The following is a 123,317-nucleotide window of genomic DNA, read 5'->3' as shown; positions in this document are numbered from 1 at the left end:
TGTCCTGAATGATTCCTAAATTTAGCTCCTCCCGTTCATGTCCCGTTCCTTTAAATACATGTAAAAATTTCTCCCGTTTGATAATGGCAAATGTACTATGTACGAGAATTGCCAATGGAAAAAAAAAAAAAAAAAAAAAAGAAAAAAGCCGTTAAAGTGAACGTGTGTGAATAGTGATTTTAGACCTTGCGAAAAGTTTTGCTCAATATTGAGTTCTTTGAAGATTTCACCCAGCGAATTGATTTATTTGGAAAGATAAATTTCTAATCTTTTAGGAATACAAAGGTAAAGTGTTAATATTCAATTATTTCTTTCTTATTTCTTGTGAAATCAGGATGCAGGCAATTTTCTGCAATTTCGAGGTGAATAGATACGAGAAAGGGGTAAATAGAAACGCCTTTAGGGTCAATAGACACGAAGAAAGAGGTGAATAGATACGAGTGAGAGCTTAATAGAAACGAGAAAGGGGTTAATAGAAACACGTTTTTTAGGGTTGCCTATCGTAGACTAGTTCATTATACTTAGCTACCTACGTGCTTTAAAAATATTATAAGTATCAATTAATTATTAGAAAACCATTCGGAACCAGTAGTTATCTCTTTTTTTTTTAATATAAATTAATTATAAATTTTAAATTTTTATTTTTAAATTATAAATTTTTTGAATTAAATATAAACAGGTACGCTACATCGTATTGCGTTCGCCATGCCGAGGATTTATAAACCAGATCCTCGTGGCAAGAAGTATACTAGGTATCCTAAAGAATCGTTCTTCTGAGCGATGCAGAATTAAAGAAAACATTGTCAAATACATTTGTTGAGACAGCATCAACGAAAACCATTTCTAGGCGGCCCACTTATTATAGGTGTGATGATGATATATTAAATGCTCTGATGGATTCAGTTTAAATAGGTAGTATAACAAGTTACCAATTTAATTTCCAAAACTAAACCCCAAAAGTGAATTATATTGCTACTATAATCACAATGCTCCCAATTTTATTTTCAATTGTGATTTTTGATCTCATTTTATAGAAAACCTTAGATTATTTACCAAATATAGTTTTTTTTTTAGAATTTTATAGTTTATGTTAGAATTAAACATTCTTATATTTTTGTTATTTTTTTAAGCTTGTTTGCTTGTAAAATATACTGCTCATGTTTATATTCCTAAATTATTTAATTAAATGTTCCTGAAAATCTTAATACTATATATATATATATATATATATACTGATTTATAAAATATATACATACATTTATGTTGTCTTTGTTCTTACTTATTATTTCAATAAATAAATTAAAGTTGAATTTGACAGCCCTAGTGTTTTTTCTCTATTCACCCCTTCTCTCGTGTCTTTGGACCCCAGTTTCCGGGTAAATAGAAACCACCTACTTTTTCTCAATTTACAAATAATAGACATGATTTCGCTAATTTTTGGGATTCATATTTGGTATACTACAACACGACTCACGATTTCACAATGTTTTATTAATAAGCTTCTATACAAAATATGTAAGAAAATCAGTGTTGAAGTTGAAAGTTGTGTCTATTCACCCCATTTTACGGAATATCAAAATCAAAGAGTATATTAAATAGAAGTGTTGTATATTAGGTATTGTTTCAGTATTTTACAGCAACGCTTCGCACAAGCGATTACCTACTGTAAAAAGGACTGCTTTCGCGTGATACGTCCATGTTTTTTCTATAAGTTTGCATTGATCGAAATTTTATGTATATTATCGTTTTTAATTTTTTAGTTTTTTTTTTTTTAAATAATATAAAGAAAATTCGTACTGTGCTAAAAAATAAATATAACTATGGATAAAACATTCAATGTTGACAACTATGCCGCATAATGCGCCTTAGTGCGATAATTAGAAATCTAGTTTTATGTTTAATTTATACCAAGGAACTTATAAAATCAATTATTTAGTATTTTCTTTTGTACGTCTGTCTACCTACTTTAATTTCTGTCTGTAATCGTTCCTTTTTGGGTGTGCTGGAAGAAATCTCTCACAGGGATAAGCACACCCATTATACGTGAGTCTCCATGACAAAATATTGTGTATAATCTTGTACGTATAAAAAATTGTTAAATAAATAAATAAAATAAATATAATATTGGTTTATACTTTTGAGCTTTGATTGATTTTTGTATTGTAATTGGGTATACAAGTAATCTGTGGTCTGCATCTGACAATAGCAAATTGTAAGTAAAATTGTCTTGTCATTATTTCAGACTTAAGAGCTAAAACATTCGAATATTTATCAAATCCCTTGTAAAATATTAATAATTTTATTATTGATCGATTAGTATAATATCGAAAATGGAACTTTCTGCTGAAGGCAAAACGCCCGAGTATATGGCGTTAGCTGGCATAAAATTCAAGTTATCATTACCTCAATTTAAAGACAATCCGCAACTCAAGGAACAATTGCTTCAAGGAATAAAGGCTGGAAATATGGCTCCTTACTATAAAGAAGTTTGCACAGATCTAGGATGGAACTTCGACCAGAAAATGTTTGATGAAATGGCAAAAGAGAATCACGAACGATTGGCGAAATTCAAAGAAGACGATTCTGAAACACCAGTATGGCAAGATAGGTAAGATTACGTATTAATTTTTGTTATTCTTGTAGTTTATTTATTAAATTATAAATTATTATGATCTAGTAAACTTTTAAATTATTACTATGCTAAAATTTATCAAAATGCAGTTGCTTAACTTTTTGCAATTTACAACATGTAAAATGCTAATCTTTTTATGTCAAAAGTCTTGTTTACCTGGATTTAGTTTTCTTCAATAAATCATCAAAATTAAAGAAAGTTATGTGGTTCATCATCATCATCACTTCAGCCTATCGCAGTCCACTGCTAAACATCATCATCATTTCAGTCTATCATAGTCCACTGCTGGACATAGGCCTCCACAAGTTCACGCCAAAATGGCGTGAACTCATGTGTTTTGCCCATAGTCACCATGCTGGGCAGACGGGTTTGTTACCGCAGGGCTGGCTTTGTCGCACCGAAGACGCTGCTGCCATTGGACGGTTATCCCAGGTGGTAGTGGAACTATGTTAGTCGCCTCTTACTAAAGCCATGAGAAGAGAGAGGGTGGCTATATTCTTTTGGATAATTATCCAACAAACACTACACATTTAACCAGATAAACATCATTAGTTTATACTCTAAAACTGGTTTTAAAAACGCAGGCAAAGATAAGGCTTAAAAACAACTTTGGCTAAAAGCTGTAGCCTTATAGCTACATGTATATGTTATATCTATAGATGTTTAAACAATAGATTTGGTATCTTCTTTGTTAATGACCTATTTTAAAAATTATTAAATTATCTATGTAATCTAAAAATTAATTTGTCAATGAAATTATTTAGTTAAATTGCACCTAACTTAAAAATACTTTCAAGAAGTACACTCAATACATACATCCAATTTAGGATATTAAAATTAAAATATTCTTGGTAAATACTGACAAATAGGTTAGGTACTCTGAATTCTCATATTGCCTATACTAAATGAGAATAGTCTTTTTGTCCCGAAAACTACGGTAGTACATTTTGTGCACAACCCCAATTTGGAAATTCCCTGGATTGACCGAAAAACTTGATGCCACTTTAAAAACTTCATTAGAAAAAAATTTTTGCATACAAGTTTCCGTATCCTCTTGGATAGAGCCTTCAGTTCTAGCGAAGCTACTTGAGCAGTGACTTAAAAGAAAGTTTCGACTGCTTTGTTGACTTTGTCAGCGTAGTGTCTATGAACCAGTGTACACACCGTCTTCACCACGTTGTTGGTCATCTTGTCCACGTCGCTATTGGTTTCCAGCAAATCAAATCGAGTTTAGAATTCTAGTTGGAGCTGCTGGGAGCCATATAGTATTTGGAGAGCTCTCTTCAGAGGAATATATTCAGAGTACCCCACAATAGCCAGTAGTCGCTGACTGTATTAAACCTAACACAATGATGAGTGATTACAATTTACTTTTTTTAGATTTTAGGTAATGGTGTGCACTGAAGGCAATCTGCTAGTGTTTTCTTTATTTAAATTTGTGTCTTACGCTTTTGCTTATAACAATTTAATTGTTCTTTCAGGTTGGACTATATGTGTTCTATTGGGGATAAAGAAGCAGCTACTGTTTTAGCTACAACTAAGTATGAAGATGCAACTTTAACTACAAATAGACGACTTGATGCTATATTTGCCTTATTTAGAATTGCATATTTTCATGGTTGTAATGTTAAGGACATGGGCAAGGCAGTTTCAAAGGTAAATGAACATATTTTAAAAAAATGTGTTTGATTGTTACAGTTACTTTCTAAAATTGTATATGTAGTCTTTCGACTAATTGGAAGCTCCTTTTCTATATTTGCAGGGCGCGGGCGTAGGTTATACTCGTACTCTTTACAATAAATATTATGTAGGAAGTACTTACAAAGATTATAACAAAATTGTAACGTACACCGAACATGCGTATGCGTGCACGCTCTTCGGAGTTCCGATCGAGTCTATCGTATGGCGGAGGGAGTAACTCAGAGCAGTGCCTAGGACTTGCGACCCAGGTGTAGGTTTAAGGAGATCCCCTTTGAGATGCGCATCAACGCTCACCTTCACTGCTCGAGTTATACGCCTCGCCTAGCCAAATTAATCGTAATAAATAACAATTAATTCGTTTGCACAAATTAATTATTGAACAAGTCTAGGTTAAGCTACTAGCAGGATACAACAAGTGTATCGTGCCAAGCCAGAGCCAAGACTGCCTTAGCGACGGTTGCACCGTTCGTTTCGTACACGTCAGAATAATTCGAGTAATATAATAAATGAGGGTAGATGACTATCGAACAATGTGCTAGGTGGCGCGATCGTTGCATCTGTTGTTTATAAATTCCTTTCTAATTGCGTATGACAACGCTAGTGTTGACATATATATTTCTAATATTGTTTGTTTTGAATAATAATTTTTTTTATTTGTTTTTTATTTAATTAGTTGAATATATAAAACTATATAATATAAACAAAATATGTAATACTAATTTTATTTGAAATTTATATATTAAGAGTTAAGTTAATATCAAATATATTTACAGGCTCATGAATTAGTTGACAAAGGCGGTGATTGGCGCTCCAGGAATAAACTCAAGGCATATGAAGCAATTTACTGTCTTGCTGTCCGAGATTACAATAAGTCAGCTGAACTGTTCATTGACTGTGTCTCAACATTTGAATCATATGAATTAGTTGATTTTGGTATAATAATTTATGCTACTATAAAATTTTCTAATAATATTATAAATATTCTATGAGAACTTACAATGGAAAGCCCGAATACTTGTCATCACTGGTTTTACTGTAATTTATATCATAATTATATAGGGCCTGTCTATAAATGAAAGTACCCAATGATAATGTGGAAATCGGAAAAAACGTGAATTACGATTGACAGGGGTTTGTTTACCAAATATTGTTCCAAAAAAATTGACACAAGGGAAAAGTTTTTTCAAGAGTTGGCAACACTGTAAATCGCCTTTGCGCATCTTGACAGCTAGCGTTCTTTTAACATGACGTGACATGTCATACTTCGAAACTGGACTGGCTGGACCGATTTTTATGCAATTTTGGTGCATATTCGATAGGTCTGAAAATCATCCAACATCGAGGGAGGGGGGGATTAAGGGGGTTAATAATATATATGGCAAAACAACGTTTGCTGGGTCAGCTGGTAATTTAAATTATTTTTCGCTTAACTTTTTCAGGTACCATAATACAGTATTGTGTTTTGGCCTGCGCATTAGCACTTGAGCGTCACGCTCTACAGGCAGCGTTACGGAGGCAAGGTGCAGCAGTGCAGGCGTTGCGGTCACGTTTCCCAGAACTGAGAGAACTTGTAGAGTCTTTACACGAATGTCGCTATGCTGACTTTATGAAGAGTTTAGCTTGGGTAAGTATTTTTAATAATTATAAACTTTACATATGTCTTCAATTGTTTTTTTATTTTTCAATTCCTACTATAAGTTCATAACTCTTCCTATACATATATGCAAAATGTATACAACAGTAATGCAGTAAACAGCATATACACAGTTTCAAAGCTATGTATATCTTCTATGTGATAGGTATATGTGATCTATCACATAGAAGTAATACATTATCCGCAAGATAGGTTTTAAGTCTACATAAGTAATATACCCCAGTAACCCTTAGTTGTGTGAAGTTAATTATTAACTAGCGGACCCATCGTAGCGGACGTTGTCCAGGAAAATAGCTACAAAAATTGATAGCTTACATACCGATAGCAGCGCCACCTACCGAGTTAAATTGAGATAAAAACTACCATATCTTCCAAGTCAGACAAAATTACAGATGCTTACAAAATTTGATAAAAATTGATTCAGTAGTTACAGAGATACATACAGATAGCAGCGCCAACTACCGAGTCCAATTGAGATAAAAAGTACCATATCTTCCAAGTCAGACAAAATTACAGATGCTTACAAAATTTGATAAAAATTGGTTTAGTAGTTTCGGAGTTACATACATTAAAAATTTTCATAGTTAACGCCCACCCCCGTAATCCTTATTGGGCATGAGTTATCCTAAAATCCTCTCATCGATCATTTCTACATCACATATAGGAGATTCGTACCAAATTTGGAGTCGATAGTTTAAAAACGGGAATTTTCCATTGTTAACGCCCCCAAAAATAATATAATAGGTAATGTGAAATGGCTAGTTAGTACCATTTTTACTGTATGTAAATTAAATTAAAATGCGGTCTACGAATAAGATCAATTTAATCATTAATAACTTTCGTAAAATGTGCCCTAATATATATTATTTAACATGAACTTTATCAAATAGCAATAAAGTTCAAACTGACTCTACATTTTAATGTTATTCAAATTCTTCATTGGTATAAATCACAGTCACTGTGATTCCTAGTACACAATATAGATTTATATTTCAAGGCGAATCAATTTTTATTGACAATAAAAAATATATAATTATAATAAACAACATTCATACTGTTTTATTTTTATTTAATATTCTTTGCTAGAGGTAGTAGAAGAGATCGCTTTTATAGCGATAAGTCTGCCTTTTGTGCTTATGTTTTTATTTCATATTTTTTTCATATAAAATGCCTTTTTTGTGTTTAGACAGTAAAATTTATTCGTATTGTATCGTCAAGGTACGAGTATGTTTCGGTTAACAGCTAAATTAAAGTCCACCGTTAAAGACCGGATTTACGGTGTAGGGTAGAAAAAAGATAAAATAGACTCTTAAAACACACATGAAAAGTTAAAAATTTTCGCCTTATTTTTCATAGCAAAAAAATGGTGTTATAATATAATTAAATGTGTTATGATATAATTTATTTAAATAGGTGGAGACTCAAATATGTGTGGATCCAGTATTCAGACCGCACTACCAACATTATGTCCGAGAGGCACGCATCAAGGCGTACGTGCAGTTGCTCCGTGCGTACCGTTCGTTGAGCCTCGACAATATCGCTGATACGTTTGGCGTTACCCGCGAGTTCGTTGAGGAAGAAATCTCTACGTAAGTATTTTAATGTGTATTTTGAATTATTTTTGATAAAAATTTGCGTAAAACTAGTATACGTTCGGGACATAGTTTACACGGTAGGAGAGAGTAGGTATTGTATATTAAGGGGGTATACTAGTCTAGAGGCTTGATTGTAAAATGATTTTACGGGTGTAATAGAAAAAACAGTAACTTAGCCGATAATAGGACGTAGCCGATTTGAAAAAAAAATTGAACAATGGCGTCCTTTTGAAAAAAAAACCAGTAATTTTTTACCTTTTTTTCAACTTCGGTAATTTTATAAAAATCGTAAAATAATAATTTACAAAAACTTTTAAGAAAATATGTACCCAATTTCAAGTAAATCAGTGACTTCGGTAATTTTATAAAAATCGTAAAATAATAATTTACAAAAATTTTTAAGAAAATCTGTACCCAATTTTAAGTAAATCAGTGAGATAATATAATACGACTTGGAGATTATTGAATATTTGTAAGAATGTGGCAACATTAATATTTTAATTATAATAGTTTATTGGTTTGTAATTTAATTTTAAGTATAGCAACTCTCTCTGTGTCCGCCGGTCAAGGCGATCATCAATTTTGTGTGTAGCACCGAAAGTAATAAATAAAACAACGCAATTAATCCAAAGTTATAACCTTTTATTTCGCTCCATCCGCTGCTAATATACCCGAAAAGGTTATGGGCCCAGTCGCCCGGAGCGAAAAATAGGAGTATTGCGGTGCAGCTGTGGTAAAACGGCGGTGTGGTACTGCGGTCAAGCAGAAAACGGCGGTGTGGTACTGCGGTCAAGCAGAAAACGGCGGTGTGGTACTGTGGTCAAGCAGTCACGTTCGGTGCAAAAAAATGGACGGCGAGGGCGACATCTTCGGGGCGAACAATCGCTTCTTATTAGAAAATGCCGGTAACTGGCATACATGGAAATTCCAAGTAAAAGTCATACTAAAGGCGGTGAATGCCTATGACTTGGTAAACGGCTTGTTAAAATGTCCAGAAAATGACGACACAAAGTTAGCCACGTGGAAGAGATTAGATGCGAAGGCTCAAGCAGTCATCGTAGGCAGACTAGGCAGCACAGCTATGCTGCATGTACAGAATTGTGAAACAGCCAAGGAGATATGGGACAAATTAAATACAGTTTATGAACTAAAATCTGATGTGTCACTCCACATATTGCAGCAGCGTTTCTTTGAAGAAAAATACAACGGTTCAGAAGATGTATCAACATTCATAGCCAAGATAGAAGCAATCGTGACACAAGTAAGGCAAGCAAAAGGTGAGATTGCTGAAAACATGATTATTACAAAAATTATAAGTTCGCTAGGTGAAAACTTTCGACACTTCGTCTCTGCATGGGACTCCGTTCCAATAGAAAAGCGAACCCTGTCAGAGTTGACAGCCAGGCTCATTATAGAAGAGCAAAGAAACAAAATGTACCAAGAGAGTGGAAGCAGTAGTTCCACAGCATTCAAGACTGAAACACAAACAAGAAAGTGCTTTATCTGCAGTAAAGTGGGTCATTATAAAAAAGACTGTAAAGCTAAAAAGGGTAAAAACAGCTACAAGTTTGAAAACATTCAATTTTGTAAACAATGTAAGAAACGTGGACATACAAAAGAAAAATGTTGGTACAACAAAGACAAAAAACAAGAAAATACAAATTATAAACAAAATGCGTTTGTCATGTCAGCGTGTGGACTTGCGTCAAAAAGTATAAACAATGAGTGGTTCTTAGATAGTGGTGCTTCTGAACATATGTGTTCTACAGTGGACAATTTTATAAACTATAAAAAGTTGTTAGTGCCTAAAGACGTTGTTATTGGGGATGGGACAATATTAAAAGCATTAGGTTATGGCGACATTGACCTAGAAGCATATGATGGTCAACAATGGATCAAAACATCAATAAGCAATATTTTGTATGTGCCGAGCATCAAGATAAACCTATTTTCCATGAGTGCTGCTCTGGATAAAGGCTACAAGCTAGAGTCAACTGCTACCGAGTGCCAGTTTATAAAAAACAACAGTGTCTATGCTATAGCGAAGAGACATGGTAAAATGTACACAATGTTATTCAGACAGCCCGATGCTTGTGCCATGGTTGGAAAAGTGATGTCAAATTTAAGAGAATGGCATGCTAAACTAGGTCATCAAGACATTAACCAAGTAAAAATCATCTTGATGAAACAAAATATTAAGTTTGAAAATAGTAAAGAAGAAACCTGTTTGCCATGTTTGAAAGGAAAGCAACATAAGTTTCCCTTCCCATCGAGTACCCATAGAGCAACAAAACCAGGAGAGGTTATCCATATAGATATTGGAGGTCCAATAGAAGAAACTTCACTAGGAGGGGCAAGGTTCTTTCTACTCATTAAGGATGATTATTCAAAATACAGAAAGGTGTATTTTCTGAAGAACAAAAGTCAGTCTATAGAATATTTAAAACAGTATTTGAAAGAAGTACAAGTAAACCCCGGTCACGCAGTGAAATATATAAGAAGTGATAATGCAAAAGAATTTATCAGTAAAGAAATGGAGAACTTGCTAAAGTCATATGGAATACAACACCAACAATGTGTAGCCTGCACTCCACAACAGAATGGTTGTGTAGAGCGCGAGATGAGAACGGTGGTTGAGTCAGCACGAACTATGCTTCTAGAGAGCGGCCTTAACAAGAATCTGTGGGCTGAAGCGATCAATACTGCTGTCTATGTCATCAACAGAACTGGTCCAAGTCGAGTGAGGGATGTAACTCCATATGAACTTTGGTGGAATAAAGATTTTGATGTCAACAACCTACAAGTCTTCGGTAGTCAAGTATCTGTACATATTCCTGATCAGAAACGATTAAAATTTGATAGCAAAGCAGAATTAGGGTATTTCATTGGATATGGAGAAAATACAAAAGGATACAGAATATACTTTCCTGAAAGAAACATAGTAGATACTAAAAGAGACGTAATATTTATAACAAACTCTGAAGAATACAAAGAAAGAGACAGAAGACAAGAAAAAGAAAATTACATAAATTTTGACACTCAAGAAGAGACAGAACAAGTATCAGAACTAGAAGAAAGCCAGTATGAAGATATTGAGAACCCTGAAACAATAGAAAGTGAACATGAAGAGAACTCAATTCATTCCTTTCATGAGGAGTCGGCTATATTAGAGGAAGAGATAGAAGAAGAACAGGAAACTTCAGAACAGACAGAAGAGGTAACTGAAAGACCTAGAAGAGCGAGGAAAAAGCCAAGTTGGTTTAAAGACTATGAACAAGGAGGGGAAAATATGTTCCTGAGTTACAGCTGTGATGAACCTATTTCCTACCAAGAAGCTATGAAGAGACCCGATAAAAGTAAATGGGAAGAAGCCATAAATAAAGAATTGCAAACACTGGAGGAAAATAATACATGGGAGGAGGTGGCAGAAGTTCCTGACGGAGAAAACATAGTGAGTAGCAAGTGGGTATTTAAAATCAAGGAGGCAGAAGGAAAAGCTTTGTATAAAGCTCGCTTAGTGGCTCGAGGATTCGAGCAGAAGAACTGTGATGACCAGACATACTCGCCTGTTGCTAAATTAACCACTTTCAAAGCCATGATGGCTGTAGCTACCCAGAAAAGACAACCAGTGTACCAGATGGATGTTACTGGAGCATTCCTTTATGGTGACATAAACGAGACAGTTTTTATGAGATTACCAGACAATAAAGTATGTAAATTAAAAAAGTCAATCTATGGTCTTAAAAAATCACCTAAATATTGGAACACAAAGTTTAATAGTTTTATGGCAAAAGAAAGTTTTCTAAGATCAAAGAATGACCCATGTTTATATGTCAAACATATTGGAAATGATTTTATTTATGTGCTATTATTTGTAGATGACTTGTTGTATTTTGGTTGTAATAAAAACCAAGTAAACGACTTTAAAAATTCAATATGTAAAAACTTTAAAATGAAAGATTTGGGTCTAGCCAGTAATTATTTGGGAATAAATATTAAACAGGATCTTGTAAATTATGTAACTGTAATTAATCAGAAAAAGTATTTATTAAAGTTGTTGGATTTATATCAAATGTCAAATTGTAAATCTGTATGTACTCCAATGGAACAGAACTTTAATTTTGAATTATTACAGAGAGATAAAAGTGAAAGTATTGAAATAGAAAAAACCTGTAGAAGTTTAGTAGGCAGTCTTTTATATGCTACTTGTACTAGACCAGATTTATGTGTTGCAGTAGGATTTCTAAGTAGATATGTGCATTGTGCTAGTGTAGCTTTGTTTAAATGTTTAAAGAGGATATTGAGATACATAAATGGTACTATTGATTTATCTTTAACATACAAATATGATAAGGAAAGTAAAAATGTATGTAAACTGCAAGGTTACAGTGATGCAGACTGGGCCGGTGATGTATCTGACCGGAAGTCAACATCAGGACAAATATTTTATATTTTTAATTCCCCAGTTTCTTGGTATAGCAAGAAACAATCTTGTGTATCACTGTCATCTTGTGAAGCTGAATATGTAGCTCTTAGTATGAGTATTATGGAAGGATCTTTTTTGAAGAAGTTACTCAAAGACTTTGGTTATGTTAATGTATATTTTGAAATATTTGAAGACAATCAAAGTGTAATTAATATAGCAAACAACAACGACAGTAATAAGAGATTAAAACATATAGACATAAAGTATCAGTATATAGTAGAAAATGTATCAGCAGGTTTAGTTAAATTAAAATTTGTTTGTAGTAATAAAAATGTTGCCGATTTGTTTACTAAACCATTAGGAAAAATACTTTTTGTTAAACTTAGAGATATGATATTGTCATAACTTTGTAAACTAACTTTGTAAGTAGATACATGTATAGGAAAGTGTTCAGTTAGTATCTTTTGACTGTAAAAGATGTTCGATATTCTTAAGTTGAGGGCTCTGACTCTGTGCTTTTATTTTGAGGTTGTTTGTGTTATTAAGTAGGTGCACTAGTGTCTCAAAATTGTTAAGGGTTTAATAAGTGTACTTTAAATTAAAATATACTGTTGAGGGGGTGTATTGAATATTTGTAAGAATGTGGCAACATTAATATTTTAATTATAATAGTTTATTGGTTTGTAATTTAATTTTAAGTATAGCAACTCTCTCTGTGTCCGCCGGTCAAGGCGATCATCAATTTTGTGTGTAGCACCGAAAGTAATAAATAAAACAACGCAATTAATCCAAAGTTATAACCTTTTATTTCGCTCCATCCGCTGCTAATATACCTGAAAAGAGATATTTTGTCAACCATACCGAAAAACTTAGTTTCGAGAAAAACGCGCTTAAAGTTTGAATTGAACTGGTTTAATTAGCGCGTCACTAAATTAACTATAACTTCAAAAATAATTATTTGATTTTCCATAATCCCTCTTTAGAGGCTTATTCTTGAAAGTATAAACTTTGAAAATATGAAGAAAATCATTTTAATTATATTCTAGACTAGAATACTCCCGTAATATTGTATTATTATAATAATATATATATATATATATATATATATATATATATATATATAAATGAATGTATGTCGTGTGTCCTTTATAAAATCGTAAACTATGCATTTGATCATGTCATGGTCTTCAGCAAAGTGTTGTGCATGAGCCCACAAATATTTCTGAGTAGGTACGACCAAAAAAAAAAGGTACCAACGCGCATAGGGTACACCTAGTAGTATGTTATAAATTTTGTATTAGTATTATATAGTTTTCTATATTGTGTCTTTTAAGTTTTAGCAAAAGTTTTTGTGTAGACTAATTTAGAAATGTTGATTTGTTAACAATATAAAGAAAGATCAATGATTTGGTTTTTTACAGATAAGCGCAAAATTCGCTGTATTAATGTAACTTTTTTTTTTCAATTACACAAACAAAAATAAGGCGTAAATTCAAAGAAATAAAAATTAATGCTCATTAATTACCTAAAACCATAAATGTTTGATGTGAAATGTTTTGATTGTAATGTCAAATATATTATTTGTCAAAATTGTGTGACAAACTTCAATGAGTTAAAATGTGAGTTGAAAAAAGCCAGTGTGGGTACAGTTATTTTTGATTTGTGCGATAGATTCACAGCAGCGGGTCGTCTTCAGTGCCGTATCGACGCAGTAGCGGGTTGTGTGGTGACGGGCGCGGGACGAGGTGCGGACGCAGACCGTTCGCAGCTTTACCAGGCGACCATACGTGAAGGGGATTTGCTTCTCAACCGTGTGAAGAAACTTGCTAGTGTCATTAACTTCTAAGGGTTCATAATGTCCTGGTAACTTGTATGTTTTACTTACAATGAAATTAAATAAATAATTATAAAATATCTGGTCTATTATGTTTAAATGTTAATTTTATGTTTTGTGTTCTTTGATTTTTTTAGTTCTGCTGTAATTTTAATCAACTGTTTAAGTTTAACATTAAAAGTAATAAAGCAGATTTGTTTAAGATCGATTAATGTTTTAAACAACTGCTTAGCTAATAATTTTAATCACAATTTAAGTTTAATAATATTAATTTTATTATTTAAGCAACTTTAAAAGTAGTCGCAAATAACACATATCAACGTGAATTTTGAGCCCTAGTTTCTTTAAGTTTATTTGATAAGAAATGAAATTTAAGGAAAGCAAAAAAAAAATATATTTGTATCCAACGAAGTTAGCTTCGTAAATACTAGAATGAAATTTCGATTTTGTACAAAGTACTTTATTTTTTAATTAAAATCGGATATAAAAGGAAAGAAATTTATGTATACACATTTTTATTTACCTTTAAGTTCTGACATGGTTTAACGAGGTCATGGTGGCGTAGTGTCGAATCTCCTATGATTACGATAAATAATTATTAAATAGTATGAATAAGTCCTTATGACCACATTATTCATTTAAAATATGTTTCATATGCTATTTATTGAGAAAACAACTTAAAGACATTCATTATAATAGTTTGGTCATACTAAACTTTTTGATATATTTTTCACGTAACTAACTTTACTTAAGAATTCCTCATTTATACTAGTTTTTGATTTACTCGGTTGATTCTATCTTTAAAAATTAAAGTAGGTAATTCAGTTATGTCTGAAAAATAATTGACCTGACGGTTAACAGACCCCTAGTATTAATATTGACTCAGAGACACTGCCTAGCTCCATAATTAAACATGTTGCTGCACTGCATCCCAACTCTCGAATGACCAATCGACTTGTTAAATCACGAAGGTTTTTGTTGTTTATTTTTTCCCTATTTGCGTAACAGAGAAAAAGCTTTGTCTTATGTTGCTGATACTCCGGGTCAGGATATAGTCATTTTGTCGGACTCGAAAAGTGCACTACAGTACGCTGCGCCTCGACCGTTCGAGGATTTCCGTTAGCATACTCTATAATGCGGTCTATGTATGAAATGATTGCACAAAATAGAAAAGTGATGCAATGGATACCTCCACATGTCAGCTTTCCAGGGAATGAAAAAGTGGACAACTTAGCTCGAAACGCAATAGTAGAGGGAATAGAATTACACTGTTTACCATACTTTTCGGAATTACTGGGCTCGTTAAAAGAGTGTGTTGGAAGGAGTGGAGAGAACATTTTGACAAAAGAGCCTTAAGCAATATGGTACAAAACTATTCAACCAGCTTTATCGCGGGGTCCCTGGTTTGTCGATACAGGTTTGAGTAGACAAGAGGTCATCACAGCACATAGGCTTCGATCCGGACACATTCCATTAAATATAATTGGCTTCCTAATGAAGAAATTTGATTCGCCATTGTGCACAGAATGTGACCGAGTAGAGGATACATATTATCATGTTTTAATAGAATGTGTGCGAATTGAAACTGAAAGAAGTTTGTTTTTATGCAGTACCCTCAATATAATTTAAATAATGTGTCGGTATTCAACAGTATCTTGGCTTCACCAACTTCTGAAGAGACTGAAATGTTTATAAATTAGTCCTAATATATTTAAAGAGACGTTGATTTAGCTAAGAACGATGGAGGTGACGTGGTCACTGTGTGACAAAACCTATTTATTTTAAAGAATTCCAAAAACAACAAAAAAATTACTGTATTTTATGTTTCTTGTAAATATTTCAAATTTTTATGATCCCCGAACCCGAATCTTCGTTGTCTTACCTGCTTTTATAGTGTCTTTTCATATCGTGAGGTAGAAGAACACGTTTATACGGCCATAAAGACCTTATAAACTTGTTCGTCGATAAAATAGAAGACTATCGTAACACATTGGCTTTTTAAGTTCTGTTATTGGATAAGGAAACCTTAGCAGGTTAACAAACAAAAAAAAAACTTTAAAATCTTTCCGTTTTTTTACTACTATAATTTACATTGTGTTTTTTACTATTATTAATTGGAATACTCTTTTAATTGTATGGGATTTACCGTTGCAAACGATATGGTCACAGATGTAAGCAGTTCTTTTTTTGTCTGTCAAAATTTAAAAACATAAATAGATAATAAAAAGAGTAAAATAAACAAGGATAAGGGTAAAGGATAACAAAAAAGAAAAGTACTATTAGTATAATTGTTTTTTTTTTTTTTTTTTAAATAATTTGAATACTTTGGACATTTTACATGAACATTTAATAATTTACAATGATTGTTTATACTGGACATGGACATGACATATCATATTCATGACTAATTCTACTCTTGAACTATTTGCAACTTGAAAATTATATTTCGTAGGTGCTATGAAAATTTACTCTATACAACTAAATCATTACGGAGGCCTATCGCCCCGCAAGCGTCTCTTTAATACTAAGAGTGTGTATGCACGATTTTTAATTATACAAATAATTTAGGAAATTTACACTATCTTAACTGTAAATAAAAACATACATCATTCATTTATAACTAACAAAATCTTCTCTAGTTACATCTTTAACTATCAACCTTTTCTAGTTGAAAGCGTCGACAAATGCTTATTTGGAAAGAAACGTTATACTGGAAACAGTAATATAGCTCAGTCTGATCTGTAGAACTGATAAATCTAAAATATTTTGACTTTATATAATTTAAACGCCAGTCGCTCACACTTTTCAAAGATATGTCGAAGTATTCTAAAGCAACAATATAATAGCTATGACTCTAAACACTTACACCTATGTAGACCTCAAATGCAAATACTTTTTAATTTACATGATATGAATATGTCAGTTAACTCTATTACAATTATTATAAATAATTATAGTATATAGAGTACATTCAGCTGCCGTCAGACAAACCATATTAATGTTATAATTAGTTTATTCGACTTCAATTTGGAAAATATCTTGCATAAGGAGATTCGTGTCGTACTTTTGCCTTAGTCAGTCGGTAGTCAGCGTCAGTAGTCAGCGGTGGATCGTTTACGACGTTAAATTGTTATCAGTATGTAATTTACTAAAGAATCTCCCCACACTGGAATGTGATTTAGACAACAATCATGTAACGCACATCGCACGTCGTTACAACTGTAATATAAATATAGTATAATTCATTAAATTTCTATTAATAATTTTAACTATTCGCTCATTACATTATTATTATACAGTTTTATATACAGTTAAACATATATAGATTTATGAATTTAATTAATTTTTGGGATAATTTATAATAATTTTAGATGTCATAGCACATTAGGTTGCATCCCAGAAAGAAGGTGATGCTCCTTACTGACTTATTCGAAAAAAACTCTCAGGTCCTTCGGATGCAGCCTAGTGTCGTGCACTATCACAGAGTAATTAATGACATAAAGTGGGACTCGACGAATCCCCAATTGCCCCAGGCCCGTACGGCATATATATTACCTACATAATACTATGCGTAATCGTAAATCGGTACACAGCGCTACACTCGAAACAAAACATTACGTCATCGATCGTGCACACGAGTGCCACGCTCGTATCGATATCATATCGTTCATTGTTTAGCGTATCATGTAACAATAATGTTATAAAATTGTAATTTCACTGTCGACTTCCACAACGGCTGGTAATCGGGCGCGCCAGCGAGTCCTTATCGCCGTTTCATGGAATGTGTTCGGATGCTCTAATTTGGTACCGACGGATTTAAACGGTGAGACCCTCTGTGCGAGCTGGGGGTGGGAGCGACGCCAGCGGGTGAGGGTGCGGGTGCGGTGCTGGGGGTGACGTCTGCGCCGGGTTCGGTGCGTGTGTCTGAAGGGCGCCTGTAGCTCTGTAGTGATCTCTCTCGGTTTCCTCACGTATTTGTCGACTCCGCTCTGCCAGTTCCCGACCTCGTTCTGCGAGCTCGCGCATCGCCGCTTGTCTTTCGTCGCCGCCCTCGAGTGAAGGTGGCCTTTCGAGCGGGGACGCCGCTCCCGGTCTGCTGGCTCCGAACGCTCCGAAACCGAGCAACCCCGGGAATTTGCCGGCTACTCCATTTTGTCCGGCATTTTGCTGTATAACTGATATTTCATTAAGCTGCAAAGAAAAACATCTATTACTTATCTTACCTTAACCCGAAAATGAAACGAAATTTAGAAATTGAAATATTTATACATATCAAATGAAATAAATACATATATGTGTATGCAATTCCACATAGTTGTATATTTTTGTATTTCGCTTATATTCCATGTATCCGGCAGTCGGCTAAGTATCGTAACCAAAATCAAATGGCTTGGCTTAATCATAGACTCTAAGCCTAAAGTAAATCTTTAAGGCGCACGTGTCGGCCATAACTAAAAATGCTGCAGATATATGCAAACCGCTAGCATGTGCATTGAAAGTTACATTTAATCGAAATATAGAGATAGTAGGTAAAGATCAAATTACGTGGCGGTGATACAGCTTGTTGTTCTCAATACGGCAAGCACATAGTATCCGAGAGTTGAAAAAATGATGACTAAAAAATGGACTCGTTTCAGAGGTTTCGCCATAAAGCTATGAAAGGCGAGGACAGTATCTAACCAACAGCAACTCTTTCGGGCCCATTACCCTTTGATCTTCGAGGCCAGAACGTTGCTAGCTGACAAAAAGGGTACTGCGTGGATTCTAGACCGCCAGAAATAGGACACGGCGAGTAGTTTGTTTCCCTTACAAAATCACCATCTATCTCTAATAATAACAACAGAGTACGATGCCTTATGGCCCCCGAACCCAAAAAAATATATATTTGTGATAGGACGCAGCAGATAAAATCTTGTTTAAAATAAGCAGACAGACCGGAGAAGCATTTCAACCTTACAAAAGATCAAAGCCAAATAATATTGATCTAGTGTTGTGTTCCTGTGGTGTGTTCCTGTGGAGTCGCTACCTTAGTAGCGAGAGCTACTGTGGAGTACTGTCAACCTTTAGACCGCCACGCCTTAAATCTATTCCCGTGCCCTGTACGCCAAGGCATAAAATAAACAAAAATACCTACGAAAAAAATAGTGCTGCCAAGAGTCGTTATCGAGTACCACACAGTGACTTATTTTTGCTGGTTTTTATACAATCAATGACTACTTATATAATCTAGGAAGGTTTATTTTTCAATATTTTTCTTGTGTTATCTTGCACTCGTTATATATACTAACAACAACATAAATAAAAAACAAACATTACAAAAATAATCGTAGTAAAGCACAACACTCTTTTCTATCGCCATGACGTCACTGTCACGACTGGACGACTACGGCGCAGTTGACCTACGGTTTTGAAACTCTCTTAGAGACGTGCTGTGTCGCACGCAAGGAAGCCGCAGGCTATATATCGATTTCGAATCGAATCGATATATATATATATGAAAAGTAATTTTAACAAAATAATTTTTAACAAAAAAAAAAACCGTCTTCAAAAAGGAAACTAAATATAAAAGAAACTAAATAATTCGTATTTTGATTTAATTAATCAGAAATGATTAAATAAATGTTTTATAATTTTGAAGTCGGTGCCAAGTAAAACAATAACTACTCTAGTATCTAATATGTACGATTTTTATTTTTGTGTTACCCACAATTAGGAATTCTAAACATTAAAATAAAAATCGTACATATTAAAAATAGCATGGTGTCGTCTCCTGTCAAAGATTTTCATTGTAATATGAAACTTTGAATAGTTACGAGTCTCTGTAAAGAACTCACTATAGACGGCGCCACGGTTCGCTTAAACCGAAAGTAAAAATCATCATATCAAAAGTTTCGCTCTAGTGGTATATCGTTCCATAGCTTAATTGGCTAGAGCGTCGACACGGTATGTCGAAGACGCGAGTTCGAATCCCGCTGGAGCGGTCAATTTTTGATATGATATTCAAAAATGTTTAGAATTCCTAATTGTGGGTAACACAAAAATAAAAATCGTACATATTAAAAATAGCATGGTGTCGTCTCCTGTCAAAGATTTTCATTGTAATATGAAACTTTGAATAGTTACGAGTCTCTGTAAAGAACTCACTATAGACGGCGCCACGGTTCGCTTAAACCGAAAGTAAAAATCATCATATCAAAAGTTTCGCTCTAGTGGTATATCGTTCCATAGCTTAATTGGCTAGAGCGTCGACACGGTATGTCGAAGACGCGAGTTCGAATCCCGCTGGAGCGGTCAATTTTTGATATGATATTCAAAAATGTTTACTCTAGTATCTACTCATAAGTTGTATTCAGTTTTCTTTCATAATTTGAGTCATTGACTATTAGGTTGAATACTGTTACTATTCTGTTATTGTTTTGACATATCTAATAATATTTTTTGTACTTGTTTGTTGTGTGTGTGTTGTTTGTATTTGTTATTGTAGCCAGGTTGTTGTAGTATTTACTTGGCACCAACTTCAAAATTATAAAATATAATTATAAATTTATAGTACATAATGAAAACATGATTAAATTTACTAGTCACCCTTACGATTTTTGAAAGTTTCCCTTGATTTCTCTGGGATTCCATCATCAGATCCTGGTTTCCTTATCATGGTATCAAACTATGAATATCTCCTTTCCAACAAAAAAAGAATTATCAAAATCGGTTCATAAACGAAGAAGTTATCTCCGAACATACATAAAAAAAAAATATATATACGGTCGAATTGAGTAACCTCCTCCTTTTTTTGAAGTCGGTTAAAAAATTAACCGAATTCAAATTTGTAATGTTTTAACCGACTTCAAAAAAGGAGGAGGATACTCAATTCGACCGATTCGATATATATTTTATATATTTTTTTTATTTATGTTCGGGAATAACTTCGCCGTTTATGAACCAATTTTGAAATTCTTTTTTTGTTGGAAAGGAGATAACCCTAGGAGATAAATCCTAGAGAAATCGAGGGAAAGTCGAAAATCTGCATAACTTTTTACTGGGTGCACCGATTTTGATGATTTTTAATTTAATCGAAAGCCGATGTTTATCTTGTAGTCACATTTAAATTTTATCGAAATCCGATTACAACTTTTTGATTGATCTTTGATAATGCGTATTTACTTGACTATTTTTTCGTCTACTTACGTTGTATTACTTGTCGATATAATTGAAGTTGGTTTTTTCGTTTGCCTGCAAACACAATTATTATCTTATTAGATAATAGTTTATTATCTAAGGTTCATTAGAACAGTATTCCACTGTGCCCCGTTCCATAGTGCCCCATAAGGGAGCCAAAGTTTCAAACGAGTTTTATAAAAAGTTAGGTTATTTTTGGAACTTTCCACACAATTGTCTCAAATAGACAAAATGATTAAGATTAATGAAAAGAAAAATATCATTTACCTATTCTTTAAACTTTTTTACTAAAAAGAAAGTACTTTGAAAAGAAATCTCAACTTTAGAACAAGAAAAAATACAATATTTTACTATTCACAGTTCCATCGTCACACCGCCATATTTCGCTACGTCCTCGTTTGGCGCAGGACGCGCTGTAATTGGTCGAAGCGTTACCACACGAATTACTTTAGAATTCAAATTTTTATCGACACTGTTCCATAGTGCCCCGTGTTCCACTGTTCCCCAACTCAGTAGTTGATCCGATGAAGCAAATTAATATAATCGATGCGGTCGGTGCCAGCTTTAGTTTAAAAGTAATATTTACATGCGTTAAATATTATTTTTTTTGCTTGGGTAGCAAATAGTAGTAAAACAGTACTGAGTAAGTAGCCATTTGATTTCACGACACCAAAGAGATGGGTCTCAGAAAAAAAGCTTTTATGAGAGTGGGGGTTAGAGATGATATTGATGCTGCCAGATGATTTTGAGAATGAGAAATAAAATCTTAATTTGGCTCTTGACCTTAGATAAAAAAAAATTTTTTTTTATTAGTAAGTAATTGTATATTATTAAAATCATCGACGCCTTCCAAAATACGACGATGTTCTAAGGTATCGCTCATCTCTAAGGATCTAAGGTGTTGCACTGCACTAGTTTTCTCGCTATTCGCTTATGACGTCACCAGCGTGTCGTCTATACTTGACAACGGCGCGTAGAGAACGGATTAATGACTACGCGCTAGAGATACTCCAAATTTGAGATATCAGATTTATTATGGCAATTTGATTGATTTTAGTTAATTTGATTTTTTTATTAATTTGCTGTTTATGTGTTAGCTGATGATAGTTTTATGTTTTTTACCTTTTTAACCGACTTCCAAAAAAGGAGGAGGTTCTCAATTCGACTGTATTTTTTTTTTTTTTTTTTTATGTATGTTACATCAGAACTTTTGCCCGTGTGGACCGATTTCGACAAATTTTGTTTTAATCGAAAGGTGGTGTGTGCCAATTGGTCCCATTTAAATTTATTTGAGATCTAACAACTACTTTTCGAGTTATATCTAATAATGTGTTTTTACTTGACGCTTTTTTCGTCGACCTACGTTGTATTATACCGCATAACTTTCTACTGGATGTACCGATTTTGACAATTCTTTTTTTGTTAGAAAGGAGATATCCCTAGTTTGGTACCGTGATAAGAAAACTAGGATCTGATGATGGGATCCCAAAAGAATCGAGGGAAACTCTCGAAAATCCGTAATAAATTTTTACTGGGTGTACCGATTTTGATAATTTTTAATTTAATCGAAAGCTGATGTTTATCATGTGGTCACATATAAATTTTATTGAGATCTAATAAATACTTTTTGAGTAATCTTTAATAACGCGTAGTTGCTCGACTATTTTTTCATCGATCTACGTTGTATTACTTGTCGATGTAATTGAAGTCGGTTTTTTTTTCGTTTGCGAGCAAACACAATTATGTTTTATTCAAATATCAAATTATTTATAGAAAATATAACACGTTTGAGTTGAATTTTGAATAGCTTAAAAACATCTATACCATTTTGACTAGCCTATTGGCGCAGTTTGTAGTGACTACAGGTCAGCAGGTGCTTTCTGCTCCGGAGGTTATGGGTTCGATTCCTACCCCGAGTCTGGGTGTAATATATATTTATTTATATGTATGCTTATTAAAAAAAATGTAGCTATACCAGTCAGCTGTTACCAAGTATAACACAAGCATTAAGTTGCTTACTTTAGGAACAGATGAGCGTGTGTGTATGTTGTAAATATTTATTTCTTTATTATTTATTTATACCTCTTGCGTCACATCCCTAGCGGTCAACTATAGACGACTTCGGCGTTCGGGACATATCATTCACGTGGAATAAGAATGCATTTTTTTATTTCAATGTTTCTCAGTACGTGTAGCTCTAAAATACTTGTTTTTTATACTCGAATGTTGCAGGGATATTCTATTTTCAGAAATGTTGAATTAAAATACGAGAAATATTTATTTAATAACTTTATTTAATATTTTTGTGGTCCGGGTTTTTTGTCACTTATAGACGTCGCTGGCGCACAGGACTCGCGAGCCCTTGTCAAGTATAGGTGACTATGGCGGTCAAAAGGTTATTCGGTAACCGCTTTCCGTCCGGTGGGCCGTACGTTTATTTGCGAACCTAGTCGCATAAAAATTCCCTAAAATCACCGACTAGTCTGTTCCCTTAAACGCGAAGAAATGTGGTAGAATATCTAAATCGACATGTATTTTACCTTTTGTTGCATGCCATTGAGGAAAGGTGCAGGTAAGTAAGGGTAGAAGAGGTCGGGGCGCCGCAGCAGGTCGTGCGGCTCGTGCAGCGGCCGCGGCGGCAGCTCCAGTGACATGCGCCGGCCGCGCCGCGACGCGCCTCCGCTCCACATGTGCGTGCCCATGTGCACCTTTAACAATCATTACAGCCTATACAGTCCACTGCTGGACATAGGCCTCCACAAGTTTACGCCAAAAATAACGTGAACTCATGTGTTTTGCCCATAGTCACCACGCTGGGCAGGCGGGTTGGTGACCGCAGTACTGGCTGTGTCGCACCGAAGACGCTGCTGCCCGTCTTCGGCCTGTGTGTTTCAAAGCCAGCGGTTAGGTGGTTATCCCGCCATCGGTCGGCTTCTTAAGTTCCACGGTGGTTGTGGAACCTTGTTATCCCTTAGTCGCCTCTTACGACACCCACGGGAAGAGAGGGGGTGGCTAAATTCTTTAGTGCCGTAGCCACACAGCACAGCACACACCTTTAACAATATGCAAGTTTAATTAAAAAAAAATTTGTTTAAACAGCTTGATTATAGAACTTTTTTTTTTCAAATATTGTAGGATAAAATTTAAGATTTTATTATTACCTTCAAGTTGCCTTTTGTGGTGAAGGCTTTTTGGCAAACTGCACATCTAAAAGGCTTATCGCCAGTATGAGTGCGCATATGAATTTGTAGGGCCGACGAAGAAGAGAAATTTTTTCGGCACACTCCGCACAAATGCTTAGACGACTGTGAAGGCGGAGGATGACTTGGAGCGGCGGGTACTGTAAAAAATTAAATCAACTTTAACTCGAATCTGCGTAATGGTAACTTGTAGATTTTAATTTAATCTTCTATTAAATTGTAATGTTTATAGGAAGATACGTTGGTTGTGTTTATTTCATAATATCAGATAGGTAGGCGTTGTACGCCAAGTTCTATGCAGGAGATAGTAAATGCAAAATGCATTAAATTAAAGTTTAATTTTTAATTGTATTTGGATTATACATACCTGTTGGTCTTTTGGGTAAAGGAGGCATATCAATAGGCGGTGGGTGTGTCATTGGTGGTGGAGGAAGCGCGGGCGGCGACCGTTTTAGATCCATTTTCTCAGGCGACGAACGTCTTTCTGGACTAGGGTCGCGACCTTCTTCACTGGGTGGCCCTGTCGAGCCACTTATGCTCTTATCAAAACCAGGAGGCATGTCGCGAATCTTGTGCGTTAGCATATGCTGCTTCATGTTGCCCTGATAACGAAACATACAGTCTTAAAAAAAAGAATATAGAAAAATTGAAATCGTTTCAAATATGTTTTGTTTATTTTGATATAATAAAACAATGGAGGTATTTTTATAAGATAAACGTGTGTTTGCAAACTAGCTTGAATTTTAATAATTACGAGCTTGTAATTTAAAAGGTAGTTTTATCGCTCTTATAAGTAAAACAACTACCACACCTAGTCATATTTAAGTGTATGTATGTAGATAGTTAATTGCAAATCGACCTTAGCGATCTGAACTATGTGATTACGAATTAATATCTGGTTTTTAAGTTTGTGTTATTCTAATAACTAATTATACTTAGGCTATAACCTACCAATAAAGCGAAATAAAGTTTAATTTATTTCTTGTATGTTGTAAGAAGATACGATAGATAGATAGATAACTACACTCAAAAATATGACTAGAACGTTAGTTATCTGATGGCGTAATGTAGTTTTTCGTTACATAGAGGTAGTAACATTTTGTTTCGAAGAAAATTATTTTAATTTAAATGCTTGTTATATATTTTATGTTCGATACTTGAAAATTGTCGTAAGAAGTAATTAATAAAAAGTGTTCCGAAATATAATCTGTCATACAGGTGATGGACAGTATATACCTAACATTTAAATCTACACCGAATATGGCATTATTTTCAAACATAATTCGCAATACACCAAAAAATAATTTGTTCGAAACAAAAGGTTACAGGGGGTTGTGCAAAATACAGAGTCCACGCTCAGGCGTCACTCTCGCATACCGGGTAGACGAAGGCGTTCCAGAGGTCCAAAGCAGTGGCGTGCGGTGGGCGGGGTGCGCGCGTGCGCCTACCGCACCGGCAACCGCCGCCACTGCTCTGGAACCACAAATACACGCAACATTTACGCACACGCTTACACAAATAAAAAAATAATTCTACATAAACACACTAAAAAAAAGTCAAAAGGGAAAAAAATCAGTAAAGTGAAAAATGAAATACTACATTTGTATTATAGGGATTGAAAAACGGAAATAGCTTATGATAAGTATATTTTAAGCGATCGCTTTGCTTCTCTTACTAATAACAAGTAGTAGAGTTGTAGTTTAGTATTTTGTATATGGGTGTATTGATTCACATATTATTAGCTAAGTCATACATACATGCATCCGTATAATTAAAATATAAAGCAGAAATAGTACATTTAGGTGTTGTTAGTTTGAAAAATGTTATAATTAAATTATTTTGCTATCTATACGTATAATAAAATTAAAGCGAGATCAATTCTGTGCATTTACCTACTCAAAACAATGATTATGAACGAAATCTATCTAGTGTACCTATTATAACAAGTAATGGCTGCTTTCATTATCTAACTGAGTCGAAGAAGCTTATTAATTTTTCTTTAATAAGATCATGAATATATTGAAAATTTAATTTTTTTTCCGTAACATGTGCTTATTATAAATATAGACCATCAAATAAATTGGCGGCTTGTTTTAGCCGTTTCCATGTGTTAGTATTCAACTAGTTTAATTGTTAAATACTCGGCTATCTTAAGTGAACGGCTTAACAACAACGTATAAATGATTTTAATTCGTTTTCTTTTTTTTAATATAATAAATATCAGATGTGTTTAGTAGAATATCAAAAAAGACAATGAGTGATATCAAAATTTTCTGTATATCATACTACTCAACTAAGTAAGAATGTCCTGAACAATTTAAGAATATTCCGGTAAAAGCTCAAAACTTTTTGACGTGATAGTAAGACACTGTACAAATAAGGGCATACAATACTAGTTATTTGTTACGATTTCGTCTGCGTTAATATTTATGAAATAAGTATAAAATTTAGATCTCAGTCTTTATTGTAAAAATAAAAACATAATGTTATATTTATCGAATAACTCTATAGTTAAGATAGCCTAGGAAAATTAACAAATAAATAAACAATTCACTAAACATTAAATTTAACGATATTGCCAAGATTAAAACAAAATTTTAAGGCGAATAAAGGTGTAAATGTTATTCGTAATTTGATTCAATAGACCGGCTCAGAAGATTGGAATAATCGATATAGTTCAGCGCGTGAACTTTCGGTGTAGATGCCAGTGCCGGTAACACTTATTGTAATTTTAAATGCGCTTGTAAGCTTCGACTTGCTACGCGCCGCTTATTTCTGATACAAACTATTACTAATTTTCGAGCTATTTATAGTTCGATAACACCGTGCAGAGTATTATTGTTCTTGTTTTTTTATAACTTTAACAAATTAATAATAATAATATTTATTTGAGTTCAGTACATTTTTTTAAAGTAAACTAAGATCACGAACCGAAACTATTGTACTATACACGTTTTTTATGAAGTAAATATAAAATTAATAGTTTTACTTTTACCGAAAAAGTAATAGGTACGTACTTATTTCAATATTCACTTTGTCTAGCATTCACTTCAGCCTAATACAGTCCACTGCTGGATATAGGCCTACACAAGTCCGCAAGACGCTGCTGCCCGTCTTCGGCCTGTGTATTTCAAAGCCAGCAATTGGATGGTTATTCCGCCATCGGTCTGTTTTTTTAATTCCAAGGTAGTAGTGGAACTGTGTTATCCCTTAGTCGCCTTTTACGACACCCACGGGAAGAGAGAGGGTGGCTATATTCTAACTGCTGTAACCACACAGCAATGTGCCACACAGCCATGTCCTAGCATTACGCATCTATATTAATTGCTTAAATTATACTGATTTGCGTCTATATAAAGCATAGCCTATAAACGTTTATTTGGAAATTAAACTATTTTTTCAAATTATTTGTACGAATTGTATGTATTTGTATGTGTTTGTGTATATAGCCTAGCCCGATGACGCAGTTTGTAGTGGCCCTGCTTTCTGTTCCGCAGGTTGCGGTTTCGATTCTATACTAAAGGACAGACTGTAAGATGTATCACGTTTCTATAATTTTAATAACATTTCTTATTTTCATATCTATATAATCGAATCTATGTTTTTGTTAGTTTGTCGTAAGTTTTAATTTTCACCCTTACCTACATATGTAGGTATAACTATACAAAATTTTCATATTGGTATAATTAAAACGCAAGATTTTTTGTCTCTTTCTAATTGATAAACTTTAAAACCTCTACATTAATTTTAATACACTTCCATCATATAAAAAGTAGGTTATTCAAGCAAAATAGGTTATAAAACATCACAATACGGTCACAATACGACGCACAAGAGGGAAGGAGTTATCATAAATGTTATCTAATCGGATGGGTTTTATTTAAAACTTTAAGAAGTTAAGATAATCAGAAAATTATTCGGCCTAATATATTATAAATGACACGTAAACAGAAACAAGTCATTTGTTTTCATTTGAAATTAGTTGGAACAAGTAAACAAAGCGTCTCTTTGCTACACAATTGTAAGCTACAATTGCGTCTATCAAACGAAAGCTTTCATATATGATAGGTTGGTTTGTCTTATTTTATTATATTGTAGTTTTAGAATCGTTATAAAAGATCGCTGTATAATTATCTTATTTTCAGTATATCGTGCTTACAAACGGAACACAAACTATTTATGTAAAAATTAAACAATAAAATATAAAATTAATAAATAAAAAATTAAAACTTTATATGTCTTCTTCTTCTTCTTCAGGTTAAAATGGCTTTCAATAGTGCCAATATGTTTTCTTTTTCATAATATGTTATGTTATATTATAGTTATGTTACGTTATGTTATGTTAGTTATATTAACAAAGTAATATGTTTTTAATTTAAATTTTTATATTGGGGCAACCAAAATGTTGCAAAATTTCAGCTACTTATTATCTAAAAGTCTTACAAATCCCTTATAATTTATTTATGGTAATATAGTAGACTATAAAGTAAAATAATTGACTTTTAACCGGGTTTTAAAGGAACTGTTATTATTAAACAATAATATTATCAACGATAAATTTTTGAAATATGTATTACTATTAGGAACAAAATTATAGTGAAATGAATGAGTAATAGACCATTTAAACATAACCGCGGCGCCGTCATAAATAACCTATATTTTATTGATAAGATCTCCGCATGGTCACTTTCAGAAACTTACGAAAAATGTTATTTTGTCAAGCATAAATAATCTTTTTATGACGAGAAGCGTAGGTAAAGGCTCAAGGATTTATAAGCAATAAATATTTTACGACATGAATTAATATTCCGATCGTTTTCCGTGACGTTGTTTTTATGACTTATCATTTTTGTGGCGACGATGGACCGCGACGCAAACGCAGGTTTACATGCTTGAAATATTGCTCGAACTGATTATAAAACCTGAATTGCCATAAAAATAAGAGATATCCTTTTAACAACCTTCATGTATTGTATAAAATATTGAATTAATTATTTAAGTGAATCTTGAGTTGCTTTATACTTCAAACATTTGATTATAAGTAGACAGGCCCCACATTGTTCTGATTTCTTTTATAATACCGCCCGTCGCGTTGATTGGTTTGAAAACGTTTTGGAAAAGCTTTAGTACGACACTCACGTGACATGTCCGTCAGCACAATATATCGAATTTGACTCGTTTTTTTTGTTCCTATATCAGTTAATTATTTATTATATACATATATTTGAGTTACTTATCAAAACGTGCTAGTCAACTTTCATTTTTTTTTAAAGAATGTAGAAATAAATGCAAAAGATTTCTATTTCATAAATTAAAAGTTAATTAAATTGTAAAGTAATAGTATATCTCAAATATTTAAAGTTAAGAAACAATGCCTTGTATCAAGTAACTTTTATCACTCCTAGAGTCAAATATGCCAATATCGGCAGTAAATCAGCGAAAGCCGTGCGATGTGTGCATCGAGTGGTTTGTTACTTAAGACTTAAATAGACATTTAAGAAAGTCGTTTAAAGGACTTATCTGCCATTTAAGGTTAATCCGGGGAATATGTAGACAGAGCGAACATAGTCAGCGACCAAACTGAATAAACATTCATACATAAAAAATATTCGCTCTTGTTTTTATCAGCTTCCTATGATAATCTTTTGTCAGTTTTAATCTATGAGATTTGTAAGTAAAATTAAAAAAAAAAATCATTAGTAAGTTAACCTTCACAATGTTATTTGACCGATTTGTTACGATAAACGTCAACATGAAATGGTCGGCATCTAGGAATTACCTGATTGTTTCTTTTTTTGCGTAATAATTAATCAAAGCTAAGATAAAGATTTCAAGTTGAGATTTTTTTTTTTGCGTTGAAAAATAAGAATCATTCCTTTGTAAGTAGGGCTTCAACCGCACGGTAGAGGATAACCCATACAGTTTGTGATTTGTACCGTTTTTGATTATTATACTTAGTACTAGACATACATTTATATCTATCAAATCTCATACGTAAATTAAAATATATATTGTAGTGTTTATTTCTAACTAAACGTGTATTTCTAAGTCTTTTAGTAATATGTTACGTGTTTAAATACTGTTTCTAGGATACGAAAGTTACCTACTAATATATTATTATTCTTGGGTTTAATGGCTTTCAGTTGTGCCAGGGGCCACATACTAATATAATCAATCCCATTATTTTAACATCTTTGTTTGGAATATGCATAACGATTAAATAAATTTCTATTTCTTCTAAAAAATATAAATAAAATATACCTTTATAGTTATATCATTATTTATCCGCCAATTGGCAGTGGAGCAGCGCGGTGGATTAAACTCCGATCATTCTTCTACATAGGGAAAGAGGCCTACGTTGCGACCGCTGTCGCAATCGGAATTAGTGATACTGCCGTTAGCCAAGATAAGTGAGGCCACCAAGAGTTGGCTGAGAGAGAGTCGACGTGTTTGGAGGGAACTCGTAAGGTTCCACGCCAACACGCAAGGCAAGTGGGATGTTGATAGGAGAACTGACTATGTCGCGCCGACGACGCTGCTACTCGTCTCTGGTTTGTGTATTTAGTAGCCAGCAATTCGATGGTTTTTCTGCGATCCGTCGGATTTTGGAGTTCCAAGTGGATCTTACTTGGAACTTCCTTATCTCTTAGTTACGATAGCCATGGGAAGAGAGGTAGTGGCTATATATCTTACCATAGCCACATGGCGCGAAAATCACTAGTAACTTAAAAGTATAGTGACAGACATTTTAGAATATCTGGAATTTTTTCATTTTTAAATTTATATACTTAACATAAGCCATTGCGTGATCGAAAATGTTTGATTGGTGTTCTTATTTTGAATTTATGCAATACTTTGTAGAGCACTCGAAACTTATAATTTGTATTTTTTTTGTCTGAACTTCTGAATGTCTGAACAAAATAGATGTTTAATAATTATTTGAATGAACATACCCTATACCGTTAGTAAATTTGCCTTTTAATGTAACTAATGTAGAGAATTAGTTAGCGTACCTCTATGACATTTACTAGTTAAATTCACAGCGGCTCGGGTGCAGAGAAAGACACTTGCTAAAACTAATGCGAACTAGACGCGTCAACTAGGGACTTGTAATTACTGTCTGCAAAATTAATGTATGGAAACTTAGATGAAATAAAACCAGAACATGAAGTTCTCTGCTTAGTTCATGGAAACTTGCTTTTCGATTTCTTTCAAACTTGTGAATAACACGATAAACACTCGATGTTCTATGTTTAATACCTACTTTTAATTTTAACATGGCTATTTATTTTGTTACCTATTTACTAAACATTTTTTAATATCATATCAAAAATCGACCGTTCCAGCGGGGATCAAACCAGCATCTCCGACTGTCCGTGTCGGTGCCAATTAAGCTATGGAACGATGTAATCGCTGAATCGAAATTTTTGATATGATGATTTTATATTCGGTCTAAGCGACCGTAGCGATCGATTTTTGAGATGATATTAAAAAATGTTTAGAATTTCCTAATGTGTGTGTAACACAAAAATAAAATCGTACAAATTACCTATTTACTATCTAATTATAGTTATTTATATCATGGTTATTAAGTATTTGAGTGAATTATTTCTTATATTTAAAGTATAATTGTTTAAAAATTTGAAAATATGTTGTAAAAGCGTAGAGATGTCGCTATTTGTGTAACAATAAAATATAAACTGGCCGCGAGCCAGAAACATTCGATTGGAATTCATACTTAGAAGTGTGACTCTTACGTTGCACGTTATCATTATATTAAAAATACAATAAAATTAAAAATAAAGCTTAATTAGTGGTTCAAAAATATTGTCAAACCTTTGTTGAGAATCCTCTGTCACATACGGTGCACTTGAAAGGTCGTTCTTTGGTGTGGCTTCGATAGTGTATCTCCAACGCAGAATTGCACGCGAATGTCTTGTAGCAGATGGTACACGTTGTGTTTCCCCTCACTGTATAGGAATTAATCGACTGTTCATTGTCAATATTTACGTCCTTACACGAAAACTATTTTCAATGATTATTTTTTTTCCAAGGAATAGCTAATTCAATTATTTATCTAGCGCCCGGTATTAAGGGTATTATTATTAGATATTAAAGTATTAGGAAAAATTGAAGGAGTGGATATGCGGACGACCGGGGCGGACTTATATATATGATCCCGCTTATCGCATACCTGCGGGAGGAAAAGCGAGTCCTAGTGGGCTGAAGGGTGATCCACCAAGAGCACCAAGCGCAGCTAGGGGCGTTGGTGGTGAAGGCAGCGGCGAGTGTTGTGGCAGCCGTGGCGGGGTCGACAGCACTGATGGTGATGGCGATGGTGGCGAGGCTCGCGCGCTCCGCCCGCTCTCCGAACCTGTCGCCGATGGGAGGGAAGCCGTTGTGGTGATGGTTTTTACTTCACATTCGGACGCCGAGGCGCAGACGGAGAGCGGCGAAGTTCGACGATCTTTTATATCTGGGTCGTCGTCGAACTCCCCAGAAGCGGGCTCGCGCTCGTCCCGGCCGCTCTCATCGTCGGTTCCGCGGGAGTCCGCCCTTCGGTCGCCGGGAGTGGAAGGGGTAGGAAAGATTGGTGGAGGAATGGTTTGATAAGAGTTAAATTCAGAAATTTCGGGTGCATTGTTGAACGACTGACTACTGTTCATATCGTTAAGTTGGTTTTGGTCATAAGCGGTAATGCATCGCTCGCCAGTGTGCAGACGAATATGCTGTTGTAACATTGTTAGATCTGCAAATTTTTTATGACATACAGGACATTGATGTAACAATTGCGAGGGAGGTTTTATACGATGGACACCCATGTGAGTTTTTAAATTGCCTTTGGTAGTAAAGGCGCGACCGCATAGTTTACATCGGAAAGGTCTTTCACCAGTATGAGTACGATAGTGCATCTGTAACGCACTTTTACACGATAAAACGCGGTGACATACAATGCATTCATTGGGGTCTGTAACTTTGTTATCAATATTATCTACTAACTGTTGTAATTTTGACGTTTCTGAAGTTTTAGTGATTTCGATTAAACTCTCCCAAGAATTATCATTACTACCAGGGCGAGGTAAAAGTGAGTTATAAAATATAGGATCACGAGTTATGTCACCCTCAGTTATACTAGTAGGATTACTTGGGAAAGGTGTAAGACAGCCAGATGAGACACTGCTTGGTGGGGAATGCGGAAATAATGGATATGAAGGATAAGTACGTAGTCCCGTTGCTATTGAAATTGGTCCAGATATCGATGAATTCTTACTTGATAAATTTTCCGGTTGATCTGGATCAGGCTTGACGTGTGGACTTTCTCTGCCAGTTTGGTCTTCATTGCTGTATGAGTCCATGCTGCAGTCGTCATAGGGAGATGTCGAGGGATATCGGTCTTGCTCAGCATCTTGCCCTCCATCGTTTTCTTCTGGTTCCCGCTTTGGTGATATATGCTGATCAGTTTCTTCAAAACTAGAATCTCTTTGACTTTCTTCATCTTGTGGCTCAGACTTAAACATTTCGGATGAAGGACGAGGAGGACTTGGAACAGAAGGTTTACTGAGATCAGCTGGAACGTCTTGCTCTTCCCGCATACCAAAAAGTGGATGTAGTGGCAGTGGCTTATCACTAACTGGGCGTGGTGGCAATAAGTCGTGATGTGGTGGCCTATACAACGGCAAGTTTGGCGGAAAAGGAGCTGGTGCACCCGGAGGAAACTGCAATGGGTGAGGAGGCATCCCTGGAATTGGCCCTGGTGATAATTGCGCTAAGAGTGGTGGGTGATACTTATCCAAATGCTCCGGTACAGGATTAGGATTCATCTTGACATGAGGAAATTTTGCAGTGTGCCTTTGAAAATGTACTTTGAGATTTCCTTTCGTTGTAAATCGAGAACCACATACATTGCATTTAAAAGGTCTTTCTCCTGTGTGAGAACGAATATGAATTTGAAGTGCAGAATCACTGCCAAAAACTTTCCCACAGTACCGACACCGATGTTTAAAGAAAGGTTCATTACGACCACCAGTTTTGCCATCATAAGGTGACATTTTACCAGATTTTCGAAAGGCCAGTTCATCAGCTAAATTGTTAGCTAGCAGACCCTGTGACGCGTTGTCGAGTACTTCTTGAGCTCGTTTTTGAAGCATTTCTAATGTATTTGGTTCATTGAGGGATGGTGGAGGATCGTTATTTGTTATTATTGAAGACGCTAGTGAGGAAGATATAGAACTATAAGGTGGATGCGACATCATAGGTGGTGATGAAGTCGGAAGTTTTGGAATTGATAATGGCTCTGTTTTAGGCGTAAGATGTGTATGAGTTGAAGGCAAGTTTTGGCTAGTTGGAGGAACAGGTTCGGCAGGAGAGGGCTCCCGTGGCGGACGTGGCGGCGACGGTGATCGAGCCGGTATTGAAGGCGCATTTGATTCTGATTCACACGGAGGCGGACTTTCATGTTGATCGTCTTTTCGTCGTGTTAATGACAATTGATTTTGCAGTTGACGTATTAATTGAAGTTGAAATACTTGTTGATGCTGTAATGTGAATAAAGTGCTTTGTAACACTGCTAATTCATGTAAAGCGGCTTCGTTATTGGCATTGTTCGCCATCGCGGTTGCAGCGAATTGTGCCACGGCAACTTTTGTGTTTTGTAAAGCTTCTAAGGTTACGTGACCCGCTACTGGAAAGGGAAGACCCACTGGAGGCACGTCAGCTTCAGGTACTTCAGCCTCCCCATCATCGAGGCTATTATTGTTTTCTGCATCTTGTCGATGCCTTCTCACTTGTTCTAATCTTTTATTGGGTCCATCCATTTCTTCGTCTCCCGAAACAACCATATCCTCAGGATCAGAGTGCATTCTTTCTTCTCCCATTTGTATGGCTTTTTCGTCGCATACTCGCTTATGATACAAAAAATCATGTAGATTTTCAAATTGCTCTTGACATCGTGGACACATATGAGTCTCTGGTCTACCTCTTGCTTCCTCGGGCAAAACATGGCTAATATCTTCTTCAGAACAGGATCCGGAACTTTCACCTACAACAAAAAAAAAGTATATTATACTTTTGTCGTATACTTAAATATAGTCTGTTGTGTGGGAGTTAACGACGCGTTGGCGCAACGGTCACAGCACTAGTTTGTGGTTGTTGCGGTGGTAGTTGCGGGTTCGATCCCCGCCCAGATGTTTGTCGTGGTCTGGGTGTTTGTGCAGTCCATGAGGGCCTCCCCACCGTGCCTCGGAGAGCACGTTAAGCCGTCGGTCCCGGTTGTTATCAAATACAACTTATAGCGATCGTGATTCATATTAGGGAATATTCCTACGGATAGATTTCCGTCAACCCGCATTGGAACATCGTGGTGGATTAAGCTCTTATCCTTCTCCTACATGGGGAAAGAAGCCTAGCAGTTGGGGTATTACAAGCTGAAGCGTATGGGAGTTCAAAGTCATAATTTATGTAGAGTGACTGAATTTTAAGCAAAGTAAAACTATTTGCAAAATATATAAGGTTATCATCGATAAAAAATTTACAATTGGGAGCCAATATGTGTACTGAATTTTTTTAACTAAGATAGCTGTTTCTAATTGTTTTATAGGAATTCACGTTGCATTGTTTGATTTTTGCCGGCGGCAACTATACATTATTTTTGTGCGCTTCAACAACAGTATAAAAATTGTGCGTTAGTTTAAATACTATACTTTTACATAACATTGATACAAAATAATTATGGGAGCGCAATATTTGCAAAAATTTCCATTGAAATATAAAGAATTATAGGTTGAAGTAAAAACCTATATCTACATAATATTATGTATTTTGCCTTGATACAAAAATTTATTTATGAATCTGAACTGTAGTTCAGATTCATAAATAATAGGACCAATTATTATTTTGGATGTGTTTTGAAGGATATAAATAAAATCTGTCTTTATAGACACACGAGTATATGAATGATATTTATGTGTATACCTACATAACTTCGTACTATCAACTTATAGGTATATTAATATTTACGAATTATGTGATCCTTATAATTATCTTACGTAGACATGGTTACATATCTTTATTTTATAATATTTACTAGCTGACTCGGCAAACGTTGTCTTGCCGCTAAACGCTATTTAAAATTAGGGGTTGGTGGTAGAAGGGTGAAAATTAAGGGTTGTATGTATTGTTCTACGCCAAATCATAATAAAATAAAAAATAAATAATTTATCTAAAATTTAAAAAAAATTTGGGGTGAACTTCCCTTAATATTTAGACGGATGAAAAATAGATTTTGTTCAATTTATAGACCTACCCAATATGCACACCAAATTTCATGAAAATCGGTCAAGCCGTTTCGGAGGAGTTTAACTACAAACACCGCGACATGAGAATTTATGTATTAGATTATTTAAATACATTGTTGTTTCGCAATTTTAATGAATTCTTCAATTTACATTTACGTCAATAGCTTCTTATTTAGATGAATTAATGCAAGCTGCTACACATGTAAAACATTAATATTATTTAAGTAACTTCTACTCATCGCTAGATGTCGCTATACGCTCGTTCTTTTAAAAACATATCTGTTAAAAATTCAAAAATATCATTAAATATTCAAATATAAAGATATAGTACATTTTATATTATATATATTGTTATTAGAATGAAAATAACTCGCTACATAGTAGAGTAAACAATTATTATTCTACCTTAGCGATTTAAATATATGAAGTAGTTTTTGTACCTAATTATAAAAGTATGTCAAGTATATATTGAATTTTAGAGAAATTTGTGCACAATTCTATATTTTGTCGCCTGTTGAATCGTGCTACATTTATTCTTTTTCTTTTAAAATGTATCCTTATTAGCAGCATGATGTTAGCAAGCTGAGTTTAATTAATATCAAGAGCAATAAAAAATGTGTGTGTGTGTGTGTGTATCAATTAAAAACGTGAAATAGTCTCTACAATAATGAAAGATAAAATAATTCAGACTTACTCATAATTGGACTAACTTTTCGTAAATATTCTGTAAAATTAAAAAATTATCTAATCTGTGCTAGCGATTGAAAATATATGTTATTTATTACAACTTGGATCTTTTGCAAACATAATATGAAAGTTAAGTGATATTTATTATATGTTGTATATTACCCGATGTCCATATTTATTTGTACGGATGTATTTACGGACCCCATACAGCCCCATCATGTCTTGAATTGAATATTATTTTTGGGTTTCAATTATATAAAAAAATATTATAAAATATACTTGCAATAATAAGTGGAAATAGAACGATATACTACTATAGGTTTGAAGTAAGAGTGGCTAATATTGTCGACTTAATAGTTTTAGACAAAATATAAAGACAAAATTTAGTATAAATTTAAAATATTTTTGATTTGTTAGAAAGTACGTAACAACGAATAAAGAACTACCAAATGTGATTGGTGTGGAAAATCACCTCTTTTATAATGTTTTATTATCAATAAAATTTAACGAGAATACCATAACAATTTTGTAATGAAAGTTCAAACAAATTTATTCTCATAAAATAATATGACTGCCTGAAGATTTGTCAAGCGCTTGGTCTCATTATACATTGCACCTATACCGACAGCATGTTGGCGTAATTAGGCAAACGAAGAAAAAAAGCCATGCTAACTATTTTGTTACCTAGTTGAGGTAGCGTAGGTATTTACCTACTGAAGGTGCGATTTGTGTTTGTAAATTGTTCATAAGTGTCTATCGATTGCAAATATCGATAAAATAATTATAATCTTGTGAAATGAACGAAAAGACAAGTCCTAATTTTATTTCTTTTAATAAACATATAACAAATTTATCTTTTCATAAAATTTATTTCGCTGGTTATTTGAATTTTTAAGTTGATTATATATAATACAATAAATATATAATACAATAAATATAATAAACTTTTAATAAAAACTATTTAATTTTTCTGTTACTAATCGAATTTTTCTTTAAAAAAATGCCAATTTATTCTGCATATAACGTATAAATGCAGTTAATTTTTTTCATTACTTTAATCGTTATAGTGTTAATCATTTACGAATGTAGGGCATGTAGGTACATAAAAATAAGTAAATTACGCGCACGTCATCATTTTCTTCTCTAACGGTCATTTGGACCGACTAATTCTTGATTATAAAAAGGCATATAAATAAATTTATGTAATGATTGTAACGCTGTATGAAATCAATATTGATTACGACACCAATGACCATTTAGACTACTTGTCTCGGATAACTTAACTAATCTAGAAATACCTTTTACGAGTTTATGCAAAAAAGTAGTATCTCGTCTTATGTAAATCACTAGTCAATTTATCAGCCACAATTTTTTATCATTATATAAGGTTAACAATTTGAAATAATCCCTTGTACTTACTAAATATTTTAATTAGATTCTTAGTATGGTCACTATTACCTACTGCTATAATTTTTCAAAGTTTCTAAGCTATCTATTTTGAAATATATATTCATAGGTATAAATACGAACTGAATATGTCGTCTATACTTATTATATTAACTCAAAAGGTTGCAAACTTGTATTGCTTATACAAACAAAATATTTGTCTAATATATAAATAATTTAGTATTCAATTTAATTTAAATTTATTGTTATTATACATAAAATGTGAATAGAATAGAATAAAATTCTGTATATTTTATTATATTCCTATTTATAAAGAATCTTTTCTTTGTTGTCAAATTAATGCTTTACCGAAATAAGTAAATTAATTTATGTAAAAAATCTAAAAAAATTCACATCGTGAAAAAGTTGTGTTGATAATACGTAATCATTTTAAGTGGACGTTAAAAGTTATTTCAGACTACTTGCAAAAAAGTAAGCTTGGTTTTGATAGCCTATTTTTTTATATTAGAAATACTGGAGTATTGTATGTAAGTAGGTAGGTATATTAAAAAGTAAATCTGGACGAAGTTGAGAGGTTTTGTCCGGTTTGAAATTTCAAATTATCGGATTGTTCAACATTCATCGTAATTGCTATTGTACTAATAGCATTATGTGGTATTTTTATAGCCTTTAAACTAACTTTTAACTTTTATGCATATGCATTTGTCATAGATAAAAATACTCCTTACTATTTTATTTTTAAAGTAGAATCTACCTATAATTAGGTGCCTACTGTATAAAATACAGTTTTAATTAAACACTGACTCAATTGGCGTTTGCTGTTTATTATTCTGGGTTATAAAAAAATAAAATTGTAAGATAGTGTTAGATATAAGGAAACTTTTGTACGAATTTCTAATTTTTTTTAGTAAAACTTTCTTTACTTTCGTCACAATGGCATTATAATAAAACCAATCTATAATGTCATATAACATAATAAAATATACTACTTACAATTCATCAGGGTCATAATAATTGATATTATTATAATTGTGTTTGCTGACAAACGAAAAAAATCCAACTTAAATTACATCGACAAGTAATACATACAACGTAGGTAGACACAAAAATAGTCAAGTAAATACGCATTATTAGTTGTAATCAGATCTCGATGAATTTAAATGTGACCACATGATAAACATCGGCTTTCGATTAAATAAAAAATCATTAAATACACTACACCCAGTAAAAAGTTATGCGGCTTTTCGAGGTTTCCCCTCAATTTTTCTGAGATTCCATCATCAGATTCTGGTTAAGTTATCATGGCACTACACTAAGTATATCTCCTTTCCAACAAAAAAAGAATTATCAAAATCGGTTCATAAACGACGAAGTTATTCCCGAACATACATAAAAAAATTATATATATATACGGTCGAATTGAGTAACCTCCTCCTTTTTTGAAGTCGGTTAAAAATACAATTATTATTCTCTGATTACATTTGTTAACATTAGTTATCGGTTATAAATACTTTGTAGAAATGTATGCATTGAAGCGGTCACAAATTTATAAAAAAACTTCGTCATACAAACTTTGTTGAAAAATATGTAATCAATGTACAATAATTGTCTCTTTGCAAGTGTGCCAACTTAATTGAGAACGATACATATGTACGTATATTTTAAATATATTATTTAAGTCTAATGATGTTTTTTGCATATAAATTAAATTTATCGTTCTCGTGAATACCATAAAGGGCATGTTACTGTATAGGTATATTCCTAGCACTTTATGTAAACTTATGCCAATTATATTTTTAATAAATGTTTGTCAAAATAAAAATTCTTTATATTGGTACCTACACTTAGTTATGTAGGTACGAATTTTTTTAATATAGATATCTACACACTTTTTCACATCCTTTTCGAGTTGCAGTAGGTACTTACCTATCTACAATGAAGTTCTTAAATTATTAGTACCTACCGATAATTACTTTTACTAAATCAATATATGTAATAAAAATGTAACGGGTCGCTGTCTGTGCATGGAAGATATACAAGAAAAAATATTGTTGGAACCTTTATCAACACAAATAGCACCTAAAACAATGATTGTTAGAATTTTTGCCTGTTTGTATGTGCGTTTGTTTTTGTTTTCAATAATATATTGTGGTAAGCTTTACTTAACATTAGTGTTTGTTTCATATCTATCGGTTAATAAATTAAAAAGCTATGATAATTTAAATAATCACGTTGAACATGTAAATACCCAAAACCGCGGACGAAGTCGTAGGCACAACTAGTAGTACATATTAACAAACATGGGGTGTTCTATTACATTTATACTAACCATCGCTGAAAGAACATCATCAAGATTATTAAATTTTTGACTGTGCGAATGAGAATGGAATGAGTTTGGGTATTTTGTTTAATTCTAGGGCGAGGACGAATTGTAAGCATATTAATATTTTGATACCATTTTATTACAAAACGAATATGAATAGAACGTTACATTGCTTCTGATACTTCTATACTATTTCATATTTATCGCTCGATGACGTCAATAATTACAAGCCATTGAAGAAAAAAGTTTTATGTAATTTCTTCAGTCCTCAGTATTTTGTTATTCTACCATACTAGGTATTAACTGACATGACAACGTTTTTTACTTCAGTAAAATTTTATATTATGTGATAGCGTTCAAACCATGGTATTATTTTTTAAGTATATCTATTAAATACCAATATATTTTTCTCTTTTACGTAACTTTTACCCAGAATAAATATCATCGCAATGAAATAAGGGATATCACAAAGCAACAAACTGCAATTCGTGCAACTGTAGATAATTGGTGAATACAAATTTTATTTATACCTATGTACCTACATACCTTATCTCTCACCACCTTCCCTGTTTAAACTACCTCAACATTTTTAGTGATCTTATAAAGAGGCAAAACGAAAACTTTTCAGTAACTAAATATAATGAATAAATATGCATTTCTTTTTATTGAAAAGTTGGTTTTATACCGCTTATGTCGCTAGCAAGCGTATGGCCCGCCTGATGGTAAGCGGTTACCGAGCCACCGATTATCCCTAGAAGCTCTGGCTACCAGACTACAGGAAGAATACACTCTTTGAGAACAGAGTCATTTGGCTGTGATCTTCTGGAAGGTCGAGGTATCTCCTAGTCAAGTGGTGGATGCTAGCGCGACCCCATCTCGCCCCACTTAGGCGGAGGTCTGCTTACACGTGGATGGTTTTTATTCAGTAAGAGTTTGACTCCCCTCCGGTGCCCACGCTAGAGGGTATCCATGAGGATTTTTCCCATGTTAAAAAAAAATCCCAGTCACTGACTGAGGTTTTTATAACGACTGCCTTAATCAAAACAGTACTGAAAGATTTTTAATTATACTTTCAACGTTAGAAAACAAAGACATTCAGTTAGTAATTATTTTTACATAATTAATATAGCTACATATATATCTACTACGTCATATTTCGTCCGAGAATACTGTTTTCTTTTATGAAGTCTGAATAGCGTAGCGTAACAATGGCGAAAGAAAAAAAAGAATGAGGACTTTCGAAATTTGCCGATAGCTATTAATATTCCTTCCAAGAAATATTGTTATAGTTAATAGTTAAAGGGCTTTTCTAAGCAATAATAATTTGCTTACTTGAGAATCTTTTAACTAACAGTTCCTTCGACTATCTTGCACTTGAAGAATCTTTTTCTGTTAATTAAATTTGTTTTTCATGTTACTTATAAACACGTATGTATTATACGTATACAGTTGTATTATGTTCATAATCTTTATTTTTATCTAATTCTAGATAAAATATTATGAATGTTTAATACTCATATACCATTTTATAGTGTAACGTTTTAAAATAATAATTAAAGATTCATTTATAATCAATTCACACTTCACACTTCAGCGTATCGTAGTCCATTGCTGGACATAGGCTACCCCAAGATCACGCAAGACATTATGGCGCGAACTCATGGGTTTTGCCCATAGTCTCCACGCTGGGTGCCTACCTAGGCGGGTTGGTGACCGCAGGGCTGACTTTGTCGTACCTAAGACGCTGCTGCCCGTCTTCGACCTGTGTATTTCAAAGCCAGCAGTTGGGTGGCTATCCCGCCATCGACCGGCTTTATAAGTTCCAAGGTGGTACTGGAACTTTGTTATCCCTTAGTCGCCTCCTACGACACCCACGGGAAGATAGGGGGTGGCTATATTCTGTACTGCCGTAACCACACAACTATTATAATAAATTACGAGTACCTAATTCATATGAAATAGAAACTTAAGTTGTTTTCTATTCTATATTCGATATTAATGTATTTAATGTGTACCTACAGCGTGTCGTATAATAAGGCTTTTATTAAAAATTCATGTCACCTATTCTATATTATCAACTATATTATATTCAATGTGGCTGAAATCTATTTAACCTTTGATATTGGGACGTCAGTAATCATCCATTGTTATAATTCATATACAGTGAATAGGCGTAAAAATACTAGTTAGTGTCACTATATATAATAAATAGTAATATTCTTAAAACTTATTACTTTATTTATTTTTGATATTATAACTCGTACTGCTTAAAAATAAATAATTTTACTAGAATGTGGTACCCACTACCTACATAGAGACATATCTAAATTAGATAGATAAAGAGAGATATATAGATAGAGAGAATAGAGTAGTTTCTTTGTGATTTAAATGAATGTAATCAAAGTAAAGAATTGAAATTCTTTTTTTTTTTTTTTTCAAAACATGATAGACAGTCTTAAATGTGATGTCCCTATACTCTGTAGGAGTAGATTAGTAGCCAAAAATGTCAAGGCTAATCGCAATAAGTCTGCCGTACTTATTTAGATATTACAGAGATTTATAGAATTCTGAAAATGAAATGAAAATATTTATTTTGCTATAAGGTGATTACGATTACACACACTTAACGAATATCAAATAAAAAAATCTAATTTAAAGAAGAGTCATAGTAGCTAAGAGTTTCAGAATTGGTATCATATTAAAATTAAGTACATTACAAAATTAGATAATGTACTCAGTGTTATGTAATAAATAAACATATTTTTATTTTGGTCTAATCTCTAATGTCTTGGTCATCGCCTTTCTATTATGTCATCGGCTTTATGCAATATTACAACAAATTACTTAAACTAATGGATCTTAGTACTGGCCGAGAGGACAAGAAAGCTGGAGAAGAAAAACTCTCGGTACTCTTTTCCAAATTTAAGGTCGGTATACAAAAAAGTAAACAAAATTCACAGTATAACCAGGAAATGACCGGAACAAACACGAGATAGCCAATCGTGTGTGTGAAAATTATCACACGCCACCTGCTTACAATATTTGGAACTATATATCTAATGACAGGCATGAATGTAGAGATAGCCTGGTCCAGCCTGATTTAATCCCATGCCTTTACATTGTTAAGGTATTCATTGATATCGTAATAAGCTTTTCTACACAAAGTTTGCTTGATGGTTTTTTTAAACTTCTGTAAAGGTAAAGATTGAAACGCAGCCGAAATCTTATTATACATAAAATTAGACGTTCCTAAAAAGGATTTTTTTCTAAGCTGGCAGTTAAGGTGTCCAACCTAGTATGTGGCAGTTCCTAAGTGTTACATTATTTAAGGCATGTCGATTATGCGCTTAACAAAAAAAGCCTAATTTTACGTATAGACATAATACATTTATAAATGTACTGCGATGTAAAGGATATTGATATCTTTAAACTTCTCTCTCAGAGATTCTTTACATCACATTTTATATATAGATATATCAGATACTCCTTTTCTGCAGAATGAAGATGGCGTTAATATCAGCCGCATTTTACCATAGCAAAATGCCATAGGACATTATACTATGGACGTAGCTGAAATACACTAGTCTAGCTGTATTGACATCTGTTAATAATAGTATTATTCTCTTAACCGCATAAGCTGCAGAACAGCTCATCCGTCAGTCGACAAATATGGGGAGCCCATTGCAATTTAGAATCAATGGTGATTCCAAGAAAATCGGTTAAGCTTACAAAATTTACCTAAGTTTGTAATGTACCTAATGTTAAGATGTTAAGTTTTGATTTTATTATTATTATGTCATATTTTTGTTACATGTATATTTGCTTGATATTTTAGCTACCTCGACTTTCTTTTAATATTGTTGAGTTTTTTTGTATAAGATATTACTTTTAACAACTGAGGTAGAGCACAGCAGGAAATTTTCTGCTCAAAATATGGAGCAGCCCGACTGCGGTAGTATTAACAATTAAACAGTTAATGTAACTCGACCTTACAGAAGATCACAGCTAAATAATACTTTAACACAACACTGCTTTCAAGCAGTGTTAGTGTTTTTTACTGTTAAGAAGTAAGTTATTCACACTAAACCAGAGCACCACTTTAGAGAGAGCATTGTTTACATCGTCATTATTTGTTTCATATCTGTGCAATTTAAAAAATTCATGTGGTAATATCAGCAAACAATACAATGTCATGATTCTTCTCTGGTGGGTGTGCCGACGTTAAGATACTTGCTACCGGACTTAACGGAAGTATGGACAAGTTTGAAAAGATAACAACGTGACGCCTAGTTTTACGTTTTTCGTACAAGTGCTAATAGAAAAAAAGTATACGTGACAAAGTGACGTTAAGACTTACACATAGGCATAAACTATCCTTTATGCTTTATCTTAATTATTAATTTTTGAGTTAATTCAATAACGTTATTAATTTTAACATAACACAATATGAGTGTTTAGGTTTGTAGATCGAATAATCACAACTTCGAGTTGACTAAAAATAACTGCAAACTATTTATAGGTAATCATTAAGGAATTCTTAATTCATACTCTGAATTAAAGGTTCACATTGTTTAGTAATATTGTTTACCTATCCGGTATATCGATGTTAAAAAATACTTTTTTAACGAATTTCGCTTTTACAAAAAAAGCCATTTTTGATAACCAAAACTTTATCAAAACTTTTTAAATAACCAAAGATTTAAATCGTTAAATCTTTGTAAATAACAATGTATGAAGGCATTTATATTTATAGAATTTATAACTGTGATGGATTTATAAGGAGCTTAGGTAAGTTGAGTAATTTGAATATTTAAAACAATTAAACATTAATTAATACACATAAGCAACAAATCATTAAATTCTTACATGTGATCACTGTTTGGTGCGTTGATTTCTCAACTTTCACCATCAAATTTAGTGGCATAACATCAAACGTTATCTTTATTATATTATAGCTAACTAGAAATATTTTCAAGTCGCATTTAAAAGTAAAATTTTTAAATTTACGATTGTAGTGTGCCCTTTACAATCTAGCAGTTCGGAATGTTTACATCGAAAAGTGAACACTGACAACAAAACATTCATAATAATCCCGGATAATCTTGCGGTAAGGGCTTAAATGTCTCATTTGTTGCAAGATACCGGTGCGGTTAATACTTAGTTTGTAAGATGTAGGATTAGAGGTGTCTGTTTGTTGCAATTTAGCTTTGCGCTTTGTTTGGTGAGCGAAGTGCGGCCGTATCAAAGGCGACCGCTTCGACGCGCGTTTACGCAGAAATACACAAAAAATATTATTGCGGTGATCTCGGCCAAGCAAACTGCCGACATTCAATACACGACAATTTCAAATGTCCATTTTCAAATCGGTTACGAAAATTTGTAATAAACGTTATTGTCCGTATTAAATTTTATTAATAGAATTTTAAAGACATCAATACATATTCATCAAAATGTTTATATTATTGTTTAAATAGTAGGTACCTACCGATGATTTAAATTTTTACTTCTACTACGTAATAACAATTCAAATAATATATACACGTGATTATAGGATTGACTTTAAAGTTTGAAATTGTAAGTACGTAATCCACTTTCGGACAGTTTATTGTTTATATTATTAATACATATATACAACAGTGATAATTATTATTCATCATTCTAGGCAAATGGACGCCAATATTCAAAGGCTTCATATTTCATTTTAATACGAAAAAGAACCGGCTCCCGAACGAGTTCTATAGAATTACATTTGGACGAACAGTCTGTCTGTCGCTTAAGTATACCTCACCGAGAATATGATCAGGCAGCTCGTTTCAATCGTTATTAGATAAAACATTTCTTCATAATTTATAGAACGGTCATAAAACAGTGTAGCGGTTAGATTAATAAAGTTTGACGGCCTGTCATTCCACTAATATAGAGCCACTTAAAAGCTTTTATCGAAACGTGTTACTTAACCGTCGCTTACGTCAAACTGAGCTTTATTTTTATAATCGAGAAGCTTAGAATAGACTGTTTGTTTACCTTCATAGTCAAATTCTTCTCAACGTTCAAAACTAACTTAAGTAAATACAAGATTTTTATGACGCGATTTTTGAGATTTATATCCAATTATAATTTTGAAACAGTGCACTCAAGAAGACACAATGCTGAGGATGAGTTGTTTAATTATATTTTTAATAAAAGCTAAACTAAAAATGTCTTTCGAAAAAAAGACCTCGAGGTGTCTTAATCATCCTCAATATTTGAAGGTTAAAACAATATATCAATTCCATGCAAATTAATTAATTGATAGAAATTCTGAATGTTGAGGGTACTTGTTACTAAGTATACTTATTAACAATTAAACAGTTAATGTATTTTTTAATTGTTTCAAAACACAAAAAATTGTTAACACAAAGTTAACATATTTTTTGATGTTTATGTTTTACGTACCATTTTATCAATCTTCACTTCATGAATCTATTTTAGATGTAAACGTAAACAACAAATGTGATTTTGTGAACCTACCTAATTGACTTTTACTCAAATTTATAAATTTTACCTACCCTTACCGTTATAATATTATTATTTGACGATAAAAATATGTAAGGAATGTCTCAAAAATTTACTTTCGTATTAACGAATAAATATTTCAATTGTTTTTCCTCCGTCCCTACTCGTAAGTGCACTACACCTACCTACCGTCACATTCCCACAAAGATCGGAGTTGTATTGCGTATCACTGCACTGTTTACTCACCGCGTTTTGGGCGAATTTTGGTGCTCACTTTTTTATTAATGGTAAATTTGCATTTGTTATCCGAAACATTGTTGCCGCTGTTTAACTAAAACATGTATTATATCACGTTCGGAGAGGATTTCGACTCCAACTAATCACACTAATGTTATAGCAACTTCGCCGTCTACGATGTGCTGGGGAAGATTGTTGAAGAGGAATAGTAAGTACCGATGGAGACGCGTCGGACGCAGGCTGGCTTCACGCGTGGCATGATGAGTCGCGCTGGCGGCTCAGGGCCGGCGCATGGCAAGGGCGGCGTCGCGGCACCGAGCGCTCGCCCTCGGCGTCGGCTGTTCAGGGGTCGGGGTTCACTCGCGGGAGCACTACTCGGCTCGCTCGACTTGCGGACTCGGAGTGCGGAGCGTACGCTGAATGCGGCCGGCCGTACCTCTCGCCATCTGAAGCGGGACTGAGCGCGAGGCGGCGGCGGGCGGCGGGCGGCCGCGCGCGCGCGCGCACCAGGTATACGGTTATGACAGGGAGGCGGGGCCGCTCGGCTCATAAATCAAACTTCGCCCATTCGCACGCGCTACACGGGACCCCCTCTCCATATTCCATATTCGGGGCGGGGCATATTTTCATAATCATAACGCCTCATATTTATAAGTGATATGTGGCCGAGCTCGGCGCCCGGCTCTACGAGGCGGCGGTGGGCGGCGCTGACGCCCGCTAGATGGCGGTCGCCACGCGCCCCGTGAAGCCTCCCACATTCGCTAATTGAAGCTACACTTTGTAAGTTATAATCCTTTGTTTGTCAATTGATTAGTATTTATTTTGGAATTAATGTAATCTTTTCTAAACTTTTCTTTGACTGCAATAATCTATCAACTGTGGCGCTGATCTAAGACATACAAATAAGATCAAATATAGTTTACGTGGGTGATTAAATTTTTAGGATTAGGTGATTAATTAATAGGATTTAATTTTTTATTTACATTCTTAAAATATTATGTCAAAAAATGTCGTTGAAAATTACAACATATGCACAATTTAACACACTATCAAATTTATAAATTTCTTTGTGTTAAACTATTTCTTTAAGTCGATTACTAACGACAAAAAAAACTTCAATTAAGTTTGATAAACAGCCACTAATAATAAAAAAGTATTTGATTAAAACCGAAATTCGTCGATTCCACGCGATCTCATCATACCCACTCAATAATAAAAAGGACCGTATCAAATCCTTCGACATTGACATCCGTAACTAGATGCAGTCGATCGAGCAATTTAATTTTTAAAACTGCGCGTTCGTTATCAAAAAGCAGAGGCCGGGAGCCGTGTCGAGTGCTTTGTATCCTTTAAATTAAATAGGAGCGATATACGCGTACGGCCGGATCCCGGACGAAGTGAGACCGGTACCGGTATGAATGTGACCGAATCAATTTAGCTGAATCTGCCAGTCACTGCCGCGAGACACCCCGGCGAGCCTTGTCCGCGCTAAGCAGTAGGTACACTTACCTAACTTTTTACTAACACATTCATCATTGTATATGATACTTAACTTTTTAGTTTTTATCCTAAGCGTCAATCAAATCGGTTTCCTAATCAAGTAATAAGTAGCAGATAAACTGACAGTGAAATAAAACTATACGTAGGTATATAGGTTTAAAGAATTTATTCTCAGAAAGAAAATTCACTAACATGAGAACAACATAATAAAAATTATTTAGGTTTACGAATAGACAATTATTTAACTTTTATATATCAAGTGGACTACATAAATAACAAACTATCTTCTTTAATTGGGTCACTTATAAATAAATTATTTAGTAAAATCGCATTTATTGTATTTAATAGAAATATAAGGTAACGCTGGCAAAAGAAAAAAACAAGAACTTCAATGAAAACAAAAAAAAAAATATTATTAAAATACTTTTTCGACATCCACCTTTGACATCAACAACTATACACTTTATAAAGAAACAAATATTATGTACCTACGACAACTTTATGTGTAGAAAGAATTCTTGTATTTTTGTAAGATCTAAATTATTAGTAAATCCATCCATTCTAATTTGATATTTATAAAACAAAGCAGTAAACGTAGCACCCGTAGACCAAACTTACTAGTTCTCCCAAAAATAACAACCAAATTTGCAAAAAAAATATTACTTTCGATGGAGCACAACTTTATAACAAATTATCATTCTATATAGAAAATGTAAGCTCAGTTAATGGATTTAAATCTCAACTATTGCAATATATTTTAGAGAACACCCACTTTTATAGTGATTAAAATATATAAAACGACTTAATTATACTCTATTCCGTTAACTAAGTACCTACTTATAAGGCGAATATTTGTATCATTACATTTATTATGTTGTTTTGTAAGTGAATTTTCTTTTTGAAAATAAATTCTTTAAAGCTAAACCCAAAACTATACCTACTTATTCCCTTAAAATTAGATACCTACATATACCTACTTATTTTTCAAACTGACACACGTAAAAGTCATATCATACCTAAATGAAGAACTATATTCTTGTTGACTTATATATTGGACTACGAAGAAAGAAATAGTACCTAACTAAATTAATATCTCCTCGTTTCTCAATTAAAAAGCAAGCATTTTATAATAAGATATCATTACCAAGACAGTATGGCTAACGTGAAAAAAAATACTAGGTACTATAATATAGAGTTACCTAAGTACTAGGTTATCGAAATTCCATCAATGACAAATCTTTGTAACGTACTGCGATGTAATTAAGTATTTATGAATATATTAGCTGACCCAGCAAACGTTGTTTTGGCATATATATTATTAATCCTCTTAAACCCCCCCCCCCCTGTAACTTAGGAGTATGAAAAATAAATGTTGGCCGATTCTCAGACCCACCCGATATGCACACAAAATTTCATAAAAATCGGTCCAGCCATTTCGGAGGAGTATTGTAAATAGCATTGTGACACGAGAATTTTATATATAAGATATGTATGTTATCATTTATAAGACAAAGAAACGTTTTCATTAAAAAGGTTAATGGTACTCGCCCTTTTTATTGATTGAAGCTAGATATAAGTACAAAACAATTTAATAAAGTTGGAACGAGTAGCGGCTTTTGTTGTACCTACGAGTTTATCATTGTTCTGTGTACGATGAATATTCATTGGCGCTACATCGGCGTCAGTGCACGAATAAAATCGTTGAATGCGTTATAGTTCGAGCAGACGAAATATTAATGTACTATACGTAGCGAACATCTTATTGAAACATTGGGTGACGTCGATTTTTAGATAATAACAACTTATTTTAAATAATTAAAATTTACGCTTAAACTTTTTTTAACTAAACGTTTTAATATGAACTTATAAAAAATGTTAAAAATACCTATATTAATTTTCAAAATTTTTGTGAAGGTACACAATATATGTATGACCTATATTTGTTATCCTTTAGGTTTTTTATATCTTAAGAGAAAGTATTTAGAGCCTCATTAATCGGTAGCTGGTAAATTTAATCAAGAACAAAAGTTAACAATAGGCTTAATCGGTTAGCTAGTCTAGGCACGTTTCACCTCATCTTGTAAAATATAAGTTTTAAATACATAAGTTGCGAGCGAAAAATATCTCATAACCTATCATTTTTTGGATGCTGTTACACATCAGATATACCTATCAACAACCAGTGACATGTGTTAAGTAGGTATTAACTGCTGTAAAGATAAACGATAACATATAATTTTGTAGGTTACATATCTTAAAAATATGTTTCGGCCTCTATTGTGATAATTGTAATCGATAAATATAATATTAGTTAGTACCTACATAGGTACGTGTAATACTTTCAAAGGTAGTAGTTATCTTGATAAAAAAAGTCCTAATATTTTGATTGATTCACTCCGTAATGCCATGCAGCTGCCTTGTAGATGGGTCGAAACCAAATTCACAACACCACGCTGCTCCATTGCGAGTTAAGGATATATTCCTTACAATGTGTAACGATCACTATCAGGTGTCTATGACAACAACAAGATCCCATAGTTTTATGCGTTAACCGAGACACGGCGAGGAGACCCGCAAGGACAGAAGCCCAGACCGCACATAAATATTTGTACAAATACAAATTTCCACCCCTAGCGGGAGTCGAACCCGCGACCTTCAGTATTTAGTTCCTTCACTTACCTACCACTACACCAAAACGGTTCTTACCTACACAAATACATTTTTCAGTGTTACGAAAAAGATGATTATGTACTTTACAAGATATTCTTTGTTTAATTAGACAGAAAAGTATTGTTGTTTTTGACCTCAGTTGACTAAATAATTCCTGTTTATGATGACACCTAATCCCATATGAATTAATGTGAATTCCCTGAACGGCACTATCGGGAGGTGTTATTTCAGATCCATCAGAGCGGCTGTTAAACAGAAATAGCTCCAGTAACACAAGTCGCATTCGATTTAAATACACAAATTTTTGAAAACGTCTGTTTATTTAAGCTAAAGCACGCGTCGCTCGACTGCTCCTGTTCAATGTGAACGCTTTCTTGTCTATTAATTTTATTTATTTCTACCTTTTGTAACCCTATTTCGAGTTTTACTTCATATTTATAAGTTTGAGAGATTAAATCAATTGTATTACGCTGCACCTAACATTATCAAAGTCAACGAACATTTGTTTTAAATATCTAATTGGATATTAAAGATTCCGTTGAATCGTTTCATAAACGATTTGGTAGTAGATACCTGTAAGTATTTATATCTATACTAATGGTACTTGCGAAGGGAAAACGGGGGTGAATTTTTAAATTGATCGTCAAATTTATTATGGCGAACGTATGAAATGACCGGTGGGCCGGCATGGTGAGTGGCGGCCGAGCTGTGCGGACGCGTTCATAAATTTGAATATGGAAGTGAGTTCTAATGGCGTCGCTGTTTATTTTTACTGCACCCCCAGAGCCGTACGACCGAATGCGGCGCCGAATTTATTTCCATGCATTTTAATATCTCCCTTTCAACAGCTATTGCCATTTTTACGCGGTTTTATTGTGGTCTCGGAGTAGGTATGAGTAGGTACCTTATCTATTTACGTACATACATGTTTCCTTTACATTCGTCATAGCAATACATGAAGAACGATATCAGTAGACGAAGCCTTGTAAGTTCGTCTGAATATCGACTGCAATTAGTATCGAGTCGACGGAGACGGAGCGATTATCGAAGCGATAATAATGAGAGGGTTAGCGCGTACAGCAATCATGTAATTTTTCTCCTTTATGAAGCGATTTTGTAAAGGAATGTGAGGGCCGAGTATGTCAAAATTAAGTTATCAAAGTTCGACGTTGATTGATAGGAGATTATAAAAGGCACGCATCACGGAAGCTTCGCAATGGCAGCGTTGTTTTCACACGAAATATTCGATGCAAGGTGTCTGCAAATAATGACGAGAAATTATCTCCTTTATGATACATATCAATAATATATATTTCAATAATAATTATTAAGTCTGCCTTTACGTCATTATTGTCTTCGAAATTAGATGCCTTTGCTATTAAGATGTCAATTATAGACGTCAAATAAAAAAATTGTATTTATAATTTTTAGTTTAGTTAATTAGCTTTATCGTTTTGTACCAATTTACTCGTAACATTTATTATGCAAAAACTTTCCCAGACCATAACAAAATGATGAAAATATATTCGTACCTCAATCCTCAATTAAAAATATCTAGTCATTATAAAAAAAAATTCAAACAATGCAATACAATAATGTTGTAACTTGTAAGTATGGAATCCAATCCGCAATGGAGCAGTAGCGTGGTGGATTAAGCTCCCATCCTTCTCCTACATGGAGAAAAAGATCTATGCTCAGTAGTGGGATGTTACGAGCTGAATTGTAAGTATGTAACCATATGTAAGTTGTGCACGTGGTCACTGCACCGGTGTCATTATTGCGTATTTACAACTGTTATCAATAGATAATTATTTTGTTGCATAAATACAAAAATATGAACTTATCTACCAATTAGTCCGTGGTAGAAAATTATTTCAAAAATAAAATACATATTTAATAGAGAAATTTTTATACCAAGCTCAGTAGTTGACAATTGTATCAAAAGTAAGTTTTGACTACTAAATTATGTGAGGTTAAAAAAATTACCTCCTTGTTATACATAACAATACATTATTTCACCCAAATTTAAATTAAAAAAATTACAAAGATTCTTTCTCTCTCTTAAACTTATTTGTAGGCAGTAGATACGGACTTCCTTACAAAAGAACAGTTTATATTGGATTATTTTCAGTGACCCACGTCGTTTCTCTTGTTTAATATATAAATATAGCTTCATAAAACACCATTGGGAGTATAAAATATAAATAATTGGTGGCAGTCCGTGTAAGCACTCTAGAAATGTAAAAGTGTCCGGGGGCACTCAGCGGCCGGACGCTCATATTTTGTTATTTTATTTATATTAAAAGTAATGGTTCGCGCTCGGTATAATACTCTAGACGGTTTTTGCACATTTTTCTCTTTTCTCCGTGTCGTATATTTTCACTTAAATGATAAAGTAATGTGTCCCTTTGTTTCTTTGTTATCCTCATAAATGTTAGTTTAAATAAACTATTGATACGTTAACTTTCTATTCGACTGTTTCGTTTATTATACTTAGAACTAAGTAAGATGTTTCAAAACTATTAAAATTGGGACCACCGTAGTAGGCTGGGTTGAGAAATAGCTACAGTACCGTAGATCACATCCGTACTGTTCGGCAGATTATCCAAAAGGCTAAAGAGCATAATCAGCCACTGTGTATGGCATTTGTAGACTACGAGAAAGCCTTTGACTTTGTCGAGATCGGACTGTCCTGGATTCTCTGGAGAGATGTTATATCGAGTGGCGATATATCAATGTACTGATTCGATGACTTTTCATATTCTAGACCAGCAAACGAGACCCATTTTCCTTCGTCGCGGGATAAGACAGGGGTATTTAATGTCTCCCAAACTGGTTACCAATGCACTTGAGGATGTTTTTAAGTTTTTAACTGTGTAAGCAAGATGTTTCACCGACGATATCGTCATCTTTGCGGAGTCGTTCGATGAGCTAGGCCAAATGCTGGGTCATGTCCTCCCGACGAGTCAGTCTCGATATGAATTTGGACAAAACGAAAGTTTGTTTAACAACCCAGTCATACCGAAACCGGTATCATTCGATGGTACCCTTCTCGAAGTTGTTTACGATTACTACCTAGGTCATAGCCTCGTAATCCTAAACTGCACCTGATGATATGCCATCTAACTAGGTTATAACAATGTCGAGAAGGAAGCCCATTCGAGAAATCGAATGGGCTGGGCGTTGTTTTACAGGCTTCGTCAAGTCTTCACTACGAAGATTCCGGCATGCTTGAAGATAAAAGTCTTCGAGCTATGCATCCTACCTGTGTTCACATATGGAGCCGAGACGTGGACATTGGCGACGGGACCAGTCCACAAGCTTAAAGTCGCTCAGAGTGCAATAGTAAGGGCTATGGATTTCTCTTAAAGATATGATTGAAAATGAGACTATCCACGAGAGAACGAAACTAACCGATATAGATCACAGAATTAGCAAATTGAAGTGACAGTGGGCTGATCACCTGTGTCGCAGTACCTATGGCCGTTGGGACAGACGTATTCTGAGAGTGTTTAGACTGCATGTTGCCAAACGCAATGTGGGATGTCATCCGGCCAACTGGGCCGACTTTCTACGTAAGATTTCCGGTGTAGACTGGATGAGGATTACGAAAAACCAGGGTGTCTGGCGAAAACTTGGGGGGCCTATGTCAAGCAGTGGAATGAAATAGACTAAACTGACTGACTGACTGATTAAATTAGAAGTAGTAAATTTTTAGGTACTTAGTCCTTTCACATTTCTGAGCAAATGGTATATATGAGAAATCGATTTTAGATAAAATTTATTAATTAATAAAAAAAACAAATTTTTGCAACAAACGTCATTTTCAGCCTGTTATATATTAATCAGGCTAATTAGTATTTTGACCTTTCGTACTGTTCCGTAGAATTACATTAAAGGTTACGATAATATAGGTTACGTTTTTTAAATTGTCATGGTGGATAATGTTTCTTTTAAGCAGATTTATAATTAAACTAAACTAATATATTATTAGTTTATTTTACAAATTTGTACCAAAAGTTACCAGTTTTAGTTCACATTATCTTCTTTCGTCAAATAACCAGTGGATTCTTGAATATCGTAAAAGCATCAGACTGCAAAAGACTGACAAACGACTACGATATCTAGTGTAAATAGGTATATAATAAGAATGTAAGTCACATACTTGAAATAATAAGAAAATAATTCGAACTCTATATTTCTTTGTCTTACAATGATTGAATTCTGTTACATTTCATTCGAATGGTCTAGTTTGATCGTCGCGCATTACGTATACGATGTAGTCGTATCGAGCAACAATAGCTGTGCAGTCGGAGTATTGTTTAGCGCGCCCATAAATGCGGGTTGGCAGCAATCTGTACAAGAAGCAGCAGCGTGTTGCGGTGGCATGAGGGTATGTAGCAGGGCACGGTGGAGTTAGTGTCGTCGCGGGAAGAGCGAGTTCGCTGTAGGCGGCCGGGCGGGCAGGCGGCCGGCGTATCTGTCGCGCGGCGGCCGCGGCTGCCGCGGCGGCGACGGTGGCGCTCTTCCGGGGAAGGCACTATCTCGGGTGCAGCGGGCGGCGGGCGCAGCGCCACCCCCTCGTAAATAACCCGCGCTGGCGAGCCGGCGAAGCGCTTGTGCCAGATTCTACAGCTAGAAACAGTTAAACGCTCATAATTTCGTGCTGGTTAAGCTTATCTTTGTCTCGTATACGAAATTTCCCTCTACCGTCCCCTTCGCGCGTTTTCGTGGACATATTTTATTTGTTGCAGCGGAACGTTCTGTCGCGTCCGGGGCTAAAGTTATAATTGTCGTTCGACATACCTACCATTGCAGCTTCTGCATAAAGTTGCTTGGCGACGTTTACATTGTTGAAATAACTTCTTCTGGTTAATGTTTCAAGTTTCTCTACTCCCTTATGTAAATTTTAATAAGAATTTGGCAGAACTGTTTAATAATTTATTTCCACAAATACGAATATTAATTTATTTTTAGTGCATTTCTTTTTTTCACAGATCAATGACGACATGACATTTGGATTTAACTGAATGTTAGTTTTATAGCATAATATTCTTTTAAAAATTTTAAGAATATGCTTCATTATTAAGTCGTCAAAATACTATAATGCTGGTATAATGTAGAAACTAACACGAACACGGTTATAGTTACATTAATTTCTAGCAAGCGGTTTGCTTAGATACAGTTAAAGATAACAGAGCGTATTTATAGAAGACAAACTTATGCATAAACCACAGACGCAACTTTTCATGTAGATATACGCTGAAAAGGCATTCGAGTGTCGTGCGATAGTGAGGGTGGGGGTGGGGGTGTTAAGCCGGTATCATCCCGCCTTATCGCGGTGCGGCGGTTCATAATAATTTTAATACGCAACTAGGCGCCGTATACTTTTAAGCTTTTCGTGTCTCGAAGAGAGCGCTGTCGCCCCCGTGTCAATCTAAGTCGCGACTCGCTTGAATACACCCTTGAGAACGTTGATGTTTTATAAATTTCGTACGTTTTTCATGTTTCAGACAGTTGCGGTTTAGGGTTGTATCAATAGTTTTATATTTTAAATATGCATTTGTTTCAGACAATTTACAGTTTTCAACAGTTCAGCTTGAAATCAAAATACACGATAGATCTTTTGCGTAAATATTGTATGTATTACGTTTGACATACTTATTAGTTTTATAATGAATATAGCTGACCCGGCAAACGTTGTCCTGCCCGGCAAACAGCTACCAAATTTGATTGCTTATATACCGCTAGCAGCGCCACCTACCGGGTCCAATTGAGATAAAAACTATTCTATTGCAAGTCAGACCAAATTACAGATACTTACAAAATCTGATAAAAATTGGTTAAGTAGTTTCGGAGTTTATCGCCCACATACCTACATCGTGACATGAAATTTTAATAAGTATATACGAGTAGGAATAGATTAACCGTGCTAGTGAAATTGTTTAAATTGTGAGGTTATAATCCATATATTGTGAACCGATACCAATACTTTTAGAAATATTACACTTATTTATTTTATTAGTTTGAATTGCATAATTATTTATTTTTGCAAACGTTTTCCCTCACTTGATAGGTACTAACAGATACACCACAATATATTAACTTATAATTTCAACGATAATACAAGAGTAGTGCACACGAATTACAAAAAAAAATCTTCATACACTATTACATCAAAAAAATTGTACCAAATTTTCTTTTATCCGTTTCTCCCAACCTTATCTCACTCATTAACTACTAAGGAAAATCATTATACTTGATCGGCTAATTTGAGAAAATGGATATAATAAATGGCAAGCGTAATAGAGGCACTTCAGTATAACATTAATAGAGCAGGTGGGGGTTGAGGGTGGCGGGATCTAACGAGCGTTTTTATCCAGGGCGGATGATGGATGAACCTACTTCCGACTGATCCTTCCACGACTGCTGTGTTTATGAATACTTAGTACCGTCGTAATTGTTTTTGAACTGCAAAATCATCTAAACTCTTACAATCGTAATTGTTTTTTTTTTATTATTTTTTACATTTTATTGTTTACAAAAAAAAAAAATCGATGATATTTAACTTTGTACGAATTATGAACTAATTTTTTGTATTTATTTTGTATATATATTTTTTGTATTTATTTCGGAAACAAATTGTTAATGGTACCTATATTTACAAGAGAATGGATGACGCTTTTATAGTTTTAAAATAATCGTGTATAAAAGTACATTAGTATTTGAAATAGTAAAAACTGCTCGCTGGAGTAATGCGGCGCTAATGATGACCGACAATGGACTCTGCTAATAATTCCAGCGAAGGGTCGCGCCCCTAGTACTATTTTTCAGCTCATTATTATTATTAATAAACATATTTTTATTCCTTTTCCTAATAACATCTATTCTTACTAATGTACAGAGGAGTTTTCCTGTTTGTTTAATTTCGATGTCTACTGAAACATATATACATATATATATATATTTGTATTCTTGATATATTTGATTGTGTGCATCTTTTTATTTGAGTTTTCAGTCCCAACTTGCTTCTAATAGTAATAAATCCTAATAGGAGGGTGGGTAAATATGTGATTATTTTATATTTTTTATTTCATTGGTTATTACTGAATAGCAATGCCTCGCGTGGTTTTTTTAATGCTATTTATAATAAACAAGTACATTATTGTTTATTAGATAAATAAACTTAAAAAAAGTAGCACAAAATAATACATTTTTACCGTACTTAAATTTTTAAAGAACCCGACCCCTCAAGAACCCGCGACCGCTAGCGCATCAGCCATTTGCCATGACTACTGCACCAACGCGTAGTCAAAGGTTTTCCAAACGGAATATTGTTTTACGAAAACTTGTATATGTAAGTATTAAAAAATTAATAATTAATTTTTTTTAAAGTCTTTAGGCGTCTTGGATTAGGAGCATAAAGGAAAAAGTGTATTGAATCACGTTGGTATAGGTACACATAAGTGACGTGTATGTTCTCCAGTTTCGTTGGTATAAAAAATAGTGCGTGCGTACAAAGTATACATATCAGAAGTGAAACTTCTTTGGCAAACTAATTTTTAAATCTCGTTTATATTTATACAAATCATCAGCACACAGTAGGTACAATCAGCTTTAGATTTCCGTTTTAGCGCCATCGACAAAAACGTTGCCGTTTCATCAAAAAGTTGCCGTTAAAAATCCGTAAAAAATTTATCCTCATGTGCCTAAGAAGTTTCACTTCAGAAATATATTTATTTTTTATTGTCAGGAAAAATATGTAGGGGGGAATATCAATGTAAAAGGTAACATAAAACAATCAATTAAACGAAAAAATCCATTTATTACACGCATTTCCTATGACAGTAAATTAATGCTACGAATTATGCAAATGAAAATTCGATCACGACTAAAAGGAGTTAGTGCTTACAAATGCTTGGTGCAGTACGTGAGGCAAAACAAGGAATTACACGTATATTCTTTATCGCTAATTTGAACAGTAATATATTAACATATGCTGGACATTCGCGTAATATCTATTCGACCGACAACGGACTTCGACGGTGACCGCAGCTCAGTACGGGTCGGTTAATTGAATTTATATCCACGTCTTCAAATGAATATGAGTGGCTCGCTGACTGTTTCATGCTTAATGATATTCTATTAAGTATTCATTACGGCTCTGTCGAACGGTGAGAACCTCGTAACATAAATTTTGCGTATTATTTATGATGACAAGCGTGCGTTATGAAATTATAATGTCGTGATTGAAATGCAACGAGCGCGCCCGTGACTACGAGACGTGGTCATTGCGGTCGACACGTAAAATTACAATGTAAACACGGCTCGAGAGCGCTATGCGCGAGCACGGTTCCCATGGCTGAAGTGGGTTGCGGGAACGCTGACATTCCGCCTAGCGGATACACGGGGGAAACAGACCCGCAATCTCATTTCTCAATTTAATCTTAGTTTAGTCACTGTTATAATCTTGTGAATACCGAAGCCGATTTGTCTTCCCTCACGTAATCACCCGTAATTTGTACGAATTTAGTAAATATTTATTAGATCAAATATCGTATCCATCGATTTCATAAAATCGAATTAAAATAGTACTGAAACAAATTAATTATAGGTAGACTTGAGCAGAGAATGCAATTTAACTAGACCTTAGGTAATAAATTGTATAGCTCTGTAAGCTAGTATCGTGGAAGGTAGAGCTGCCAGCTGCCTACATATATTCATGTAAATCAGCTCGAGTATTTATAACACTTTTCCTACAACTCGTTTGTAATGTTTGTAAAATTTTGCGTAGAATAACGTGATGAGCTAGTTTCGTAGATAGCTTTGCACTAGTCGAAATAAAGCGAGCCAATCAATATTAACACGCCGCAAACAGCGTAAATTGTTGCCTAATGCCGTACACTCACACATTTGCGTCATTCCGTCCATAAATACGTATATTAGACAGGGTGTTCATTTTCAGTTTTATTTTAAGTGGTTAATTTTACAAGTTAATTGTTTACGTTGTAACTATACCATTTAATTGTTTTAAATATATGAAGAGAGATAAGTTAAAACTGGTGACCATATTTTTGGCTAACAGCTAATTTATATTGAATTAATATGTTATAAAATGTTTGCGAAATTCGAAATGTTGATTTATTTCAAAAACTCTGAAAATTCACGCTGTATCAATCGGGTATAACATTTATACAAGAAGTATGAGCTCACAGATACACGCATCCCTGCTGTGTACACGCACGCACACTAGGCGTCGCGCCCGGCCTGTAATAACTCGGAACCACAATAAATCAATGTGATTAATGTCATTAAGCACTGTGTGCCGGCCTCTCTATATTCCGTCAATATGCACTGTTTTACGACACGCCGCACCACGATAATTAGTCAGCTTTGTTAGGAGCATCCATGAATTACGTTTTAATCGAAAGTTATTTCATAAAAATTAGAGCAATAAAAATAAAAACACTAGCTCGTGATCAGTGAATGTTACTCTACTTCAGTCTCTGTAAAAACCAAGGCAAAAAAGTGAGTGTGACAAGTTGGATAGGATCAAAGTGAAGTTATAACGGAACGTTCATAAACACGTCAATCGTGCAAAAATGATCTCTGCTACTTCTCAAACGGATGACGCGAACACGAAATGCATTCGGAACCGAGAGATGAATAGTATTTACCAATACTCGGTCCAATTCTAGCGTCGCGTGATTATCATACGTCTATTTGATGGATAGCGGGTAATTATAACGATTAGAACAGCATCGCAGATCATGGGAACGGCGAGGACAGGCTGTGCGCTAGTTGACATCGTTATCGCCGCTTCACATCTCGATTGTTGGCTCGAGCACCATACAGTTGTGTTCGCAGTGAGCCGGCCGTTTCATACTTTATTTCATCTCTCGTTCAAAGCGAATGCTTCATGCGCGAGGCGTACTTACAGCATTACGAATGTATCGAGTATTGATTCCGTGGCCTATTTAGATTACTGATACGACAACGGTTTGACGGACAAGGCTCGCGCGTTCGTTCTGTTCTATTTAAAGGAATGTTCCCTGTCGTCTTGTACTATTAATACGTGAATAGTTATGTAGAATAGGTTTGTTAATATTTAAATTTATTTCAGATGGTATCTCTACACATAAATTTTAATTAATATAAAAAGTTTTACGTTTACCATACGTTTGATATAGCTAATACGTAAAGAGTATTTTTATTTAATTACAACTCATGTGTTAAGTCACATACGTCAGTCTAATTCTCCGAAACTACTTACTACCGAACTACTAACTTTGAAATGGTAAAAACTGCTAACCCGCATCATATAAATGGCTCGGGGCTTATACAGTATAATGTAAACAATTGATTCCAAGATTGATACTGTTAAAGCGTTTATGAAGTAATAGATATAAGTAGAGCGGGCGTCTAATTCTCTCTTGCAGCGTGACAAGCCGGTGGCCATTGTGGCGGTGGCATGGATGCCGATGACCATTTCGGTTGCACGGCAGCGCCACAAAGTTCGCAATCAAATAAATATTTCGGCACAATTAAGAAAACGCCGGAGAGTGTAGCACTCGTGACACTCGGCCAATAGCCCGCCGTGGAGTATCTAATACTTAGAAAAATTGCATCATTAGAAATTTTCAATTATATAAATTTTTTTGTTTGAAATTTTTAAAAAAGTCCTTGGTGATTTCAAGTCTCTATTTCTTTACGTAAGAACATAAAGATCTTGTAAGTTTCAATCATAAAACAAATTTGAAAAATATCATCTTCATAACGTAAATTAGCTGTAAGCTTGGTTGCTAAGGGTTGAAAGTAAATTTCATAGAAGATAAGTAGTAACAATAGTAATAATGTCAATAATTGCTTATAGCACCGCCGCCTCTCCACGTATGTCCGTGTGCGTGTTCTGCGCTCTGCCCACATCCGCTGAAGTATTTTGTTTATTGCTAATGCGATTTTATTTTTTATTGCTTTTTATTTATCTTTATTCAGCGATTGCGGTTTATTGTATTAAAATAAATAAGAATTCTTGACTTTTTAATTTTATTCGAGGCGATGTACAAGACAGCGCCGCGAGGAGAGAAAGAAATAAATTTTAATAAGCGTTTCTTTTTTAAGGCGTGATTCTTCAGTTAAAAGCGATTTATTTTTTATATAAACTTGAAGATAACCTGTATTCATTAGAGATCGGCTGGAAGGGGACGAAAATAAAAATAAACGTCAGCGACTTAGTGCCTTCGAGTTATTGTCGTTTATCAACCTCGCCGCGATTGGTTCCTAACTGTCGATTGAAATGATTTCATTGTTAATTGTGATCCTAATATTACTGCTAAAATGTAGAGTGAATAGAATGCTGTTGCTCCTTGGAAGTACGCCTGAAGCGGGTCTTTTCACATCATCAGTATGTTAATAATATGTGTCATAAGCTGGTATCTATTTATGTTGTCATGTGGGTCGAACTCGGTACGCACTCATTTGAATTCAATGAGCGATCATAGGTAGGTTATTACTTGGGACGCGTACAAACGTATGCTTATGTAGGATCTTAATTTTTCCATATTAGGTGGCTAATAATACACTTAAGGAAATTTTGATAATGAGTATCGCTATTGTAATCGCTTTTTATTTTGAGCATTATTTGTTTGTGACTACTATATTTATTTGTGAATAATAATATAATTTAATGCAAATAGAGTTAAAATCGCATAATTTTGAGAATACTCAAAATCTCATCATGAGGTACTCATACATATCTGTAGTAAACAGGTAAACATTGTCAACGTTTAACGATTTTATATAAAGAAGATATCAAAGCAACTGATTATTATTTTGACTCCCACTTTATGTTTATACAACTGTCATTGAACTGCGTATTTGATCCGTAATATTGTAGACAGACTCGTGAACTTTTTTACTTACTGCATGTTACATAGTGACTTATAGAAATAAAACGTAATAAAATTTAAAAGCACTGACTCAGTCTTTTAGGACTCAATCAATTATTTAAACCTTTCATTTAATTCATGCAAGAAGAAAATATTTTAATTTGACACGAAAAAAAAACAAAGTAAAAAAGGATAGACGGTTTGGAAACTTTCAACAAATAATTAGTTACAAAAACGTAATTAACATTTGGGACTTGGAGTCTATAATATGTACCTACTCGTATTCTATCCTGCAACTATTCTAAGCTATTGTACATTTTACACACACAGCCCAAACCACAACAATTCATTTTCGCTACTTTGTTACAAGGTGTTAAAATGTATATCAACGTGTACTTATTTTGCGTATTAAATATGCGAATTAATTTTATTATACGAAGATATCCTGAAATATTTGCGCAACAAATATTTTAGGGTAATTTTGTATAATAAAAGCAGCAATATATAAACTTCTATTTGTTAAACATTTTGCCAGATATTTTCATCTTTTCATACGAGATTAATTTTACAAATTTACTCACGTATCTTTTGCCCAATCGAGTCGTATTCGGCGGAAATACATAAATAACGTTTATCGATCGATCATCGCAAAGGAATTGTGACGCAGACGTTAGATTTATAATACCGTCACTGTCAGCCGTAAACTAGATCTCCATAAAAAGGTACATTTCCTATTTTAAATTTATATCAAAGACAATAGTGGACAAAAACTCGGCGCCCGCTCGCGAAGCCGGCCGGCGAGCTCCACGGCGCCAACTGCCAAATCTCTATCGGCCGCGCGTAAATTACGCCTTTTTACCTGGATTCCTGTTTTGACATATTTAAGGCATTAGTAATAATTATGAGTGCTCCGTCCACCCCGGTAAGTGAGCGCCAGTGAGTTTTGACACTATCTTAATGACGAACGTCGAGTAACAATAAATATTGAATCGTTATCGTTACCTATCCCTATCCATACTTGCGTCACCCTGCTTAGTATTCTAAAATAGACCCCCCAAATTGACGTTCCTTAGAAGATGATATTATGTTTGAAATTTCAGCGTCTGTGAAAACAATGCTAGTAGTAGTTTAGAGGTTAACGCGAATATTGGGGTAAGCGTGAAGGTCGGTAGGGTCGCACATCTGCTGCATTTGTCCACCCACACGGCACAGTTTAGTTAACAAGTCGCAATAGTTTTAATTGCAAGTCGATATTTGCACATATATCATTGTCACTTCACTATAGCTGATTTTGTCACTATAATATAATAAGGAAACAAAGTTATTTAATGAATACATTGACTGAACATATTTATTACAACTATAAATCGCCTAGATCTAGATCGGTATACTACGTAAGTTACTTTGTTACATGTACATAATGTTATAATATTGATGTTGAGACTAACCGTTTTTTTTTTCTTATAACATACACACAATGTCATCCGCTCATACTGTAAGCAGCTTAATATGCTTGTGTTATGGGTAACAGCCGACTAATATATAAGTATTTAAAGGTTGAAAGATATTATATAAAATGATAAAATTATTAAGCGTTTCCTAACTTTGTATAAGACTTATTTTACAACAAATAGTAGCAGAATATAAAATAAACCTTTACGGAGTACGTTTTATCATTTAATTTGGATGAGTACAGAATGTTATTAAAAATGTAACATTGCGAGCAATTAATATTCGACTCAATTAAACATTGCGGCAGTAGCAGCAATATAAAATAAAAAATAACAAAATACCCGCTATCCGAAAAACCGATCATGTGTTTCGGGTGGTATGAATAAATCAGATATAGCGACGCGACTGGCGTAGGCGCCTGGGGAGCGAGGGGAGAAGTTCTCCCGACCGAGGTATAAAACCTTTTCAAAGAGTCAACTGAAAGAGTCGCGCGTAAATATTAAGGGTTTACGATGGCTCATTCAGTCATTAGAGTTCGCCTTTTGTTTATAACCGTTCGTAGAGTTGTCACGAGTCGCAGATAACATCGGTCCCGGCGTCGCTCCTCATTATTTATGTGAATTTTGACAGAACTACAGCAGTATTAGGTTGCAGCAAAACTAGTATAATTTATGGCGAGTGCTGATCGCACAGGGACATAAATAACCGGTCATCAAATTAAGACAAAAGCTAGTGTCGATAAGCCATGCGATTAGGGCACGCCTCATTGTTCTTTCCACTGCAAGTCTGACGTGGATAATATTTTTCTTGCTTTTACGACTTAATGTTGTGATTAGTGATTCGAACCATCCCATGACTTATTATAGAGAGCTTAATTGTATACTTGTTAATGTTGACGATGTTATCTTCATATTTTTAGTTTATGAAAAAGAGACATAAAAAAGGTAACTTATTTATTTTTTGATGTTTTCATTTTTTTGGACATATTACGCATTATTTTGGACGTATCACTAATAAGTTGTAACTTAATAAAAATGTACTAAAAAAAATACATGTATCAGACGTTCCATTACAAGAAACCTTAAAAGGAACATTATTTTTTTTCTGAACAGTAATAAATATTTTAAAATTAGCATAAAGTTAAAACATAATTAACATTTTATGACATAAGAAAACTAGTCGTAACAGAATATTTCCATTTATCAAAGTGAATTTATCAAAAACATTATAATAAAAGCGACAATAAATAATATCAGCAGTTAGTATTATGTTTCGAGGACAACCCGAGCAAATAACCGTAAGATATCAACGGGCGGAAATAAAATTAATACCGCTTAAAAGGCTTTGTAGACCGGGGTGAATGAAATACAGTTAATGATAAATCCACAAATGAGATTTGCCGGACGTGCGACACTCAAAACCGATGCTATTGTCATTGGACACTCACCTTATATTACACAAAAACTGCTACACAGGATGATCGCAAGTGACCCATAGGCTCGATGGCCATAGCCGTAAATGCTTAGTAAAAAAAAAAAAAAAAAAAAACAGTGTAAGTAAATAATTAAAATATTTTTTTTTGTGTTTTAAATTATTATTGTGTAAATTTACTTATATGTAGGTTACTAGTGTGGATATGCTATACCTTTAAAATTGGCGCATATTTTACTACAATAGTATTTGAACAGTATCACAACAGTTGGATATTTTGTTTTATATTTCTAGTATTCTATATTTGTAGTATATGGGTAACTAGAGCAATCATCCTGTAGTAAGCACAATGGTGTAGGTGGTGATGCTCCAGATGGACGGAGGTCAGCAGCTGTGAGATAATTAAGAGGTGGCTGAAAGTGGCATGCGCCGGCGCACAATGCGGTTCAATTGAATAAGAATAATCTTTGCACCCACGCTTCTTTTGTGCGTGGGTGGACCGCTGACCAGTCAGATCACGACGGGTTAACTGCTCTACGTTACCCATTTTAAATTATTAATTTGTTTTATTTGTGTACAATTATATATTGATATACATAATATTAAATACCTATATGACTTGCTACTTTAAAAATACATTAATTTATCACACATTCGTTATAAAATAAAATAATAATTTATTTCACTAAGTATTTTTAAAATGTTAATTATTAATATTAATAACAGTATGATAAACAGAAGTATATATGTATTTTAATGTTCTATACGAAACATTAGGTACATAGGTATTAAAGGGACTGAGTAAATATTTAAGTAATAAGTAGAGCATAATCCAGTGGAGTAGCAGTACGATAAAAGCAAACAATTATTGTAAAAATTGCCTTAATGATAAATTGGTGACCGTTTCCAATGTCCAGGGGCAGCAATTCGACCCGGGACTGTGACCCGGAGTCATAACGTCCTTCAAACACAATGCTCCGTTCTCTATGATTTATGTCTTAATTGTAAACGATTATTCTTACCTTGAATAGAGTTTTTATACACATTGTCGTCATAATTCTTTGATATTTGTCATTTTTCTATATAATATCTGTGTGTACACGTCTGGTATACTATTTATTATCCTAAATTTACTAAGAGTAAACTATGAGTATATCGATTAGAATTAATAAATGTTTAAATTGACGTACGCATATAGACATATTGTATTATTACATATACATCAAAATATGTGTATACACATTATTCTAAAATGTAAAGTTGTAACGTGTAAAATCTGTAATGTAAGTAATTAAGTAACATACCAGTCTGAATATGTAAACAATGTATTACATTAATCGTTTTAATGTTATTTTGATATGATGATGTTTTATATTTGACACACGTGTTTATGTTTTAAATATTATATAATTTACGACTCAAGATTACAAGTCAAAGTTATTTTCACTCAATGATGCAATAGGTAAAATGTTTCATATAAACTTTGAATGTGTGATTAGGTGACAAATTATAATACGATGAAATTAAAAAAAAAATTAAAATCATCTTAAAAATTCGTCTCATATTTATTATGGACGTGGGCGATGATATGATTACTTCTCTTTTATTCGACGTTGGCACGTAAAATACAAAATTTAGAGTTCGGAGTGAACGAAGAATATGAATTTCTATTTCCGTACACCTGTTGTGTACGCCTGTGGCTTGTAAACAAACGGAGAAAGCAGGTAGGCGATACGTAGCCTCTCGCGTCGCGGATGTCGCGAGAGGTACGGACGAAACTATTGTCAATACTTGTAAAGAAAACTAATAGAGGTTTCCTTGTCGATACGACTGTTTTACCGTTTTTAGGAGATTCCAGGGCGACGCAACACTTGGCTCGTTTCTGTGCAATTTTACTCATAAAAATCAATATCTCAAAATTAAAATATGAATACGCGTCTGTTTGTACTCGTAGGTACATGTAAGGTAAGAAATAAAAAGTAATTACAATTTTTTTAACTGTCATTAACGTATTTTTATTAATTTTAATTACAATAAAAGTTTTAAGACATGTATTAATTTATATTTTATATAAAATATTACAACAAATTTTAGTGCATATGTATTTTCAAAAAAATGTGTAGCAGCTCTGAAACCGCCGCGGGCGTATGGGTTGTCGTCGCTCTATTGATATCAATACGGGGGAGGACTTTAATATTGAAGTTATTTATTGTAAATCGCTTCCTTTTCCCTTTTGTAATAAAATAATATTATCTATCTTCTGCTGTAGTTTGTCATTTCGCGAAGCTCTTGGAATGATCCTATCAATTTTAGTAATATTAGCTTTTATATGGGTATAAATGTCTTGTACGTGAGTGAATGTTTGTAAGCATGAATAGATAGATGGATGTTTATTACTGAATCTTGATATTAAATATATATTGCAGTCCAATTAAAACTTACATGTGAAAAATCGTAGAGCAAAGTTTGTAGTTTAGCACTACGAGATACGACTATAATAAATATTTGAACTACGTTTATTTGAATTCTTGATTACATTGACAAAATACAATGTTGAAAAAATAGGGTATTTTTAAAACTATGTAAAGTATTTGGAAGTAGACTAAGTGATATTTTATAGATAAAACATTAATAATGATAAATGTTACATTCGACAGTGATATTAGTGAAAGCGTTATTATAATGTAGAGGGACACAAGAAGAGACAGTAAGCAGACGTTTCGCCAGGCGACAATGCAAACGCGAGGGGACCTTGTTTGCAGTCGCGGTATGAATAAAGATATTCCCGTTATTTGTAGTACAGATGTCATGTAATTTCATTGTGTCACAAAATATTTAGAGTAAACAAACGGGGAGATTCCGCTGGGACGATAACATCTCCTAGTTGCAATGCATTCGTGAGCTAATAAAAGTACGATTTCATAACGCCACAAAGAATGTCCGCGATAATAAGGGATTTGTTATTTTTTGCGGTTTCATAATGGAGATTATCCGCTCTTTCTATAAACACATTAACGGTAAAATTTTTGATCGATGTTGATCGAATTTATATTCGTTTGATAAACATGTGATGAACGACGAATTAACCAAAAACTTCAAACATTGTCGTTACTTTTAACACGTATTTATATATCGTGATATTTTTTCCTTTTAATAAACATGTATAAATTGAAATTTCAATGAATTATACATCTATTGTGGTGTTAAGGTCACTAAAGTTTATTTTACACAAATTGACATAGAATCATGTGCTTCTGTGTCAATTTGTTCCATTCAATTGAAATTACGCGACCGTCGTTTTACCTATTCGGCAAGGAATACGTGTGTTTTATTATTATAATTTTCTGACTAAAAATTCATGACATTCAGTTCTTAAATTATATTACTTCTTGATGAATATGTGTTTCTTAATTATTATTATTTTTTGAGGAGGAGGAGAAACTTGGGGAGGCCTATGTCCAGCAGTGGACTGCCATAGGCTAAGGTGTGTGAGTGAATTTTTTTTAAATACACACAGGGTCATCTGTTCTTAAAGTAAGCAACTTAATGCTTGTGCTGTAGGTAACATCTCTACATTACTGCACAATCTTAGCCTGCTATGTAACATTAGTTCTCACTATCACAGATTGGCTGGAAGAGATCTCTTCTAGAGATAAGACCACCGTTGCTAACTAAATTTGTATACAAATAACTGTAAGTTTTTTAAGTGCAATAAAGAATATATTAACATCCGACTGGTATAGGTACATATTTTTTACATATAAATAATACATATTTAAATAACTATATAAATAAGACACCCAGACTCGGGGTGGGAATCGAACTCACAATCCCTGGAGCAGAAGGTAGGGCCACTACAAGCTGCGCCAACGGGCTAGTCAAGTTAAAATTCAATATACAATTTGTATACACAAATGATTTAGTTATACCAATGATTTTCTAGGCAAAAGATGTCTAATTTATTTCTAACCCTTGTATGTTTTTATTTGTATTGGTAGGTACACAATAAAATATTAATTTATATCGACGTATCTATTTTACGTTTAATAAAATCACGTCAGTCATAGGGAATCGAGACAAGCCCAACGAACATGAGCCCTCCATTAAATGATAATCCCTCCAATTTATCGTCAGAGCAAAAAATATACGGTATTGTGTCGTGAGTTGTCGAACATGAAAATTATTTTATATAAACACATTGAATATTCTCGGGTCGCGACCTCCCCGCGGTCCCGGCCGAGCTCGCTTGCAGATTATTCTCGCTTCCCTACTCGTCATCGGTTGACATATTTTTTTTTAAATGGGGCGACTGGTAATGGAATAATAATAAACTGGAATTTACTTTTTGGTCATCAGAGTGAATCAAAAACAGAAAGGGGTGTGAACATATTGGTTTTTGTTATTCGTTTCACATTGTCGTCTAGCGGACCAATACTATGTAATCAAAGGTTGGATGAAATTAAATGGAATTCGACTATTTATCGCATGCTTGACAGCAATAACAGGGTTTGCCACGCATTAGAGCCGCCATATGTCGGTCATATCAAATTTATTTCTATTATTTTATTGGTCTGGTCGTCGATGATTGCCTTCATTACCTTTATAGATTGTCACAGAGAGAATTCAAATTTATGGTCGTCGATAGCTTGATATAACGAAGTGAATAAAGCAATAATGGTAATAAATTGTTGCATGCTATCGTCCTCAACCTATCATTGGTAATACTGATTGTACTTTATGCGACCGGCAAGAGGTACTCTCCTTGATTACCTCCATGACAATGATGACCGTTGAATTACATGTATTAAAAATTATAAGTACATCGATATCACAAATGATTCTGAACGTAACATGTCGCAACGTTTGTAAACGTATTAGAAGAGGACAATAGAAGCATGAGCAGAATGGGCTTAAAATCATCCATTTAAATAACGTTTTTAAATAAATACCGTGTAGATAATAGGAACAATGCAATATTTTGTCAACTGCCGACTCCGGCCGCGGAGAGTGCACTACTGCGTGAAGCGGAAAATCCTCGGGACATTCGAGGACATTTTTTGTGGGTTAATATCCGCACGACATTGTCAACCAGCTATTTAATACATCATGTAACACAATACTTTAAATGCGACTAGATTTGTGCAAATTTAAAAATTTTTACACTCACTGATTTTCTATAAATTTATTGGATTAATTTGATTCTTTAGTGACATCGCGTCTTTTTGAATTCGTTGGTATCCACTGAATTATTATTTTACTTTTATTCAAATTACATTCGATATCAATACGAATGTTATTGAAAGGTGTTCTTTTTTATTTCAATGAAAAATATGTGTATTGAATAAATACATCAGTGTTATAGTTATTTATTTTGTTGTCTTTCATTTATGTAAAGCTATTCAAAATGAATGAAATTTACATCATCTATACATACATTATCAAACATCTACGTGATGTGAACATTTTTGTGAAAAAATAAATAAAAAATTCCTAACCAGAATGTTTTAATATCACAAAATGTCTGATGAATATAAGTTTTTATAATTAGTACATGTAAGACATTATCTGTACCGAGAGATTTCCATTCTACCCTCTTGTGCGTCAGACATTGAATGGCTTTTCTGAGAATCGAAGCCAAGTAACTCTATTCAAAAGCAATAAAATAAGATATGACAAAAATATCAGGTTTCATAAAGCGTTGGTTTCGTGATATATAATATTATATTTAAAGGACATTATTATGCTTTTTGTCTGTCATTTCGTGTTTTTCGATAGCGTTTATGTCATACACGCTACACGCACACTAAGCGACATTTCTCAACTTACAACTAATTATATTCTTGCTTCAAGAAATGTCTATTGTACGGGTTTTTTCATGGTTTATCTTTAGTTTTCTACGGAACAAAAGAAAGGAACCGTGAAAACAAAAAAAAAATGTCCTGAACCTATTAAATGTTTAAAAGATCTAAATTCAAGTATTATCGTAATAAATTATTTATATATCGACTAGCTGTGCCCGCGACTTCGTTCGCGTGGAATTTAACAAAAAAGTTATTGTTCAGTTCACAGAGTTATAAAATAAATGAAAATTTAAAGTAACCTATACTCCTTATTACATAATTATTAAAAACAACTATTAACCTCGCCAACATAATCAAATTTAATTTACTGGTTTGTCTGGAAGAAATGGCTAATTAGCCATTAGTCCGCCCATTGTACTTCACTGTCTGTAACTATCTTTATTCTTTATTTGTAATATATTTGTGGTGTACAATAAAGTATAAATAAAAAATTAATAAATAAATTTAAATTATTCATATCCAAAAAGGGATTGATGATGATGTTTTTGAAATCTCATAGATGGCGCTGCTTTAAAATTGTCTTGATACTACTACTTATATTCATTTAATTATGTTTATCGGCCTAAGTTACCTATATTGAGTGATTTTTATAGTGTGAAGCTAGCCTATAGCATGGTTATTAATATAATAACAACATTCAAATATGCGTCGTTAGATTACACGTTGTTACAGAATGCGTTGAAGAAATAAAGGTTCACTGCTCGTTCCCTGTAGGTGATAGCGTGTTAATATGTAGCCTATATGTTGACCCGACTTCTTAATAATATTCGTGACAAATTTGAAGTTAATCCATGCAGTACTTTTTTGAGTTTATCTCGGACATACACAGACAGACAGAAAAACAGACAAACAGACATAAATTCTAAAAACTATATCTTTGGCTTCGGCATCGATTATAGATCACACCCCAAGTATTCTTTTAAAAAAATATTCAATGTACCGTTTTGACTTTCCTACCATTTCATTTCCATTTTATTACATTAAAAAATAAAAATAAATAGATCATATAGAATCTAATTAAATAATTCTGTAGGTACGTAGGTAAGAAGTAGGAACCGAAATAATTATGACTAAATTTCCGATTAATTAATATAATATATAATTATTATTATTATGACTAGCCTGTTGGCGCAGTTTGTAATGACTCTGTTTTCTGCTCCGGGGGTTGTGGGTTCGATTCCCATCCCGAGTCCGGGTGTCATATGTATTTATTTTTATATGTAGTATTTATATATATATTAAAAATATATACATATGTAGCTATACCAGTCGGCTATTACCTATAACACAAGCATTAAGTTGCTTACTTTAGGAACAGACGACCGTGTGTGTATGTTGTAGATATTTATATTTATTTATTTATTTTTAAATAGTTCTACATATTTAAGAAATGTATGAATAAGTTTTTTTAGTTGTAAACTAAGAATATTCAAAATAAATAGATAATAGATGATATAAGTTACGAAACGGACTTTTGTCGGCATGAATGATCCTTTGTAGTAAAGTAAAAGTTTTTTTATATGTATGCATTGAAATATTTTTATTTGTCCTACGAATTCCTTTGTTTATCCCTTTAAGTATTATCTACGCAATAAAACGTCGTAATAAAAACAAATAGTACTAATAAATGATTGATTGTCACCATCATAGTACAGTTAGTTTTGACAAAGAAAAATTACCGTAACGCAATTAAGCCCTTTAAAACAGGAACCTCTGTCATATTCGGTAAAACTTTTTATTACTGATTTATTTTTAAAAAATAAAACTTTCCAACTTACTAAAGATATTACTCAAGAAAGAAGAAATAACACCACAATTAAGAACTAAAAAGCCACTACGCCTAACAATGCCGCCTTTTTGCGTTATTCCGTAAATTGAAAAGGTTTTTTTTTTCAATCGACCAATATACGTTGCAGAAACTCTATATTAGGTTGTTTTATGTATTTTGTTAATTTTCTGTTAGAATATTAACAACCAATTGTGTGTAAAATATTAACAAATATTAACAACCAACTACCTAGCTGTTGCTTGCGACTTTATGTTATAAATTTTCCTAGTTTATCGTTATAAAATATAGCATAAGAAACTTATAAAATTTGTAGCCTGGAATCGGGTTTTAGAGGTATACCCGACAACCCTGCAAACAATATTACAAAATTTACTTTTATATATGTTTCAGGATCGATTCAATCACCAAAAATCTCAAAACATTTTGTACAATGTATTTCGAGAAAGAACGTCGACATCCTTACCCTCTTGTAGCAGAAGCCTACACCCACGTAGGTAGAGGAAATATGCAAACAAGACTTAGACGTCCTATGCACATCCTGATAGACTCCGACAACACCCCACAGGGAACACACATACAACACGTACCCCGAGTTAGGACGGCTCGAACACGCTTAGGCGTATCGACCGTCAATAACTCGTCACAGCGCCTCGCATAAGCACCTCCTCCATTCCGACGACGTTCTAAGCCGAGGTGCGATCTCGCTAGGATCTCGCAAGGAAGACGCTTAGGACAAGCGTCTTCCTTGAGCCCTCTTAAAGGGCTCCAATTTTCCTTCACGGCCGGAATCTATTATACCCAGCCTCTCTCATCGGTGACGCAGTAAAGGCCAGTACGGTCAATGGCAACAATCCTTTCGAAAAAAAATACCTTTATACTATACCAGCGGTCCGGCAGACGTCCTGCAAGGAACAGCACCCTTACATTGCATGTGATATACCGACAGCAATACCACCTACCGGGTTCAATTGTATTTTCAAACTATCCTCGAATCCATTGAAACATACACGCAAATTTTAAACTAAATCGGTCCAGTCGTTTAGAAGAAGTAGGTGATTAAGGTACTACGGAAACCGCTTACTATCCTGTGAGTCGTTTGTCAACTCTGGTGGTATAAAAAATACCAAATTCGCAATTAGTCATAAGTCTGGCATAAAAGAGATACCGCAGTCTATTATATTATATATTATACAACCTTCTATTGAACTATCCACCAATTTATCTATTCAGAAAAACGATAAAAACTCATAATAATAGTAAGTAGGTCCTAAATATCATAGAAAAAACAGCATAATAATTGTGTTTGCACGCAAACGAAAAAAAAACCGACTTCAATTGGCATCGACACGTAATATAACATTGGTAGACAAAAAAAAATATCATTTAAATACGCATCTTACGCTTCAGCCTGTAATATCCCACTGCTTTGCCTAGACCTCATTCTCCATGTAGGAGAAGGATTATGTTTCTTTAAATTAATACGATATTTATAAAGGAGAATGATACGATTCCATACATTCTTGGGCCAAAATGTAATGAAATGAAAATGGTATCAATTAATGCATTTAGGCTTATTGCTCCCTCGCTGAAAATTATGTATATTTTGGCTATCTGAGAGTGGAGTTATTAGACTTTTTGTAAAAGTGAGGTTATGTTACAATGTCTATAAAAAAACCCGATAACTAAGTTCTTGTAGCATTAATGTTTGTTATATTTAGTGAAGACTGTTTGAAAACTCACTACGAATATTGATATACACTTGAAACCATAAATAAATATCAGGAATGGACTCAGAATACATCGGAAAACAGTAAACACGAAACGAGTGACGGACACAGTATCATTGTTAGTCAGCTGTCAAAGCTGTCATTAAAAATATGATTTATTTTAAATCGATATGAAATCGATAATCATTTTGGTTTATCAGATATTAATTGATATTGTCGATATTAATGTAACTTTATTTAAATGCACTTTATTGTTCACAACTTTAATTGTGCATCTAAATATCTTGAGTTGATTAACTAGTGCAAACGTTTTTTTTTTAATTCTGTAATCGATTATAGTTGAATCGATACCCAAATAATTTGATGAAAACTATCTTTCTCAATTTTCTCCGCTTCTAGATTCAGAATTGAGCTGATATTTTATATTTTAAAATAAAAAAATATGACCAATTTTTTAAACAATATCTCTACTCATTACATTTTGGCCCAAAAGTCCCCATCTCCTTTCGTAGTTAGAGCCAGTGTACGTTTAGTACGTTTTCAAATAAAACTACAATTAGTTATATAACTACATATAGCTAATTGTAGTTTTATGCGCTATGCTGTTTAACAAAAACTCTACCGTCACCAGTCAAATAGCGTTATCCACAACTTGTGAAACAGGCCCTAAATCTCTCTTACAATACAAACTACAATAGAAGACCGTAGATATAAAAATATTTGGTACCCGCCATAGCGACGAGACTAGTTTGTGAGTATATGTGTGTGTCTGTTTGTTGATCTTTTGCAATATCTACCATGGTTAACTTTGTCTTTTTAACTATTTACTTTTTTAATGAATACATTTTTTTTGACACAATACACACACGGTCGTCTGTTCCTCAAGCAAGCAATGCTTATGTTATAGGTAACAGGCGACTAGTATAGCAAAAAATTTTTTTTTCGATAAACATGCTTATAAATAATATATATATATGACATCCAAACTCGGGAAATGAACCCACAACCCCGGAGTAGAAAGCAGGGTCACTACAAATTGCCCCAACGGGCTATAGTCATATTTATAAATAATGTACAATGTATGTAGGTACTAATCAAGACTAAGTACAAATAAGTACAAAATAAAACCGATGATGCGTGAATAAACATAATAATACGTAATAGTATCCAGTATTAAATACAAAGCTCCATTTACATATACAATATAGACAATACTGATCGAACGATTATCTTACAAAAACTTATCATAAAAAATTATGTGAAATTTGTTTAATGAACTATCAACTTCTTTTTTATACTTTTTATTTTTTCCCTTCGAGCCTTTGTATAATCTCCCAAAGTTAAGTTTTATTACGACAATAAGATTATCGCTAACTAATTTAGATTTTTTTTATTGTTCTTGCTTTTATATTTACTGTTTATTGGAGTCTCATCCGGAATCAATTTAGGAAAACTTTATTATTACGGCAACACGAATTCTTTTGGATTGTTGTTTGCAGACTATTATATGGAATTCATTTATTAAATTTAAATGTTAAAAGTTTTAGATTAAGGCATATTTTTAAGTAACTTTGACTTATGATATGAATAGTCTTAATATTGAATATTTATACACACATGTAATAATAAATGCTATTTTTAATGAAATCGGGGTAAATCAAAATTACTAACAAGGCAGTAGTTTGATTAGGACATTTAAGACAAGAATATTTTTTTTTATACCATGATAGTAATAAAAAGTACAAGTCTATTTCGGCATGTAATAAAATTCTTGCATGCTAGTCTCACTAATGTCAGAGGCGAGATATTGCAGTGGCTTGTTAGTTTGCTTCTTACAACTTGTTATAACGTTGTTGTAAACACGCGTGACGGCGTCGTATCACGTCATCGCGCACGCGAGCCGCGAGCTCAGAGCGGGACCGATGAGCCCCTACCTGTAACAATAAATCTGCCATCGCCCATCGGACACTCATTCCGACTTTTAAACGCGAATGTCCACTCTTTATTAACGAACTTTGAAGACTGCATTTAATAGTAACAAATATATGCATATACAGACGCACACAATACCTACCTGCGATTTTATATGCAGTAAGACTGTAAGATTAATATACTAAATATTAAGTTTAAATTCATGACTTTAAATTAATGTCTTTCTTTTTTTTGCATTTGTCATCACATCAACTTTCATTCACAGACAAGTGTAGTCAAAGCATAGAGGTCTGTAATTTTTTGGTTGGTTGGACTATACTGTAACTTAGTGTTAGAAATTTAAAGTGTCATTGAATTAAAAAAAAATGTTTAAGCTTAGTCCAACTAAGCGTAGGCTTCTTTCGACAGTCTCTTATAGAGTCAATATTTATGTCGCGAATGAGTTGCGTGCAGAAGCTGCGTGCGGCGGACACATTCGGCTTCACGCCTCACATTGAACCCTAATTAATATAAGATCTCAATTAAATTGCGACACATAACGAGGAGGTACTTTTGTACTGGTACTCATTCAAATAAATATATTTATTTCTCGTTCTCGATAAACATGTGCGACACGAGATCGATAATAGACTTTTTTTGTTTATTCCAAACCATTGCGGTGCTTGACTCGACATGTTTAGGAATCACCATGAAATTCTCACTGTAATAAACTCACGGCTCGTATCGACCTTCTATAAATCAATACAGCGGTTAGAATATACGGTCACAAAGTTCTGAAGACCTTTGAGATTATGATACCTCATCTCATACAAAAAAGAAAACACATTAATTTTCGACTCTCCTTAATTGACATCGGTTTATTATGACTAAACAAATAAAGTATTTCGGTGCCGGAGTTATAAATGGCCACTTTTCCCTTTAATGGTACCCAGAGTTACTATATTCAGGATATAAGGTCTTGACCAAGTTTTGAATCGTAATATTTTGGATTCTGATTACCACCGCCGATAACGTTTCGTCTCACCTTTTGTCAGGGACGTATTTATGTGTAGATTAATTTAATACGTAATTCAGTGTTTTCAAAATAGAAATTACTATTTCACTTTTACGTTACATATTAAAATTGTATATATATATGTTCAGATACAAATTGTTGTTATGAAGATATAAAATGGCTTATTTTTTCATTCGTTTTTACCTGTGTATTTCTAATTATATATAAATATATATTTTTTTTTAAAAAGAAAATATTGTTTTTTTGAATTTTGTTTGATTGAAATGCTAAAAAATATTACCTAGTGTTGAACAATATCGTTATTTCGTTGCTCCAAGTCCGTCTCTGCCGGGGCAATGGTAAGGCCACACGCGGTCGTGCGCGGGGCGCGGTGGGGTGCGGAGGGGTGCGGTTTCATTCATGTTGTTAGATCGGCTCGCTCATAACTTAACTTTTAATTTATTCCTCGCCACTCCGAATCCAGTTTCCCTACAACCTTCCCCAACACCTTGAATATCCGTAATTATACAATTTAGAAAAAATACACAAATATTATCTTTATTAAAGTTTTAATCTCGCGAGAGTGAAGATATCATGAAAGATTATAAAACCAGTTTTAGTTTTAGTAATTTTTATGGAGAATATCATGTTTTTATGAAAAAGGAATAAGAAAAATATATTTATATGACCTGACATACGCAAACTTTATAAAAACAACAGATAAAATAAAATCATTTTACAGTACAGACGAACTACGAATGCGACGTCGCGTCTACAGTTCGACGCCTACATTTAATTTTAGAAATATCGAATTTCATTCCGATCATCAATCGAAATGTGTGAAAGTTTCAAAGTTGAATCAAATTTTTTTCCTCCTAAATTTATGTTTGTCTTTAATTTTTACTCTTTCACCGCTGTCCATTTAATATTGGACACGGGTCGTGTTAACGATCACTATATAAAATTTTATTTCAACGTATCTTGCGCTTCTCTTTTTGTATTCAACACGTCGTTGGTTTTACTTTTTATTAATCACTGCTTTTGAAGTAAATTATTGTTTATGTCTTTAGCTTACATTATGAAACACATATGAAGTAATTATTTTGAACGTTTAGTTTTATATTACGTTAATTTTATTGATTAAATGACTGATTTTAAAACTGAGTGTCCCATCCACCACGTTTAATTAAAAAGACTATGTACAAAGATTATTGTTGCTAACACCTGTTGTCAATTTAAATTATTTAGTAATCTTTATCTGCCTTGTTTGTGTGTAAGGATTTGTATTAACAAGTCAATAATATTTTAAAATAATTCATAAATCTTAAACCACTGGACAAAAAATGCACCGACATAGGTAATGCAAAACGAAGTGGCAACAAAGGTCGAAAGATTTGCGCGCTATCTCCGCAGAGCAGGCATTCATGTAGGCAGAGATAGGCCGCGGCCGGCCACCGCCCGCCATCGCGCCCGCCGGTCCACCTCTACACACATTAAATATATCCTTTTAATGATTACAATTTCTCGTTATAATTTATTTAGGACGAAGCATAACAAGTTTTCGAATCAAATATGTCGCCCATAAAGATGTTGTCTCGAGGGTTGGACCGCGGATCGGGTTAATTCCATATAGAGCCTTTGTACTGACTAATCTCGGTCGCTAAATGGTCCTTCGTTACAGTGTCATAAGAATTAAAACCGGTCGCTATCGCTAAACATACACTGATCGTTTCGAAACTATTCAATGGCCGCTCGCGTGAATCTAAAGGGTATCATAAACAAATCGAGACGTGAGATGAAATATTTCTTCCATAGAATAAATTAAAGTCTATAATCGAATTTCGATCGTGTCGCCGCGAAAGTCTATCTTATTTTGTCCTTAGAGGGGAACGGATAGATCGAGATCGGCCGAAGAGTGTGAATGAGAGCATTACAATAAAAGGGGAACGGGCGGGGAGCGGGCGGCTGTTGTCGTCGCGGGATAATTCTTTATTCTTTATGAATATGTGAGCTCGTTATCTCCGAGCTGACGTAGCTCGAGACATTCGCGCTCGCGGCGGTGTGCGTGCGTGCATGCGTGCGCGGAGGCACACACAGGCCCAGGCCGTGTCGCGTCGCACTCGCTCTAGTGGTGGTACTAAATAATACATAGGAATCGACAGGCTCGTCTGCAAGAGCGGCGGGTACACGACCGGATCAACATACGGCATCGACGGCAGATTGAACGATAGTTCCCGAGGAACTGGTTATCGTTATGGGGCGACTGGCGGGTGAAATTTATTGGCAGCGCGTTGGAGAAATGTTGCGAGCGGAAGGGGATTGCGATTTTAATTAGGTAATGAATGTCGATGTTGATCTGCATATCGCCTGAACGGTTAGATTTATCAATTCGTTTGCTGTCCGGGTCGAATATTAGGCAAATTCTTGATTTATTGAATTCAGACACGCAAACACACTGGACTTGATTTACATAAAATAAATATTATACTCGTACAACACAAAAGATCAATCAAATCAAGATAAAGATGTATATTGTAAGTTATAAATTGCACGGATTTGATTTTATTACTTCTATTAATATCTACAATCTAAATAATAAATATTCTTTTGTATCTTATAGTTAAAGTTTTCCTCTTTTTCATTTTCATGTCAACGCGATGAAATAAACAGATTTATGTACAATATACTTTTAAAAATGAAATTCTTACGTAAAATAGGTACTTACAACCGGGGTTGTTAGTACCTACATCTAACATCTAACTCAAAAAATTACTACACAAAACAGATTATTTTAGTAAAGTATGAACTTAAGAAACTCTTAAAAAATACAATAATTTATGTTGGTCATTTTCATTTACTGTTAATATACCTATAAACTAAAAATTTTCACACCAGTGGTGATTAAGAATAAAATAGACTAAAAATTTTATAGTAAAATAAATAAATAAATAAATAAATATCTACACAACACAACCACAGATTATTTATATTCTATTCCAAATAATTTATTACTCCTTTTGTTACAGGAACAAAAGGATAAAAATTTCTGCTTTCCACTGTATTACTCCATTTGTCACCTTGATGAGTTATTGTGTACTATGTAAAAAAAATGAACCAATATAAATGACTATATTATTTTCAAAAAAACCTTTGTTATTCGTACAATAACATTGTCATAGAATAGAGAAGAAAATAATCATACAACAGAAAGAGAAATCTCTTTACCTTCATTTGTTACACTTTCAAATAAAACATAATTTTATTGTTTTTTTTTTAATCATTTAACTACGGAGTTAATGCATTAAATAAAAAGAGTAAATGAGAAGTTATGAAAGAAGTGAAAAGTTAAACCATTATTTTTGTTACGCTTAAAGAGGTCGGTTTAGCTCTCCAACCATATTTTTACCATTTGTTACCGCACGCTTAAAGTATAAAAAACAATATGAGAAGAGATGCTTTAAATGGCACATATCTCTTCGAAATTGACGTTTTTCAGAAGCGGACGGTTTTTAACATTTTAATTAGGGGCGCGTATTACTGCGCGCCGCGCGCCGGCACGTTCGCCCCTCGCTCTTTGCCTCACATTTTTGTATATTTCCGTCTATTTGGGGAAATTTTTATTTTTCGACAAATGTGTGCTATTTTTGAGTCGCGTGCAGCCGGCTCCGTCTCGAAGCTAAATCTCTGTGGGAAACACGCCTCGCCACGATTCTACATGCGATCTATTTATATTATTAAGATTTGCGATCTATTCGAAGCATAAAAAATTTAAATACTTAAAACAAATTTGATGTACTAATACGGGATCTTGTTGATATATAAGATGTTTCCGATTTCTCAATAAAAAAGTAAGGTCTGCTGTTTTAAAGTTTTATTTATCTGTCACAAGTTAAAGGAAACGAATAGTGTGATGGATAGTGGTGAAGATTGACACTTTCCTTCTGGTTACTAAAAAATATGTTCCGTCCCCACAATACTTTCACACCTGTCATCGGGTACACTTACAGCGGGCAAACCTCAGTCAGTTTATCGTCATTTGTAAGAATATATTTTGAACAAATATATTTAAATTTATTCTAAGTATATTATAATTTCAAAAATTAATCGTAAAAATTTTTCGAATTTCGATTTGAATTCGAAGTTGCGTAACTTATATAAATAAAACATCGGCAATTAAGTGAGTAGGAGCGAGGGCTAGTGACGCGGCCCCAGATATTCTGAGTCGCGTCACGTCACGTCATTTGTCGTCGTTAGCGATGACGCATGGCGCCGCTGACCCCGGCTGTGACCCGCTCCTTCGCTCTTCGATCAACACCGCGATCTCGCAGGTACTAAACGCTCAGCTCGTCTGTGAATATTTATTTGTGTACTTATTTAATTTGTTAAGTATGACAATAATTTTGTCTTGGAAACATTAAGTTTGACAAGCATACTTATATAAAATTTAAACACAAATATTTTTTATTGTAGTAAAAAAAATCACAAGCAAGTGACAAACAAAACGACAAACATTTCTATAATAAGCTTTCTTTGGAAGAAAGAGTTCTCAATGCAAATTTTTTATAACGAAAGACAATTTTTTTCTCCACCACCCACAATAACTTTGGTACGTGCACAAATAGATGAAATCTATATTTGTGTAATGATCTCGTATAGAGGCCAGGGTCTTCCATTCATTCGCTATTTTTCTAAAGGTGATTTATGACGATATGCAACACAACAATAGATCCGTTTTGACTTATGATAGGCAACGAGTAAAGTTTTACTACCCTTTGAACATCTTGAAACAAACCCTTTGAAAAACGTGGCAATAAATTTTTATTCTTATATGTATTTGCAAAAGTCGGCATAACAATTATATCGTGCACCCTGGAGCGGCAGATACCCACATTGCAGCGCCAATTAGTCATGACTATTCGGACAGTAAGAAAAAAAATATAGAATTTATCGGAAATATATAAAAACAAAAAATGTCAGCTTGAGATAAACAGATTTATGACTTTAACCGGTAATCGATACGAATTTTTTGTTACGTTTCGTAATTTAATGACTAACACTTTTTCGTGTATTGTTTTGAAGCAATTGTTAAATAAGCAACTGAGATAGAAATACTCAAGAAGTTTACGGTTTTAACAACGTTAAATTGCAAATATCTGCCATGGAAATAGTTTTGGTTCTGTTTTGACGATACTTTGTAGTACACGGTGTTGGTGTAGTAGCGTAGGGCGGAGGGCGACGTAACACGGCACGCGTCTACAGACATTTGATATGACATTATACTATTTCTGTTGTGCGGAGATCGCCGGGATGCGGCGGGATGCGACGGGATGCGCTCGGGTGCATGCAAATGGTGCGTGGAGATGTGTGACGTACAATACGCTCACTCGTCTACCACCCTTGTTACTGACACACAAAAGTTGTAGAGACGAATAGCGACTACAATTCCCTTACGTTCGTTTCAAAGTCTAATAAATATATTATTAATATGAGTAGTTTTTGGAAGTTTGATAGTCTGTATAAGATATTATAGAATGATTGCAAATCGTGTACTTATTATTTATAAACAAGCTATACTATTTATTGATCGATTCTATGTAAGCCGCTTATTAGATTTGATTTCCATTTAAATTTAAGTTGCAAAACAATCCATTAGCTAGGTACTTTAATTCTTTTTGCAGCAATGTCGACTCCAAGTATTTCTTATTCACTCGTTTAGTGAAACTAAAAATCTTTTAATTTTCCGCCGTATGCAAACTACGACATTCCTTCCATTATTCTCCGGTTTCGATTTCATGTCCGAGAGAAATAAGTTTTTGTCTCGTCACGACGTGCTTCGGTGGCTCCTGCCGTTAATACATTGTTCCACTGCAGACTGCGGTTTTGAACAACTTCCATATCGACTCGTTGTCTGTTGAATAGTTGGTGATAATTCCAATTACTCATTTTACTATACAATATTTCGGATAGCAATAGAAAGTGAAATCGCCTTAGAAACAAATAATGGTCTTACAAACTAAAACAGCATCTTTGTTATGCTAAAATCTGTCGTTTATAGTTTTACTCAAAAGAGTTTATGGCTTCTTATTGTTGACTATTTTGTATTATTTTAAAATAGAGCACGTAAAAGATTCCAAGAATTTCATATTGTGTAAATATGATGTCAGTGTTAAGTTTTCGGTGTAAAATGTTTATGGCGGTCGCAGGCCCCGTCGCCGCTCAGAGCGAGCGGGCCGAGCGGTGCGTCGCCCGTCTAATGAGCAACCGTGTTCGCCTCAATTGCACACAGCACTCTTATTCAGCGGCAATTTATTTCATTTTTGCCTGTGATCGCGCCTTATTGAGCGTCTTTTTATCTTATTGCCTTCGTGGGTCTATAATACCCGTCCTGTTACTTGCAAATGAGACGCACCGGGAACGTGTTGGGTTCGTTCGGTCATGACATACATAGGAATAATTAAAATTTTTGCTTCGAATTAACTTTGCAGATTTTAAATATAAATCGAGCTAGCGAAATGAAATGTTTTATTTTATTTTATTGTTTTACGAATGCTCGATTCATTACGCCTCCGTATATCGTGGTGTGGATTATTTTCTCTTGACTGCAACAATAAATCGAAGAGTACCTAAAGAATACATTGTTGGAAATAATTTGACGTTAATGTTCGGGAGTTATAGCTTATCGAGGCTACGCAGATACTCGCCAGGGCAATATTGTTATGAGTAGCAGAGTCATTACAATAATAACAATCTTTGATATTTTGCCAAGCGCCTGTCTGGCTGATAAGACGCAGTTGTTGGATCGTGCATGAATCGCTCTCAATATGCTATGAAAGTATTTCACATTAAAAAAAAACAAAACAAAACAGAAGCATGATATTAAATATTTTAAAACAAAATTTTACACTCAATTAATTGCCATTACTGAAAAAAAAATTATATATATTAATGTCAGAAAAATAACCAATAAAATAGTTTTTTTTTTTTATAGAATAGAAAAAAATAGGGATAACTTTTACATGGGAAAAGAAAAAAATAAATAAAGCATTAATGTAATGCAGTATATAATTTAGGTATAGTTTATTTTATTGATGTAGAATGTACCCACCTATGTATCATATATTTCATTATTCAAGTAGTCTCTAAATATATCTCATAATACTTATATGTTTGTTTACAAAATGTTTTAAAACATCATCATCATCACTCATCATCACTTCAGCCTATCGTAGCCCACTGCTGAACAGGCCTCCACAAGTTCGCGCCAAAAATGGCGTGAACTCATGTGTATTGCCCATAGACACCACGCCCACGCTGGGCAGGCGGGTTTGTGATCGCAGGGCTGTCTTTGTCGCACCCAAGACACTGGTGCCCGTCTTCGGCCTGTGTATTGTCGTTATCCCGCCATCGGTCAGCTTTATAAGGTGCAAGGTGGTAGTGGAACTGTGTTATCCCTTAGTCGCCTCTTACGACACCCACGGGAAGAGCGGGGGTGGCTATATTATTTACTGCAGTAGCCACACAGCTTAAATTACACAGATTTGAAACACGTTTTCTAAAATATTATCAAATTGACACATTTATTAAAACTTTCAATTAAAATTAAATTACCTCATTTACATTCGAAAAAATATATTTTATTTATTCAAAATGATATGACAAAAATGTGAATATAAAGTGGAACATATTTTGGTGAAACATTTATCGTAAATTATAAATAATTTGAGATAAAAATATTAGGAAACTCGTTCGATGTGAATTAATAATATTAATTTTAGTCGTTATCAAATATACCTATATGAATAAAAATGAAGCCTGGATGTGTTGTGGTAATTTTGTTTTTGTTTTTGTAGGGTTTTATTACGATCAGAACACTAGGGTAAAATCGTAAATTAAATAAAAGATCCGTCAGTTCGGGAAGGAGTAAATCAAGGCAGACGGATTGCCCCTAATAAAAATTATAAGAGGCACAATGGCTTGAATGTGAGTCGAGACCGTCAGGAGTTATAAAACTCTTGCTATGTTTGTTTATGAAGCACTAAAATCTGTTATAAAGTAGATAAGTATAATCTAAATAAACTAACGCATAATTGCTCCTATGATATTTCTATTTATTTGTCAAGGCTAGTTTCGTTTCATCAATAAAAGTTCGACTTTATTTTAATGAAGTCCAGCGCTTACCACTGTCAATATTTAAAAGTAATCGAGCGAGTAGTACATCCCAGTGTTTTAACAATGACAAAGTTAAATAATTTAAGTTTTGTTGGCAGACATAATGTGCGGCAATATTTCTTTGTTCGCACAGCCAATGGAGCGCAGTCGACGTTGATGTGTCTTGCTGAGCTTTTTGTGTTGCTCTTATTATATTTTTTCGATGATCTTATTTGTTGGTTCAATACCTGGTCGTAAATCTGTTGAAGGGTATGGGAAAGAGTATGTGCAGGTGTGGCAACCCTTTCCAGTGATTCATATTTTGGTACATACTTATCTTCTGACTATACAATATCATATAATATATAACCAACATCTTTATTATTTTTGTACTTTTTGTTTAATTCGTTCGAAGGATTATACGAATAAATCAAATATTTTGAAATTAGTATTTCATCATATCATTTTTATATGCAATAATTTTAATGGATATCATATCTGAAATAGTTTTATGAAACGTTTGTATGTATTAATTAGCAATAATTAATAGATAAATATAAAATTTTATTACACCACACTACATTAAAATGTATATAATAAATAATATATATTCATATATGTAGTGACCAAATAAAAACGAAATAAAATTTGAATTTCAAAATATATTATAAAATAAATAATATAACATAATTAAAAAATAAAATAAAACGTCAGTGGAAACATTTTATACATTTTGCTGGGAAACCTGTAAACGATTAATTTATTAGTTTAATAGAGACACAGATGATGATTTTTTGGTTCATAAGATATATAGGTTTTTTTTTCTTATTGCAACAGTTTAGATAGAGTCGAACAAAATACGATCAATTTCCAGTTTAAATTAATTTTGTATTTAGAGTATGCCCCATTTATTACATTCACAAATGTAAATGAACGCTTTCGAGTTACTCGTTTACGTGAGAATATGAGTATTTATTTTATTTATGGAGGGAGAAGCGCGAGGGCGATGTGTTTAAATATCTTAGATTTAAATTAGAGTTCATTTCGAGTAGCCGTGGAATCCATTACATCGATATTGGTTATTCGTTGTACTGTCTAACATGAAATATTTTACACATTAATTAAAGTTATCAGATTTGTGTTTCTGATCGTACCTACCTACTGTCATTTATGGATTTCAGTGACCGATATTGATTTAAATAATTAGATACATATACAAACACTTTTAATACACATACCTAAGAAAATGGTTGATAAGTTTTACAAATGTTATTAATAATGATCGAATTTAATGACACTTGCTTGTAATAAATCCGAAAAGGTACGTAGGTACGTATGACACAAACTGAAGAAGGGATTTATTTAAAATGAAGCTGAATTATTGCTTTATAAGATGTTCTTTCTGATGTCAACTTTAAAATTTAATGCCGTGAATTATTGTTGGTATATTCGTGACGATTACATGCGCGCTAACGAATTTATGTTTCACTTGTCTTTGGCGTGCTTCGCGATAATCATAATGTCTGAAATCCGTATTTTTGGATCTTTATTGGATTTGTAAAGAACGGTGGAAATTGTGAAGGTGGATTTGGTGAGGCTTATAAAGTGTGATCTTAAAAGAATAATGTTTACTCAGAAATTTTTACCTTCTTGTATTTTGACATAGGTAGGTCAGTGGAACAGAGCTTTATTTAGATTTTTTAATTATGTTTGTACAATGCAAAATGATATTTCGAAGTTACAGTAATAAATATTATGTGAAATGAGAAATGTTTCATCTTTAAGAGATTGAATACTCTCTCTATTTGTTAAGAAGTAAATAAATATGTACATACGTGAAGTTTCTGATGTACGTACATCAACAGATAAGTCTGACTCGTCTGCCACTTCGTAAAACATAAATATTATCGTTTAGAAGGCCGTTCTCAATCGAAGTTATTTTTCCGACTGCCGACAGTTATTTCATATAAATTAATGGCGCGAGTCGTCACGGCGCAGACGCTGACTTCTATTTATAAACTGACGAATGAGACGCGCCGAGCGCACGCGCACGCGTCCCGTCATATTCCAATTACAAATAGCTGTCATCGTCTCTACGTACCCAAAATGTTCTGTTTCTCGTGTTTCAAGTAAACATTACTTTAATTCTGTTATTTTAATAAATTATTTGGAACTAGATTAAATAACATTGATTTAATTAAATTGACTCAGTAAAAAGCTGATACGAGTATGTGGGAATGAAAGTAAAACTTTTATGTAGATAAGGTGAGCTATATTTTAAGAAATAAAATTATGAATTATGATCGAGTGGGTGTTGCTGAGCGTCTCTCTTCCACTCGGGATGCTCACCGGAGAGTGAATGAGACGCAGGGCGGCGCAGCGCGTCGCGCCGACGTCGGAAGGGTTATTATATATGAATTATGATGACGCCGCAGCACCGTCGGCAGTAATATCGTTATGAATATGCTGAGTTCTACTCGCCCATTGGTGGAAAGCACATCCGCCTTGAGTGCGCGGGAACGCCTCCGGTGGCCTTTTTATTCCTTTATTGACATTCAGATATGCACGCTGTGAGTGGCGATGCACAAACTGTAATATTTTGCCTGGAAGAGAGATAAGTCGGACCAACGAGCGGTCGCACCGAGCATTTGGGATGCAAATACTGCAGACTGTCGTATGTAAACGAACTTATGCTACTCATGCGGTATAGCCGCCCGCTATGAGACCCACTCAGACGTTTCCTGCATTATATGAATTTGCATTTCAGCGGGGCTAACTGCAGCATGGTAATAGTTTACGTCATTCTTTCGTTGTTTTAAATTACTGTGTGAGCAGTGTTACATTTTACCAACACGACCTCTGTTAGGTCGTTATATTTACAGAAATTAGAAAATTTGAACCTATATTACACTATATACCATTTATAAGTATTTTGTATATTGATAAAAGTAGGCAAGGTGATAAGATATTAACAGCGGTCGATAATGTAACTATTAGGTAATTCTAATTGGAATGTTATAGAATTTATACTCGTATACAACATATTAGAAATTTAACAGCAAATAGATATTATGGCTTTGACTTGCTTTTTTTAAAGCCTTTGGTTCCTTCCAGGCAATATCTTATAATGTAAATAAATGTTCTGTACAAGTGCTTTTCATTTGAATTGACAAATACATATTACAGGATATTTAACATAGTTGACTTTGCTCAAACATACATCTTGGTCTGAACTGCTTATACTGACTGACTCTTTACACCACACGTATAAAAGTATGTAGGTAAAGTTTTATTAGGTGTCAGTTGTCAACATAAATTCCTACTAACGTTACTTTTGAAAGATTAATCTGTCCTAAAAGTTATTAAGCTTTTGTAAGGGTTGCACAGACCATAGTTATTTTACAGATTAATATCTGAGTAAACAATGACAAGTAATCAGATACAATCTGTAGGAATTAAATCACATTTAGCTAATAGCTAATCTAAAATCAAAAAATATATTTTAAACATACAGGCTGTTCATTTTAAAAAGAAAGTATAGATTTAAAGTCCTCTAGCATATTTACATTGAATAAATGTAACTAGTCTTATATAAATGGCGACCCGACGATATTTTTTGACGTGTTTGTTATTTAGACAATGTACAGAACAATAATACAATTTTCGTTCATGATGATAATATGTAGATAAAACGCGGTTTTACTTGTGGCAATTTAATTGTTATTAGATACAAATAAGATAGTCCAGTCGAACGCGTGGATTTATACCGAAGATCATAGGTCAAGTTCTAGGTTTCATCTCATTCTTATAATGACGCAAAGGTACGCGAGAATTGTTAGTAAATTTGGTAAGCAATCGTGAGAAATTTATATTCGCCAATTGTGATGAGATCATTTACTGATCAATCATATAATGTTCACAGACTTTTAGAATATAGTACAGTAAGCTTTACGATTACCTACGTTTATTTCTTCGTCCCAAATTTACCATTTTTAAATGTTTTTCTCTAGTAAAGCGATACGTTATCACTGAGTCACATACCTATTCTATATTTAACTAACGAAAATGGAACAGCCAACTCGCAGGCGTACGTACGCGTATACAGATTATGACCATATAAATTTTGACTACCACCAACGACAATACCAATTAGACAATGTACATAGATTATAGTTTTGACAGTAACGTGATGACATATTGTCTACAAAATTATGTATTGAACGTGATATGATAGTGAATAAGAACAAGATTAGAAGGCGACATGGAGTTTCGGAGTAAGATCGATAGGATAGATGTTTCCGTGAGTAGAAGTGGGTTGCGCTGTGCGTGGCGCTCGTGGCATTCACCTTGTTGGCTCAGCGCCAGGCTGTGGCGGTGTGGTCGCTCTGACACCTCTTAAGACCCTCTTCCATTGATACACAATCTTTTAGTAATATTTAATTAAAAGGTAGATCATATAACACTTGTTTTTCCTAGTAACAAATCAGTTACAGTGCTCATTCATTTTATTTTGATTTTTTAACTTTAGACCTTAAGAAATAATAACATACGGTTTATAATATCAGTTTAACAGATCAGTTCTCATCTTAGTAAGTATTAATAATCTATATATTAATACGTGAACCAAAAACATTGTACCCCATTTCATGAAAATTGCGCGGACGGAGGAGTATGACATTTCGCACACTTATAGTTTATATAGAGAAGGAGTGTAGAATGCTGATATATATTTTTTAAATGATGCATTAAATACATTAAATTAATAAAAAACATTACACACACTATCATGTATTTGACAAACACAGATGCATATACTATTTTGTTTATTATTAAATGAATTCTGGTCTAATTTCAACCACTGGGTGACAATTAGTATTTGTAAATTGTTCAGAAATTATGTAGGGGATATTATACACTTGTAGCAGGTTCCTACCTAAACTTGTAAAAAATAACCTTTATTAATTTTTTTATCAAATGCAACGCCTAAAGCTTGATTCGCGTCATATCAGTGGTGACGCGGCCTAACTAGCGATGCGGATGTTCTTTTGCTATTTATCAAAATTACGTTATCCATTGTAGTTTTGTAAATCAAACATTTTAATAACTCAAAATTAATTGATGGCATCAAATACTTTTACAGGTTCCCATTAAACATGAACCAATAAACTTTAGTTTACTTTGATATTATCAAGCAGCCGCAGGTTGTTCGTATATTTATCGTTGATGTGATATAAACGTGAAAAATAAAATGATAAAATAAAATGCATGTTTATTTATTTATTTATTTCGAAAACAAGTGAATTATACATAATTTTTTTTATCATATAGCATACAACAAATAATACAGCCAATAACAGGTTTCCCTAAAGGTACCTAATTGCTATTATTGAGATATCGTTGTAAAAAAAAATAATCAATACATTCCGATACACAAAAAATGCTCATAATAAAATTTTGATGTTGAGAGTTTACATAAATAACATATGTAAAAGAGGTACATACAACTACACATTATATATATACAAATACATATAAATGTTTACTTTTATAGTCCTCTAATATTTTCACGAAAAATTAAAAAGTTAATAGATAAGTCAAAAAAAAAACTTAACACATGAACATAAGTTATAAAAACATCAGATAAATAATGCATGATTTATATGCACCGTGTTAATAGCCACAAGTGATATGTATGATAAAAAGTAACAATTACAAGGCTGCACGCGCAATCAGCGTCACCAATATAATGCTCAGTTACCTCCACGTCTTAATTTGATAACTACCATTCTCGATACGCTTATTTGACCGCGTAAAACATTTACAAAAACCTTTTATTACACGTGTACATATTCATTAATATATCTGTATTCGCAACACACGATGCGATGAAGCCATTCATTTGGTATAGCCGTAACGATTCGACGGCCGTAGCCAAGATCTTCTAAGAAACCTGTGAATTTATAAGAATTAAAATACAAAGGCCTCGAAAGCCCGAGAAACGTAATTAATAAAAAGCATCGAGGTATATAATTGGGCATTGTTGGCAGTGCACCAACGGAATGGCGAGGCTCTCATACTGATTCTAGTTTATTTACGTGATTTTATGTTATTTGGAGGTTCGCGAGTACATGAGCGTTGGTTCCCAAGCAATAAACTTTGATGCGATCACTTTTAATATGTATTTAAAACGTAAAAACGATAGGTAAAAGCTTTTCCACGTTTTTGTTAGAAACGAGGCTGAGGAAACTTTTAAACTTAAATTGTATTTAAACTTCATTTATTATATCTAGTAATAAATACAATGAATCAGGGCTGAATTTTGTTAAAATTTAAGTACATTCGCTGTTATTTCGCATTGTTGAAAAATTTGTAGAATAAGACGAAATTTGACTACAACTTAAAATTTGCTTTTGGTATAGCTTAAATTAGATTCTATAAAGTAACATTAACTCAACCAATACATATAAACCTAGCCTGTTTTCGTAACATTTTAAGTCAGTAATATGTTTTTGGTTGCATTGCAGATCATTGTCTATGTTTTTCTATGATTAAAGTGAATAGTAAGTAATTTCGATTTTTTTTCAGTATATCTATCAGTCGAAGATATCATACTACAAGTGTGCTACAGCGTACTTTTAAAATATGTATACGTATTTATAAAATATTAACTTCATCCGGTAATGAGCGAAATTTGATAAGATTCATCGTCAATTTATATGTTCATATTTCTTGTTTTTACTTCCTATATATTAAATATATCAACATTTTTAAACCTTGTGCATGCCAGTTTAGTTCTTAAAACGCTCATTACAGAGATTGTTATAGCACTTACTGTTGGGTTACTTGTGGAGCAAGGAGGCGGGCGGCCTTGCCCAACACCTATGGTAGGCCTGAGTTCACAAATCTGTCGTGTCGTCCAGCGCACCTCGTTGTTCGAACTTGTAAGAGGCTTAAGACCATGTAACTACCTACTCTATAGTTTATCGAAGATTTGCGACTCCATATATTATGTTTATGATGACGCACTGATGCAACATTTAAAGTCAACGGTTATAAATTTTTCTTTTGTGTTATTTACATAAATTACAATTTTTTTGTCAGTAGTGAATGTATAACATTTTTAGCCTGCAATTTAATTGTAACTAATTACATAACAGTGGTAATTAAAACGATATAAGGTCATGAAATTTGTTTAATGAATATACGAGGTAAAAAAGTAGAAGTTCATTTGTTACAGGTATAGCACGAAAAGTGCATTCGTTCCATACGAAAAGAAGTTGCTAAAATTCGATTCAGTTCGAAGCTTAAGTGATTAAAAATTCCTCTCCGACAATTTGGACAATGAAATGATCCATTACAACCCGAGTGCGTGCAGTACGGTAGTAATCAATACTGTAAAAACGTAATTATGATAATTTTCATGAGCACAATGGTTTTCATTCGAATCGGCATATAGGGCAAGCAAAAAGTGCCATATAAATGCATAAGAAATATATAGTAATATAGTGTAAATGCATAAGAAACTAATGATTCGTCATTTGTAGGTAAAAAAGGAGCATTGCCTTAGTTTTAAAATGATATATTGATGGAAAGTAGCTCCTAAAAATTCAAATCGAAGACAACAATAATACCGATAGTAGGAATATTTGTAGGTAATGATAGCAAATAATTGATTTGAAAACCTGTGAGATTAATTAAAAATAAAAATGTAAATATTTATTATATACATTATTTGAGTTCCAATAAGATTTTTGCTGTGGATTTTTAACGTTACACTCCTAGAGGTGGTCTAATAAAGGATTTTATTGAATTATATAAATACGTTTGTATTACTACTTAAAAATGGATTTATAACAAACTGTCTGTTTATATTGTTTTGTTTGACAAACATATTTTTTTACATCATAACTAACATTGAAAGGGTTTGTCTTATATAAAGTAAACACTTGTAGAAACATTTGTGTTTGAGGGTAATTGGGATTTTCCTTTATGGTATTGGTACGTGAATAATTTTATGTGGCAAGTGTTCGGAACGATTCAACTAGGGCGATGTTCTGTCGGAAGTTAGCAAATTATCACTGGCTCGTAAAATTAACGCTTCTTATCGATCCAGAAATAATTTCAATGCAAAAACTTTCGCACGAATTTGTACATTTCGAATTGAGAACAAAGATCAAAGTTGTTTGACGAGCGCAGTCCACATCGCGAAACTTATTTAAAACGTAACAAAATGTTTTCAATTTTATTGCTGATTTTATGTTGAATTCTTTAAGCATGTGCGATGGATGCGTGTGTATTTGATGTTTGAGCACAGGCGCACACTAGTGACGCGAGCTGACCTTCAATCGGTTACGATCCGTGAGCTAAAGGCGGTAAAGTGCAAAATTGGGAGCGCCGTGGTGGCCAATCTGAAATTTGCCTGCTGGAAGTGGCAGTTTCAAGATAAGATCTCACGATGCTGCAATAAAAAGCGCTCGTAGCTGGTCCGTTGTGTAATGTGCATTCAAATTGCATTGTGCGGGAACTAATACGCTTTAGGCTGATTCGCATATGACGATAAACACATGTTTCTATTAGCGTCCAATGACCTTGATGACCTTACTTTATTCAGTTAGCTCAGAGATCACGCTCTGTAAGAACACAACTAATTACATAATATAATATTTTATACTGATTATTTATCTATATAACTAGCTTTGTCCGCGACTTCGTCCGCGTGGAATTTAACAAATAAGTTATTGTTCAGTTCGCAGAGTTATAAAATAAATAAATTTCCCAAATAAAATTAGCCTAAATCACTCCTTACTACATCAGCTATCTGCCAGTGAAAGTCTGTCAAAATCGGTTCAGCAGTTTCAGAGATTAATCGGAACAGACAGACAGACAGATAAAAATTGTAAAAAAATGTTATTTTGGTATATGTACCGTGTATACATCCATATGCATTTAGTAAAAAATAGTTATTTTAATATTACAAACAGACACTCTAATTTTATTTATTTGTGTAGATTATTATCAGTCGTTAGTTACTTAATTACAAAGTCAATTTACATTAAAAAAAAAACATAAATCTGTAAAATTAAAAAAAATTAAAGAATTTATGTTAATACGTAACTGTCGGAATATCCGTAAAATTCTAAACGAATGTCATACAAATGTTCTCAAGACGGCTTTGAAGAGAGACAAACGCTCTGTAAGAGATAAGGATATGACAAAAGCTATTGTTCTATAGACCAATTACTCGTGGCTCGCGAATTACCTAAGCCTCATAATATAAATTAACCGACGGCAAACAGCGGAAAGATTTCTCTAGTTATACGCCAACACAACAATTATTCGTAAATCACTTTACTATATGTTGAAATTTACGAGAGCCCGCTCGTCGAGGCGCCGACTCACACTTTAGCTCTGCTCGTGAACTGTACGATTTCTAACCGTGACCCTGCACAATAAGGTCCACATTCTTCAGTCGACAATGGGTTCGTAGGGAACACGAATTTCTGTAGCAAAAGAGAATATGCATGGCGATTTCGTGATGAATATTCATTTCCTACGGGGCATGAAATTTATTGTGTTTTACATTTATATTCAACTCCGCTGTCTTATGTAACGGTAGCGGCGCGGGATTAGCGAATAGTGAACGTTCATATTTACGTTTGTACACTCTTTTTAACTACTTAATTCAGAATGTCCTGTTTCTGCCCTGAAATATATTATTATATTTATAACTACATAGCTGGCCCGCGACTTCGTCCGCGTGGAATTTAAGAAAATAGTTATTTTTCAGTTCAAAATTATAAAAAAGTAGCCTTACTCCTTATTATATCAGCTATCTGCCAGTGAAAGTCCCGTCAAAATCGGTCCAGCCGTTTCAGAGATTAGCCGGAACAAACAGACAGACAGATAGACAAAAATTGTAAAAAAATGTTATTTTGGTATATGTAACGTGTATATACATCCATATACATTTAGTGAAAAGCAATTATTTTAATATTACAATCAGATACTATAATTTTATTTATTTGTGTAGATTATAACTGGAATGGCAACATAATAAAACGTTCTAATAAGTTTCGGTGATATTCTTATTACAATACAATTTACAATGTGTTTCCAATAAGAAGCCATGACAACGAGAACGCGACTTACTTCATATGGAGTTACTATTGTAATCAATTTTAAATAACTCAATTAAAAATAATGAAACTTTTTCTGTACCTACTTATTGTTAGAAGTTGATTTTGTAGTTTTTTTTTTTTTTTTCTTTCAGTTTATAATGGTTATTGCGCCCATGCTGATCACCTTACGTCGGTTGCGGTAATGTATGCAATTGTATGATAGCTGCCAAGCGTGAAGCGTTACGCCGCATCCGCGCTGGATGCAGGGCAGTGCTCAAATTATTTGACATTTGAATATCATTTGGGGCATTGTTAGTCATCGAACTCTAGTATCGACACACTTGGCACCTGTCGAATATTTAACGCATAAATCCATAGCGCTTGTTCGATCAAGTCGTCCGCTTGATGGAATCCGATCTATATTTAATCAACAGACAAGTCGAGACGCCGCATTGTTTTCTCGATTGAATAGCTTTGGCGTGTGGCTATTAAAATATGTCTCATAGGCAAAATGTTACGTACACGGTCTACTCTAGTCTTTGTCTTATTTTTTATAGAAGTAAAATTTCTTTACGCACGCTTGGCTTAAGAAGTAAGTTGGTGAATTCGTAACGAGAGCATTATGAAAAGTGTGATCGGGCGTGGCAAACGGAATTTGAAGGGTTCGTTTTTTTCTAATTTATCTTTTTTTAACTGCTAATTTTGCATTTTGATTTACGATGAACTACAAAAGTAAACTGAGTTAACTAATTTTTAATAAAAACTTTTAACTTAATGCATGCAGAAACAAACAATGCCATTCATAACGCCATAATTAAGTACAATTATATTTCAATGGCATTAGTATCAATACCTACTAATGTATTACATATTTTTTTAAATAATTTCACATATTATTAATTGTGTATTCTTATTATTTAAAAGTTTTTCCGCGTATGATATTTATCATCGTTATTTAATTACCCCACAATGTTTATGACGAGTTGGCAGTGTCGGTAGGCGCGGGCGTGCTCTCGCGAGTGATTGCAGTGGCCGCGTCAAACAATTGATTAGTTGCATAAACTCGGTTTGGCGCGTACTAACGATGTATCATCCGGACTAATAATTAAATTGTAAATTAGCTAATGCGATGCTAGCTCGCTGCCGCTCTGCCGTGGTCACTCGTAGTTTCAGATTGTTGCGGTTTTGAGTTAGGTACTGAGCGTAAACTATGTTTTTGAAGTTATACTTTTGGCACGTTAGGGAAAAATGATGTGTCAAAAAGTTAGGGGGAAATGATGTCACAAAAAACCGACACCCACAAGTTAGCTAGTCAACGAAGAAGATGTTAACAAGGTGAAGTTAGCGAGCCAATGAAGTAGGTATAACTTCTTACGTGCGTGCACAAGTACACACATACTTTTTTCTTTTTTTTTTTCTTTAAAGCTTCTATCTTTCTGATCTTCTTTATCCTTAGTTTTGATAAGGAGAGATAGAATTGAAATAGATTCGTATCATATGTAAAATAACGTCCACACGGACATAGACAGTGTACGATTTTTACACATGTATCCGTGTAGGTTTTGGATAAAATTACATAAATTCGTTCCGACAAGCCCCGTCTGTGCTGATTGCGAAAAATTCAATCTTGTTTCATGGAAATTTAATTTAACATACAAAATGAAAAGCTGCCGTCGCTCGATATGAATCGATGCTGCAGCCCGTCGCCGACTGACTGACTGCTCGGTGTTCGATGCTCGCCCGTGTTTGTGGACACGATAGCGCTTTGTGTGCATATTGTAATCAATTGTCGAATTGTATCAATTTGTACTTTCAGTTTGCAATTTTGACGTGAATTCATTAATTTGTTAGGACTGTTAATGCAATCATGCCTGTTATACTGTTCAGGTATATATATGTTATGGAGTTCGTTAGCATTTATTTTTCCAATTCGAAGTTAGCTTTTTAAATATATTTCTTCTATCTTTGTGACGTAATTCATATTAAAAAATGTAATTTATATGATAAATAATGCTTGATATTTAAGTAAAAATATATTCGTGGAAAAATGTTACTTATAACACAGTTCCAAGTTTAAGGTTAAGTAACATAAATATATACTATCTTATCAGTTATCTCGTAATCTCATGAGATCGCGTATTAAGTTTGTTTGAGTTTCAATCTCGCTAAATATTAATTAGATCTCTTGAGATCGAGATTGTATTTTGTAGATGACCTATTTCATTTACTTATATGCTTCTAAATATTTAATATACGGGAGATACTTTAGTAATTTTAAAACAAAAAAACATTAATACATAACTAACGTAAACAAGGTAAGCAAATGAAACGAAATTGAAAATGAAACTTCATATAATTTTCTTTTTAATTACCATATATTGTTTTATAAGATCGAAAATAACGAAAATAACGCGTGCGCAAGATCCTTATATTTTAAATTCAACGTGGCTACTAAAGAACTTAAGTACCTACTAATCCGATTTTCAAGAAGCTGCGAATATAAATCATCGCACCACTCGCGAAATAATATGCGCTTGTCTAGTGTATTGTTTCCTTAAGTATACTCTTCTCCGGAACATAGTCGTTTGTCACATACAAATCCGCCTAGCGCAGTGTGTCCGAATACGAAATATATTTATAGCAGTTCGACGCTCCCGCACCTACCGTGAGGAGAATTCGCGTGCCGATGCCTTGTCAATAATCGCTAATAGATATTTCAGAAGACAATGCAATCGGCTAAGTATAGCTCTCGTGACTAACGTCCCGTCTGTCGCGGCGGCCCGCGTCTACGCATGCCCACTCTTGCTCCTCTTATTATATTCTGAAAATTTATCACCAATGAACTCTGTTTGACACTCGGTTCGATTCTACACACTGCTGGGAATTTCAACATCTTTTTAGCTTATCTAAATAAAAATACTAAAGAATAAGAAGATAATAATAAAATATTTTTTTTTACTTGAGCATACTAAGTTCTTTTAAATTTTAGATTTAAAGATAAAAATGTAAGTTTATTGAGGTGACTGCAGCGTCACAAAAAATTGCCATTCCGCTAAAGCCCATATGTTGGCAGGCGTCGGAAGTCGTAACTCACTGTTATGAAGCGAACGACACCAGTTTCATAAACATTGTTTTTCTTCATTTCGCCCCTAATATTTATATTTATCAATCCATCTACACATTTATTTATAGTTCAAAATAGCGAGCTTCCGAGGGAGCCCTGGGGGCGTCCTGTCATTAGGATTTATTGTTTTCTTTGGTCAGAGTTAGGCCTCTAGCAAATGATTTCTTAAATAATATTTTGGATTGTAAACAGATTCATAATTTTTTCATGAGATGTTAGACATCTTTTAATGTTTTATCATTAGTAACTTATCTTTAGTTAAAACTATATCTGGGGGCACGGTAGTGCCCCCGCCAAGACGAACCAAAAAAAAAAAAAAAAACGAAAAGCACTACCTATCTTTTCTCGAAGTGCTTCGTCGTTTTTTTGAACCCTCATAACTTGGGTTTGGATTATACCAGATAAATAAAATTCTGGGGATATGGTGTCAATAGTAGACTTATTAAACATATAAAGTTTCAATTGCATAGCTCTTATACTTTAGATTTTATTGATATCTAAAAAACCCCGATTTCGTCACTCACTGATGATCATCAAAATTCTTAGAGTACTTCTTGAAGTCCCAGAAAGCTGAAATTTGGTATGTAAGCTAGTATTAGTACACAAACAACAAAAAAATTCTAAAACTTGGAACTTTTACCCCCCAACCCCTTAAACTAGGGGATGGAAGTTTGTATGAGACTTCCGCAAATTTTGATGCTAGAGGTCTGAAAATTGATATAGAGACTCCTTGTTATTAATAATAATAAAATACATAAAAAATAAAAATCAGTTATTAGTTTATGTCGAAAATTTACATTTTGTAATGTTGGTATTTAAGTTTTGGCGGAGATCACCGTTTGCATATCAGTTCAACATAAAATCAAAAACAGCGTGCTTAAACCGAATATGGTGAAGATTGGATAATATTTATAGTATAAAATATCTCGGAGGTAAAATGCAACTATAATATTGTCATAAGCAACTTACAAAAAGAAGTGAAATCCCACCAAAAACATTTTCATGTAAAATGTTGCCAAGACGAGATCATATGGCTCGCACTGTCAAAAAGTTATCAGATCTCATGTAGAGCCAAGCTTCTAACTCTACACGCCCTAACTCTACAAGCCCTAACTTCACAAACTCTACACCTTAGTCAAAATATGTGGCTTGGCCGTTTCGCTACCGTCACGTGGGCGTAAGGTGAAAAAATTTTTCACTGTTTTTTACTTTTCTGTCATACTATTAGTTCTATTATAGAAAAAATAAAAAGAAGAAGAATAATTGATATACATATAATACAAATAAAAATAAAAAGAGAAAATATATTTTATATAAATGACACAGGAAAGTCGTCATCTACAACATTGGCAGCCGGTATTAACGAAACGGCCAAGCCACATATTTTGACAAAGGTGTAGAGTTTATGAAGTTAGGGCTTGTAGAGTTAGGGCGTGTAGAGTTAGAAGCTTGGCTCTACATGAGATCTGATAACTTTTTGACAGTGCGAGCCATATGATCTCGTCTTGGCAACATTTTACATGAAAATGTTTTTGGTGGGATTCTATATTATATGTACACAATCAGTTTTGTTTTCACGTACTAAAGGTAATTTTCAGGTTATCAAAAAAAATTCTCTAATGAATGTAAATGTTTTATTCAACGTAAATATTTAATTTTTTATAAATTTTTCATGTGGAATAAATGCGAAATTCAATGCAGGATTTATATAACTTTCAAATTATGTAACTTATTGTAATGTAACGATTATTAAGTGTAAAGATGGGAATCTAATGAACAACCCCCGGTGCAGAAAGCAGGGCCACTATGAACTACGCCAACGGGGTAGTCAATATGTGAAATATAACCACCTATTTTTTAGTATCTTATTACTCGTTTAATAAATGTATTAATTTTTCGTTTGCTTAATTATCAAGTAGACATGAATATGTAGAGTTCTAAATAGCTACAATACTTCACTTGTATTAAACAAAGATTTTTGTAATGAACTCGATTTCAAAGATGTTCCTGGGTGGACAGGCAACCTAGCATTCCGCTAAGTTTGTACGTTCTTGGCGAAACGGTCGTGGTCACCTTGTGTTGTGACACTCTACAACACATTACCACTTCCAACGCAGCTTTTGATATTTGATTGGTCGGTCCGATTGGTGACCTATTAGACTGTTTCGTGTCGTCAACCTTGCTCTGCACTAGAAGCATTTCCATAGATGACGCCCTCTATAGATGATCTTGAAAGATAGGATTCGAGCTTATATACTGAAAGATAATCTTAGTAAAAGAAACCCTATATTGATATCCTAGAACACTTTATGCTTGGAGCTCCAGAGCATAAGATTAGGATTTTTATTGTGTGTGAAATGATGTTTAATATAATTATGATTAGGCGTTAAGAGACAACAGCTATGAGTAACTGAAATACGTTTTTTAACCGACTTCCAAAAAAGGAGAAGGTTCTCAATTCGACTGTTTTTTTTATGTATGTTACATTAGAACTTTTGAGCGGGTGGACCGATTTCGACAATTTTTTTAATCGAAAGGTGGTGTGTGTCAATTGGTCCCATTTAAATTTATTTGAGATCTAACAACTACTTTTCGAGCTACATCTAATAATGCGTTTTTACTTGACACTTTTTTCGTCGACCTACGCTGTATTATACCGCATAACTTTCTACTGGATGTACCGGTTTCGATAATTCATTTTTTGTTGGAAATCCCTAGTTTAGTACCATGATAAGGAAACCAGGATCTGATGATGGGATCCCAGATAAATCGAGGGAAACTCTTAAAAATCCGCATTAACTTTTTACTGGGTGTACCGATTTTAATACTTTAATCGAAAGCTGATGTTTGTCATGTGGTCACATATAAATTTTATTGAGATCTGATAACTACTTTTTGAGTAATCTTTGATAACGCGTAGTTACTTGACTATTTTTTCGTCGATCTACGTTGTATTACTCGTCGATGTAATTGAAGTCGGTTTTTTTTCGTTTGCGAGCAAACACAATTATTTAAAGTTACTTATTTTTACGAACCTATTTTGATAAAATACTTTCTTTGTGTAAAATTATAACGGCTAATAATACTTAAGTGGTGCTAAAGTATTAGTTTTTTATTGCAGTAAAAGGCAAGTTATGAGCTTCTGACTATAATACCTCCTATAAAATGGCTTGATCGGGGCAGTATACCACAGTTTCTTGCCTTCGGTAATCAGAAGAGGACTAATCTTTAATTATTTCTATCAGTTCCTACCCTTTTTCATCTCGCAATAATCTCGCTTGTGAAAAACATAATGCTACGATTTTTTTATGGATCAATGACAACAATTATAAATGTAAAACATATACTTAAACGAGTTCCTAATGTCAAATTAGTCTTTAAAATAAGAAATAAGGAATCATAGTCAACAAAATAATAAGGCGACATTCTCTTCATTATTTGATATATTTATGTACACAGTACGTGCAGCGCACGGGGACATATGGCGCGGCAATTTATGAAGTCGAGGCCCCATTACCATTTTAAATATTATTTTTAGGGAATTTCGTGTCAGATCTCACTCGTCGACTGGCCGTATATTAAGAGATGTGATCCTCTGATTAAGTCACCCTGATATTTGTGAAGCATTCTGCCCTAAATCGTTTTGTTAATTACATTTTGTCTCCATTAAAGTGTTATATTCTTCTTTTAAGTGTAGTTAAAATATAGAGTTCTTGAAATTACCTACGATACCTACTGTCATTATATAAGAAAGCAGATATTTAATTTTGTAAAGCAATACTTTTAAAAGTCAAAGAACAGAAAGTAAAGCAATGACCGGAATAACTCTCATACTCACTCATCTTTAAACAATGGAGCAGTAATTGCAGCTAACCAATTAATAGTTAACCAGAATGGCTGTGAATGGTGCAGTTGTGAACTCCACTAAAGTAAACAAAGCTGGGTCAACCAAACCATTAAAGTTTATGAAACGGAAGCCGTCAACTCTACCGACATGTGCGGCAGGCAGCCTGTCCTTCGATTTGTCAATAACAACGGATCGACGCGTGCGCAGACCCGCCGTCTGAGCCGAGAGCAAACATCAAATCTAACCCTTATAACATGTGCTACAAAATGTAATATCGTTAACTTAATAAGATACCATGATACTGTTCGTATTTGTCAGTCGCTAAGTATTGCTTACTTTAACATGGCTTATTATAATCAAATTAGTAAGTATCTAGTAACAACATTGTAGTTCTATTTTATTTATTAAAAGAATTCTGTATCTTATACAGTGTATAGTTAATAACGTGATGGATTTTGAGAACTATTAATTTTTTATTTATCTAATTATATAATGATCATAGGTACTATATATCGTGTAAATGTTTTATTATTTTGCAGATCTTAAATATTTAGAGAACCCGTATATACTTCTGCTAATTTCATTACATGCTCTATTATTCATTTTGTTTTAATTTTAAATGCTCGAGCGGATAATTTAAATAAAATTTTAAGTCATAACGTCATAGCTTTAAATGTAGACTAAACACACTGCGAGGATTTCTTTGACAAACAAGATTTCAGAACCAGAAATATTTTTTTAGACAGACCGGTAGAGCTTGAGATTAGTACGTTTTATGAGACAAATAATTATGGTCTTTAGAATTATAACGTTGGTCTTATAAGTATCATAAATAAGTCTTCAGCTCCTATTAATATATCTATCGCTACTAAGTAAACTTTTGAATTTCATACAAAAATATTTTTGTTGTTTTTTATTAAATTTAAATAATAAAAAAAAACAATTTCATTAAATATCTTAATGAGCAAGCCATATAAATTTGAAATATTTTTATTCTAAAAAAGGGTTAAAGATTAAATTTTATATTAATCTAAAATAACTTAATTTTTTTGCTATTTTCAATATAAAAATTAATTCAATGTTACACATTGAAAATTGTTAGTTTATACTTAGTCTATTTATCACTTCAGCCTATCACAGTCCACTGTTGGACACAGGCCTCCCCAAGATCGCGGATTTCCCTCGATTTCTCTGGGATTCCCTCATCAGATCCTGGTTTCCTTAACATGGAACTACACTTGGGATATCTCCTTTCCAATATTTATATATATTACCTTTCCTTTCCCTATATATATATATATATATATATATATATATATATATATGTATATGTATATGTATATATATAGAACCTCCTCCTTTTTTGAAGTCGGCTAATAAATATGGTGAAATAATGTTGTGTGTATGTGTCTCGACAATAGGATGACATATAAATTAAAGTAGAATAGTAGGTAGTGAACGTTATGCGTGAGTTTTTTAAAAAAAGGTAATTACTTCTACATAATTATAGAAGACACAAATGTTGTAGCTTAAAAAAATATTTTTAATTAACGACATTTTTAAACAACGCTACTGTTATTATCTGTAGTTTTGTTCGTTTTTAGGACAGAGTATTTAGTCGACAATGTAGAGTCATAGAAAATCTTAAATTATGTCTGTAATGATTTTTCGAAATTCCCAAAATAGCATACAAATGGACTACTCGTATTATTTGTTGTCAGGTATTAGATGTTATTTTAAAAAGACATTTGTAATTGAGACTACTATTCTCTGAAACTGCCTTATTATATGCAAGTTATTTGGTCACAATCGATTTACACCCTTATTTTTAGTATCCAAAATATGTAAATTAAATGTAATAACTCCGAAGTGACAAAATATTTAATACATAACCCATGGCTTAAAGGATTTAAGACTCGTAGATCAGTTTTGATGTAGCAATTTTAATATTTACATTACATTTTATAATGTTGTGCTATTTGAATAATATTGTCATTGTATTGTACGGATGTATCATGTGTTGTTATTATGTTCAAGTTTAAGGTGCTGTGCCGTGGTTTGTGAGGTGCAATGAATCGTGACGGCGCACCGTCCGCCGGACACTGCGGTATTTGCTCGTCGTTGTACAATGGATATCACTTTAATTATTGTTTCACAGACTGAACATAATCTTGTACACGCATATAAATTTCTCACTAAAAGTAAAACTATTGTATTACTAGAAAATTGTATAAATAACTGCTGCATAAGACTTGTTTAAGTAAGATATAAGTAAGATGATAATAAGATGTGCTTGTATGATGATGCATAAGTAAGATGAGTACATTGTTAGAAGCAAGTTAGTACTCATCGATTGCAACGTTATATCTATATGTGTTTGAAAATAAGTAAATAATTTTACAAAAACGATCCAATTATTAAATGTTTGGTATTTTGTGTGCCATTTTCTTTCATAATATTGTCTGGAAATTCCATTAAGTGCATAGTTTAGTTACATTATAATATGTCAAGTATAATCTTGACACATTAGAGTTACGATGTAAAGTCGTAGGTTTACTATTAAAATAATGCCATGAAACTTAGTACGTAACGCAGAGCTAGTGTCATTTTACGACTCAATACGGTCGTTATCTAGGTTAATTGAATCTGAATAAGCACGTAAAACGCCTTACATGTTCCGCAGGCCTATCGAAAATAAGTCAGGAACCGTAGTTTATGTTACGCCTACCAATCGCGTTGGCCTGATAACAATTTAACAATTTTGTTAACGATTGTACTGAACGAATAATAAATAGCTAATATCAAACGGAAATATCGGGTTCGTCAACGCCATTATATTCATACAACAAAGGTCACATCGTTTATTTTATTCAAGGAAGTTTCATTAATTTCGAGGGTATTACGTATCATGTTTTGGTATATGGGAAATGCAACGAAAATAGCTATCGAACGCTAAATTTACCGTTACCAAAATTGCGAACTCATTCCGTCGGTCGCAGTTGATTTAACCCAAATTCGAAATTCAAAAAAATCCCCTTGATAAAAGTATCGTTCAAATCAAAGAAAATATAAATGCTGTCCAAAGGCGAGTATGTGGCAATCCCTCACACAAGTGGGTAAGACGACTTGAATTTTTAATGTTACACTCAGCCCGTTGCAAACCGTAACAGTTTTCTTGTCATTGGTAGAGTGGAGATGTGAGATAAATTTTGCAGAGTGGCCCCATCTTTTCGTTTGACATTAATTTTTAATAGGAGCACGCTTTATCAGTACCTCATATGTGGCGTGTCTAATGCCATTTGTGTACATCGTATGAAGCTTTTACGTTTCTAAATTGTAAACGACTATCTCAAAATACATTAAAGTTAATTTTTTGTTTTTATTAGGTTAGGTTTATAGCGATTATGTAGTACAGAGATAACGCTAATCCAAACTATTGTTCACCTTGAAGCGGAATCGACTTCCTTATAATCATTGGTAATAACGACGAGTTCAAGACAATAATGTTGTAGCTATTAGTTTTTATTTTTCGCTACAATCGAAGGCCACTTTAACAATACACAAAACAAAGTCGACACGATTCGTTTCGCCATATAATTTCAGTTAATCAAACGCCACGTCACTACGAGGTTTAGAATCGATTAAAGCGTTCTACTTCCGATGTTTTTATTGGAAATAATATTTATAAAAAATCGTTTACAAAAATTGTAAATCTTTGGTTTTCTATTTCTTATCGTTGAAACTGTAGATGATCTGTGTGAACAGCCAACTGTAACAACTTCCGCGATAATTCTTTATTTCTTCTCCAATAATTTGTTTTTAAGTTAAATGTGACGGTTCTTACAGTTTTTTGGTCGGTCGTCGTGGCGTCCTGCTTTTGTTGGCGTATGCTCGCTGCACCTGCCCGGCCTCGATGAAAGCAGTGCTTACTTAAAATTATTAACTATCTTTTTTACAAGATTTAATATCTCTATTGGGAAGTAGATCACCTCGTTGATTACGAATATTTTTTTGTTGGTATAGTTTTCGACTTTAGACATTCATTGAAGCGTTGAGTTATTTGTAGTACGTTATTTATGTCAGTTATTAATACAATAGCGTTTTAAAATGTATTGTGAAATACGATTTGATGATTTTTATCGTTTTTCTGCATTTAATAAAAATATTTACATAATGATAAAAGTCATAAAAACTCATCGTCACAGTGGCTGGAGACGCGAGCACCACGAGACGCTTCAGTTAACTGTGCGGTGTAAATGAACGTGTTCCTAATGGACTGTTAAACTCCTGCCACTAATTATTAATATTAAGTTCCAAGCGACTGCCGTGTTAATATTACCATAATTTATGAGACGTGATAATTTAATTATTATTATTACGTTTAACTGTATAAATCGGCTGTGAATTTTTGTAAACGTACATTATCAAATGGAATACATTCTGTCACATGTTTAATTTCGGATACACGTGCCAACAATCGTTGTCGGTATGTGTGACGTGAGATTATATTAATAATTTTATGCTTCGTATCATCGATCCAGTTTAACGGCTACTTTCCGGTTACGCTTAAGCATCTATTTTTAATTATATTATTTATAAAACTAATTATAGCAAAACGGTTTCGTTTAAATAAATTTTAGTGTCTTGAATGACTTCATTTAAATAACATTTACTTACGAGTAGGTATATATTGTATTAACATTAATTTACACACACACGGTCGACTGTTCCTAAGGTAGACAGCTAAATACTCGTGTTTTAGATAACAGCCGATAGATATACATTTCATAACAATTTAATGTGTACTCGTATATTTATAATATAAATATAACATTCAGAAGTCTATTTCTAGAGATTCTAGGGTCCGGCATCAAACCTCTGAAACGAAAAGAAGAGTCACTACAAACTGCACAGACATATTCACTAGGTCGTTTGCTTAGATCAGACGATATATGCGGTTTGGTCTGTGTTGAGTTATACCCTACAAGTTAAACTTTTTGTTTAAAGCATAGACTTTATACTTACTTAATAAGCATTTTAAATGCGAATAAATATGCGAATCAGATTCATCTTAACTTTATAGCGTTTTCAAACAGACCAATAGGCTTTTTATAATTAAAACAAGTTATTATCAAAATATAATCTCATTTACTGTCATAGTAGGTACAAATCTTTTTGATCAAACATAGATATTTAGCATATTTTGATTTTAAATTAATGTACGACTAAGATTGATTGATTCACTGACAGATTTATATCCGAACATTCTAATGTAATTTATTATATCAGTGTTACGAGTGAACTAACACTTGCTCATCATTTTCGTACATGATCTGTCAAACTTATCCCCATGTCAAGGGTTGACAGCGGTACGTGACGTCCGCTCTACCTGAGGATGAACCATTTATAATCACATAACTAACATAACACACGAAAATCACTCCAAATGACAGAGCAGTTTTGTAGTTTATCCCATAAATTCATCTGTATACTTGTTACTCTTTTGAAAACATATTATCTTAATTTTGACTCAAAAATATCACATGGAAATTCTGTGATTAATCAAAATTCGACCTTGTTTTGTCACAAATAAAGTAATTTTTGTTTTCCATGATTTGGTTATACTTTTACAACGGAAGGAATAGCTTAGTGTGTGGCTGCACATTTGTGTTATTAAATGATTTATGGAGAAGGATTACAGTGAGAGATGTGGTTTACTCAAATTTAGCAGTTATTTTCAACGAGATTAGATCGATTTTGTTCTATGCTGAGAGAATGTTAATCATGCACGGTAGTCGCGTGTTGATCTCGATGTAATTGAGTTAACTGACACGCTGATGACTTATTTGACGCGTTTTACTATTCCATATCAACGGCGATGTCTTCCGTTATGGATCACGTCAAAACATTTGTAGAGTGAATGATTTAATTTAAAGTTCATGCTGGTTATGTTTACATATTTAAGAAATGTAATCGTCGTAATTTTATTCATAACAAACTATAAAGTATAAACTATAAAGTTATTTTATCTTTAGGTACGAGTGTAAATTATGAAAATGTTGATTTTTGATAGAAAATTCATTGTCGGTGTAATATTTTCCGAGATTAATACATCAAATTGATAAGTGAGGCACATTCGAAGCGGGAGGGGGTGGCGGGGCGGGCGGGCTGGCGAGGCATTATGAAATTGGCCGTACGTTAGGCGCCGTTACTTCCGATAAAATATAACCGGCTGCTCCGCTCATATCTGTCGAACGAACCATCGAACATTTCCTAGTAACCGACTCACGTCTCCGCTGCAACCATCATTTTATCTATTAGGGCAATCGATAATTTATGGTAGCCCCATTAGCCAAAACGTTGTAAAGTGCAATCATTTTTAATACCTACCCGTTTTTATAGTTTTTAATAAATAACAAATTTGTACTTACGTCATCAAAAATCAATATGAACTACGAAAGAAAATATAGGTATAGTACTTGGGAACATTATATTTTTAAGTTCAAGTAAGATAGAAATATATTTAATTCGATGAAGGGTTGGCGTAGAGGTCTAAGTGGCTATTGTTCGTGTCGCAGGTTTGATCTCCGCTCATTATAAATTTTTGTGCAGGGTGTACAAATATTTGTAGTGTTCTAGTTTTTAATACCTATGTTACAAGTTTTTAGACTCTATCATAGAATGACATCTTATTTTGGGCTGCTAAGTGTAAGGTGTTTATCATTTTATCATCATATATATTAATACGCTAAGGCTAAAATGTTTGCCTTTCTTGGTAGATATAACCTCACAATTACTCCACATATATTGTGTGTAATTTTATAGATAATTGCTTGCTCTACCAGCATCAACAACTAAAAAAATTATATTATATTTTGTTATTGTAAATTAATTAATTATTAAAATTATATATATGACGGCTTTAATTTTGAAACAACGTCAACATGATTGACGATCGATAATTTTTTTTTGTTCAATTTTAAATCAACTCACATATAGATACTTTTTTGTAATTTTGTAAAGTGAAATTATTATACTTATTTAGTGCGAATTATTTGCAAGGGTACGTATAGCTAGTTTTATTTAAAACCTGTGTATATGATATGATGTCGGATAAAACCATGTTTATATAAAGATAAGGAAATTTACATTTTTTTAGTGTAAATAAAAATAATTAGTTCATAATATATTCAAAAAACAAAACTGCGGACCCATATAAGTGATTAATAAATGATATCATTAAAATTATTAAATATTTAAGTTGTTTTTAGTTTCAAGTTGATACAGATTCGTAAAATTGATTAAAATATTAATAACGATACACAGATATCCATTAATAACACTAATTTGAAACTATTAACACACTTATCTGTATGTTTATTAATACATCGAGGCACAAAAATATGAATTTTGCTAAATAACATGTTTATATATTTGAAACAAAGTTTTTATACGTATCTAATATGTTAAAAAGGCGATCACTGTCGATGGCCACAGCGAGCTCCGATACATTGTACACCGCGTTGAACACTTCATCGGTAATGGACTTTAAATGTAATGAACAAGCTTCAACTGTATGGCCGGTGCCGTATCTCAGAGCGCTTGATGTGCAATACCGCGGTAGTGGGCCTGGGCGGACTGTGGGTAGTGCGCGAAGCAGGCGTAAACTTCGAGATTTATGTTCGCATAACTCGCCGTTCGACTCGCCGAACGATCAAACGTATCGCTTTTGGTATTCATTTTTAAATAACCACTGACTACGATATTGAAAACTAGAACTTAGGCTTTTTTGTTTTTATTTTATCTTTAAACCGAGCGAAATTCAATATTATATTAGAAAGAGAAACGAGTAAATATTTGATGAGAGTAGTTGCCTTAGTCGTTTCACGTTGTTTGTATGCGATATGTCCGCTGAATAATTAATTATGATAATGGATAGCTAGAAAACTTATCGGAACATGATTTATTCAACTCCTTGTCAGTGGGCAAGGACTACATATTGATTTTTTATTGACGTCTAGAAATATACACGGTTTGTAAACTTTGTTATTGCAGTGGATCGTGATGAAATATTTGAATCGTAAGACGTGTCGTCGTTTTTGATACGTGCATGCATCGTAGAAACGTTTTGTCCGGGACTGCGCTCCGCTATCGCGAGTAACTAAAAAGGTGTCGTTAGTAATGGTTTTTGAAACATCATAAAGATGTCAAGCAGGCTGTTACCTGATTGTAGCTATCTGTCGGTGTAATAGAGCGTGCGTAAAGCCGACCGCGTACCGAGTAACCAAGAATTCTAAGACGGCTCAGTATATTTTGATAATTTCATGTGGATGTAAAAATTAATGATTTATTTTTATATACTGATATAAGTTCTAGTAGGGATTTTAACTTTATTTCGTTGATTGAGGGATAGACATTTAATTTATAATACTAGCCTTTGAAATTAACATTAACAAAACCGTTTTTTACGAGGTACAGGCTATGTCGTAACAAAAATATATAATGTGGTTTATCTTTGAAAACAAGTAATTGTATCGATGTCACGCGACGTGTCGTATTCAGTCACATTTATATTATTTTACTTGCTGACTGTACTTCCTTTTAATCACTTCATAAGTCACGGGACCAACATTGTCACAGTTATCTTGTAATTTTTGATAGCCAATGGTCACTTAACACTTCAAATTGTTTCGGATAGTTGTTTATTTATTTTAATGGCATTTCAGCCCTAAAGAGCATTCCACTAATCACGGCAAGTGCATTGTCCAATGAATATGACGTGATCTACGGTAATTAATGAGCACACATTATACACTTTTAAAGCGTTATCGGTAATTTTCAATTGCCAATTAAAATTAAGGTCACTTAGTAAATTGTTTTCACATTACATGTTTATATATGTTATGGATGTGAAAAAATTAAAATCGGAGGAGGCAACTAGATTTGCATATACCAAATGTTCCATTAACGAGTTATTTTGAGTACATATTGGTATCGAAATAGAATTTTTTGTCGACTTAATTACTGAATTGTAGATTTCTGTTTCGTTGCATGTTCTATTACACAATAATACTATTAAAAACATGAAAATATTTGGTTTTTTGCTATTCCTAAACGTTTTAGTATGAGAATATTAAATGATATAGTTTCTTAAATTTCCTGAAACTATAAATTTATCATAACACTTTAAAACTGTATTCAATACAAACAACATTTTAAATCTATGACAAGAATAATTTTGTTTGCAGGCAAACGAAGAACAACCGACTTCAATTAGGTATATCGACGAAAAAATAATCAAGTAAATACGCATTATCGAAGATTGCTCCAAAAGTTGTAATCAGATCTCGATGAAATTTAAATGTGACCACATGATAAACATCGGCTTTCGATTAAATTAAAAATTATCAAAATCGGTACACACAGTAAAAAGTTATGCGGATTTTCGAGGTTTCCCTCGATTCCTCTGGGATACCATCATCAGATCCTGATTTCCTTATCATGGTATCAAACTAGCGATATCTCTTTTCCAACAAAAAAAGAATTATCAAAATCGGTTCAACTAGCAACTTGGCAGATAACTCAGTTATTAACTGAGGTAGGGCCAAATTTATTTGGCCAAACACATTAATTGCAAGCAACATTTTCATTAATTTAACTGTATTTTTTTGTGTGATTGTGATTTTTTCGTCAATTGAGAAAATTGTGGTGATTTTACTGCCCCCTTTCGTGTGCCGCCCGTTTCGTGTTTACCTATATTAAGAATAATATTTTTACAAATTTTCTAAAAAAATATTCTTACATAAACATAAAGTGTTTGAAATGAAAATTTTAATTTTAACAAAAATATTTGCCAATAAAAGATATTATACTAGATAATATGAAATATTTAATATTTTTTCATTTAAGTGATAATCTTCAAACACACTAAAATTCGTAAATATCCATACTGTTCTACTAAATATCATCATGACCTTTACCTAAAGGTAGTGTGGAACAGATCCCTCTTAGCGATAAGACAATCTTTTGAGTATTGTTGTTATAATATTTTTTAACGTGTATGAATTTATTTTTGTTTCATTATTATAATATATTTGCATTTAAATTTATTATAATTTACTAGACAATAAAACGACTTATCAAACAAAATATTTCTAAGTCCTTGAGAGTTAATTATTGTTTACTTTTCTACATTTATTTAATTTTTGTTGTATATTTATTAGCGTTCTTTATATACATTTCATTAATCACATACTAAGTTTGTAAATGTACAGATTTTTTTTACATTTTTGACAAAGGGACAGTCTGATACTCAACCCACAGTAATAGTATATTGTATCATTTGAATAAGAAACACATAAGCTGTCGATTGATTATTCAAATATATCAACGAGCTGAAAACTGCCTGACTTTCATATTTTGTTAAAGACAATTGTTAATAATTACCCAATTCTCACAAAATATCTGGTTTGCCTGCCTCGCGAAATATTCAGCTATAATTAAGAGCCATTTCACAAAAATCGGTAACAATCCGCGAAATTGTAATATTTTGACGTCGTTAATCTCAGTGTTGGATGCAATAATGTAATTTATATTCTTTAAATTCAATAGAGCAACCTTTGTTGTAGTCCATAGTCAGATCAGAATTTTGATTTATATTATGTGTATAAAATTATTAACCTTTTCATCAGCCTCCTCCCTGGGTAAACGGTCGCAATGTATACTTTGAAGTCCTACTTTTCAATAACTTCTACGTTGAAACCATTTTAAAAAAATATCATAATATGTGGAATATAATTTTGTTGTCCACTATCATAGATTTTTATTCCATTTGTATCTCTATTAAACGATAAAAAAAAAATTAAAGTTACGAATATTTTCCAAATAAGTACAATTTTAAAAGCGATATTTCTTTTAGAAAAATAAGAAATTTTAACGAACTATCTTCATCAAAGTAAACTTACATCATTAAGGAATACAAAAAAAATAATTAAAAGATGTAATTATTTTTAATACATTTTATATTAAATAATAAAAAGATAGTATATATTGCCACGCATCAAGCCCGGTAAATCAGTCGAGCGCTAGCGCTCTTAGAGGTAAGGTCCACGTCAAATTCTGCGCAGCCGTCTTTTTCGCTCACACGCGCCAAGCGCCTGTTGTTATAGCGGATAAAACGCATTTGATACTTTCATAATAAAATATAAATAAAATAAACATATTACGAAAATGACTGTAAAATAATATAATGATAATTTCTGTAAACAAATGTATAATTTAATTTTCTTTTCTCACACTATCAATACAAATAGGCATTTCAATCTGTTTGTCTTGTTATTTGTTAATTAATATGTTTGTCGGTGTCGATGTCATTAAATGCTTTTTTATTCATATCGTAAATATTAGATTCATTCGTAAACTGAAAAAACTAAATCAATTTAAAAAAATTATTTCATAAAATTGATTTTTTTAATTTTATTTTAAATTTATTGACTGTTGTTATATAACATACTTGAAATTTTTAACAAATTAATTATGTAAAAAACATTTTATACCATAGTTATAATTTTTATTATACATCAGAAAATGATCACGATGGTCTTTTGGTTGTCACACTATACGTACTAGCACAAAGATCGCGCGGCTCGTACGACTCGCGCGATGCGACCAAATTTACCTAAACTTGCAGAGCGTAAAATTGTGAAATGGCTCTTAACAGAAATATAATGGCGTCTAAGAAAGGTTACTTATATGCCCTTTAAAATACCATCATTTTGAATATAATATCTTAAATCTATTCTAAGAAGCTGAGGTGTACTTTTGATAGCGCTGATTTCTAATGGCTTTATAAAAGAAGATTTACTTCTTTTTTTTAAACTGTTTCATAATAGTATAATAGTAATGATAAATTAAAAATAAAATGAGAAAGGAAGACAAAAAACATGTGTATATACAGACGTGAGTATAAATAATAAATAAATAAGTAAATATAACATACGGTCGTCTATAAATACGGTCGTATATAAATGCACATATTACACCCAAACTCAGGCGGGAATCGAACCCGCAACCCGCGGAACAGCAAGTAGCGCCACTACAAACTAAGCCAACGGACTAGTCAAGAGTAGTATTTAATTTCATCAACATTATTTTCAAACTTGTTACATGTTACAAGAACTTAGAACCGAAGGAAACTATTTCGGTTTAGGTTATTTTATTTTTTATTTTTTCTCATTTTTTTCGGCGCTAGTTTTCAATGAGCATAATATGATAATATAGGCACACATATAAGATACGCCAACGTACTCGTAGGTGTAACTGTGTTGGTCCTCTAGTATCTCAGTATTACATTTTGTTTTCAGAATATACACGAGTTTTATTCAAAGTATCAATAGAAGCAATACAATTTATCATCAGTATTGAAATATTAGTTGCGTACTTTGTTATTCCCCCAATAATATTTATGCTTGATTTGTCACCGTCATCGGTAAGCGGAAATTTTAATTTATGCGCTTGGAATTGTTTGTTTTTATAAGAATTGTGTTTTTTTCTTGCTATATAAAAAGTTGATTTCATTCGATCGAGGAAGTCACTTGAAATATTTTTTAATTCGATTATTTAAATGATGTTACATTGTTGTTATTCTTCTAATTTTAAATAAAAGAATTAATAATAATAATATAATAAAAATAAATATATAAATAATGACGATTATTATATATATATACTCTTTTGTGAATGCACTAGTCAAAACTTCACATAGCCATGATCTATAAACATCATTTCAGGGAGTTACGAGACGAGTTAATTTATGTTTACATTTAATTACAGCAGTGAGATAGTAAATAAGATGACAATTAAGTGCTTCCAAGCTCAATTCAGGGAATCCGTGTCCTGTAGCAACGTTACAGGCTCATCTATATTTATACAATGATAATAACTTACTTGATTCGATGTTTAGTATGTTTATTATAATAAATCAGGACACAGTTTATATAATTTTATAATGTCACTGCAATGGCGCAGTTACGCGAGAAGTTGTCTTAACGACATCAGTCGTAAGTTTTATTCTTGCTCGGTGTAAATATTTGTTTACTTACATAAATACTTGTTTCTGGCCTGGAAGATGGGTCTTCCAATTGTACCCTGAAAAACACGTGAAATCATCAGTTTTTGTTGCCTAATTACATTATTGTACTCATAGTAGAGAATTAATCACTAAATCTACACCTATGGGGAAAGAAAGCCTTCACTTCAGTTTCAGTAGGTGATCCTCGCCTTTGATGCTTTTAACACTAAAAAATGGTAAGAAAGGGGAGTAGAAGGGGTTACGGACGGAAAAAAGAAATGATATTTTTGTTTCCGGTTTAAATATAGCTTATAGGAACAACTTTATGCCGATTTTTTATAGTATGATAAGCTAATAAAAAGTTCCAATAAAACGAAGGCTTTAAAAACTAAATATAGTAGTTGTAGATTTTTTTCGCAGTTTATCCCTAGGGCACGATGTAAGGTGAAAGGAAGTTGAGAGGGAGATATAAGTTAGTGAAAACAGAAAGAGAAAGAGAGAGTTACACTTCGTAAGTTTTACTTCAGTCGGATGATCTAAAGCACACTCTTTTTTTATCAAAACAATTATAAGGCTAAATTTTAATGAGATCTAGCTAGCTAGCTATTTGTGTGTTCACATAAGGAATACATTTTCGAAATAAATATGCAAATTTTTTCTTTTATCAGAAGGTTAAGTCTCATTTAATGCCGGTAATGGATATAATGTCTTTTCAAACGTGTCTTGCTTAATATTACATGCTAATAGCCATTTAATACGCGACATTATCGTATGCAAAGAAAGATTAGCGTGTTTGTCTGTTCAGATTTATGAATTTTCGAAAGTGATAACGTTTAAGATGTGTTAGTTTTTAATGTATAACTTAATTAATACGTTTTGAACTACTTCAACAATGTCTATCAATTTCATTAATTGTTAATTCAAGTACTTGGGTTTTTTATTCCAATTTGACTTACATAAAACGAGTTGCCTATAAATACCTATAGTTACCTATTATAGTTGTACCTACTTAACTTTTAAACATAATTCTATTTGTTAATTCATATTTACATATCTATTAAAAATTTAAATTTCTTTTTCTTAAACATTTCACGTAAATTGTCACGAGAGTTTGAATTCAAAAACTGTTCAAAGCTGAGAATCATATTGTATTAAACAAACTCTAAATCGTTCATGGTTCTCAAAAATTCATTACGAGTATTTGCAGTATTGTGGTACCTAAATTAAATTGAGAATTTCTTACATTCCATATTCAATCCAAAAAGGGAAAAATTATTGACTCACTATTTTTAAGACATTAGATACTATAAACAAAGTCGAAAGACGTACATACCATATGTACCTATATTAGTTTTATCAGTATAAAGTGTACGAATTTATTAACAATAATTATCAGCAATTAAATGATATTACTAAAGCTGGTTTTATTATTTTAAAAAATAAGTCTTAAATAGGTTTTATTAATTTAATTTTATTCTTAATTGCAATATTTTTTAAATATCATATTATTTATGGTAATTAGTGACATAATTTATGTACAGAGTTGATAAAATTGGTGTTTCACACAAATATTAAATATATATTACGTACTTAACTAAAACCTACGAATGGGAATTAAAAACCAACAACCAATTTAAGTTTTCAAATATATGCCCAAAATTTGTATCATCTTGCTGGTAAAAAAAAACAGAAGTAGGTTTTCACCGATTTTTTATAGAACTAGGTCGGCAAAACAAGCGTATGGCCCCCCCTGATGGTAAATGGTTACCGTAGCTTATAGACGCTTTCAACACCAGAAGCATCACAAGCGAGTTGCTGACCCTATCCTCAATCCCCCAGAGAGCTCTGTTCACCTTACTCGACAGGAACACAACACTGTTTGAAATCAGTACTATTTTATCTGTGATCTTCTGTAAGGTGAAGAGATTGCTCTTTTAGCGATAAGATCGTCTTTTGTACATGTCTATATTTTCTAACTTTCGGTGTAAATTTTTTTCTCTGATAGTGTACATGTATAGAGAATTTGTATTGTATTGTATTGTATTGTAAGGTCGATGTACTTCCCCGGTTGGGCTGCTCCAAATTTTGAGCAGGATATTTCTTCATGTGCCCTACTTCAGTTAAAAGTCTTTTTTATAATATTTTAATCAATTAATTTTTATTAGAACCATTTGACATATTCAACTTCTATAGTCTCAAATAAAAGAACAATTTTTTTTTGCCTGGCAGTGAGACACATTCTGTAAAAAGAACGTTAAAATTAAAAACAACTCAGGTAGGTATAGTTTCTTATCGAAGGCTTCAATGTAATATGAATATTTTATACAATCGACAAAAACATTACAAAATAAACGTATTATTATAAAAACGAACACGAAAAGTCAAGGAACAGAATTGTAATTAACGACTTTTGATAATTTTGAAAATAACTTAATACATTAATTGGAACCGATAATGCCCATAACTATTGGTTACGCTCGAAGAATTCTAATCTACGAACAGTGACAAGGCAAAACCATAGAATCTGGCGGCTGTTTTCATCCAATTACCGGTAATCATTTATCTTTTGCACAACTATAGACTCTTCAAATCGCAGTCATCTTTGAATCGAAATTTTAATTACTAAATTGGGAGTAGTCTATTTTATGTGTAACTTCGTTATAAAATTGTATGGACAGATTTATTTTATAATATGGTTTTATTAATAAGAGCTGCTTATAACTACAACTTTTGCTGACTCTGAATACACAAGCAAGTTTGTTTCACCTTATCCGATTACTCGACTTATTCGACTCTCATCGAAATTATTTTTAATTAAAATCATATTAGTATAGGAAAATTTAATGTTTTTTTATCATTTTGATATGTACTTTAATGATTTGTTGTTTTTTTTTTTGTCGTTGAGGCAACAATATCGATTGTCCGTGGATCAGCGGAAGTGGAATGTGAGCCGGTGTAGCGAGGATCAGAGCGTGACTGAAACCACAAATGGTTCATAGTCCACGACAGGGTGTTGCTCTTGTTGTTTTGATCTTATTGGGTTCGAGAACTTGTTAATTACAAAATAATAATTTAACGAGTTATTACTATTAGTCAAGATATAAATTTTTGACATGTGTATAGCAGGTAGCTAGTCTTGCTAGCTAGTAGTAAGTTGAGTAGCTCGTTGGCGTAGTATGTAGTGCTTTCTGCTCCGCAGGTTACGGGTTCGATCCCCGCCTGAGTCTGAGTGTAATATTTGTGTTTATATTATATATATATATGTAATATTTCTATTTATATTTATCAAAAAAGTATTTAGCTACATCAGCTGTTACCTGTGACACAAGCATTACATTGCTTACCTACCTTAGGAACAGACGACCGTGTGTGTATGTTATAAGGTATTTATTATTATTTATTATTATTAAGCTAGTCAAAATTCAATCCATCTCAATATCAACAGAAGAGGTTATTAGCCAGTTCCTTTTTTTTTTGTAAAATGAACGAGTGTGATTTTTTTTATGTCACTAGGTCGGCAAACAAGCGTACGGCTCACCTGATGGTAAGCGATTACCGTAGCTTATAGACCTGCAACACCAAAAGCATTGCAAGTGCGTTGCCGACCCAATCCCCAATCCCCCCAGGAGCTCTGGTCACCTTACTCACTAACAGGAACACAATACTGCTTGAAAACAATATTATTTTGTTGTGATCTTCTGTAAGGTCGAGGTACTACCCCATTCGGGCTGCTCCATATTTTGAGCAGGAAATTCCTGCTGTGCCCTATCCTCAGTTAAAAGTGATAAACGAAATATATGAAAAATAAAGGCATTGAAATAAAGGAAATAAAGAAAAATAAAGGTCCTAAATGTATATTAAGCTTATTAGAAACATAGAATATTACTAACAATTCATAAGTAAGAAAGCGAACACTACATACAAAATAACACTATATATAAATTGCTATGTAAATTATTTTAAATTTAAACTGTCTCTAAATAACAAATTGAAAGGTAATAGACTCTATTTGTATGTGATGTTAGCACTGTCTTTAGTACATCTTGATACGTAGCAAAATAAGAGGAGAACAGGCGTGTCGTACAGGACTTATCTAGATCTGAACATTCTCAGAACAGAGGGCTCTGCTACCAAATATCATGACTACCGTCTTACAAATGAGAAAATTTCGCTCTAATTATTTATGAATGTGTTATCGTCATATCTTGGGAGCTCACGACCCGGCGTCTGTGAGCACGACAAGAACAAAACCGTTGGTAATTAGCAAATGTGGCTTTCTTTGTTCTCCTAGCACGTTTTGCATTGGTTCCCAATCTATTACAATATGTAAATAAATGTGTGTGTGCAAGAAGAGTCGTTGGTGTATCGTTAATAAACTCCATTACTTTCATTAAGGCTATCTGCGGACGGTGGCCATATCACGTCGTCCAGCGTCATGCCAGCGACACATAACAAAATTAAACGCGATGACGCTATCGGCATCCGCGCAGCGCGGCTTCTGCGCGTCGCCTTCGCGCCGCTATCCGCGACTTTACTTAATTGCAAAGTACGCATAAATGACGATAATACGTTTTAATCATTACACGGAGCACCGAGCTCGACATCATTCTCCGTAATCCTAAATCTTGTTATGGAAATGTCTGGAATACCTAAGCATCTATAATAAATTACGTTTCCGATTATCGTATGATCCAATCGTAAATTAAGACAAGATACATAATTAAGGCGAATAAATAAAATGGTTGGCATTTCAACAGGAGCACGTTCGATTCTGCCGAGCGATATATATATCCTCCATTTTGAGCTATCAGGCCTCTTTAATAAAGTGTAGTTTGATTCGTTACATTTAATTGCGATTCAATCGCCAACAATATTGAAGGAGGCAGAAGAGTGTGGAGGTGGGACGGGGTTCTGAATGTCACGACAAGATTTTTAATTACGGCGAAGATATCATCTAAGAACTGCACTCTCCACTATAAGATGGCGACACATTGTGGAATTACAATTAAATGATTATTTCTTAAAAGTTTTATAATGAGTCAAAGCAATAATTTCGAACAGTGGCAGTTTTATTGCATATGACCTTTATCTCGAGCAGCAGAAATATCGTTCCATACGTAGAGGTAATGCAGTAATAAGGCGCTGGTAAGTGAGCCGACAGACACAGACAGGGCGCGCGGCGCGTGTCGAATATGATCCAAAGTTTATTTTCGTTCTTCTAATGCATCTTCGCTGTCGTCCGGACGACAATTAAAAATACAAAAAGTGAAACGTTTGTTTCAGACGTTCATTGTCTCCGTTATTAATAAATTCATTTTACTGAGTTGAAGTCGACGTGTATTTTATTCGCTTTAAGTGGTTTCACATTGTTTTGTATTTATGTGCGGTTATTTTCGGCGAAGACATTATAACGCAGTTTGTGGGGGAAGATGGAGACGTTGCACGGCTCACTCTTGCTCCATTAGAGATATTTGAAACCTCGAGAGTGCACTCATAAATTTACTTTTGTAGTAATAATACAGTTTCTAAGAATACCCATTGTTGGATGGTTAAATTTTAACATTAATGATTTTCTGTCATAAACAAGTTGTTTTAAATAAAACACTCAACTGATATATCGCCTACAGAATAAGAAGGAAAGTGGAAAATTATGAGGTAGTATCTTTAGTCCTTAAGGGCGTACCCTATCTGAATGACCTCGCGCGTTTCAACTCGCTTGACCGCCCCCTTCCCGCTCTTCACCTGACAACTTTTACGTATTTAAGCGCGTGAGGAAAAATACGACATCTAGCGGATTTGTTGCGTATTATTACAACACGCAGTCATCAATCGATTTTATAGGCCGAGAGTTGATAACGCAAACAGATTAAAATACCTAAATATATTTTATTTATTCACTTTGAAATATATGTGAATACTAACTTTGCAAATTATTTAAATACGCTACAGAGTTAATTTGCAATTAGAGATGGACTAAAAAGAAATACCTGGATATCTATTTGTTGGTAAGTAATTTAATTAGTATAGATGTGCTGATTATAGCTTTGGCCGACTAGCCGAATATTCGATTGTAAAGAGACCACTAGTCAGCGGGCCGAATAAATTAA

The 123,317-nt window shown here is 33.5% G+C and overlaps 2 protein-coding genes across 2 annotated transcripts; one reads left to right on the top strand and one right to left on the bottom strand.

Annotated features, from left to right (window-relative positions):
- Nucleotides 1-2,224: 2,224 nt before the first annotated feature.
- LOC123669465 (26S proteasome non-ATPase regulatory subunit 6) lies at nt 2,225-13,922 on the top strand. The gene is made up of 6 exons (XM_045603071.1): nt 2,225-2,608; nt 4,114-4,288; nt 5,107-5,266; nt 5,773-5,957; nt 7,401-7,576; nt 13,680-13,922. Exons 1-6 carry the CDS (start codon nt 2,331-2,333, stop codon nt 13,852-13,854), a joined length of 1,149 nt encoding a protein of 382 aa, XP_045459027.1. The 5' UTR covers nt 2,225-2,330; the 3' UTR covers nt 13,855-13,922.
- Nucleotides 13,923-17,089: 3,167 nt separating this feature from the next.
- Nucleotides 17,090-48,176, bottom strand: LOC123669464 (homeotic protein spalt-major-like). Its single transcript, XM_045603070.1, has 8 exons — nt 47,877-48,176; nt 32,413-35,256; nt 32,055-32,188; nt 25,596-25,691; nt 24,586-24,820; nt 24,180-24,358; nt 23,559-23,726; nt 17,090-18,033 (listed from the first exon to the last, which is right to left on the bottom strand). Exons 1-8 carry the CDS (start codon nt 47,917-47,919, stop codon nt 17,659-17,661), a joined length of 4,074 nt encoding a protein of 1,357 aa, XP_045459026.1. The 5' UTR covers nt 47,920-48,176; the 3' UTR covers nt 17,090-17,658.
- Between the last annotated feature and the right edge of the window lie 75,141 nt (nt 48,177-123,317).

The sequence above is a fragment of the Melitaea cinxia genome, chromosome 3 (assembly GCF_905220565.1).
Source record: "Melitaea cinxia chromosome 3, ilMelCinx1.1, whole genome shotgun sequence".
NCBI classification, from domain to species: domain Eukaryota; kingdom Metazoa; phylum Arthropoda; class Insecta; order Lepidoptera; family Nymphalidae; genus Melitaea; species Melitaea cinxia.
This window is presented reverse-complemented; position numbering and strand designations above follow the sequence as displayed.

Coding starts and splice junctions, on each gene's coding strand:
- LOC123669465 (XM_045603071.1), top strand. CDS start 2,331: ATGGAACTTTCTGCTGAAGGCAAAACGCCCGAGTATATGGCGTTAGCT. Junction 5,267..5,772: donor ATATGAATTAGTTGATTTTG/GTATAATAATTT, acceptor TAACTTTTTCAG/GTACCATAATACAGTATTGT. Junction 7,577..13,679: donor GTTGAGGAAGAAATCTCTAC/GTAAGTATTTTA, acceptor TTTGTGCGATAG/ATTCACAGCAGCGGGTCGTC.
- LOC123669464 (XM_045603070.1), bottom strand. CDS start 47,919: ATGCCACGCGTGAAGCCAGCCTGCGTCCGACGCGTCTCCATCG. Junction 32,189..32,412: donor ACTCGCTTTTCCTCCCGCAG/GTATGCGATAAG, acceptor ATTCCTATACAG/TGAGGGGAAACACAACGTGT. Junction 25,692..32,054: donor ACAGAGGATTCTCAACAAAG/GTTTGACAATAT, acceptor TTGTGGTTCCAG/AGCAGTGGCGGCGGTTGCCG.